The 144,179-nt window shown below is 41.1% G+C and overlaps 3 protein-coding genes across 3 annotated transcripts; all 3 read right to left on the reverse strand.

Moving 5' to 3' along the window:
- Nucleotides 1–5,443: 5,443 nt before the first annotated feature.
- On the reverse strand, nt 5,444–44,078 carry fbxw4 (F-box and WD repeat domain containing 4). Its single transcript, XM_037783040.1, has 9 exons — nt 43,647–44,078; nt 40,883–40,978; nt 39,826–40,011; nt 39,255–39,387; nt 38,831–38,916; nt 18,376–18,441; nt 9,962–10,102; nt 5,808–5,949; nt 5,444–5,664 (listed from the first exon to the last, which is right to left on the reverse strand). The coding sequence occupies exons 1-9, from the start codon at nt 43,829–43,831 to the stop codon at nt 5,530–5,532; spliced, it is 1,170 nt and encodes a 389-aa protein (XP_037638968.1). The 5' UTR covers nt 43,832–44,078; the 3' UTR covers nt 5,444–5,529.
- Nucleotides 44,079–54,497: 10,419 nt separating this feature from the next.
- fgf8a (fibroblast growth factor 8a) lies at nt 54,498–62,864 on the reverse strand. The gene is made up of 5 exons (XM_037783041.1): nt 61,797–62,864; nt 61,667–61,703; nt 58,699–58,879; nt 56,554–56,660; nt 54,498–54,903 (listed from the first exon to the last, which is right to left on the reverse strand). Exons 1-5 carry the CDS (start codon nt 61,826–61,828, stop codon nt 54,619–54,621), a joined length of 642 nt encoding a protein of 213 aa, XP_037638969.1. The 5' UTR covers nt 61,829–62,864; the 3' UTR covers nt 54,498–54,618.
- Nucleotides 62,865–93,531: 30,667 nt separating this feature from the next.
- Nucleotides 93,532–120,417, reverse strand: slc2a15a (solute carrier family 2 member 15a). Its single transcript, XM_037782776.1, has 12 exons — nt 120,100–120,417; nt 113,556–113,654; nt 109,294–109,454; nt 107,681–107,805; nt 106,987–107,132; nt 106,688–106,820; nt 106,145–106,332; nt 100,601–100,711; nt 100,154–100,255; nt 99,323–99,401; nt 95,262–95,389; nt 93,532–94,092 (listed from the first exon to the last, which is right to left on the reverse strand). The coding sequence occupies exons 1-12, from the start codon at nt 120,142–120,144 to the stop codon at nt 93,838–93,840; spliced, it is 1,572 nt and encodes a 523-aa protein (XP_037638704.1). The 5' UTR covers nt 120,145–120,417; the 3' UTR covers nt 93,532–93,837.
- Between the last annotated feature and the right edge of the window lie 23,762 nt (nt 120,418–144,179).

A 144,179-nucleotide genomic window follows, 5' to 3' on the forward strand; every position in this document is an offset into this window, starting at 1 on the left:
TCAAGAGCCTGAAGGAAACAAGCCTCACATCCAGTGAAAAGAGAAGCTGTCCGCTCCATTCAGCTCCAGTGAACTTGGCCAAAGAAAACAGCGGTCGATTCTTCACATCTCCTCATGTTACGGTGATGGTCTTGTTAAGTGCTGGGGGTAAATTACAGGTTAGCCATTGTGTGAAAGGGAATGAGTCACAGGATGGTGGATTTCCATGTGTGACAGGTGCCTGCAGTGGTTACTCTTGTGTTTGTTTAGGCTAGATGGAGCAGCACTCTGAGCTGATACTGAGGAAATTCCCACTGAAGGCTCATAGAGGTGAGGGTTAACAAAGTGGTGACCAAAGTAGGGGTTGAGGGACTAAGGGGTCCCGGACAGTGACCCTCCTGAATGAAACTTTCTCATTTTACAGCTAGTAAAGCCAGCAGTACACTACAAGATGTTTCTGAAAACATTTGAGGCGAGAAATAGTATATTACAGTAACAGAATATTGATTTATATTTGATCAGCGCTGCCTAGTTTGACCGTTTGATCGGAGTTTGCGAGTGATTGACAGCTGCTCAGAGACGGCAAGGCTCCAGCTCGGCTCTGATTGGTTGTTTTCCTCCGGTCTGTGAAATCTTGCAGATGCCATTAGGAGCACCGAAGGACATCAGAGGACACAGAGACACATGATTTTTTTTCAGGTTACCTGTCTCATGCACTACTATCAGGATATAGTGACCGTTTTATAAAATATGTTGCTTTTTTTATCGTATTTGCTCCAACTTGCCAACTTCAGCTTTAATATCTCTTTTAATCTGTTCACAAACAGAAATGTAATAACCACAGTTTGTGGTTTTGTAGGTAGTTAACGTGTTGGAACTATTTCTTGATGAACAACATACGTACGTACTGACAACCCCAAAATATCATGCCTCCGGACACGGCTGTCGCCGGCATAATAAAAATACCTGTAGCCACTTTGATTTATTTGTGCCTGTAAAAAGTTGCAGCATAAAACCTGATCAGAAACTGGCACATCATTATGTGTATTTCATATTTTAGGCTTATGGCTGGCACTCAACTAAAATGAAGGAGGTCAAAGGTTAGATAGTGTGCACGACAATCTTCTAGTGACCATAATAGATTTAACACAGTGCTTGGAAAAGAGAGGAACTAAAGAGCGGCAGATGCAGCTGCTTTTAAAACAGACTTGTTTGAAGTGTCTGGATGAACAGAGTGTTTCACAGGGCCGACGCTCGACAGCAGCTTTGTGCTTCATGATGTAGCAGCACCTTCTGAAATGGATGATGTCACCCAAGAAGACACAGGTATCAGGGATGAGAGGCAGAAGCTTTTTTTCCCCTCCTACAGTCGTCTAAGCTCCCAAACCCTGAGTGACACTACAGAGGAGGAACGACATGTACAGACAAGAAAACACATCGCTCACTACCGGGCCCGTTTATCCACTGGACCCAAACATCTACTATAGAGAGAACATATTCATTTTAAAGCTTATGATTATAACAATTTCCAAAAATTATTATGTTTTACAAAAAAAACGACAGCTCCCATAAAATTTACTGGCGTGGCAGCGTGGGTACTTTCGTCATCATAACTTAGTTTCATGCATATCCACGATATAACAGATTTCCAACTATCTGTATATCAAATTAGCCAGAAATTCACAGACTGACCATACACGGTCCAGACATATACTCCGTTTTGACCGAGTGTTGTTTAGTGTTGATGCCAAAACATAAAGTGACGCCAGACCACGGATGTATAACAGGTTGTGTCCTGTGCTTTTGCCCTGCATGTTAGTAATTAGTCCACAACTACATTAAATTCTGTTGATGTCATGCTACTAGCACTACTAGCTACTGGCCGATAGCCGGCTGTTTGGAAACAGGGACGTTAATACATCCACCACGGTACAGGCTTATAGCATACAGCCCATGGGTGTATTATAAGATAATAAAAGTGATAAATTACAGCCAATATATCCATTATTACAGCCGCATACAGCAGGAAGCTGGCAGAACCGGATATGTCATATGAGCGTGCAGGGTGGTGCAGTCCTGTGGGTCTGATGCACGTTCGTTATGCCGAGGAAAATAACTCTGCATCAGCTATTTTACAACTTTTAGGACATAACGATTTAAATGAGGGATATTTAAGTGTTTGTACTGGGAAGTTAATTTAACTAAAAAAAAAAGTGATCCTCTGATTTACAGATGTCTCTTTATACATTCATGGCTAAGGACTCATTGGTGTCTTCAGTCCAAATTCGCGAAAGCGCTACCGCAGCGCCATCTAGAGGATGTTGTCAAAAAAGCACCGGAGTTTCGCCTCTTTACTTCTATACTCTTTGCCTCAATCGTAGTATTAATGGAACCGCGTGCGTGCGCTCGGCACAAGTCCGTAGCTGTCCGCGGACATGAAGTGCGGAGAGTATGTCCGAGGCTTTAGGTGCAAAGTAGAGAGGTAATGAAGGGAGGGAGATCCTGGGCCGGATCTAAAACAGAGACATTGCAATTACAGTCTTAACCACTAGGCCAACATTCACAGCTGTATTTTTAACATTCTTTACGGTATCAGATGTTACGAACCATTCAGTGACTGCAGTACGGTCCTGGCCATACCACTACCGTTACTGCTGCCGTCACTACTAATGCTGTTTCTATAAGCTTTATTAGTCAGTGGACAGTAATCATTGTTTTTCCTTAAATTACTAGGAACTATACTGATTATGTTTAACAAAATCGTCCACCCAGAAAATATGTTGTGTGGCGTGTTGTTGTGGAGACCGCCCCCCGTCTCCGCCCTCTATGATTAATTCAAGTGTCCAGAGTCCCCGGGGGTCACATCTCCTGCATGGGTGTGCAATGTCTGTACGCACCCTGGCCACTCCTCTTATGTGGCCCTGGCATATTAGCTAATGGATGACATATGATCTAATATATGCCATTAATGGCCAGCAGGGACGGTCACTGCCCAGACTCAAAGTGGACACCCTGGGACAAGTGAGGCTGCAAGAGCAACACACAAACTCACACGCAGCCTTCTCAGAGTTTTACTGAATGTCTCTAACACACCTTCAATGTGAATGCATTAACTTAAAGGGTCTTGTTTATCACAACTTCAATCTTATTTTCAGAGTTTTGTCCATCATTTCTATCAGCTATGATACCATTTTACTCTCTGAGATCTGGGAACATGGTAAAATCGCTACAAGTCGACAGGATGGAAACAAACCAAAGAGTTTATCCAGATTATTTAAACCACTTACTGCTACTACTTGAAGGTCAAAGTGAAAGTGAAAGTTCTACTAAAATGTTGCTAATAGGGCTGTCAATCGATAAAAATATTTAATCGTGATCAATCGCAAAGTGTAGATACATTAAAATTATGACAATAGAATAGAAATAATTTAGATTTACTTTTGAACGGCACTTTGTAGGTGGACGTTTAACTAGCGTCCGGTAGTCGCTTTCAGTCCAAAATGGCGGAGGCGTAGCTCTGCTGCTGGGCGCTGACGTTGCAATGGAACGAAGAATTGACTTCTTAGCAATATACGTTCTTTGACAACGGTCGCAATGGCAACGGTACACATAAAAATAGCTGCCGCTCTGGCCATCCTGCTACATTGATTTGAACGGGAATGTCCGTTCTACTCCTATTCTACTTCTATGGTGTACACATACTTAACAACACTACTGTTATTACAGGAGATGCTGCTTCTGCTGCTACTTCAAATAAATCTACTCTATCTAAACTTCTAGTCCTGAGCAGTTTGATTCTTCATTCCTTTCCACTGACTCTTTTAACTGACCACCCACCCACACAAACTCCAGCTGTTCTACCAGGTGCACTGTATGTGTGGTTTGATAATCCAGATGTGCGATGATGTAGATTTGATCCTTGTCCATCAAGTGAATCCTCACATTGTACGGAGTGGATTTGGGGGGTCAAACACTCCAATCCCCTCCCGTGTGATCTCAGGTGCAGGGGTCAAATGTATGTAAACCCAAACAGTGTGTTTCCACAGTGATGAGATGGGTTTGTCAAGAGGCTAATGTGCCTTAATCCCTTCAAAAGCTCCGGGTGGATCCAGGCAGCCACTCCAAAGTGTTGGGGAGGAAAGGCCGAGCTTTGTTTTCCTCACGGGGACTTATTCACCGGCTCAACAGACAGTTTGCACACATGATTTTTATGTGTTGAGCATTTGTGCTCACAGTGCCTCGAGCTAACGGATTAGCCCTTTCCCGGCAGGCACCAGCATGCTTCTCATGTCCAACGAATGACTTCTGTCCAGCTCACTTTCAGTGTTTTGGTTTATCTTCACAGGGTGTTTTTCTCTGTCCAGAGAAGTCAGGAGACAACGACTGTATCACGGTTACCTGAATGCAGGTACAGTAAACACACTGAGTGTCACGGCTTACTGGGACACTTGAATAGAACAGAGCCATTTAACCCAGGAGACCGCTGCTTGTGTGTGAAACCAGAAGTCAACTTGATTTATTTGACACATAACTTCCTTATTTATGTAACGCCACTTACGTTATTTTTAACTAAAACCACGATCTTTTCCTAAACCTAACTAAGTTGTTTTGTTGCCTAAACCTAACCAAGTTGTTTCCTGTAAAGATGCAAGTTTATTCTGAAAAGACAGTATGAATGTAATGAGTGCAAATTGACACGTGTTGCTGGACATTCTCAGGAGAACGCATGAAAAATGAGGAATAACTTTTCTTAATATATCATGAGAACAACTGTATGAGGATATGTTGCACTGTGACTAGGGCTGTCAATCGATTAAAATACTTAATTGCGATTAAGATGTGCATGATTGTCCATAGTTAATCGCGATTAATCGCAAATTAATCACACATTTTTCATCTGTTCAAAATGCACCTTAAAGGGAGATTTGTCAAGTATTTAATACTCTTATCAACATGGGAGTAGACAGATATGCTGCTTTATGCGAATCTATATATGTATATATTATTGGAAATCAATTAACAACTCAAAACAATGACAAATATTGTCCAGAAACCCTCACAGGTACTGCATTTTGCCCAAATTTGACCCCTTTGAAAATGGCCATGCCAGTTTTTCCTCGCTAAGATTTAGCGTCAGTTTGGAGGGTTATTTAGCCTCCTTCACGACAAGCTTGATATGAAATGGTTGGTACCAATGGATTCCTTAGGTTTTCTAGTTTCATACGATACCAGTATCTTCACTTTAGCTTTATTGCAAGTTGTGTTAAAGCGTTAAAGAAATTAGTGGCGTTAAAACAAATTTGCGTTAACACGTTATTATTGCGTTTACTTTGACAGCCCTAACCGTGACATGTAGAAGTGTTCAGTTCTTCCAAAACCAAAAGCAGCGCACAAAATTATGGAAGCTTAACTCATGGTAAATACGTTGCTGGATCAGAATAATTAAGCAGTTCCTTCCAAAATGTTTACTGTGAAAATAGACAGCTTTATTGAAAAGATTCACTTGAACGTGTGTGTGTGTGTGTGTGTGTGTGTATGTGTGTATGTGTATCATCTGATGCAGATGGGTGTCTGTCTAAAGTCCAGTGAGTGCAGGGAGGTGGCCAGGGCTGCATACAGGTGAGAGCTGTTGAACCTCAGGCAGTACACCGGGCTGCTCACTGGGCGTGAACTCAGCTGGAAGTACTGCACAAAAAACAAAAAATCACATTACAACAGCATTAAATTTATTTATTAACATCTGGCATTCACTTCATAAAACGCTGTTTTAAACTGGTCTTTAAATCAAGTGAGGTACTGTACCTAACTGACACATATACTGTACATACCTGCAGGCATTCATTCTGCCGTTTGTCCCAGAGTCGTACGACACCGTAGTACGAGGAGCCGCTGGCTATCATGTGATTTCCGTCTGTCTGGATGCAGTACAGAGCGCTGTCATGAGGCTCCTCCCACTCCATCACACACTTCCTGTTGGGAACGATGGGAGAGTTAACACAAGTGTTGAGATGAAGCACCACATCATGTCTGATTCTCAAATGTTTTCAGAGATATGTAGAAGTGCTTCGTCGAAGGCAACTAGACTCTGACACATTGACAGCTGTTGTTGGGCTGCAGTTTGCCATGTTATGATTTGAGCATATTTTTTTTATGCTGAATGCAGTACCTGTGAGGGTTTCTGGACAATAATTATCATTATTTTGTGTTAATTGATTTTCCAATAATAAATATATACATACATTTGCATAAAGCAAGCATATTTGCCCACTCCCATGTTGATAAGAGTATTAAATACTTGACAAATCTCCCTTTAAGGTACATTTTGAACATATGAAAAATGTGTGATTTATTTGCAATTAATTGTGATTAACTATGGACAATCATGTGATTAAATAATCATGATTAAATATTCTAATTGATTGACAGCTCTAGTTTAAATGGATTAGTTTAATCAGGGAAATTCCTCAACCTAAAAAATAAAATAAATTCAAGAGGAGACACTACAGGTGAATAGGGAAAACATTTTAAAGAATAGATAACAACATACCCGATTTACCCAATAATAGGTAAATTGTGTAGGTGTTTCAAGGAACCTTCATATTAATTTATATACATAGCAGTACCTTTTTAAGGAATTATGGAAAAATATTAAAGCGTCATGATTCCAACACATAACAAAGGAACAAATGACCCAAACAAATCGGGGTCACTAGGGAAAAAAGCGTAACATTCTTCCAGCTGAAATCACTGAAACAATCAGGTACAGGTGAGATCACATCTCTGTGTGGATGTTGTGGAGGTTTTGGAGACAACGCTGAAACTCTCTCTTGTTTACAGGAAAACTCTGCACTGTAGTTAACAAGGAGGTGAACATGTGTGTATGTGTGTGTGTGTGTGATTGTGTGTGTGAGTGTGTGTGTGTTTGCGTGTGTGTGTGTGTGTGTGTGTGTGTGTGTGTGTGTGCTGCAGGAGGCTGAGTGAGCAGCAGAGCGGGTTGGTGGTGGTGGCTGTGGTTAAGAGAGGGGAAGTATTTTGGGGATAAGTATTTTCTGCCAATAGACATCGATCCTCCATTAGTGCAGCCTCATCAATAAGTGATGGAGAGACACCAGGGGCAGACAATGGGGCAGCAGACACGTCTGGAGACACACACACACACACACACACACACACACACACACAGAGAATACATACAAATGCACACTCTAATTCGAGGAAACGCGGAGGTCACCCATTGTCATTGCATTGTGAAGGTGAAACACACACAACTCAAACTGTGTGATCAGAAAGGTCTAGCAACTAGAGCTGGGCGATAGGTGATTATCTGATTTATATATTACAATATGGCAACTGTAAAAAAATAAATAAACAAACTCATGTTCAAAGCAATAAAGCCTGTTCTTCCTCTGTATCGAACCTCGAATAATCGATTAGTTGTGAACTATTAAATTCATTTGATAATTGATTAATCGGTTTGAGTAATATTTTAAGACGAAAAAGTCTAAACTCTGATTCCAGCTTCTTAAATGTGAATATTTCCTGGTTTCTTTACTCCTCTATGACTATAAACTGAATATCTGTGAGTTGTGGACAAAACAAGACATTTGAAGACGTCGTCTTGGGATTTGGGAAACACTGATCGACATTTTTTTTTTAACATTTTCTGACGTTTTATAGACCAAACAACTAATCGATTAATCGAAAAAATATACATAATATTCGTTAGTTGTAGCCCTAGTTATGATTTGTGACAATGCAACTTTATTTAACTATGTAACACTATATCTGATATTCATCACCAAATACCCATCATGCTTTTTTTAATACACAGTTATGGTTGAACGATATGGTTTATAACGTGAGAAAATCTAAATGTCTAAAGGTGCAGTGTATAAAGTGCCATCTAGCGGTGAGGTTGCAGATTGCAACCAACTGAAACTTTGAAAACGTGAATGTCCCTATCAAGAGCCAGTGTTTGGTTTGTCCATTCTGGGCTACTGTAGAAACATGGCTGACTCCATGAAGAGGACTCGCTCCTTATGTAGATATAAATGGCTCATTTAAGGTAACAAAAACACAACGATTCTTATTTTCAGGTGATTACACACTAAAGAAAACATACTTATTAATATTATATTCCATTTCTGCCAATAGATCCCCCTAAATGCTGCACACTTCCAGTAACTGTCAGATACAGTATATGTTTTTTTTAGCTTGTCAGTAATTATTCATACTACGGACTGATAGAGGATTTTATCCAACTATTATTCAACTGTTCATGTAGAGGAGAAGACGACAGCTGGAGTTCACAATCAAACTGCTCATTCATTAGATCTATTAAGCACCACGGGAACTTTCACAATCTGCATTTGTTTTTTTGTCTGTCCCTGCATTTCTTTTTGGTGGTGAGCCCCGACTTCCAGACAACCTGAACCTCCTGGATGACCCTGGGAGCCTTTTGAGGCCAGTTAGGTTTGGGCGTATGAATTATTGATATCTAAAGAGGGACCCCCCTCTGCCAACCTTCACCCCAACCCAACCCCTTTCAAAGTCCCCAGAGCGATCTGCCAATCAGATCTGATTTGTCTTACTTGACTGATCCCCCCGAAATACAACCTGAAACCCCTCTAACCTCCTGCTGTCCAAAAGAAATGCTGCCCTCCCCAATCATGTTAGGGACCCTGCCGGCATCTATACTGAAGTGAGGGCTGCTGCATTAATATGGACACCGCAGAGGGCCGCAGGTTAGCTCCCTGTGCTCACACTGCTGGAAATAAAACAGCAGGCTTGGAATGATTTTTACACCATGAATGTTTTTCCTGAAGCTTTTCCATCCTGACAAGAGGACAATACTGACTGAGGGAACTACGGAGGTTTTCACATTTAGTGATAGCAGATATTTGCGTGAAGTGACCAAACTATGTGTGCAGGAATATACTGTAATATCAGCCAGCTGACTGGCTCACAAGATTTATGGTGTGCAAAGCGGCGAATAGATGCCAATTTGCGCCGGGCAACGTATTCGAAACTCTGTGTATAAATGTATATTTATAAACCAAAGACTGTCTATGCTATAAAAAACATCGCTGCCGTATTTATGCCTAGATGACGTTATGTTGAGTGTTGATGGAGCAGCTGTATAGCCTGGCACTGATCAATCAGAACTCCATTCAGAAAATAAGCAATTTAGAAGTTGTTTGATTGTCGTCTTGCAAACAGAATTGACATGACATGAATACAGACTTTTTACAAATCGGCATCATTATGTTGTTATTTCGGCATCATTTTGATCCGTTTACAACAACGTTGCTGCTGTATTTATGCCTAAATGAGGTTATGTTGAGTGTTGACGGAGCAGCTACAATGTTAGCACAGCCTGGCACTGATCGATCCGAACTCCATTCAGAAAACAAGCATTTTAAAAGTTGTTTACTTTTAATAAATCTGCATTATTACCTAGTTATTTCATTATTCTTTTGATCGGTTTATTGCAATTAAATCAAAGCACCATCTGTTTATCTTGGGTTCATACCGCAGTAGCGACGTGTGGCTTGCTAGATACTAAAATGATGTTATGAATCCAGACGTGACGGCGTTTGGTTTTCCGACATATCTGGGACATATTAAGTTTGGATATTCTGAATTAGACCTTGAGCATTTTCCAATTAAGACATGTGGGATATGCCGATATTATTCTGGTTTTAGGAGCATTCTTTGGACATGTATACGGCACATTCAGAATATGCGTCTCAAGGGTTTTTTACAGCAGTTTGTGACACTGCCTCACGGCCTCTTTCCTGTTTACAGCCAGCTCTGTGTGTTGTTCACAAACCAACTAGCTGACAGTTTGCAGAGGTGTCAAGCATGTTGTGGTAAATGTCTGAAGTAATGTACAGTCGATGCTCTGTAGGTGTCACTATTCAACAAACAGATCCTACATGGTCTCAAGGAGCACTGACTGTTGCACTAACTGGTGGCGTACCGTGGGTTGAGTCGGAGGTCCCACAGTCGAATGAAGGTGTCATAGCCGCAGGTGAAGAGCTGGAACGGAGACTCAAACACCATGTCCAACACACCAGCCCCGCGACGAAACTCTAAGCCCAGACTGTAAACACACTCCGACCTGGTGGAGGATAGAGGGATAGAGGAAGATGAAAGAGAGCAGAAATAAACATGTGAAATTTGTGTTTAATAGGGCTGTCAAACGATGAAAATATTTATACAGTCATAAAATAATACAAAAAGAAAAACAAATTCAGAAACCAGACCAAAACTTAACCGTCCTACAAGAGTACACTACAAGATGTTTCTGAAAACATTTGAGGTGAGAAATAGGCATTACAGTAACAGAATATTGATTCTTATTTGATCAGTGCTGCCTAGTTTGATCGTTTGATCGGAGTTCGCCAGTGATTGACAGCCTCCTCCGTTGAATGAACAGCCAATAGGAACACTCTCTCTCTGAAATGACCTGTGATTGGCAAAAGTCTAGGTTCTAGTAGATTTTTTAAAGCCTGAAAACAGAGCCATGAGGAGATGCAGAAGTCCAGTTTTCTTTCAGATGGTTATAACTTAATTTTTGCCCAATGATGCCAAAAATATTCTGCCTACTGGCGCTTTAAAAGGTAAAATGTGTTTACTTGGAATCAACACTTACAGAGTGTTGCCCGAGTGCCACTGAGCCCCGGATTAGTGAGTGTGGGACTGGGGATATGTACAAGTGATAAATAAAGTTTGTGTGTCAGGGTTGATGTGGTGTGACCTGTGTGTGTGTGTGTGTGTGTGTGTGTGTGTGTGTGTGTGTGTGTGTGTGCGAGTCAAGCTCCATGCAGCACCATGCTCTTGTGATCACAGCTCTGTCCCGCCTGCTCCTCGCCTCTTGATTATTGGAGAATAACTTGCACTCAGCAGGGCGGATTATTGCAGAATAACTGTCTCTTTGTTGCCATTTAATACCCTCCATGACCGTGACTGTGTGCGACTCTCGCACGTTTGATACCTGCTCCGTAGCAACCATTTAAAGGAGGCCGCTGGCCTTGGCGACCGAGTAGCCCTGTGCTGCGACTCGTGCCCCCCTCCCTCGCCCTGGAGCTCAATCCGCAGGCTCGGGCTGGTAATCCCCCAGCCTAACCCCAGGGGGCCTTCTTATTGGACCAGGGCTTTCCCCACAGGGCACCTTATTGGGTGAGAGCTTTCTCATTGCCCAGGTCTCATGACTAAGCCCGGGCCAATGGGGAGTCTGTGATGAGGCTGAGTTTGTGTCTGTGTGGGGTAGTGACCCCTCATTTTCCCCTTACCACTAAAACCAAGGAGCTTAGCACATGCCACACAAAAAGAAACTCATTCAAGCCAAAGGGATACGAGCCTGTTCATTCATAACTAAATAATGATGTCTCCACCGCAGCACGACCACTCCAACTAAAAAGAGATCATCAATTCATAACCCTACCTTCTGAAATCCTTCAAACAAGATGATTACAATCTTCTGAAAAACACACACCTAAATGTGAAGGAAAAATAAAAGCTAGGTTTCCATAAAAATGGACCTGACATCTGCGCAGGGATCTTAAAGCCAGTAATAGCACCATGCGATGAGCTGGTGCACGGCGCAAAACAGCAGGGATTCTCAAATTGGTAGGTCACTGGCTTTTATGGGGCCGCGTGTGATTACAGGATGGAGGCATAAGCATGTAATCTGTCAAAATGACTGTATCTGTTAGTGAGCAGCGGCGCGATGTTCTGATCTGACCATCCTTTCTATTGCTCGTCTGGGTCCACGTAATGTTGAATACCTGGGTCTGGCCTCCAGCGTGCCTGACTGGAAGGTGTCACATGGCAGGCGCTAAAACATAGCTGACTGGCTGAGTCATCCCCAGCGTGTCCTCAAAGGGTTAGTGATGTACTCGGCAGAACTGTAAGATTGGCCTGTGTCACTGTTAAAGTCATCAAACCCAAATCAGTGGAAATGTACTAATGTCATACTGCATGTAGATTATGTTATAAGAAAGACATTGACAATGTACAGACTGACTATGGTCACCGTAGTCTGGCAATAGAGAGGCGAAGTCCCGCCCCTTCCGGTGGACCCCAGGGGACCTTATTTCTGAAAAAATATGAACGGTAGTCAACGGCGAGATATAAATATATTTTTTTATCCCGTTTGAATTGCGCCATGAATCACACATCTGATGTTTGTCAATTTGAAACGTAATTTTGCAAGTCAAGAGAGTCACAATGTCATACTAGCTTGTAGAAGGAGGTTAAATAACGGCGAGGAAACATTTTCAAAGTGGTCCCTTGACCTCTGACCTCAAGATATGTGAATGAAAATGGGTTCTATGGGTACCCACGAGTCTCCCCTTTACAGACATGCCCACTTTATGATAATCACATGCAGTTTGAGGAAAGTCACAGTCAAGTCAGCACACTGACACACTGACAGCTGTTGTTGCCTGTTGGGCTGCAGTTTGTTATGATTTCAGCATATTGTTTAATGTTAAATGCAGTACCTGTGAGGGTTTCTGGACAATATTTGTCATTGTTTTGTGTTGTTAATTGATTTCCAATAATAAATACATACATATATTTGCATAAAGCAGCAGATTTGCCCACTCCCATGTTGATAAGAGTATTAAATACTTGACAAATATCCCTTTAAGGTACATTTTGCACAGAAAAAAATGTGTGATTAATTTGCGATTAACCACGATTAACTATGGACAATCACGCAATCAATCACAATTCAATATTTCAATCGATTGACAGCCCTACTAGAAATAAATTGCAAATGATAGATTTACAATGTAATCATAACAGAAACACCAGATGGCCAGAACTACAAAGAATAGGACCCAGGTTGTAACGTAATGAGAATGATCCTTTAAGCCTCATGTCAAACCCTAAAATGACGAATATTCAAATGGAAATCACGGGTTGCATGAGAACGAAGCAGTTCGAGCTGCAGTGCGGCCGCTACTTTGTGAGATGGGTAGACTGGTGGCCCTGGGGGGGCACCGACTTAGTGATTGTTATGAAGGGGCTGCTGGCTGTGTGACATACAGGGTCTAAGTCCTGATTTAAGCCTGTCTGGTCTCACTGCAGGAGTCAGGTTGGCTTTAGGGGCCACACACACACACACACACACAAATTGTGAAAGGAATCATTAATGAATTGACAATGTTAAGGAAAAAATAGGAGAAGCTAAAGGCATTATCCTTTAGTGTGGGGACAGCTAAAGAAAAGCAATGTGTGTGTGTGTTTCTGTGACAGAAGTGGTTGGAGGCTGAGCTCTAAACAGGAGCCTGGGGACGCACTGGGAAACAGGCCCTCTTGTCAAAAGCCATCAGACAGGTAGAGAAAAGAAGCCCTGCTGAGGTTTTTACTTGCTAAAACAAACAGAGGGGAGCCACGCAAGCCTGCTGCACATCCACCCAATTTACCTCTGAGCTCGCTGCAGCAGGAATGTGAGCTTTCCTGGCAGAGACAGCGGAGAGGAGGGGGGCGCCATCAACAATGACCACCTTCAAAATGTCACATACATGCGTGCATCGCAAAGACAATACCGCTGCAATTTGTATAACAGATTGCCACCCCGACGCAGACATTTCACTCCGCTCCCTTTCAGTGTCAGGAATGTGAGGAATCCTAGCCTGGCCATTTGATTGTAAAAAAAAAAAAAAGGAGGGCTCCCTTTCTGAAGGAACAGAGGGGACTCTTGGGAGTCGGGAGTGATGGTCAGGGTCCTTTCTCTTTGATGCTTTCTATCCCCCCCCACCTCCCCTCCGCGTTTAACCATGAGCGAAGACGGTGTGAAAAGTCGGGGTGCTGCTCCAATGGCGCTACTTCTGTGGGATCTCCCGTCTATATGGCTGATCATAAGACCTCTTTGTGCCGCAGAGATGAAAAAAAGACACAGAATTAATTGTAACGGAGGGAAAAAGAGAAAGTGTTAAATTAAAATCAAAGCCACAAGAGCTCAATGGGAGCCTTTTTCAACCTGCATTAAGCCCATCGGTGCCAACCACAAGAGAAATGTCGGTGCAAGTGTAGAATAATCACGGAAAGCAGAAACTATTACTGGACGTTTTGAGCGAAATATCTGGTAATCAGGCCTTTATAAGATGCTTATTAACATGTATTCATGAGGTAACACTTTATAGTAACCATCATTAATAAATGTTAAATTTATAGTTATTAAACTTTAGTTTATAGTTATTTTACCTTTAACAAATAATTAAATTATAATTAATAATGTTTACTAATTATTAGTAATGATATAATATCATTAGTTTGTATAATTTTAAATAATTACTTTATAAATTATATATTGAATCATAGCTGATAAGAGACATAACAATTACATTCTGATGACATTAGTGAACTATTAATAGTTTATTGTTGCACACATTATAACATTTGATATACTATATTAAGTTTTTGAACACTACTGTGATTGTGATCTAAAGTATTATCTAAAAAAAAAAGATCTTATTTCTACATGAAAAGAAAAAACTTTAAAAATGTACTGGTAAACCTGACTAAAGTTGTTCTTCTAGCTGTTCATTTATAACAGCTTATTAAGACATTCAAGTTAACAGTGTCTCTTCTGTTTAGAGACCCTCTCAATCGTTTATTGTTCAGCATGTTTAACTTCTGCTTTTAACAGCATGTGAAAAATAACATGTTTTCTTTGATCTGATTTGGTTCAAAGGAAGAGTTATGAGTAAAACAGTGAGGACCTGACAGTCAGACAGTGCCGCCACTGTTTTCCACCGAGACAGGAAGTGGCTGGAATCCTTGCTGGAAGCTTGCGGTCTGTTTTCTGTGATCTGGCTGCGGCAGCAGCTGTTTTGCTGGCCGTTGTTTGGTGCTGCAGGTGTAACAGTGTTTTGGCTCAGATGAGTGTTGAATCAAAGGGACTTGCAGTTGTGCTAATGCACAGGGTAAAGGCTGATGCTGGCGGGCGTGTGGGGGCAGACGGTGGTGTGTCGTGGCACGGGAAGAGAAGGATATGTCTGCAGGTATTACTGGAATTGACGGTGAGCCAGTTTGTCTACAAGTTATTATTCCTCACAACTGACACATTAACATTCATTTCAAAGCAAAGGATATTAGCATGTCTCTTCAGAATTTTCTTTATAACAAATTCTTAACAATAAAAGAATATTTTGAAACAATTTCCAGTTTGAGAAAACATTTAGAACTAGAATTACCACCTCGCGGTTGTACGCCTCCGCAAACAGTCAACCATGTCTGTCCAAAATGTCATCACTTCATCGTTTTATCCTGTTAGACATTTGTGTGAAATTGTCATAATTAGTAAATATTCTTGAGATATGGCCAAAAACGTGTTTTGTGAGGTCACAGTGACCTTGACCTTTGACCACCAAAATCTAATCAGTTCATCCTGGAGTTCAAAGGCCCTGACACACCAAGTCGACGGTCGGTTGTCGGACAGTTTGGGGCCGTCGGTGAGCATCCGTCGTCTGAATTTTTTCGGTTTTGAATCGTCGGTGAGAGAAATCACTCTGATTGGCGGTTCAGCTTACACGAATCAGTGCACGAGAAGAGAAACGGACGTGAGGAAAGCAAGCCAACGGGTAAAGTCAAAAGGAAAAACACAGAAGGCTCTTCTTATTTTTCGTCTCCATCTCATCTGATCATTCCAATACACGGATATTTTAACAACGACATGGCCATCTGTAATGAAGCTAAGTGGTGAGTGAGAGTCGGCGAACGGCGCTTAATTTCAGGTATGTATCATAACAACGGCTTGTATATTCGCCATCCTCGGTCTTCCGGTTTCCTTTTTTGAATGACGAATACAGACTACCGCCACCTGCTGGTGTGGAGAGTTATTTCATGTCACGCAGGCGCAGAACGTACGCGGTAGTTGGCGGTCTGCTGTAGTCTTTGCGTTGTCTTTGAGTGCAACTTTTTGGCCGAGACAAAGGCGACGTGAGGCGACTCAACCGGCGGCCTTCGTCGCTGCTAGTTCTTTGATGTTGGGTTGGTGTGTCTGGGTCCTTAGAGAGATAACAGCTAAACACTACTGACTGTAGAATGGAAACCAGTTCGACAAAGGTGATAAAGGGTCCACTGATTCTCCAAATTCAGTACATTATGCAATCCCTTGAGCTAAACATTCATCATGTTTGGATGTGACAGCAGTGTAAGTGCTTCGATGTATACGATAAGAGAACAATGCACCCTGATCACCCCCACACAGCCTGGTACAGTATGCTGCTCTCAACTGTTTACCGAGAGCCAAACGTCTTCTCTGGTGAGTCAGATATTTAGATAATATTTGTTTAACTCATCTTCAGGTATTAGCCGATAAAGTAATAATAGCTTGGGATATTTTTCACTATGGTTTCTGAAGATTTTGTGAACATCAGTTTCTCACAACAGTAAGAAATCTCTTGGACACATGCATTGTGTAGGTCTGCTCCACCTTGTAACTACGTCAATTTCCCTCACCACCACCTGCAACCTCCAGCATAACCTGCCCACCCATCCCTTCCTTCCCTCTCCCTGTGTCTCCCGTCTTCTCCCCTCCTCAGATTTCCAGACCATTTGGGGAGCAGGAAGCAGCTTTTTGTGTTGTGTCGTGTCGGCCTGTTTTAATTGGCCCAGGTAAAGCTGGGAATTACAGCGGCCTTGGAGGGGATGTATCAGGTTTAAGCCCCGCTTTTCAGAGACAGGAATTTTCAGAGGCCCCTCATTTTGAACTGCTCCGTGCTCAAGAATAGTGAGTCCCATGGCGTTTTGAAACCTGTGCTTCAGGGGCCACGCTGTTGCAGCGTCCATGCACTGATGCAGTTATATTGTGCATGGAAGAGTCACATCAACAGAAGCCATGTGGGAACATTAATCTGGTAAATTAGGTATACAACTTCGCCATAACCACAGTGTGTTTAACCCACAATGCACTAGACTCAGTAGAACAGGGGTCAACAATCTAAACTAAATGAATGCACATGCATCTATACTGTAGAAAGACACACATGTGTGCAAAAGGATTTACTAACAGGAGTTGATAATGATCATGAGCGCTCACTTCCACCCTACTGAGACAAGGTTCGGTTGAAATGACACGAGAGAGGAGGAAGAGGAGGCGGAAGAGCAGGGTTTGTCTACACAGAAGCCAGCAAGGTGAGGCAGCGAGAGCAAGAGCATATGTTTGGTTTTAACTTTGGTAGGGAAATGTTTTGACGGACGCCTAATATGCACAGTTGTTGTGTACAAGCATGAAGAGCCTGACTGCAAAAATGTTCGTTCCATTGTTTGGGAGGTTGCGCTGCTGCCGCGCCTGCCGTTGCTAAGCAACCAAAACCTGCTTACTGTGATGACGATGACACTGACTAAAATAAACAGTGTCAAAACAAAGATAAATGGATTTCCAGCACCGTAAATCCCTCACTCTAGCTTTACACTCAATTTCTCCGTGTCAAGTTTGGCTCACCTTTCAACCGGATGTTTTGACGTTCTAGGACGGAAAGGGTAAAGCAAGTAAAATAGTCCATGGGACAGATGGTAAAGCTCTGGGAAGTCCTGCACTAAAATTAATAACTTCTCCTCCATATATTTACCGCAGACTTATATTTACGGAAGAAAGAAAAGATATCTGTCGGCTGCGATTGGTTGTTACTCATCACATGACATATAGGCATCGCGACGGCGTCTCTCCCGCGTTTGAGCTTGCCTGTCTCGCGTCTACATTGACAACAGTGGATTTGAGCGTCCAAAAGACGCGGCATGTGAACGGCCCCTAAGAATTTCAGAGTCTCTCTGAGGGTCATGAAGACCTTCTATTCTTGTTCTGTGGAAAGCATCCTAACACGGGGCATCACCAACTGGTCTGGGAACTGCTCTGCTGAGGGCCGTAGAGCCCTACAGAGGAAGCTGTACCATTGGATCTTCACTCCCCAGTGTGCCGAACCAGAGCTAGTAGGATAATGAAGGATCCTCACCTCCCCAGCAACAGGCTACTCCAGCTTCTACTGAACGCTAAGACAAACTCCTATTATCCAACACACGTCAGGATGATGAACTAAATGTTATGCTTTATGTATGTTGTCCATCTTGGTGCACACAAATAGTCACAAATACCATTTATTGCCTGCTTGTAATAGACATGACTGGGATTAAATGTATAATTCTGCATGGAATCTCTCCTGCCATATTTCATTTATTCATCATCTGCTGTCTCATGTTGTGCTCAAGTCATTTGGATCAAAAGGCCGATACTCAGGCTGCATCACTGTTTACACTTTCACCGTATCATTCATGTGTCATTCAGCAGGATACTTGAAGTAGCATGTAGGATGACAAAACATCTGATGTGTTACAATGTACAGCGATGCTGTAGTGTGTCAGAGTAACTTCTTGACTTACCGTTCGACATCCCAGACGCGAAGAGGGGAGAAGTTCTCGCAGCATGCGGTGCCCGTTACAAAGGATCTGTACAGAGAGAGAGAGAGAGAGAGACAGACAGAGAATGAATAATCTTACAAAAAGCCATAAGCAGTCTCTCTCACTTTTTATTCTACGTCTCCAGCTCTGAGTGTAGCATATTTATGCGGATGCATTTACAATGCAGTCAGTACAAACTACATGGCATACAACTGACATGGCAAAAGCAAGAACGGCGTTCTTATTGCATGCTTTCGCATTGCATATTATGGTGTCATTCATACGCCTTTTCGTACAACCAGGCTTCAACTCTTCCCATGAAAGGGCAACGCATATGTATACTACAGTGATTGAGGATGGCATGTAGAGACACACACTGCCATGTAGGACTTGTCCACCAATACAAAGAATGATTCTCCTTGCTGTCACATAGCAGCACACACACACTTGTCCCTGCCTCCATCCACCAGACATTGTTTCCCAGCACAAGAAAAGAGAAGAAAACTACAACAGTCGTGATCCTTTGATTGGAGTGGCAGGTTGGAATTAGCAGCCTAGGTATGCACGGTGAATGCCACGCATGTGGAGAGGTGGGGGAGCAGTGAAAGGAGAGGGGAGGAGCGCTGTGGGAGTGGGCTGACGGGGTGTGTTTGGGTGTTAGAAGCTATGTAGAGGGTGGGGTGGTGACCAGGGGTGCTGGTGGTAGGGGGGCTTCTGTTGGGCCGGGCCTGAGTCTCATGGCTTAGTGCCCTCCTACAGGGTTGACGGACAGGGGGGAGGGCTCGCCTTTTACCCACACAGATAGTTACTGACAAGTGTTGTTGGCTGGATGAGAATACTATAGATGGAGGAGACAGGAGCAGAGAGAAATAATAAACACTTAACCCCAATCGAGAAGTGGGTGGAGAAGAGAAATCACCACGTAAAGTGGGGGTGTAAGAAAATATAGAGTACTGCAATATTATGTTATGTGATACTGTATTGATTCTCAAAAACACTATCCATTTTTAATTAATAGTTTACATGCAGAGTTTAATTCAGTCAATACTTTATTTCCTTTGCAAAGAGATGTACCCTCTCAAAGTAGTGCTATGATGTTACAGGGACTGTGATAAATGCAAATGCAGATCCCATTGTTCTGATTGCATTTTACACCGTGTCCTAACTGGATGCAACGCGAGCGAGCATCAGTGTCAAAATCAGCTTGATTACATTGTTTTCTATTGAAGTGTCATAATAAACACTGGCCGTGACTGTCTGGCAACGAACGACGCAATGCAACGTTTTGAGCTGAACTTCTGACGCGCGTCATGTTCCTATTTTTTCCTGTCGCTCGCATTGAGAGCGCCGCAACATGGACGAGGAATGACAATTAGTTTAAAATGAGCCGTCAGTGCCGCCAACTGGGAGAAAACCGGGTCAGTTGTCCTGGATGTAGATGAGGATATTAACTTGATTATTGCCACTTTGAGCACAAGCATTGACGCTCGATTCTTGCCAATACACAGCCCCAACGTAAAGCAATATCTGTTGAATTCTTGCAGGAGGTTGGGCAACTCCAACTGCAACATTGTTATAAATAAACTTGAAACCCAATTGATCATTATGTAGCTTATATATATGTATGTATAGTGTTTTTCTAAAGAGCTGGCCAAAACCACAAACCTATTCAATTTAAAATGACAACAACTGCTCAAATGTGAGAGGACAGGATCACCAAATATTTGGTATTTTTACTTGATAAATGACTTAAATGGTGAATTTACAATCATAATTATCATTGCTTTAATTTTTGTCAACCAACTAAACCATTACTTAATTTCAGCAGTAATATACAGAAAGTCAAGATAAAATAAAGGTACAGACTGAGACAAACATTTTCATTCAAAGACATGTTAAGGTATTGGGCATACAAATCTAAGCTTAATTTTCATTATTTCATTGGCCTGTCAGAATGACAACACTGGAAAATGTATCTGTATCTTACATGTACATAGACCATAAAATGTTTTATTAACCATTTTGTTATTCTTGGGGAAATGACGTTGCTAACAAGTCATTTGCAGAATAAGAAAATCCCAGAGATAGTTTCAGGGACTGACTGTATGTATATTCACAGCAGAAAACACATTTATGTTGACCCCAAGGTTAACTCCCTGTCTGTAAACCACAGTGAAGGGAAGGAAGCGATTAGCTCCAGCTGTGGTAGAGCAGAGGTCAGGAACACTGTCAGAATGTGACCCGAGAACAAGACAACCAGTGCTGCTGTCCTGTTATCACATTTTCTTTGTCTTCTATGTGTGGAAACTGTGCCACCATCCTCAAACGTAGCTGACAATGAATTTCATTAGAGGGTTTATATCATAATTATACCCAAAAAGTTGAACACACCGCGAAGACTACAGCCAACAGCAAACTACCACGCATGTTCTTCGCCGGCGTGAGATGAAATAACTCTCCACGACAGCAGGTCACGGTAGTTTGTATTTATCATTCAAAAAGGGAAACCAGAAGACGGAAGAAGCGGATATACAAGCCGTTGTTATGATACGTACATGAATTAAAGCCACTCTCACTCACCACTTAGCTTCATTCCAGATGTTGTTGTGAAAATATCTGGAATGATCAGATGGTATGAAGATGAAAAATGAAAAGAGCCTTCTGTGTTTGTTTTCCTCTTGACTTTACTTGTTTGCTTACTTTCCTCACGTCCGTTTCTCTTCGTGTGCACTGATTCGATTAAGCTGAACCGCCAATCAGAGTGATTTCTCTCACCGACGGGCGCCGTCGCCGATTCAACATGCTGAATTGGCCAAAAAAAACTCAGACTAGAGCCGACGGTGTGGGACACACCGAAAAATCTACGGCTGACCGTCGACTTTCCGTGTCGGGGCCTTTAAACCCCCCATGCCACCGGGACGCCTCAACACAATAGCCAATTTGATAATAGTGTGTCATATTCAGAGGAACCACCATGCAAGAACCACTCTCTTAATCCTGTCCCAACAATTCTGAAAGAAAACCTACAGCCCTGACAGAAATGGTCTGGAGATATAGACCGGACTGCGTTCCACTCATTACCTTCTGGAGCAAAAGCTGTATTCTATATTGTGTGCACATTTTCTATTCAGTGTCCCTTCTTCAGTTATGCAATACCCCACCAATGCCCTGAATAAAACATTGATATTCAGATGACATTCATCCAACAGATGATTTTTCTAAAAAGGCTACGCAGCAGTCCATACAGTAGCACACAGAGCTGTGACCGCTGCGGGCATCAACACACATGTACCGCCATGGGGAGCGGTGATGTGTTGGGGGGGTTAAAGGGGTGGCAGGACAGGGCTGGAGGGGGGCGGGGGGGGGGGTGCTGAGGACGTCTAAGTGCGGCATACAGGCAGCTGTCAGGCCCATTAAGCAGTGCGGCCCACTGGCAGGCCCTCGGTAATTAGTGTTGGGTAAACTCATTTATGGCCCAAATGGGTCGGGTGGGGCCGGGACCAGTATGCGCGGTGGGCGACCCCTGACCCCGCTGACACAGGATACAACAGGGTTACGGTCACACTCGCTATCTGGACCCTATTACTCTCCATTACTCACATTACTCACCCCTCACTGGGTCGTGGCGCTGGCAGAGGCAGGACAGAGGACACCAGCCATACAATGAAAGTGCGACTCCCCCCTCGTCTCCCCCAGCTCTCTCACCCCGCTGAAGGGCCAACCAGGCCTGATCTGGGGTCAGAGCTTGCACTGATATTATAGCTGCTAAGGTCAGAGCCTCTCTCGCCTAATGTGGGGCAAGTGTCCCCCCTAAACACACACAAATGCACACACACACAGTCATATCTCTGACCAAACAGAGTCCCGATCTGCGCCTCTCACCCCTCCTCCCCCCACTCACTCCTCCTCTCATCATTAGCAGCATGCTGGGCCTCTGCTGCCGTTTGGGTAACCCCATCAGCTGGCTGTATTATCTAAGGGCCTGTGTGGCAGGGTCACACAAACTAACCGAGTCCTCAGTGGGAACCCAGACACACACACAAACACACACACACACACAAGCACAAATCACAGATATGAAGAGAGTGAGACACATCTACACACACGTTCACAACGCTGTCATGCATGCAAACACACACTCATTCATCAACACACTCACACACACACACACATACAAAGTGTGAGAGCCCCTGCTGGGAGTTGAGTCCAACAGTACCAAAATTGTTAGCGCCAAATCAGCACGCTGACCGCACACGGAGCACCACGCTTTCCCAAGACTGCTGTCCAGACTGTCACAACTCACTGATCCCGGCTCAGTACACACCAACAACATGGAACCCCTCCATACATGTATTCCTCCACAAACGTGTAGACGAGTTTAAACTGCTACTGAAACATGACTCTGGCAGGGCTGACTCGAATGCTTCGAAGCTGAAACCAAAAAAACTGAATAACATAAAATAAATAATTTATATCATCAATGATGAGTCAATTAATTTGTGTGCAATTTGTATGTCCTCGATGGCCCCTGATGATGCATGATATTAAGTGCTGTAGAGAGGGCTGAGATGTAGCCAACTTTAAGGTCATGGTTTCTTCAGTTGTGTGATAAGCAAACAAATCATCCATCCACCTTCACAACTATCCTGCACAAGGACCTGCAGCCCGTCTCGTCTCACACTGGCTCACTCTGCAAAGTGGCAAATTGCTCAATGAGTGTGACCAACAGCCCAAAACCCAATGAGATTTACTTTACAATGACTTAACAAGCCTGAACCGGCAAATGTTTGGCTTTTTTGCCTGATGCATGATAAATGACAATTAATCAAAATACATTTTTGTTGAGGGATGGATTAGTCAATCAAACTGATGGACTAATTGTGTCAATTTGAGATGAAATCCTGTTCAAGAGAAAGAAAAGAAAGAAGGAAACCTATTCAAGCTGTCAGAGATTTATCGTGTGGACGTGGCCCTAACTGTGATGATGAATTTCACTTTGAGCCTGATGTGTAGCTGTACAATTGGTGCTCTTTTTATGAGTATATGTCATATTTGCCAAATGTAAAAGCTTACCTCAATAGCACAACATTTTAAAAGTTTGGGATTTTAATAACCACTAAGTAGGGCTGTCAAAAAATGTTTGATTCATTTGCAATTCATCTTGATTAACTATGGACAATCATGCGATTGATCACGATTAAATATTTGAATCGGTTGACAGCCCTACAACTAACGCATCATTAGTTGCATCGTAATGCAGCTAACGATTATTTTCATTGTTGATTCTCAAAGCACAAGACGACGTCCTCAAATGTCTTGTTTTGTCCACAACTCAAAGATATTCAGTTTGCTGTCATAGAGGAGTAAAGAAACCAGGAAATATTCACATTTACGAAGCTAGAATCAGAGAATTTGTACTTTTTTGCTAAAGAAAATACTCAAACCGATTGATCGATTATATAAACAGTTGGCGATTTTTTATAATAGTTGACAATTAATTGATCAATCGATTGATCGTTGCAGCTCTAGATTATAATGTGTGCAGCACGGCTGTGATGGCGCTCGTGACCCTGAGTGACAAATGATTTAAATTCTTTCATAAAGGCCGTCTTGACTTTTGTTGGAATTAGGGAATTCCAAACAAGTCTTCTATTAAGAGGACATAATACAAACACAAAAAAAAGTAAGTCATTATTTATCTCAGCCTCTGCCCCGAGGACCAATTACACATGAATGCAAGAGAACAGCCCACATCCCCGCTCTGGGAATGTGGAGGCATTTTGGCTATGGACTCCAGGGGCGGTTTAGCTTTGCCCCGTCACCCCCCAACCCCCCCGAACCCCCACCTCCCGTCAGAAAGAGGGTTGTTAATTTGTTGCGCTTGACCCCGGGCTTTGTGCCTGACGTGTATCTAGTTTGTAAAAAGTGCTTTTATCTGCTTTCTAAATATGTCTGAGCTCAAAGGGTTATGATGCTTTTATATCGGTCAGGGAGGGAGACAATGGCCAAAGGGTACAAGTGCTGACCCCCGCTGACACACACACACACACACACACACACACACACACACTAACACACACACACACACACACTCTTGCTTCTTTCACTCCCAGCCTCCTCTCCCTTGCTCCCCGTAGCCCTTTCTTACACACCGATATGCATGGGCAAACATATGCATGCACACAAACATGCACTTTCTCTCACAAATTCACACTGTTATGCATGGACACACACACCCACACACACACACACACACACACACACACATATGCCTGGACCCTGTTGTCCCATCCCCACCCCCCTGTGGCCCTTTTGGCTTCTGTTTGTGTCTCCTGTGTGTAGGGTCACCAGGACATTCCTCAGCCGGCCCCTCGGCTCTGTTCACCCGGCTGGAACAGACTGGGACACCAGCACAACCGTCCACACCGTCCACACACACCAGACACAACAACACGCTAACGTTAGCTGGCTGTAAAAAATACAATCAATCTCTTAAAGCAAGAGAATAATGTCACGCGTCACCTTTCGGTGAACGGCGGTCACTGTTGAACAGGTACTGTAAATGACTGTATTTACACATATCTTCATTTGATTTTTTGACGAGTCATGACTGAATTACAGATGTCTGTAATGTCAGTTTATCTGACTAATTCGTGATAAAAACGGCTTGATGATATTAGGTCATTATCATTCGGACTGGTCACATTGTAATCATCATGACTTCAGAATATAATCATGGAGCCATTACATTTTTTAAATTATGATTTATTTTGTTTCATCTCAAGAGTTTTTAATAAAAAAACAACAACTCAGTGTTCATTTCATATTGCAATCAAAGAAAACAAAGCAAGGGTATTTGTTTTTGCATTTTTGAAGATGTAACCTGTAAATATTTGTTATTTTACTTGATTATATGAAATGACAATGAATCAATTATTTATCTCTTGGAAACACCCTTCTCTCAATGTGGCTACTGCAGTCCACTTTTGAGATATATATATATATATATATTAGGGCTGTCAATCGATTAAAATATTTAATCGGAAATTAATCGCAGATTATTTTAGCTGTTCAAAATGCACCTTAAAGGGAGATTTGTCTAGTATTTAATACTCTTATCAACATGGGAGTGGACAAATATGCTTGCTTTATGAAAATGTATATATATATTTATTATTGGAAATCAATTAACAACACAAAACAATGACAACTATTGTCCAGAAATCAAATATTATATATATACACACACACAAACAAACACACATTTGTTTTAAGTTCTGATGCCCATGTCTATAATGTGTCATAAACATACTTTTAATGCATTGCAATCTGCTTATAGCACTGTATAATTATAGTTATAAGATCTCATAATTATTCATTATGCTTTATAACAATAACAATGCTTTATAACACATTATAAAGCATTTCATAATGACTTATAAGTTCAAGTGTCATAATACTAACAGCTGGTCATTCACTGACATTTTGTTTGCAAGGATTAAAGTATATTAGAATTCCAATAGTTGTAATGCATTATAATTTTTTTATAATGCATTATAATTACTCTAATAATGCGATAAATTATAATGTTATCATAATTGACTTTAAGTGGTCGTTGTTTGCTTTAAGTAAAGTAAAAATGTATTTTACAACATTTTGTGTGTTGTTCTTGCATAGATCTAATATTTTTTACTTTACTTAAAGCAAACTATGACCACTTAGAGTAATTTATAATCACATTATAATGCATTATCACAGTGATTATAATGCATTATAAAAAGATTATAATGTATTACAACTATGGGAATTATAATACACTATGATCCTTGCAAAAAAAAAAAGAATCAGTGAGCGACCAGTAGTTATGAAGTATTACATGACCTTATAAAGTGTTATGATTATTGTTATAAAGCGATATGAAGATTTATAAGTGTTTATAACTATGACTATACAGTGCTATAAGCAGATTATAACATTATAAGTATGTTCTTAATGCATTATGGGCGTCATAGAAAGTGTTACCAATCATGCCTCTCTTTCGCCAGTCTGAAGATCATTGTACGATGTACGATTGATTATGATGATATTCCACATTAAAGCCTCTTTACTCTGTGTATCGCAGGTCTGTCTTGAAAAAGGATCATTAAGCCAATGAGAAATAAATAAATGATTAATCTTATATCCTTAACTATATGACGGATTCATGGATACTTTGATTGATTGATGGATTAATGTTTACTAATTACTTAGAAATGACCTAAGGCCTTCATCAGAAGGAAACACACTTCAGTGCACTGAGCTACGTCCCTGTGAAGACCAGAGCACAGCAAAACTATTTGGACTTCTTTTGAACAAGCAGCTCAATGAATGGATGCCTTAGAAGGATTTGTTTCGAAACAAATGAGAATACCAAAGCGAGTTAAAGTCACAATCATTTGGTGACATTTTGGTGCGAGTCAGTCAAAGGAGGGTCTCTGTGACAAGTGTCTGTATGGTCGGGGTCAGCGAGGAGCGCGACTGACAACTTTTATATTGGGATCCACTAGAAGCAGAGCTTCAGTGATCACAGAGCTTTCTCCTGCTCAAAATGTGGTGGGAGTGACGCTCATTAGGATAATGTGCTGTATGAATAACACTGCCGCCAGTACACAGCGCACACTCCCACGCTGTTAGGGCTCCACGCTGCCTGGATCACTACACACATATATACTTTAACACTCCTTCTTCTTAATAATTCAAAATTTAAAAACCTTGCTAACTAAATATATTAAACAACTGGAAGAAAACTATGAATAAATTCCATAGAAAACATAATATGACCGGCTGCTTCGACTCAACGTCCTCAAACTTTTATTTATATAAACCTGCAAACCTACATTCACTAAAGAACAACTGAAACAATTAATTCATTACACAATTAGTCTGAAAATTAATCTACAACAAATCAGATAATTCAATAATCATTTAAGTCATTTAGTAAATGAAAACACCAAACATTCTCCACCTTGAGGAGAGCATTGTTGGTCTGAAGACACCACTTTGGGCTCTGAGAAATTGTAATAATAACAACAAGATAAATGAATGTATTATTATTTTACAATCTCAATCAACAATTCCATGTAACATTTTATTGAATCCCCCCATTTAGCATTTATAAGCAGTGTATAAACATTTAATATTTAGTTTATAACACACTATAAAGGAGTGTTTACTGATGTACACTATTTGTTAACAATTATAACTTCTCCTATAAAGACATTTTTATTTACTACAACTGTGTTTTTATTATATTTCCATTCATTATCTGTTAATACAGCAGCCTCCACATTATGGTGTTATAGTTATTCTGTTCATAAAAACTTCTATCTGCTTACAACTACATTATAGTGTGTCTTATGTAATGCATAACAGTGGAATACTTTGTTGCATTGAGCATTTATTTGGTTGTTTTACATATTTTTATTGTGTTATATATTGAGTTTGGAAAAATATTCTTGTTGATATTGTGATTAGGGCTGTGGCTAATGATTGTTTTTATTCTCCGTTAATCTGTCCATTATTTTCATGAATAATCAATGAATCATGTCGTCCAAAATGACCTTTAAATGTGTTGTTTTGCAGTCAAAAGCACAAAGATTTCCAATTTACAGAGATGAATAGAAGAACAAGACACAGAAAATGTTGTGAATGACTGAAAAGATTAACTAATAATAAAAAATGTTGACGATTTTATCTCAAATGAGCCCTAATAATTTAGTTTTCAACCGTTTCACCCAGTCCTATCTTGTGAAAAAAGAAATACAAACTCATCAACAGATTAATTGATAATGAAAAGTTAGTTACAGATCTACCAAAGCTGTATTCACTTTATTGAAGCAGCAATACTGGAGAATATTATTATATAAGTATAACTGATCTAATTTATAAGCCAAATAAGTAGGATTTGTGGGTTGTGGTTTGTCTCCTCCCTAGCTAAACGAGGGTTAGGGTGTCTGCCATTTGCGAAGACATGCATCCTCTCAGTGTATGTGTCCTCTCAAAGTAGTGCTATGTTGTCGAATGTTACAGGGACTGTCATAAATGCAAATACAGGTTCCACTGTTTGGATTGGATAAAAAAAAGTCTAGTTTTAACTCAGATTTTATGTTGTATGTGTGTTCTTCATACTATGACAATTTTCCTAAAAATTTGATTTAAAAAAATCACTTACAGTATCGCAATATATTGAATGGTAACCCCTATACCATGATGCGTATCGTATCGCCAGATTCTTGCCAATACACAGCCCTATAGTCCTGAACACAGCAAAATAAGAAAATGCAGGCAGAGGGGCAGGGTCTCTGCTGATACAGACACCGCCACACACTTATAGCGGGTCATAAGTGATGATTGAGAGGGATTATTATAATCATAATTGTGTTTAAAGAACATAAACAAACAGTAGGCTTTACTTAGTAATTATAGAAAGCTCAAGTTTAACTCAGCTGTTTGTAGGCATGTTATCTGTATAGTTTTGTATGACGTGCTCTAATGTACAGTTAAATACAATTGAATAAATATATAGTTATTATTCTGCATGTATGAGTTGTTTTGAACTTTTGGAAACAGACTTGGACAGTTGTTTGTGTTTTTATCATGTCTAACATAAGGCAGAGTGTGTCTTGCATGAAAACACTCTTCTCTGGTAAACCTGAGACCTGAGAACACCTGTATGAGGCCAGCATGTAATGAGAGGTCTTTATGTGCTGAGGTGTGTGTGTGTGTGTTTGTGTGTGTGTGTTGGAAGTTTCTCTCAGTGTGTGTTTATGTGTGTAGTATAAGTGTGGGGAGTCTGCAAGGTGTGTCTCTCTTCAAGGGAATGTCTGCCTGTAATACGTGTCTGCATGAAGCTATCTGTGTGCGTAAGGAATGTAAGGTGCGTGTGTGTGTGTCTGTGTGTGAGTGTGTGTGTGTGTGTGTGTGTGTGTGTGTGTGTAATGAGGGGGTTCAGAGGGAGCTGTGATTATTCTCGCCTCCTGCGGTGCGGGTCCTCTGGCTCTGTGGGCCCCAGGGAAAGCGCCCTGTATTTAGCGTGTGGGAACGCACATTCTGCCCCCTTATCGCTGCATTGTTGCAGCCTCGCTCTTTTCTTCTCTTTTTTTAACTAATTGAATTCTTGACTCCTGAGCCACAGGGACGGCTCGGGAGAGACCAAAGAGAAAGACATGAATTTCGGGCTTTTTCTTGCGGTTGAGTGGGGCAGAGCAGTGGGGGTGAAATTGGAGTGTGTGAGGTTGGGTGGCGGCGGGGGTGCAGTCAGAGAGGGACGGCTCTGGCTGGCTGGGTGGCTGCTGTGGCGTCGCCCTGTACTTTGATACTGGAGGTCAAAGGTCGTCCTCCCCCGACGGCGGTGAGAAAGTGGCGAATTGGGGACGGTTTATCCAACAATCATTTTCTCCTTTTGGAAACTTTCAAAAGCGCTTTTGGCCCCTGCAACATCTTTGTAGTTGTGCTTGAGGAATTCTAGACAAAACAAGTGTAACCCCCTCCCTGTTCTCACCTCTCTTCAGGGTAGCTTCTCCCTTCACTGGCTTCTGCCCAGCCCCCCCCTTCTCTACACTAGTGGTCAGTGTAGCATACCCCCCCGCCACGCCAGACCCCACCCCAGCTCCAAGTCAGGATACCCGCCTAGTCTGGCAGGAAATTGGCACAGGGCAATGTGCAGACATTACTGGCTCTGTGCTACTTGGCATGAGTGACCATCAAAGTCAAATTAACAGACAGAAGCTGCTTTCTCATTGTGAGAAGAGTTTCAATGTTTCTTATTTCAAAGGATTGTAATTGTAAAAAAAAATATTTTCCACCCGATATTCTCTTTTCAGACATGGAACATGTCACATAGCCTTCATCAATAACTATAAAAGTGATGACTTTTTATCATACATTTTGTCATATGTCTTTTACCTAAATGTTCATTATGATACATGACACAATGGGTGCTCTATTTGGCACCTGCTGTCTGAGAGGAGCTGTGTCGAGGGTTCTTTATGCTTCAAAGGAACTACTTTGTAGCCTACAAACAAATATTTAATAGGGCTGTCCCCAACACCATTTTTCTTCGGTGAGAAATATTTGAAGGCATTCGAAGCTTCGTGGAGCAGCACGGCAGGCTGACATGTTCTTCTGTCTCTATTACCCTCGTTTCAGTGTCACTGCCGCACTACTGTGCACACACTCGCCTCTACACGCCACAAACAGCGATATCCATCTGAGAATAACTAATAATAATTTATGTTGAATATGAATAATGAATAATGTTGTGGGGGGGATTTGGGGATTTATACATTATTATTACATACTTACATATAAAAAACGAAAAGTGATTTGGATATCGATTACCATGGCAACGGTCGAAGCTTTGAAGCATTTGGGTCAGCTCTAATATTTACTAATTTTTCGCAGCCCATTTTTGGTACGAAACAGATTAATTGGGTTTCTCCTTATTTACTAAAGGAGTTTAAACGTTTTACCAAAAATCAACACATATTTTTCAAAACTCATTCAATCACTGATCTCTTTATGGAGCTAACAACTTCAGGATATTGAAATAATATTTTCTCACAATGCAGCCTTCCTCTTGAAAGATGAATACACACTTGCAGTTCCAAAATGTCTCTTCAACCAGTATTAACAGTTCAGCAGACAGGGTCTGAAATTAACTTTTTTTACTGTGTGCCGGCAGGCAAGTATTTTTTTTGTCTGCCACTCAGAAATTTTTTCTGCCACTTTGAAATCTCTGCGCTAAATGAAGGAATGACATTTTAGATCTGATGTCATTCAATGCTCAATATATTTTACACAAAAAAAAGTTACATTACAGTGTTCAAATTACACTGTAGCTTCTGGGGAGCCCTGTTTTTTTGAGGTGGGAGGGTACTGTACACAGTACTGTACTGTACTTAGTGGTTATTTGCATAAAAACACATTTCTCATGATAAGAAAATTAATTATTGTATTTTTATTTCGATATTTGCTTTGATTAAAAAAAATCTTGGCATCAGTGGTTTTAATTATATATTATAAGCTGCTTAGAGCTTGAGGTAGGAAGTTAAAAAGGTCATAATTCCCTCTCTATTACGTATTTTATATTGCCGTGAAACCATCTCCTTCAAACAACTGGATTTATACAAGTTTCTCACCAAATACTTATTTTTTCAAGATTACACTTGAACACATCATGATAAAGTTAGAATTTACCTTCGTCCAATACTCATTTTGACAGACCTTGAACGTACCATAATGTAACTTAATGGAACCTCTAACGTTGTAGCTCTGTTATTTAGCCAAGCAGGACTGTGTTGCCCACCGACTTCTAACGGGTAATGTTACTAATTCTCCTCCTGCCGATTTCAACACAGATTTGTTGTTCACAGTGTCGCATTACCTGGGAAAAAATAGGGTGTGATCCTCAGGTTTAGTAGCACCATGCTGTTAAGGGCTTTTTTTCCTCTGCGCCATGGCTCCGGTCCCAAACAAACTGAAACATGATACAGTGTGTGTATGCCGTTGCGTCATTGTGCATGCGTAACTGTCGGAAAGCATCAATACAGAGGAATCAAATCAAATCACATGAAATGCCAAGGATTCAGACAACTAGCAACCGGTTCTCAACGGGAACCGATTCTCTATTTCCATCCATAGCGTTTTCCCTGTCTGCCAAAGTGGCGGACGGCCTGACGATTTTATCCGCCACTGCCAACATTTACCCGCATTTAGCGGGTGGCAGTTGCTAGGTGATGGGTGCACAAGTTTATGAATGAGCAAGGTTCTATATGTTCCAAGTAAACGTCATATCCAGCATACAATAAAATCATGGGTAAGATTCCCAACACTGGAATACTAATGTTCATGTAAACATACTCTGGCTGATTGCTACTTGGCATGAAGGAAAATCCAAGCTAACATGCAAATAGCTGCCTCACTGTGGTGAGAAAAATTGCACCTTTTCGTATTTCACAACACTGTAATTGTAAACAATTCATCTCCACCACTGTACTATACTTAGCAGCTACTAGAAGCACCACGGATGCAGACTGTCAGAAAGAAAAAGCTAAAGAGAGATCCCAATCAAATCCAAATCTCGTGTCCACATAGAAGATAACTGTGAGCTGGACAAGCAGCCAGCCGAGCGCTGAGCGCTGAGCTCAAAGCCAGCCTTGTCCAAGAAACCTAATCAGCCGTGACTCAGTGTGAGAGCTGACCTGCCGCTACACATCTGCAGCTGCCCGGCCCACACTTCAACCTGTTGGGTCTTGTTTGAATGACAGCAGGGTCTGCAGGAAACACCTCAGTCAACTATTAGTTAACCACCTGCCCCACTTCCTATCGCCTGGACCCGTACACACCAGGTATACAGTAGGAGAGACACAGCAGAGACAGGGAGGACGGAGAGACAGGGAGGACAGAGAGAGAGGTATGCACAAGCAGGAGAATCATCACTAATAGAATTAATCGCAAGTTCTCAAATTAAAGCTGATATCCAAATAATGTGCAAAAGTGCAATAGCAAGAATAGAATTTCAATCCACCCCGCTAACCAATACAAAGCATGTTTGGCCCTTAATATTGTCTTTTACATGCCAATCAAGACGAGGCACCAGGCCTGAAATTTCATAATTTTAGGTGCAAGGCCACTTTGGTGTCAAGGCCATCAAATAAAACAATGATTGAAGTCCACGGAAATAATGAATTTAGCTTTAGGGTGAAGGATGATTTCATTTTGAATATATATTATAACTAGCAGTGAAGTAAATAAATAAAAAACTGTTTCTTTCACAAAATAATTCATTGGTATTTACAAATTACTAGGGCTGTCAAATGCGTACGCGATAATAACGCGTTAACGCAAATCCGTTTTAACGCCACTAAATTTCGCTTATAACGCATTAACACAATCGATCTTTCAGAGGTTGTACCAGGCTCAGTTTTGAAGCTAGAGTCAAGATCCTGGCATCATATGAAACTAAAAGACCTAATGAATCAATTGGTACCATCCATGTTATACTAGCTTGTTGCCAAGAAGGCTAAATAACACTTCAAACTTACACTAAATTTTGACGAGGAAAAACTGGCATGGCCATTTTCAAAGGGGTCCCTTGACCTCTGACCTCAAGATATATGAATGAAAATGGGTTCTATGGGTACCCACGAGTCTCCCCTTTACAGACATGTCCACTTTTTTTGGGGCAAGTTATAGTCAAGTCAGCACACTGACACACTGACAGCTGTTGTTGCCTGTTGGGCTGCAGTTTGCCATGTTATGATTTGAGCATATTTTCTATGCTAAATGCAGTACCTGTGAGGGTTTCTGGACAATATTTGTCATTGTTTTGTGTTGTTAGGTGATTTCCAGTAATAAATCTATACATACATTTGCATAAAGCAAACATATTTGCCCACTCCCATGTTGATAAGAGTATAAACGACTTGACAAATGTCCCTTTAAACCACTGAAAACAATGTACAGTAGAGATTTACCCACACAGCGACAAAACAGACAGAGGAACAGATAACAGTGTGAAAAAACGTATCTGACCCTATTTTACCCCGGTAACCTCCTTTAGTGCCTCGTCATATTTCATTTGAACCTGTCCAATATGAGCTCCATCAGTGGGCATAGAGTGTGGGAACACAATATGGTGTGGAAAAAGAAATATGATTGAGAAAAGCAATCTGAATGGGGGGGAAGCCGAGGTTCACAGCCACTGATGGGATCAATATCTTTTCCGAGGCAGCGTGGACGTGGGCGGCCGTCCTGCACTAGCCTTGGCATTTCACCGCAGTCACAGTAATCCCCACTAACAGACCTTGAGATGATATCAAGTGGAACAACAGAAACACGGGGATGGAAACCGAGGTGGGCTGAGATGTGTGTGTGTATGTGTGCTGTGGATGGAGTAGTGTTAAGTCTATAGATTATCAGTTCTACACAAATTCATTTCTCCCCCGGTTGTTTGACGATATGATGTATGTAATCAACACCATTTGACGTGCACCAATTGATGCCTGCAGCACGCACTGTACAGGAAAAATAGTGACGGTGCCATTTCATTTTAGTCATTATCAAACCCAACCATCGTCTAAAATACAGCCCAAATATCACAAAGTACAGGAGGCAGACAAGGAGGTCTGAAGCCCAAAATAAGAACAGCAGTGTATCTTGCTGGTTCAGCCCAGGCAGCTAATGGAACCACTGACCTGCTGATGATGATTGATAGTTCAATAAATAGTATTGAAATTAGGGCTGTCAAAGTTAACAAGATAATAACACGTTAACGCAAATTTGTTTTAACAAACAGTTTGGGGCAAGTCATAGTCAAGTCAGCACACTGACACACTGACAGCTGTTGTTGCCTGTTGGGCTGCAGTTTGCCATGTTATGATTTGAGCATATTTTTTACGCTAAATGCAGTACCTGTGAGGGTTTCTGGACTATATTTGTCATTGTTTTGTGTTGTTAATTGATTTCCAATAATAAATATACACATACATTTGCATAAAGCAGGATATTTTCCCACTTCCATGTTGATAAGAGTACTAAATACTTGACAAATCTCCCTTTAAGGTACATTTTGAACAGATAAAAAATGTGATTATTGCGATTAATCGTGATTAACTATGGACAATCATGCGATTAATCACGATTAAATATTTTAATCGATTGACAGCCCTAATCTATATAGCTGTATACTACTAACCCTGTATGGATGTGATATGATTGCTATCATTGTTGTATGGCATGGCTAAACATCATTCAATGTGTAAAGTGAGTAATGATCAGTTCTATAGTAAACATTTATTTATTGCATCATAATATCAGAGGAGAATAATGACTATCATATCATAGAACAGCAGTTACCAGATATATTAGTGGAAGTCTACCCCTGCTGTTTCAGTTCAGACCTAATGGTGTGTGGCAGCCCATTGATCTGGGCCTTCAGCCCTGGCTATACAGCAATTTCTCAACTGTTCGATATGGTTTGTTCTGTCATATCCTTTGTGATTTTTTAGCTAGGCTTGTGCTTTAACAACTGGGGTGAAAACCAGGAGGGGCGAGTTACTTGGTGCGGGGCAGAAGTTAGTTTAACAGGTTTATTATCAGTGAGTTGACACCTGGTTTCCAGAAGAATTTTAATTAACCAGGCCGTTGGTCAGTGAGAGGTAGTTTCCATTCTGAGGGGGCGGCGGGCTGAGGCACGGTCTGCTATTTGAGCCAGCAAATTGGAGAATTAATGATGTGGATAATCTGCCTGTTCCTCTCAGATCAGAGAGGCCTGGATCAGACAGACGAGGCCACCGTGCATGTATGCCGATATACTGGATTTCTTATTTCCTTGTGTGCAAACAGTTCGAATTTTACACTGAAAATGATTATTAATCTGCTCCTCGCTTATTTAGATTTAAGGACTAAGCTAGGATTCAAATTAGAAGCTGCGTTGTCAATTACTTTTCGAGGGAAACATATTTTCTTTACAACTTTTATCATGTAATCCCGGAGAAAATAGGTTTCACTCTAAATGTAATTGAGAATAGAGGTTTAAATCACAAGTTTCATCACGATACGATATCATATCGATTCTTCGGGCTACGATACGATATTTGCTGATATCACAAAGTCTGCTACGATACAATGTCAAATAAATTAATTTCAGGGGCCAGACAATATTATATAGCCATTTAACATAATCAGTTACATTTGGTGTATATATAAACTCAGAAAAAGCAACTAAAATATGATTTGACAATTTTATTACTGGGTTCTGTAGGAAGGAGGTGCGCTTGAACGGAAATGGGGACATGACACGTGCCATGGGAATTTCAAAATAAAGGCGTATCTGAAAGGTGGTGATATGTATTGATGTTTTCACTTTGCATCGATTATATTGGATGCTTAATCATTGAATTGATATATATATATATATATTGAGGAGACGGGGCTGGACCAGAACATGACACAGCCACATCCAATTTTTCGGGGATTCTTGCTCCGCCGTGTCTTACCCCTCGAGTGCAACAGTAACACAGAAAGTCCGATTCACAGGCTCTGCCTCACACTGCACACAGACTTATAGGTGCTATGGAGTTGAACAAAAGTTCACGTTACTATTTTAACATGCAGTCTTAGAGTGTATTATAACATGTGGGATAAATGATATGGTGACTTGTCTGTACAGTTGAAAGCACAGATTGCTTGTCTGTCACAAACTGCTAAGAAAATTACGGGGGTTAAAAAATACTCGTCCCTCCTAACAATCTATGAGCAGTCTATCATCAGACAATTCTACAATTTCATTTAGCAGACGCTTTTGTCCAAAGCGACGTACATCTGAGACTTTGTACAACACAAGCACAGGCACAGAAAATTCAACTCACAGGGTTGCAGCTCTTACCCTCTGGTAGAAGATTCAGGGACTCCCAGAGCAAGCTGAACCGCCCTAACAGGTAATGTAGGATGTTGTCCATGGGGTTTGTTCAATATGCATTGTCAGAAGGTGTGTGTCTGTACAAACTGTTACATGGAAGCAATGGCTGCGTACTATGCACTACATACCCAATATGTGTACTATCGTTCAACATACTTTGGTGTGAATAAAGAGTAGTATGTATCTTTTCGGACGCCCTGAACTGTAATTCACGTCATCACTTCCTGCGAGCCTCCTTGCCAACCTCATGTGGCCAAATCGACAGTTTGTGAGAATCAAAATCTGAATTAATTTTAAAATATATATATTACGCTTAGCAAGGTGAACTCTTATACTTACACTTAAATTGAAGCGTTATTGATGTGACAGAGCTGTCCGACAATCAATCTATCTAACAGTTGACATGAGCAGGTTTGCCAAAGATTAGGTTTGTTAGGACCCAAGAGGTACTTGCTGCAAAAATAGGTCCCTGACATGAATTATTTTGACCATTTTGTAACTCCATAAAAGAATACAGTTGTCTTTGAAACTGTTTTCTGAGAAGAGTTTGGTTTCAAAGCACTGTAGCAGTATAAAGCAGAGAATAAGAGTAAAAGAGCAACCTGCTTCTCCAGTCAAGTAGATCACCCAAAGATGTGATTTACTTTATTTAATCAACCAAATCCCTACTGCTAGAAAAGAAAAAAAATATATATAACAAATGAAGAGTCCTGCTATGCGGAAACCTCTAACATTAACCACTGTAATGTACTGTAATGAATCCCAAAGCTGTATACAGAGCAGGCAATTACTGAGTGTGAGCTGTGATGTTTCCACTCTGCGGCCAGATGGACAATCACCTGCCTCTCTGCTGGACTAGCAGGTGGGTGAAGTCCGGATACTGTTACAGCGCTCTGCATCTGCCTGCCTGCATGTTATCAATGCTGAGAGTGAGTGTGTGGAAGTGTGCGTTATTAAGTGTCTGGGGTGTAAACATGGCTGAGAAATCAAAGGCACCTCTAAACCACCACTACAAAGAGCTTGGTTCTGCTCCCTCAAGCCCATTTCAGTCTGTACCTTTATGGAGATTTTAACATCTCACACTGGTTACACACCGACACCGAGGTGGGAACTATTATCTATAAATGTGTACTCTATTTCTATAACTTGAACACAGTCTTCTTATACAGTTTATAATGCATTACAGACATGGGTGTCAAAGAAAGTGTTACCGATATTGCTATGCCCTCAAGTTTTAGTAGTTTAAATGAAAAACTTTATCATCCTCAATACCAAACTGAAAAACAGGAAACTGAAATCAATATGAAAACCACCTGTATCAGCAATATCAGCAATTGACACTGGGCTGGTTTCAATACATTAAATACAATATTTGCATTAATAGCAATTGTGACAATATAAAAAGAAATTTAGCCAGCATATTTCACGACAGAGGCTACGACATCTTCTTGTAACGTTATTGATAACAAGCTGAGATACGTCAGGGTCTGTCTGATTTCAGCTCAGCAAGTGACAATGTTTGATGGATCACATTGTGTGCTCGCCTTACAGTAATTAATCAGAGCAGCATGATGCAACAATCTGAGTTAATACAAGTTGATATAAGTAGAAGCAAACAGTAGAGTCAGCATTCAGCAGGAGACGTATGTTTGTTTGTCCTTACCTTAATCTCAACCTAAGCTCAGCCCAAAGCCCAACCACAGCGGTTAGCTCCACCAGAAACATTACTCAAAGGGGAAACAGACTTTGATACAAGACAGGTCCAACATCAGCCTCCAGTTAGTTTGATAATCATCATCTAGACACATGTTTAACCCAATACTGATATCAAGTTAAATATTGATCTGCTGGGCCATGAGCTGGTGTCATATGGTACTGTCTCTGTCAATAACATCAATGACTGATTTTAAATTGTCTGCTCCTCTTCAGAGCGTACCACCTGTTAACTCTTATGAGTGAGTCTGAACAAATGCTTACCTCAAAGTGGGACTAATGGCAACAGACCACACTCTGTCATACAGGGGAATGGTGTCTCTGGGGCCGCTGGAAGTCAACGTCCAAATCTAGAGAAACAAAAGTCCTCAGTTAGCACATTTAATAATGTATGCATTAACAGAAATTTTAATGTTATCCATCCTTCCATCCATCCATTATCTGTAACCCATTATCCTTTACAGGGTCAATCACAGGGCCATACTATGTTATACACATGACATATACTGCTGAATTATTACTGAAGCTTATGATGAATTGAATCTGAAGTGAAATGTAACATTTTCTTGTTCTGAAAATTTGTACAGTAAATGTTTTCAGTCTTCGTCTTTGTGAAACAAATGTGGATTGTACACGTCATTGCACTGTTCGTCACATCAATAAATCTGAATTGCAGAGGTGTTCTCACCCTGGCTGTTCGGTCTCTGGATCCACTGATGATGAGTCCATCTTTAGAGTCCAGGCAGTTGACTTCCTGGTTATGACCTGATAACTCCAGCGACATGTCACTCCTCCTGCTGTGAACCAGGATCTTGCCATCACTGACGCAGACAAAGGGGAGTTATTTTCAGGACCAGTGTGATACCTTAGCTGTTCAAAATATCAGCATAATAGAGTATTAAATCTTTACAAATTTCCCTCTGAGATACATTTTGAAAAGATAAAACAAATGTGTGATTAATTTGCGATTAATCATGATTAACTATGGACAGTTAATCGTGATTAAATATTTGAATCAATCGACAGCCCTACTACAAACAAATTGTCGTTGCTGCATATTACTTGTGCCACAAGATTTTCCCATTAAACGGGTTCCTGTGTATAAGTGTTAAAAACAGCAAATATAAAAGCTTTTTTAACGTCTCTATAGAAGGTACTAATTGTTACTTTAGTACCTCGGACTGTTACCTAATGACTAATGCAAGTTGTTTATGTCAAATAAAGTCACAAGGAAAACGAACAGAGCATGAAGTACCGACCTTCCACCACTGACCAGGTGAGAGTCCGTCAGAACAAAGCGACAGACGTCACCCTTGTGGCCCGAATAGATTTCATATGGGTTACGCTGGAGCCTCCTGGAGTCTTGGCGCAGACGGTACGCTCCGATATCAGCAGCCTGAGACAGAAACAGTACGTCCCCATCCAGCTGCAACCATGGCAACAGTCTGAAGACAAGATACACGATTTAAGAGAAGTGTAAGTGATGTAAGTGAAATGATGAGAGTGAAGCTAACATGAATGACAAGTCACCAGGATAGAATCCAGTAAAAGATGAAGAATACGTTATGTTTGTTGAAGGAATAACAAACATTTGGGGACACATGAGAGTTAGATAAGAAGATGGATATCAATCTACAGTATATAAGCTCTGAATTCTCATTTTATACATATTCCATTTCTCATGCATTAAGGCCCTGACACACCAGGCTGACGGTCGGCTGTCGGACAGTTTGGGGCCGTCGGTTCAGCTTAAACGAATCAGTGCACAAGAGGAGAAACAGAAGTGAGGAAAGTAAGCCAACGAGTCAGTCTATGAGCCAAGAGGAAAAACACAGAAGACTCTTCTCATTTTACATCTTCAGCTCATCTGATTATTCTGATAATTAACGACATGGCCATCTGGAGTTAAGCTAAGTGGTGAGTAAGAGTGGTGTGAAAATGGTCGGGTAGCGCTGCTTTATTTTATGTACGTATCATAACAACGGCTTGTATATCTGCCATCCTGGGTCTTCTGGTTTCCCTTTTTGAATGATGAATACAGACTACTGCCACCTGATGGTGTGGAGAGTATTTTCCTCTCTCGCAGGTGCAGAACGTACGTACTAGTTGGCCGTCGGCTGTAGTCTTTGCGGTGTGTTCAAGTGCAAGTTTTTGGCTAAGACACAGGCAGCCTTCATCGCTGCTAGTTCTCTGATGTCAATTTGGTTTGTCCGGGCCTTTTACATTGCATATTGTCTAGGTGATATGGAGTAAAAAAAAAAAAAAAAAAAGGACAAGCATTTCAGCCTTTAAACAGCATGTAGGCAAAATACTCACTTTGTTTTCCATTTGAGAGGAACTGCCTTTTTGCAGACCCCATCATACCAGTTTTGAGCGACCTTCACTCTCCCCTTCAGTGGGATGGAGGGATATCTGCAATGACAGTGACAGTTAAACATTCCTGCGGTTTGACCACTGTGGATTTTGAACGTAGCGTAGGAGTAATACAATACAAAAATCATTCACAGAACACACAGCACAAGATGCACATAATGGGATTTACCACATCAGACATATGCACTAAATGCACACTCAACATAACTGATGACTACCTCTGTGCACTCTGGCTCTGTCCACCAATACAACAATTCTGGGAAGAAGTAACTACCAGATTATCCCTATTCCCTGGCAGTAGCATTCATTTCGCTTTTTGAAAAGTGCCATTACACTATCACCTGCATCTGAGAGGCAACCAGAGTGTGAGCCTGCCTCAGCCACTGGAGGAAAAGCCTGAGGGATGACAGTGGGATGTCAGTGTGGCTCTGGACCAGTCAGTCAGGTCGGGCTGTATGTCAGTCACATCCACACATTAACTGGAGGGATGATTGCTTTGCCCCAGACAAGCTGTTCCGTTCTCTTTAAGAATAGTAATTAGATAGCAGTTTTGAGCCATCCTTTCTGTTGGTTATGAAAACACAATATCATAATGGAGTACTACAGGCATGACGTATTTTGTAGGCCAACTAGGAAGTTAGCATCGCCCTGGTTCCCTCAACAAGAAGCCAATGGGATTTTTCCATTGGGTTTTGGATTATTGCAAAAAATAAACTCTGTGACAAACAAATGTTTTTGATACTTGCATGTTTTATTCAGCAAGATAATATTCACAAATGAACACAGCTTCTATGATTTTTTAAGTGTAAATGCAATCACAAGAAGTAAAAAGTTAACGTTAGGCTATAAACGAACTACACCACGGTCACATGAGCATGAGTATACACAACGAGGCTGTAAAGGCAGACAAGCCGGCGTGATGACGTTTAGTAGACTCATTTAACCACTTTTTAGCAACCGCCTTTTTTAAGACATGTAAAAGCCTCAAAATTCATGAATGGGATATTTGCTGACGTATTTTATATCATGAAACAAAGCGTTAAAATCTCTTAAGCTTGTGTTAACCACAAAACCTATTTCAGGCATCGAACTAAAAACTCATTAAAAAAAACATTGATTTCCAGGCGAGGGAACCAGAAGTGCTATGATACCAACTCATTTCCGGGTTTTAGGACTCATTCCTGTAGCACTCTATATCTCTCTTCGGTTGGCTATCTCATGAAAGTATAAAATGCCATAAGGGGGCTCAAACTGAAGGAGGTCAGGAGGTCAAACTGAAAGTGAGCACACCTGAAACGTTGGTCTGTTTACAACATTCATCACAATTTATAGACAGTTTGGGTAATAATTTGCTAGTTATTTGCCTTCATTTTATTCCAAATAAATTGGACTAATCTGGAGGTTTGTTAACAACCTGTCTGACAGTCTAACTGGTTCCTGTGACTCCTTTTAGCAACGTCACTGCATTCTCAGACCTATAATTAACTTGGTGAGCACAATGTTTTACCCCCAAAACTCCAAAGGCCAAAATGCTCCAGGCTTAATGTCCGTCAACTGGTTTGTGCTTATTTAACTGAATATTTTGGTACTGTAATATACTGTACGACTAAAGCAAAATACCACAAGACAAGATAAGGACCTTAGAGTGGACTTAGGCTGACTTTATTACCTGATTGACGCTTTGGCAATATTGTTCACCTGACAGTAGTGCCAATAAAGCAAATTGGATTGAATTGACTGGTGAGCCCCAGTGGCCCTGCAGCCACCACAACATATTCAGACTGCCTGCAGCAAAACTCACACAGGTTAAGCACAAACTACAGTGTAAACCCATTGATGCTATAGGTGTAGTCAGCCCTGAATCCATGCAGAGGAAGGTAAACTGACTACTAGCCAACATTATGTAGTAAAGTATAGTATATGTGGCCAAAGAGATGTTTAATAAACACTGTCACTGCACCAGTTCAGGCTAATGCTGAGCTACTGAGGTTTGTCATGCCACTGCGTGACGTAACTTGATGTTAATGTCCGTTGATTTTGTCTTTAGTGTAAGGCAAAGTATATATATATGTGTGTGTGTATATGTATGTATATGTGTATGTATGTGTGTGTGTGTATGTGTATGTATGTATATATATATTGCATGTTGTATTGTTAACTGACACCTGATATTTTCAGGTGGAATTTCATTCATTCATTCATTCATTCTCACTGTGCAATATCATTTTCCACTTGTGCAATTTTGTTAATAGTCTGTTTATTGTCAATACTGTATATACTGCTCCTATTTCTATACTTCCTTCTTTTTAAATGGTTCATATTTTGTTACACTTTGTTTAGCTCTTTTTTTACTGTGCTAGCTGATGCATCTTGTTTTTTACACTATCCTCTTTGCTGCTGTACACTGCAAATGTCCCCACTGTGGGACTTATAAAGGAATATCTTATCTTATCTTACAGAGACTGGTGAGCCCCAGTGGCCCTGCAGCCACCACCACATATCCAGACTGCCTGCAGCCAAAACTCAGACAGGTTTAGCATAAACTACAGTGTAAACCCATTGATGCTATGAATGTAGTGAGCCCTGAATCCATGCACAGGAAGGTAAACTGACTACTAACCAACATAGAGTACATGTGGCCAAAGAGACCTTTAGTAAACACTGTCACTGAGCTAAGCTAATGAGGTTAGCCATGAGTTTATCTTACATGTCAGTCCCATTCCGAGTGATTCCAGTGTTTAGAAACTCTTTGGCAATCTTCCTCCACACAGCATCCCGGTTCACAAAGTGGTAGATGGTTTTACAGACTTGAGAGAGGCGACTGAGAGACTTGTAGTCCACATAAGACAGGATGTGATAGAGGACATCTTCTGGTAGCTGTGAGAGCAGCATGCTAGCAGCAGCAGCACTGCTTTGTTGTTGTTGTTGTTGTCTCCTCTCTCTCTCTGTGTCCGGCTCTAGGCTGTGTGTTGTTGCCTCCGCACACGGTGCTACTTTCTAAAACCGGTGAACAAACACGGTGAACGAACTGTCTCATGTTTAGAGAGCAGCAGGACTATAGTGGTGGAGGTGAGCAGGAGAGACCAAACAGGAAGCCATGCCAGCAGTGAACTGACAGCTGATGATGACGACAGCGTTACGTAACCCGACGTGATGACGTCTCTCTGTGCGTCACTGGATGTGTCAGATTTTTGTCTCTCCAAATACTATTCTGCACCTTGTGTTGTTATATGAATGCATAGATAGTGCTTCCATGGTTTGAAATAAATGAGTTTATTTATTTGATTCCTATTTTATTATGTACCTACCTTGCATTATTTCCGTATTTTAATGTGAGAATGCCTTTACCTTTGCACCTTTAATTTGAATTTGAATGTGTGCACATACAAGGAATTTGACTGACTGCGTTTTTGTTTTGTTTTTTGTTGTTTTTTTTGCATTCTCAATGTACGTACTTACGCTGAAATAGAAATAACAGCTATTACCTAGGGCTGTCAATTGATTAAAATATTTAATCGCAATTAATGGCATGATTGCCCATAGTTAATCACTATTAATTGCAAATTAATCACAAATTTTTATATGTTCAAAATGTACCTTAAAGGGACTGTTTGTAAGAATCAGAAATTGGTTGTAACAGGGACACCTGTGGCCGTTAAGTCAACGAAAGTCAGCGTCGGGTTCGCGCTTGTGCTCGCTCTACATAGAGGCGACACACGTCAGCTAAAACCACAATATCACTCTATATTTCACCTGTTAGCTGACCAGACAAAGGTCTCAAAGGACGAAGGTCTCTCCATGAATCACTGCTGATCCTAGTGTTGACTTTTCCTGCTTCAGCCTCCGGGGCTGAAGCAGGAAGAGAAAACGTTATCGTCTCCGACCGGGTGCGGGTGTCTCCCTCCGGCCGTGGTCAGAGACGATAACGCTTCTCGCTGCGGCTCACAAGACAAGACACGGGAAACCTTGCCCCAAACTGCATGTGATTATCATAAAGTGGGCATGTCTGTAAAGGGGAGACTCGTGGGTACCCATAGAGCCCATTTTCATTCACATATCTTTAGGTCAGAGGTCAAGGGACCCCTTTGAAAGTGGCCATGACAGTTTTTCTTTGCCAAAATTTAGTGTAAATTTGGAGCGTTATTTGGTACCAATAGATTCTTAGGTTTTCTCGTTTCATATGATGCCAGTATCTTCACTCTAGCTTTAAAACTGAGCCCGCTACGACCTAAAAATCACAAGACCCCGAACTGGGTGCTGAGTCCATTCCGGCCAGATCGTTATGCATACAGAGATGTTTAAACAGTTTTTTTTACTTGGTAAGAAGTTAAAGGCAGAGTCCGGCAACAGATAATCAATCAGCGAGGGCTAACTGAGCAGGCTAGGGACTGGCAGGTGAAACCGAGAACAAGCAGGCAAGAAGCAGGTCTATAAAATGTCAGAAAATGGTGATAAATGTCGATCAGTGTTTCCCAAAGCCCAAGATGACGTCCTCAATTGTCTTGTTTTGTCCAAAGATATTCAGTTTACTGTCATAGAGGAGTGAAGAAACCAGAAAATATTGACATTTAAGAAGCTGAAATCAGATAATTTTTACTTTTCTTTCATTAAAACATTACTCAAACCGATTAATCCATTATCAAACTAGTTGGCAATTAATTTAATAATTGATAACTAATCGATTAGATAGATCGACATTTTTTCTTTTTTTTACTTTTCTTCAAAATTGGAAAGAGATGGCGTCCAGGAGAGTTTTAACCTACATAATTGAATGAGTTCAGTGAGACATTCATTGTACTCAACATTTCACATCTAACATGTCTGTAAAAAAAACAAAAACAAACAAGAAGTTTTAAGGGGTCAGTTCATCCACAATAATAATAAAAAACAATTATTATTGAGAGTGAAAAACAAAACTGTCTTATTGAAAAAAAAAAAAAAAAACTAAAAAACTTAAAAATCTTTAATTCAAGAACCACGTGTGTGAGTCAAAGTGCAAAATACGCTGTTTTAAGTGGATTAAATATGAGGCCAGAAATTTGTTTTTTTTCTTGATGTTCTTGCATGTACATATATTTGTATGTATGAGTGTGAGTGTTGATGTGCAAAAAAAAATGCAAATATATATTGACATTTTATGGATGTATAATTCATCAGTAGTTTGCAATAAAAGTATTTTGAAAAATAACCACTTGTTAGCTTTTTTCCAGCGCTTTTTATTGTTCTCACAGTCTTCCTCTTGCTCAGTAACAATAATTAGTCAGGTTCGTTGATTTCACTAAATTCCAGTATGGTGTTTTTTTTCCGCGTATGATCATCCAGTGAATCAGTTCAGCGCACAATGACACCAGATTTTGTTTGATCTGACACACACACACATGCACCAGCTTTCCCCTCCTCACCTCATATTGTGATTTATTCAGACAATAGAATGAAAGCTGAATCCAGCCCAGCAGCCCTGACGGCTGTTTAGCCACTAAAACTGCCAAGGTTGTGTCACGGTCAAATGACTACCAAAAGTTGATTGACCTTATGACATTTTGTGAGGCGCTTAACCGTTTAGCATCAGTAGCATCAATTTGTGCTCATTCACATCATGAGGGTCCTCAAGCCTTCAGTTACGAGTGGCATCCCTGCAGCTCTTTGATCAGCTGAGCACAACCGCACATAATTGAAATATGCAGATCGTTTTTCTTTCTTCTTTCTTTCTTTTTCTTTTCTTTTTTTTAAAGACATGTCCCCTTGTTGAAAGCTGTGCTCTCTAAAAGGACATGTCCCAAACACTGGGCCGTCGAAAAAAATCATTTATGGTTGGCTTTCCAGCTGAACTGTCATGGCTAAAAGGAAATGAAGAGGTTGGGAGGAGGGTTACGGGGAGTGGAGGGGACGTTTGGGGGTTGCGGTGGGGGTGTTTCAACGGGGCTATGGAAGGGAGGGGTTGTGGGGGGGTCTTCCCTTTTGATCTTTTTAGGGCAGCAAAGAGGGAGTGGGGGGGTGGGGGGGGGCTCTGCCTGAGCTGGCAAACACATTTAGCTGGTAATTGTTCAGATCAGACTGACAATCAGTCTTGGAAATGCATGGACAAACAAAAGTTTACAGCTCCAATTGGAAAAGTCAACAGGTCTCGCATAAGGCCCGTACATAAACAATGAAACTGTCGAGCTGGAGCTTCACTTTGATCAGTTGTTTGCGTTTCAATTATCCAGCCTGGTTGGACTGGTGGCTTTTGTTAGCACTGCTGAATGGGGGGCTTGGATTTAATGGGCTGGCCTGTCATTTTTGATAGAGAATCCATCCACCTTACTGCTTCTGTTACATTTGAACATCCTCAGACAAGACTGTTGGTTAGCAGCTCGGTACAGTATGAAATCACAGCTGGCAGTCACTAACCACATACAAGCTGTTTTATCACATTTACAAGGTGAAACAGTGTTAAGTTGCTCACTAATAAAACTTACAGAAAGACAAATCCAATGTTAAATCCAACATTAACTCATTTGTCCCCAAAGACTATATTATGTATGATAAGGAAAAATACCAGAACATTTGTTGTGATTGGTCAAAAGTCTTGAAATTTGGTACTAACATACAACAGTACAACTTGGACATTTTTTAGATCACATGACAAATCACACTTTTGTCAATAGTCGAAAATCAGGATTTTTGAAAAATGAGGAAAAACACATTGTTTTCATTAGGAAATATTATTTACACCTCATATGTGTACACATCTTTGATATTCAACTTGTTATGAGTTTATCGATACCAAATACTTGATTGTGCTCTTTGTAGTTTCTGAGATAAAGATTTTTTTTTTACTAAAATATACTATAAGTCTATTGCTAAAACAGTAGTCCCATTTGCCCAAACACTAGATATAGTTTGATAAGAAAAACTCACTTTTCAGCCAAACAGTTTGACCAATCTTTTTGAATTTCTTCACATTTGTGCTGAACACTGCCACTTTTCCTGTTAGCAACGTCCCTGTATGATTCCCCACAAGTCCAAATTCTCCCAGCTGAATCACATTCCCCTAAGAAAAGAGTGACTAGCCACTAGTTTTATCTCTCTGCATGGTGGTCTAATTGTTGTTTCCCACTATCGGGATTACATTTTTGGTGTAAAAAAAGAGCGATTTAGTTTTTTATTTTAATAGTTTTTGGCTGAAAAAAGACACAATGTGTAATTTGTCTACAATTGTAGAATGTAAATGCCCCCTTGTTGTTAAAAACTCAAAATTATAATAAAAAGAAATACAGAAAATAAGACTTTGGTGTTTTTTATGTTTTTCCAAACTGAGGTATAAAAACTCAAATACCGTATTGTTACCAATATCAAAACATGTTCAAACAATAGCCGAGGAATGAGAAAACCTTTCAACACACCGGAGAGCATATACAGATTTTATTTGTTTGTTACGATCGAGCAATTTATTTGTAAATGAAGCATTACTAACAATGAATACATATATCTTTACTTTTTATGCACACTATGTAACTGTATATGAGAAGTAGTTGTACAGCAAAAGATCTAAAAATGTGGGTAAAAAAAGTCCTTTCACACGCCAAAATTCAAGATACAAACTTTGACATCCAAGCTGCCAATGACATCCAATAAAAACCCGTTAAATATTTTAAAGTGAATAGTCTTTATTTCCCTTGACACCAGTTTGGACCATTCATTATCTGTACATTTCTCATTCACCTCTGAAGCAGTTGATAAACTTTGATAAATTTCTTTACTTAAAAAAATATCTTGAAGACCGAGAGTCCGAGTATACCCAGTAATCTATCAATAATTTTTATTTCTGAAGGAAAAAATGACAACTTTGGAGGTATCTCTGAGCAAATGATACTCCTGACAAAGGTCCTTAGAGAAGTTGAGATTATAGTTGTTATAAAACTCTCCCACCTTCTACAACCAGAACTCAGCTTAGAGGGTCAACAGGAGCTGTTTGCTTTCTGGGAAAATCCCCATCTTACTGGATGTTTCCGAGCGTATACGAGTGACTGGAGGTTGTAACTGCTTTTTGATGGGGGCAGCTTCTGTGTCGGCTTGTGGCATTGGAAGCTGCTTAGGGAGGCAGGGTCGCGTTCTCCAGTCACCCCTGCTATTCTACGGCCTCCACAGGGGGGGTCGAGCCAGAGGTTAAATTGCTCCCTAAGCAAATGAAGAAGGTGGCTCTGTTTGTTTATCCGGGGTTAAGGATGATGGTTGCGGCTCAATAAAATGGATGAAAGCGATGTTACCCCCGTTTTTCAGCACTGGAATTGCTCCACATTTGCATGGCAGCATTGGCGACACAGAAGGTGTGATTTTTCCCACAAGCCAGTTCAGTGAGGTTCGCTGAGGTTCACTGTGACTTTACAGACACTGGAGGCAGCGGTGGGGGCTGTAATGGAGAGGGCAGACTATGGGCCCTAATTGAATCAATTTACACAAAGTCTACTGGCCTTCCAGAGGCTCCGCAAATCCTGGATTTGAGAAGCAACACCATAAAGTCACCTGCAAAACCACACTCCTTTTAAAACCGCATTTTATCAGTATTTTTCTCTTCCTATCAGGTCATTGAGTTATCACAACGCGTTGGCTTTAATTGATTGATTCGGTGTCTGTGAGCTTCCTAAGGGACAGATCCCTCTGTTAATCCAATGTGGAAGGAGTTAAGCAGATTAATGTCAAGTATTGTCAAGACCATTTAATTTAGTGCTTTAGGTTAGACGGCCTTTCATAGGTCAGGATTAACTGAAGAAGTGGAGGGTCACAAAAGGGTTTATCATGACAAAGATCTTTTTTTTTTTTCAAAATGGGATTAAATTAGATTTCCATGACAACAAATGAGCCATAAAGATGAGCATGCACTATGCAGAGATGTTTTTTTTTTCTTTATGTAATACCAAACTGAATATCTTTGTGTTTTTGTTGGTCGGACAAAACAATACTTTTTATTTTCTTTTTACCATTTTCTGACATTTTATATACAAAACAATTAATCAGTTAATCGAGAAAATAATTAACCAATAAATTAATCATGAAAATAATCATTAGTTGCAGCCCTAATCAACTGTACATACTAAGGTCAGTTAAAAATAAAAAACAATCTAACTCTTCTTAAACTTTTTGTTGTTGATGTTCTATCTTCATGGGTTGGTTCTGACTGTGCTCTAAAGGCTTTTGCACACCAAGTCAGAATTTTTCATCCAAAATTGTTGCACGTTTAGAAATAAATACGACCTCATGTTGTGTCAACCACGTTTACACACTGACTCCAAAACTTTTGTCTATCATTAAAGTTTTGGGAACAGGTTCAAACAGGTTTTTTCTACATCTTTCAGAGTTGTTAGACCACACAGAGCCACCGTAAATGCAAAAGTCATCATCCAAAACGGCATCTGATTAACTGTTTCACTTCATTCATTCATCTCCCAGCACAAAGCACTTTACGACAAACAACGTAAAGAATACAGAGATCCGTAATTTGACATCCATTGGCTGTTGTGTGGTTAATAACCACAAACACTCAGTCACAACGGGCCAATTTGTGTGAACAAAGGAAGATGAAAAGTTGCAATATGAGTGCACCATAAGAACGGTTACAACTATATTGCCAGTTCCATCTAAAACCGCTTGTATACTAATACATAAGTAACATAGTAGCAAATTATTTTAGGAAATTTGTTCATTTTGGATGATTCTGCAGGTCACAATTTGAAAACGACCCCAAAAGAGTGTCCTACATTTTTCTCATCACCATCCATCCCTAACAATCAAGTTGCCTAACTTTAACCATAACTTAACCACAACCAAGTGTTTTACTTTTGTAATCTTTACACTATACCGTATGCCAGGTTCAGACTAAACCATATATTGTCTGTTAAGATGGTCACTGAATTTAGGAATGTAAGCCTATTTCTGCTACCGCTGCACGACATGTCGCCTCATTAGTGATGCCTCACAAAGGAGATAACGGCAGTATTTGATGAGTTGGGAGTGAAAATGTGTTATTTTTCATTGACCTAAATGCTGTTTGGGTGTGGACGAAAGCCCAAAACGCATAGAAAAAGCTATGTTTGCAAAGATACCCGTGTGGACATGGCCTAAAACCAGTTCAGTACACTCACCTGAATTGATCTAAACTGAGCTTTGATCTCCCGTATGACAGCGTGAGAGGAGAACAGTCTGCAACAAATGTCCTCTTGAAGTAAATGGATGGCCAACTTTCAATCAGCATTGCTTGAACTATTTGCTCTCCTGCTGGCAAACAAACACACCAACTAACACAGAGAAACAGACCCTCTCATATACACAAGTCACACACATTCAGCAGTGAGTGGTGGATGACACTAACTGGACCAATACGAGACCATTAGCCAATACCCATACACCAGCAAATCCATATAGTGATCTAACTCTCTTTCACACAAATATACCTGCACACACACATTAGTGCCTGGTGGGATTGTCCAATCAGATTAAACGCCGGGGTGTTAAAAGGCGGGAGATGAAAGAATAACAGAGGAGATAGTGAGAGTTACAGAACCTGATGGAAGCTAAAGCCTAAAAACAAACACGGCGGTATCATCCCTACAACAGCAAAGCGCTCTGACACTGACATGCTGCTATCTGCTAGGAAGGAGGGGGGGTGACCTTGTTATCCCTGTTGGGATCAGACTAAGAATACCCTCCCTGTTAGCTTTCCCTGGTCAGGTTTCATACGGGGAGAAACCAAAGGCCACAGCGTTTCCTTTCTGCTCAGGGTGTAAGAAGGTTAACGCCAACACTAGAAAAGAAAGAGAAAACAGCAAGTGTTTCAATCTACAGTCATTGGAGGAAGAACATCAGCAAACTTTAAGGTCTTGGGCCACTTTGGGTCTCTTTGGCTCCTTTTTCCAGCTTTGGTCCACTTGTTGTTTGGCTTGTATTTTTATGATGGCTACTTCAGCTTCACGTAGAGCATCTACAAATGTGAAGACCCCTAATTACTGTCATATAGGCTCCTGCTGGTGCAACAAGAAGACAGTGATGGATAGCTGACCACATACAGCTGACTAACAAACAAACTGACATTATGTAAACACTAAATGAATTATCAGTGGTGTAGATTTGGCAAAATGACAACAACCGGAGTGCTGTCGGATTTGCAGGGGTTGCATGCATACTGCAGTATTTAGCAGCCGAGGCTAGCATAGTTAGCACTACTAATAGCTCACCTGCTGTAGATCTCCTGGCTTCACTTTTAGGAGAAATTAAGACACAACACGCTCAACCCATGATTAAAGAAGACAAGATCTTTAATGTAGATAATATACAAAATAAACTATAGGACACCAATTTGATTTAATACTGCCACATGGTTGTTTCTTCAGCGTGTATTCTGGCAATTTCACAATCAGTGTACCTAGGTGAGGTTAATTAGGTGGCTGCAACCAGCACAACAAATACAACCCAACAGGCGTAAACACAGGGCTTTCATCCAGGAGACCGCTGTTCGTGAGTTTCTTGTGTTTTACTTTCACTTTACAAACGTAGTCATTTTAAGCCAAACCATGATGTTTTTTTTTCCCTAAACCAAACTAAGTGGTTTTGTGTCCTAAACCTAAGCAAGTGTTTGAATTTACAGCGTTAACCGCGTGTTTACTGCAACCGCAGAGGACTGTCATAGTTTGACGTGTTAGAAAGTGACGTATTTTACAGGTTGCTGGTACAAAACATTGTGTATCTTTACGTATATGAAAGCAGAGCGACAAATATCGCGAGGAGGTCGGGGTGGATTGGTGGGTCAAAAAACACTAGACTTTCAACCAGCAGACCGCTGTTCGTACCCCGTGTGAAATCACACATTCTCACACTCCCAACTCCTCAAATACCGCCGTTTGGTCAGTGCCCTTCAGCATCAGAGACCAACGTACGGGGGGTACCCCTCTTGCATTACTGTTGGACGGACTAGGGACGGTGTGTCAAGATACGCTTGTTACATGCATAGTGTCTTTTCAAAATAAACTTCCGTTTTCACAGGAATTGACGATAACGACTCACGTGACTCACGGGACTGACAATATAGTAGTAGTATACCAAAATACGTCAACGTTACTTTTAGTTTCACACGGGACATGAAAACCGGTCTCTTGGTTGAAAGTCTTTGTTTGACCCATCCACCACCCCTACCGCCCGCCCCTTAGTGGACTCTAACGCTATTAATACCACGTCACTTGCTCCGACCGTTGAATAACGCCGCGGGTGGGTTTACATTGGAATTAGTTGAAAGCCCGGTTCATCACATACTGTCGCTAACGGGTACCTCCTTGCATCGGTTTCTGATATCGAGAGGTGCTGCCCAATCAGCGGTGTTTGAGGAGTTGGGAGTGAGAACAGGTTGTGTGAAACCAGAAGTCAACGTTGATTTATTTGTCACGTAACTTCCATACTAAACTTTGCCACTTCCGGAGTTATTCACAATCTTTTCTTAAACCTAGCTAAGTAGTTTTTGTCACGTATCTTCTGTACTTAAGTTACGCCACATCCGGTGTTAATTTAACCCAAACCACGATCTTTTCCTAAACCTAACTAAGCAGTTTTGTTGCCTAAGCCTATCAAGTCAATCTTTTCCTAGACCTAAGTAGTTTTATTTTGAAAAGACTGGAGGGTAAATTGACATGTGCGTCACGTGTTACTGGACATTCGTAGGAAATTAATGAGGAATACGTTTTTGTAAGAAATCATGCGAAACGTTGTATGATGATACATTGATTCTAATAGTAACAACAGTATTTAATACTGTGTTTTGCATGTAACTTAGTAACCTGAGATTTTTTCCCCTCAACACTGAGCTCAGTACGTATGCATAGAGGTTATAGGTTGGTCAGCAAACTGCTGTGTGTCTTTTCAGGGTTTCACAAATGGGCCCAAAGCGAGCTTGTACCAAACAAGAGTTTAATATCAGTATTTTAATGTACATTTATTACACATTTTAAATAAATATTCCATCCTTAAAATTATTTTACACATCCTCAAATAAAAATATATTTATATATGTATAAAAACAGACATTCAGGGGGGCGACAAGAACACAAGAGGGTGAGGGGTAGTGGGCGCGTCGAGGGTTCCTCACACACACTGCATTTTGTACACATCAACATTACAGTCAGAACAGGAAACCTGTGATTATCAAATGTAGCTGCCACATTGTTCCATCACTGTGTGAGAGAGAGAGAGATACAGTCGGGATGCGTAAACACTGCAGTGTCACCGCCGCACAGCGTGTGACAGTTTGTGTTCCTGGCAGTGCGGTCAATCAGGGCCCTTCAAGTCTCCTTGAGCAGCAGGCGAGAGTCCAAAAAAGAGACTCCACTGGTCAAAATGAAATAAACACAAAAACACTCTACTAAGATGTCCCGATAAGTCAGACAATTAGTTTTGTGCATCTAAAAACAAACCTTTTGTTTGTTTTTTTTACACAGGTCAGTACTAAGTCTGGAGTACAAAAATAGATTTCTCATGTTTTTGTCTATGTACAGCTTTTTTTTTTTTACTTTGAGAAAAATAGAAAACAACCTACATATTAAGATATAGTAATGCTCAGTATAAAAATGTCTTTAGAGGTTTTTTTTTTTTTTTTGGAGAGCAGAGGAGAGTTCTGGTAATTCAGTCAGTTTCTCTCTGTGTTTTTCTATCTCCCCTCCTCAGCGCTCTGACGAGTAGCGTGTGCGTTTAGTCCTTTGGCTGAAGGGGTATTGGATGAAGTCGAATGGGCGGTGGTGGCTCGATTGGGGTTGCTGCTGCCCCTTCGGCAGCCTCTTCATGAAATGGACCTCGCGTTGGTGCTGGCGAGTCCGTGACCCTTTCCGTGGCCGCCCGCGGCGCGTGAAGGCCATGTACCAGTTCTCGTAGCGGGCGTTCCTCAGCGCCGTGTAGTTGTTCTCCAGGACGATCTCGGTGAAGATGCAGTCGCGGCCTTGTCCGTTTTTCTGCAGAAACACACACGGTTAGAGAAGATTTACAGATGGGAAATATCACATGTATAAAGGCTTCCCTGTGCAGCCTGTCCCCTACACACACACAAACACACACACACACACACACACACAGCCCTCCCCTCATGCATGCGGCATATGCTACAGTCATTACAGATCAGAGAGAGGGGGATGACAGTAAGCGATGACTCTTCTCCCCCTTCAGCAAACATCCAGCAGCCCTCGTGGGTCAGTAGCTGGATCCTCCAGCCATAAAGCCTTAATCAGCCCCCAAGTGTCACTTTCACTCCCGGTTTGATCTCCTGTTGCACCGGTGGTTAAATTTAACCGAGCTTGAATTGAATAGCAATCAATAGATCCTTAAATACACCTCCCCAGTCCTCCAGTTAGAGGCCCATTAGACACCAGTGCAGCTCTGGGATGAGACGGTGAATAAACAGCCGGGTGAAGTGTGAGCTCCAAAAACATGATGCACTTCCTTACCAGTGATCAAAATGTACAGTAAGGTCAGCTGAAACTAACCGGACTGGCCTACTGTAACGAGCAGTGTGTTAAAAATAGTCATGATGCACCCAAAAGACTCATTCTTTCTCTCTGCAACACACACACACACACACACACACTGGGGCCGCGGCAGGCTGTGACTGGGCCGGTAGCTCGGGGCAGATGGTGTGCGAGGCAGGGTGCTGGGCGGGTGGAGGGGAGAGTGTGTGTTGAGGGGGTGCAGAGAGGCTGGCAGCTCTGTTTATTAGCCGTCACAGTGAGAGAGATAGCCTCAAACACACACCTACATGCTCACATAAACCCTAACCTGGAACCTTGTGTTAACTATCATGTATATTAGCCTCTGAACATGCTGTTGTACTGATTATAGGAAACACCTTACGTTACCTAGCAGGTCCTCAAAGGTCTTATTGATTACATTTTTATGTAGATTGTAGATTTTTTAAAAGATAATACACCTACAGAGCCTTTAGAAAGGTGCTGCATAAATTTTGGCGGGTCCAGAATGAATGTTTTGTTTATCTCTGTGGAAGATATCTGATGCTTGGTTCCCACTTCTAACAAGGCTTGTGAGCCAATAGTATAACGACGTTGGTATCACGTGGTGTCTCTAGGTTGTCAGTAAGTGGTTGGCAACGACTTGTTGTGAAGTAAATGTAATGGAACGGGGGAGGGAGAATGAATAGTGGCTGTGAGTTATCAATAGCACCTTTAAGTCACGAGTCTAAAGAAAACCAACGCTTCCAGTGGATTTCAAGATACCGTCTGAAGGATGGAAATTATTCTTTAATTGTGTTATTGTCAAAAAAATCCCATATAAAGACTCAAACCAACTCAATACTTTATGACTTCCTGTCTATTTTAGGTGAGGAATCATGTATTCATTGACTGCATTGATATCTATCTACTATATTTACTGTGTTTTCAACACAAAGCTTCCAGACTTTTGCTTTAGAGCTTCTACAACATCATATTTTTTCCACTTTTCATAAAATGTAGTGTAAGATGTTAGTCGGGAGCATCAGAGCTAATGACAAAGACTGCTGGATGATTTGGATTTCTCTTCTCTCAGCAATTTGCCTCGAGGTTTTCCTTTACAAAACAGACGTCCACAAGATTCAGATCATCTTTTCTCCTTACCTTGCCGATGAGCTTCCCCCTCTTGTTCATGCAGATGTAGAAGCCCGTCTCAGCTCCCTTGATCCGCACTCGGCTCCCAAATGTGTCCGTCTCCACAACGAGTTTAGCTAAAGAAATCAAACAGAAAGAGTTTTATTAACAACTCCAGCTGAGAGGACAGTCTGAAATAGTCTTAAAACATTCAAACCCTGAATGAATGACTTAACAGTGGGCACGCATGTGTGTGTGCATGGACATAAAAGCATCGACAACACACGCAGAAATGCTTGAGTGTGTTTCCAAGCATGCATACTCTCTCTCCGCACACACACACACACACCAGAACCTGTGGGACCATTCCTGGGGATTTATGCAAGCTGAAATTCTTGCAAAATGATAAAACCACGTGTCTCCTGATTCTTTGAAAGCTAAAGAGGCGACCCTGGCAGGCCCATCAAGAATTCCTTTTCTAATAAATCTGCATTGACCTCACACATAAAGCCCCACATTTATCTCTATATCCCGAGACCTACTGAAAGAAACAGGACATTATGGACATGGACAGAGCATGACTTTATGGAGCTTTGTGCACTTTTGTTTTACGTTGCTTTTCAACAAGCTAACAAAACAATTTAACTTTTGCAGAATGACAGATACAGTCGTATAAATCTGCATGTTACTGCAGTGATTTGACTTTCTCATAGATATTTCTCCAGAACATTAAAAGCCAATAGCAGATGACCTTTAATAAATTCCATTTTTAATCCACAGTGTCTCATAAAAATGTTTCCATGGCGTCGACCACAGGGTCACCGGGGTCACCCACCCACTGACTAACCACTACACGTCTGTGAGTTACAGTTGTGGTCAGAAGCAGCAGTTTCAGCTGAGCTGAACGTCTGAGTCAAAGACAGACGTGGGAGACTTTCTCTCTCAATTCATACAGAATTACTTCAGGTGACCTGAATAGTTTGCAAACACATTCTCAATAGATATTTTAGTGGAATTCACTCTGAACACAGAAACTGGAGGCCAGACGAGGCCCGTTTTGGTTCAGGCTGGACGGAGTGGGGTTGAAGGTGGGGGTGGAGGAGGGAGAGAGAGAGAGCTATGCAGGAAATGTTCGGAAGGTAAGAAGTAAGATGACTTCTAATGGCTCTTCCAGACCGGCGGGATCTCTGGAGGATCAACCTCCAGCACCATCTACAATCCAGCGGACAGTTTCTCTGAGCTCGGAGCCTCTTCCCCTCCAACAGTAGAGAGACTAAAGAAGACCACCTCTGTTTGGTTAAAGGGTAAAGGCTTCTAGAAAGTGTTGATGATAAGGGGCTGTCAATTTTGTCTGAAAATTTCCGTATCTTGAAACAAGACAGACTGAATGATTGAATGAATGGGAATAAATTCAGATTTTCATTAGAAATTCCTTCTCGCTGATTTACACCTCTTTATAAAATATAAAAAAAAAACATTAAAAAGCTCAAATTTTAGCTCATTTTCACATCTGATATTTTGCTCTTTAACTGCTTCAGCCCTTCTTCACTAGTTTTATTAAATTATTAGAATATTGGCCTTGAGCCATTTTAGGGGGAAAATGCTGGGAATAATTTAAATGACAAAAGAAGCAAAAAGAAATATGTAAGTAAAAATGAATCATGGAAACTATTGTAAGAAATTGGTATAATAATAATAATGGTAAATGGACTTGCATTTATATAGCGCTTTTCTAGTCTTCTGCGCTTTAAATATAATAATAATAATAATAATAATAATAATAATAATAACAATAATAATAATAATAATAATAATAATTTATTTTTGAAAATAAAAAATATTATAAATTTGCAGGCCAATGAAGATAGAAGGTGACAATTTAAAAAAAAAAATTGCATCTCAACATTTAATCAAATCCGAAGCTGAAATTTCCGTGTGCTGCATGGACAATGAACGATTTTTCTTCTTCTTTTTCTTAAATTGAAAATGAAAATAACATGAAATAAATCCAGATTATTCTCTGTTCAAGAACATATATAACTTGAAAAATCAAAAAAAAAAAAATCAAAGTGATCACCTTTAACATTTAAAGGCTCTTTAGTTGACTATATTTCAGCTGTTGGGTACCACAAAAAGGATCTCGTGTCTTTATTGAATTGCAGGTCTTTCTCTTACCGTGCACATCTCCATCGTCGGCCATGGCGTTGATCTTCTTGCTGGGCAGGACCTGCACATGCTTTCCGCTGGTCCGGCTGTACAGCTGGTAGATCCGGATCAACCTGCGGCTCACGCGGTCCGTCACTTTGCTCTGCTCGCTTACATGCTGCGTGAAATTAGGCGGGGACTGATTGGTTACCTGTCAGAAATTAGATTTCACCACAATCATCAGTATATGTGTACATTTTGTCTTATTTATGTATCTTATATTTTACTGACATTATAAAAAATAATAATCTGGAAACCAATTGTGTGTCTTTAGGAACTAACTGACTGTTAGGAAATGAATGACCTTTAAAAAATAGTCATTTTGTATAGCAATAACACAAATGTATTATGCATTGTAGTAGTATATCTGTAAAACTTAAAACTAAACTTTATAGTCAAATCAAAATCTGCCTCCTTTCAAGCAGCTCATAACAAGAGTATGCTCAGACTTGCCAACAGCATCTCTTCTGATCCCTTACATGTTTTAAATATCAACTTCTGCCCTTCACTGCCACTTCTTCAAAAGGCTATTCAGAGTCCCTACATTTAACCTGCATCAGGCTAAAGAACAGGCTTTTATCCATCAGTCCATCTTGTTGCTAAATAATAATTAATGTGCTGCTAGAGACATCTAAATCCAGAGGACAGATGGTCATTTTGTAATGGGTTATGTATGTATAATGGTGATGTGGGTTTTTTTTGTCTGATGTGTCTTACTTGTCTGTCTGTCTGTCTATGGTAACAGTATGTCTATTGTATGTGTACTTTTTCTCAAACTGAGCTGCCTATGGATGCAAAATGAATTTCAGTGCAAACTGACAATAAAGTTGTATCGTATCGTGTCGTATTGCTCATCATTAACAAATTATTAACATGTACATGCAACATAAATCATTCTGTTTCAGTAGTGTACAAGAGATTATATATTGTATAGTTTTTTTTTTTTTGATTTTCTTTTTTTTTTTTTTTAAGTCATTGAATGGGAGAGATTCTGGAAAAAAATCTTAAACGCAGTCACACACACAGAGAGAGAGAGATCCTATAACGCACCGACAGCTTGTTGTTTGTTTTCCCCTCGTGTGACAAGTGTAACAAGTTCCAGGAGCGCTTCAGCCAAATGAAATTAACGGCTTCCAAAACAGACGCACTTTGTGATTACAGGTTGCGCGCAGCAGCTCACCAGAGCGCAAAACACGGTTATGCACGAGGATAAATGAACATCTTCATATGCAAAGTCTGTGATGGAATGAGTGGAAAACATTGGCCACTGTTACTTTGAACCCCACGACATTTTTCACATGACTCTCGAGCATTTGCCCTCTGATGCCCAGTCGGTGCCCATCGTCCTGTGCCAGGTCCGGTATGTTCACCAGCAACCTGCCAGCAGGCTGCACACCGTGGGAGCCATCCGATATCTCTGTATCACACAATGTTGTGATGATCCCTCACCTTTTCCTCCTCTCTCTCTCTCTGTTATTAGAGCTTATTATAAGAGCCATATTGTATTATTTACAGTTTTTTGGCATTTGATTATCATTTAAAAATTGTGTTATGCCATCAAACATGTTTGACATACATTACTATTGTCAGTAGTAATGTAATAGAATGGGCTTTGATCTATATAGACTCAATGATGTGGGCTTTTCCCTGTTAAGATGTGCTTCTCTAGTCGTCCTGCTATTGAACAATGTGGGCTTGTCCCTTTAAGTGATGTTAAAGATCCCATATCGTGCTCATTTTCAGGTTCATACCTGTATTTTGTGTTTCTACTAGAACATGTTTATCTTATGTAATGTTCAAAAAAATCTTTATTTTCCTCATACTGTCCGCCTGAATATACCTGAATTTACCCTCCGTCTGAAACGCTCCGTTTTAGCGAATTTTGGCGGAATTGCAACAGAATTGCGTTCTAGGCAACAACTCTGGTCCATGTGTACTTCCTGTCAGCTTATGACATTGACATTACACTGCAACCAGGAATAAACTGGGACACATTTAGAATGTTTACATTTAAAACTGCTTTAAGGGTCTAAATATTGTATATTCGTGACATCACAAATGGGCAGAAATCCTGACGGCTTGTTTCAAATGCAGAGTTTCTGAATGAGGGCTGTGTGTATTTCCCTGTGGATTGAGTGTTTCGATACTTTCACAGTACTTATATAGGATTTGAGCCTGCTTTATGATTAAAAAAAATGAAAATCTCACTTTTTTTATAATATGGGACCTTTAATGCTAGTTAGGCTTCAGTGGAGCAGAATGGGGAGCAACATTTTTTTCTGACCACACACATCACAGTTTTACTTATTTTCCAGCTATAGTCATGTGGATATATTTTTGTTTGTTTTAATTTTCGTGGAATAAACTTTTCACTCACTATATGAGCCTCATCTTTGAAGCTGATCAAGGAGAGTGAGTGTCTGCAGAAGGCAGAAGGTGGAAGTTGGACATGGTAGTCTACGTGAGTCAGAAACCTTTACATCCTGCTAGTAGTGGCAAGTTTAGAGCAAGCTGCCACTACAATATGCTTTCTGAACTTAACCCTTATTTTTAGAGCTAAAAAAAATAAAAAATAAAACATTTAAAACATGCATATGAAGAGAAATGAATGCAGTGACATACCAAAAACACCTTTAACCTCCCAGTGTTTTGCATATTTTGGCGAGTCACCACCAACTATTTGTGCTTTACATTAGCTAACATTTTTTGATTTTAGATTTTTTGCATCTGTTGGTTTCCATAAATCATCTTGCAGCAAAGCATAACTGCAAACGTCATATTCCTCACCTTTCCTCCTCTCTCTCTCTCTGTTAATAGCGACAAGCTTTGATCAAACCATATGCTTTCTGAACTTAACCCTTATTGTAAGCGCTCAAAAAATGAAAAAAAACACACATTTAAAACATGCATATGAAGAGAAATGAAGGCAGTGACATACCTGAGCATAGTAGCAAAACGCAAATAAGTGTAGACACCTGCAAAAGAAGAAGAAAAAGCATGCATTAATAAGACATTTCGGTGCTGCGTAAAAGGAGCATTATAACCGTGCGTAAAAGTGAGTAACTCACAGATAGCTGAGTCTGGATGGGATGGATCGCATGTTGGATGGAGGTGGAGAAAAAAAAGCTCTTCCAGTAAATTCAGAGCTGTGAAGTCCAGCTGATGTTTTCACAAATCAAACACTCAAGTCCAAAAGATTTCATCCACAAAAAAAGGTCAGAGGTGCTGCTGACAGAGATGCTCATGCACATTTCCCATCAAATGAATGTCCATAACGGAGCTCAAACAGCAGTGATGAATGATCACTCAGATATAGAGAGACCTGTTTCTGTTAAAGTCAAAGTCTAAGTGCACTTGCAAGAAGCAGAGCTGTGCGTAAAAGTTTTTTTTGGGAAAAAAAAAAAAAGAAGCGCTGCAGGGTTTTTTCCTCTTCTATTTTCCTACAAACAAGTTGCTGTCCTTCGTGGTTTGTAATCCTCTGCAGCATCCAGGTGTGTGAGAGTGAGTGTGTATATATATAATATATATAGAGGAGACTCAGTGGCTCGATGCTGCTGCTCGTCTCGGCTGTGGTGTCAGGACTGCTGCAGGCTGGACGCTCCTTCTCTCCTCTCCTCTCTCTGCTCCCATCCCATGTCAAGCCTCACACACCCCCTGGTTAAAATGGCAGGCTGATCTGCTAAGAACAAGCCCCCTTTTTTCTGCAGAACAAAAGCGGACAGCCCCACTCTCAACCCTCCCTCCTCTCCACCCCCCCTTGATTTAAAACATCTCTCTATACCTGAGGACTTGGTATAGGAGGAGAAAGAGGCGAGGAGGAGCTTGGGTTGGGTTACCCCTCTGTGCACACTGGCACCACAAACAAAAAAAACACTATGATAAAAAAAATGATCATGATGACCACTAAGAGTTGTGATAAGGGTTGTATTAAAGGTCCCATATTATGCTCATTTTCAGGTTCATACTTGTATTTTGTGTTTCGACTAGAACATGTTTACATGTGTACTTTTTCACTAGTGTACATAACAGCTGTCTATTCCTCACCTTTATTTGACAGCTTTGTTGTCCTTTGTTATTTTCTATCTCTATATAAGTGCATTGAGAGAGCTGCATGAAACCGGAGTCAAATTTCGTGTACTTATATACAAAATAAATCTGATTCTGACATTGGTTAAAGGTCCATTATCGTGCTCATTTTCAGGTTCATACTTGTATTTTGTGTTTCTACTAGAACATGTTTACATGCTGTAATGTTCAAAAAACACTTTATTTTCCTCAAACTGTCTGTCTGAATATACCTGTATTTACCCTCTGTCTGAAACGCTCCGTTTTAGTACATTTCAATGGAATTGTGTTGCTAGGCAACAGCTTGGGTCCATGTGTACTTCCTGTCAGCTGATGACATTCACATCCACTGTTACAGGAAATAAACTGGGACACATTAAGAATGTTTACGTTGAAAACTGTGAAATTGTCAAAATATTGTATATTTGTGACATCACAAATGGACAGAAATCCTAACAGCTTGTTTCAAATGCAGAGTTTCTGAATACGGGCTGTGTATTTCCCTGTCGATTGAGTGTTTCGATACTTTCACAGTATTTATATAGGACTTAAGTCTGCTTTATAATAAAAAAAAACATGAAAATCTCACTTTTTACAATATTGGACCTTTAAGGGTTGGTTTATATCTACTTTTTAACTCCGGATGGATATGTGGGTTGTAAATAAACTTGCTGGATGCTATTCATATATTTAATTTAGGATGTAAATAAATCTGGGATAGTTTATATATTGTATTATATTATCATTCTATATGATATATGAATTATTATAGAGGAGAAGTGAGAAAGGGGGTATAGGGAAATATAAGTTTTACTTCTACTTTTCGGACACTATTACTCTTGTGTTGTTTGTTATTATTTTGTATCTGTTTTTTATTTATTTTATGTTCGAAATAAAGTCTTTCATTCATTCATTCATTCATTCATGATGATACACAGTTTGTGTTTGTGCTGGATGGTGAGGATAAACCCTCCTGCTCATCATCCCTCCTCTCCTCCATGGAGCTGCTCTCAGCTTTGTGTATTGACAGAGCAGAGTGTGAGACATATTAAAAGGATTACAGGCGATTAGCGTTTTTAAAACACCCCCTCCCTTCATTTGATAAAGAGAAAAGGGTTTAACTGAACCGCAGAGACAAACAGGCTTTTAAACACTTATTCATGGCTTCATCCAGAGCAATGACAAGGAGTGAAACGTGCATTCATTGAGACGAAGAAGCAGCATTGGACTCTCACACCTCCACAGTGACATGAGATGAGATGAGATTGGCCCATTTTCGTTTTTGGACATAAGTGATGCGCCACATTAATTATCCGCTAACCGCGCCCTTTTATTATAGGACAGCCCTTTGATGGGCGCTCATTAACAGTTAGACTTTATTGATTGTCTGGCCATTAATTAGACTGCTAGGTATCGGCCACAACAACAAGCACACAGAAACTCATCTGATTAATGAGCATCATTTAAGGAGTCATTAAATTAGCTGGAGAGGCTGTTTGTAGTGTAAAAAAGGAGCAGTCTGCAGAGTTAAAGCTACTCAAGGAGAAGGTGCCAAAAAAATAAGTTTCTTTAAGTTGAGCTAAAAGGCTGCAGGATTATGAATAAATAATGTTCATACTTGCTTTGACACATCTTGATAAGACATATTAGAGGCTGATATCCCAACAGTTTGCCCCATCAGAGGATGGTTTCACTGTCAGGCTGTCATACAGGGTGCAGCCACCAGTGGGCGCTCCAGAGGGAGATGGTTAAGTGGATCCCAGTCAGTGTCCTTGATGGTGTAATATGACAGTATTATTATTATTATTATTAAAGACAGTGTGGAGCTGCATCACATGCTGGAGTCACCTCATCCTTTGACAGGCTTCATGTTGCCACATGGTTTGTTTCTCTGTTTTCCTTCCCTCCCTCCCATTAGCATCCTCTGCTCTCTCTATGTAAATGGTAAATTGACTTTTATATAGCGCTTTTCTAGTCTTCCGACCACTCAAAGCGCTTTACACTACATGCCAGCATTCACCCATTCACACACACTGATGGCAGCGGCTGCTAAGGTGCCATCAGTAACTTTGCCCATCAGGATCTAATCTAAATACTCATTCACACACCGATGGCTGTGCCTTCGGGAGCAATTCGGGGTTAAGTGTCTTGCTCAAGGACACATCGACATGTGACCTGGATATCGAACCACCGACCTTCTGATTGGTGGACGACCTGTTCTATCCTCTGAGCCACAGCCGCTCCTATGTGTGTGTGTGACTGCATGTGTGTGAGGTTAAACATGTTGTCCCCATGTGAGACATAAAGTGGGTCAGTGTGTGTAAAAGGTGATGTGTATAAGAGGGTTTGACTGTTTGAAAAACTATAATGAAAGCTATTCGTGTGTGTGTGTGTGTGTGTGTGTGTGCGTGTGTGTGTGTGTGTGTGTGTGTGATGAGCGGCAGGTAGCTGCCACTCCGTACCCTGGCTCAGGGCCTGGCTGCCCTCCCCTTAACCCCAGGAGCCCTGCATCCATCAGCAGCCCTGCGGGGGGGCAAACACCCTTCCCCCTCTGCTCCTACTCTCCCTCCTCTCCTCTCGCCATTCGCTCTTCCTCCACTCATCGCCATGCACAGCTCCACCAGTGTGGGGTTATGAAAAACATAATTTTACACTGAACAAAAAAAAACATATTTATGCTAACAACATTCAGTATTTTTGTGCTTCTTCCTGAATTATATTGTTGATAGGTAGCCCTCCACAAAAACACCTTCAACCTCCCAGTGTTTTGCATATTTTGGCGAGTCAACACCAAATATTTGTGCTTTACATTACCAAACATTTTTCAGATTTAGATTGTTTGTTGGTTTCCATAAATCATCTTGCAGCAAAGCATAACTGCAAACATCATATCTGTTTTAAAAGTGATGGTTGTGTGATGTTGCAGAGCAACATGGAGACTGATTTGGAAAGTCTGCACTGCAGCGCTACATAAAAATAATGTAGCTGATATAGAAATAAAAGATGACATAATGTTGACTGTGATGTTCACATCAATTATGTTGGCGTTCACATTGTAGTGGATTGAAAATGCTCTGAAGGTGGAAACGCACATTCAAAGATCTGAACATCACAGCATCCTTTGACATGACCTCCATCACGGTACAACGAAGGAGACTGGAATTGAGTTTGTATTGAAAATTTACATTTAAAAAACATCTCTCTCTCTTACGCTGGATAATCCACAGGACACACGGAAAACTGATTGCATTTGAACTTCAGTAATAGTTTCACATTGCTCTCCTTCTATTAAATATAATCCTCCTTTTCCCCTCTAATCCCCCTTTATTTAACTCACTACCTTGGTTACACCTCTCTCTCTCTCTCTCTCTCTCTCTCTCTCTCTCTCTCTCCATCACTCCTGCTCTGCATTCCAACGTGCAGCCATCTGCCATCTCCCCTCCTCCTCCCTCTGCTCTTCTTCCTCCCTCCATCACATCTCTCTCTCTTCCCTTCGCCTCGATAAGCTGAGGTGGGCTTTTAATGTCTCAGTACGCTTCGAATGAACTAATTTGTACGACCACGTCTAAAGTCAAAGTGTTTCTACCTGATCTGAATGGACACACTGGTGAAAAGTCTGCCGTCACAGCCTCCTCTTGGCTGCATCACACTGTCTCTCTCCTCCCACATCTCTGTCTTTAGTCTCAGTGCAAATTAAATGGGGATAACAGGGCACACTGTTGCACCAACCCGATCTCATGGGAAGGCGTATAAATAGCACGACATTACAAGGACATTCTGCGTGTCATGAGAACACATTTTAGCCTTTTCGCGTTTGTATGCTACGCAACAAAACTACGGTCCGCAGTTATGTGTAGGGAGGTTTAGGGAAAACATCATGGTTGGGCTTAAAATAAGTAAGGAAACAATGTAACAGATGTATATAAATTAAGTACGGAAGTTATGTAACAAAACTAAGGTAAAATAAGTCAACGTTGACTTGGTTTCATACAGGACCCAAACAGCGGTCTCCAGGATGAAAGCCTTGTGTTTGTTGGACCCATCCACCTCCAATCCCGCCGCCCTTTCACTCTTTAAACTACGTCACCACAGCACTTTCCCTGAGTGTTTAATATTGCTGCGGATGGGTTTACATTGTAGTTAATGGAAAGCCTGGTGTGTCTCATATCGACGCTAAAGGGTACCTTTTATCGGTATCGAACGCCGACGGCCGTGACAAAGCATCGATATTTGACGCTCTGGGAATGAGAACGGGCTGGCTAAACATATATATAGTAGATACTGTTGAGTTTCTAGACAACAGAGTGGAAGATATTACATTAATTGACTCATTAGGTAATGATTAGTTCATGTTAATTGACATACTGACCACTTTCCTGATGAGTCCCTGCTGATGAATCAGCCAATGAGTAGCTAGTATTCACAATTGGCTCCTTAATAACAAAGCAGACAGCAGAGCATAATATGCACTAATATTCACATTCACGTCATATTCTGTAGCATTAAAGACTCTCACACCTTAAAATTAAATGTAATAAAGAGAGTATGTACCAGTGTAGTTAAGCTCTTGATCAAATCCAAAGACATGTCAGCAGTCATCCATCAGCATCAGTCCCTAACCAACACTGGAGCGATCTAACGTTGTGTACTTTTCTCTGGGTGACTATGCATCATTAGTAATGTGAAGTTCTGTTGTTCTGCTTTACCTCAGAAACAATTACAACCATCCAAGGAACAGACAGAGCTGAGCCAGAAGTCTCATGTAACTCCGTGGTCCTCCAGTCACTTTCTCAGGCCCCAGTCATTAGGTGTGTGTGTGCCTTCAACTGTTTATCCATCTGGATGGAGCGAGAGAGAGAGAGAGACTGGCATTTATGAACTTACAGACATTTCCAGTCTCAAATCCAGCGCGTCTTTGATTGCCCTGCTGGGTTTGACCAAATATACCCTCCTACAAGGAACACATGCTAGTAATACCCATTCCATATGACCACTTAAACCCAGCACAGAGGCTTCAGCAGCAACCCCTGTTTGCCTCCGCTCTGACACCTGGATCTGTTCAGCCCCGAGTCTGTACGAAGTCGCATAGCCAGACCTATCTCCACAGCGCTGTGTCAGTGCTAAAGAAAGGACTCGCTCTACATATTATCACTCTGGTATAAGAGGGAAAAACGCTCTGTTTGTTTGTATTTCTTTAAACCAAACACAATGGTCTTGGGCAGCGCTAAGCACATGATGCAGCAATGGTGTCCGTGCAAAATAGAGAGCGTTGATGAAGACCTATGTTGGTCACAATGCATGGGTCATTTTAAACAATTATTGCCATGTAAAATAAAAGCATTTTCTACTTTTTTTGAGACCATATTCCACCCATGCAATGAACCCTTCACAAGATTGAAAAAGCACAGTACACCTGAAGGATCCAAAGAGCACCTGTATGTGATCACCACAAAGACCCAGCACCGCTTCTACGCCATTGTCTTCAAAAGAGACAATGTCTCCAGTTCTGCCACATTTATGGCGTTTTCACACTTATAGCTTGTTTGCTCTGGTCCGAATCAGGGACCAACGTTGCATATTGCCTCGTGTTTGGTTTGTGTTCACATGGCAGCATTAACAGGCGCACCAACATTTGTGATGCGTGAGGAAACTGCATCACATTGGTCATCCCAAAAACGATAGAGTTTGAAAATTGAGGACACCTCTGCAACAAGGTCTCGGTCCGCACCCGAGTGCGATTGCTGTGTTTGCACCTGCCCAAACTAACCGAACTAAACAAGGCAGGTGAGAAAACATCCTTAAACTGTCCGTTGTGAGTCAAACAGTGTTGTAGAAGTGCAATGCTTAATGGCTCAAGGTTAGGGAACGATCACAGTCATTGTTTAAAAGAAACCAATGTTAACTGTCGAAAAAGCAAACAACAGCGGTCTCCCAAGTCAAAGTCACAAAGCTTTATTGACACATCTATTCTTCAGGCTTTGTGGCTTTAACATTAACATGCTACTTCCGCCGTTTGAGTCAGGTCGCTTGTCCTCTCGGTCAACATACTGAGGGCCAATTTGAAGCCGATGCTGTCGACTGGTTGTCGCGCTGTAAATATGACGCTTGTTTCCTTCACTTGAGCTCCTCGTTTTCACCACACTGTGAGCTCACATGCAGCAACTCATCTCTTCTAATAGACAAGCAGTTGAAACTGGTCACTTCTGCTAATCAATTTGTTGAATTACATGTGGGAGGAAGTCAACAACCGTTTTTTTAGTTAAAAAAGGTAGCATCAGTGTACAATAATTAAAATGTTATCTGGCAAACGTTAATCATAAACAACGAGATTATTCTCTCTCTACATCAGCTGTCTGTCTAGGACTGTTTGTAGGACTACAGCAGGTATAAATGTCTACAGCAGATTACCTCTGAAGATCTTGGTAGACACACTGAGGACGCTGCAACTATGCAGGTGCATTGGAAGCAGTCTACTTGAAATAAGACTGTTGGAGGAGGAGCAGGTAAACCAGCAGGTGATGAACAGGTGTGGGAAACTCAGTGGTGGCAGCTAGTGGACAGGTGAGGAAGGACCCATCTTAAAATGACAGGAGGGGAACAGAAGAGATTAATGCCCGACAGACAAGGGAACTCATGACAGAAACATCCTAAATCTGAATTTATTTATTTTTTATCTCCGTTAGGATGACATTTACGAATTTTGTTATTACAGAAACATGGTTCTTAACTGCATTTAGGAAAAAAAACACTCTTCTTTTTTTGTCCATGATAGCTAGCTAGCCAGTGACAAGTGAGAGCTGTTATTATGGCTTGTCCATCTCGAGTAGCCTACCGGTACGTTCTAAACAAAGGTACAAGCATGACAGTGCCGAATGACGAATCAAATTTAGAGTTATAGTTAGGATTTCTTAAGTTAAGATAGGAGTTCTGAGATAGTATAGGACACAGCCGTGAGTTTAGGAATCTCTTCTGTAATAGGAAGATAGGATTTTTCCCTATCTTTGAAACTGAAGTAGAACAAGTACTTCATACCGTTCAGTGCAAGGAAAGGCCACAAGGTTGCTTAAAATTCAGGTTCTGGGAAAACCTTTTGTCGAGGACTGTTAAGTTCCATCAAAGTTCAACACTGTCAAGTCAGTTTGCATTCATGTTGCTGACAAATTGGTGCTTCCCATCGGAACGATTTTGGTCTGAAATTTTGCCGTTATAAATGCAAGTGGTACGGAGTCTTTAATGAGCAGAGGAGGGAGTAGAAGACAGAGCAGCTATCCCCATGAAAGATGAAGATACACCAGATGAAATGCAGTAGAAATAAAGGAAGACATTTTAAACATTTATGTCAGAGGGCTGCAGAGAGCAATAGATAGATCAATTTCTCTTAGAAGTGGTGGGAATACTGCTTCACAGTGTCAGGGTTTTCTCATTTCTCAATCAGTCAAGTGATCATAAAGAGGAAAACTAATCAGCTTACAAGCTAATATCTGAGTTATTCTACTGACTTAGTAACTGTTCTGCTACACTGATAATGGAACTGGCAACTTGTAGATGGAAAAAATGCATGTCGAAGTGTTTGTGATGCTCTTCCAGTCTGTGGGTGTCATCCACTAGATCCCGGCAGGAGGGATAAGGACCACCAGAGTGACTCTGACACACACACTCATCTAATTACACACCCAGACCTGCACACTGCATGGCCTCAAATGGAAGCTGTCCTTTGACATACGCTAACACACTCACACACATGGTGTTTTAACAGAGCCAAAGCTGGACTGTGACTCTGACCTGGTGGCACAGGATCATGTCGATGCAGAGGTCAAGAGTCTCTACAGAGAGCCTCACATGTGTTTCATGACTTGAGCTGAGAGCACACAGAGAAGCAGATGACCTCAGAGTCTGCAGTCCATGACAAGGAACACACAAACACGTAATACAGCTGAGAAATAACATTAACCTTCCTGTTAAAATGACGTTAATGTTAGTGTACCTATTTGTAACTTTCAAATCTATTGCTTTTTCTATTTTATACCAAGAACTGCTAACATTAGCTGACATTACTGACAGAGACAGAATGTTACTGAAATTCAATTCATGCTGCTTAATAGTGCAAAAGGTCATATAGGTACAAGTTTTGAAGAAAAGATATTTTGGGTAACAGAGGATAATGTTTGACCAATCAGGTGATTCTGCAGTAAACACATGCTTAGCATTGTGAATTAAACACTTGCTTGGGTTTAGGAAAAAACATCATGGTTGGACCTAAAACTACTACATTTGTGCAGTAAAAATGTGACTAGATGTTGTGGGTCCTAGATGAAAGTCTCGGACCCATCCATACTCATTGGCGCCATTTTTTTTTCTTCTATGGACTATTTCAAAGTCGTAGCTGATCAGGCTCTTCTTGCTATCCGCACCCATTTTAAACAAATGCAAGAGCTTGGCATGTTTCCTTTTTGATCTGACTAAACTGTGTGAGATACAGATACTGATTCAGGACATGAGCGCACAGGACCTGTTCCAAGAACTGAGGATGCTCGGAGAGAGGGAACTACAGCACTTCAAACTCTCCATTTCCTCAAAAACACTGGACAAATATTTTGCAAACTGTGAGACTGCTCAGAAATTCTTCTGACTATCCTGACTGTGGCATCGGGGAGAACGCAGCTTTTGAAAGTTGAAAGAGATCAAGAACTATTTGCATTTACAGTACATCGGTGTCTCTGGACAGACTGTGTGGAATGGCTCTGGGCGCCTCTGGATCTGCTTCAGGCTTTGCCGTGTTCTCTGCCTTCACTTCAGTCCTCTGGACGTACTGGATCGCTTTTCAAATCCTACACACACACACACAGACACACACACGCACACACACACACACACACACATGCACACACAGAGAGGTGAGGCAGTAAAAATACCTGGCAACCTGCCGCTGCTGAGAATTAGCTGAGCTGAGTGAACGTCTGAGAGCGCTGCAGCGACCAGACTGTGGGCACATGAACACTGCACGCACACACACACTCACACACTTACATACATGAGTACCACATATACAATCACATGCATGAAACAAATGAACATACAATCAAAGATCTTAAAAACATAAACATGTAGAGTCACACACAGACTCAAATGCACAAAAGACACATGTAAACTATCATATAATATACACACAGGGATGCATATACACACAAGTTGTACATAATAACACACAATTATGTGCACACAGATATTCAATATTCAATTAAAACACATATAGAACTAAAAAACATAACACACATAGTATTAAGAACACACACACACACACACACACACACACACACACGTGCAGGCGTGGGCGAGGCGGTGAGGTAGACGAGTCTAAACCAGCGTGGGAAACTGTTCCCACAGTTGGTGAGTAGAGCAGCGTGGGTTTACGGCGGAAGCTGCTCGGTTCACACTGATGGACTTCATTGTGTGAGGAGTGTGTGTGTGTGTGTGCGTGCGTGCGTGTGTGTGTGTGTGTGTGTAAGGTGGGGTATATCCAATTGATTTGAATCCCAACTGGACCTAAATTTCCCTCTACTTTAGCTCTACTTGTGTGTGTGTGTGTGTGTGTGTGTAGTGTGTTGTAGAGAGAGAAAGATGTTTCTGATCAGGAAGACACACCCCTGTGAGTTGAATCGATCCAGTGAGTCTGATAATTGGGTTACAGATATTACATTTGTAAGCTGAAACTAAACACCTCTGTGTATGTAATCAGATTACAGCGTGGCCAGGAGAGAGTACACCTCGTACGGCATCATAACACCTGTGTGTGTGTGTGTGTGTGTGACATCACACCTTAACAATATGAAAGATCAGTGGTGAGGAGCCTCCAACACAGAGCACAACATCTTCATCAGTGAAGAGGAGGATAGTGAAGGAGTCTCCTGCATGCGATGTGACATGGGATGGTCAAGTTCCATTTCCTGTTCATATTCGCTCAAACACCCTGGCCCGCAACATTAAATAACAGAGGTCAAAGTTGTTTAACTCTGACCTGTGATAAAGGCTGAGGGTCAGATTCCCAGTGTTCTCTGAAAACTTTAAGACAGCTACATCCACGGTGCCAAAAAGAGTGAGAGAAGACACTAAACTAGTGGATGTTTTATCCAATCCAAACGTGGCAGCCTGTCAATCCTAATGAGAGCTGTTCACCCTGGTGCATATGTTGAAAATGTTTGATGTTTGATGTTTCTCCTACTTTTAAGGCCATTACACACCGGGGGCATGATGAATAAATGACACAAAAATGCGAAGTACTTGCCTGGAAAGGAGTAATAAAGTTTGCCGGCCTGGTTCGGACTATTAATAACTACATAACTATAAATATAGGTGCAAATCAACCCGTTCTTCACAACATGACTGGTTGATGCCTTTATTCGCCCTGAGGCAGCTCAGAAAAATGAACCTTGCTTTTTTGCCACATAATATTCTCATTCTGCGTGAAGGTATGAGGTATATGTCATGAGACATATTTAAGCCTTTTCGCGTGTCATTTGTAAGCCAAGCAAACATCCGCAGTTAGGTTTAGGCAAGAAAACCACTTAGTTAGGGTAAGGGAAAACATCATGGTTGGACTTTAAGTAAGTAAGTAAACTAAGTAAAAAACGTACGGAAACAATGTAACATAACTACAGAAACACGTCACAAATGTCAATAAAAAACGTGACGATCGTCACGTGTCACGATGCTTGTCACAAACGCCACTAATTTAAAAAACACAGGTCAACAACGGTCACGAGCACGGCTCTCCTGGTTAAAAGAGCTGTGTTTACATTGCAGTCAGTACAGGATACATGGCGTATAAATAGAACGCGGAAATCAGGAAAAACGTACTTATTACACGCTTAACTCCGTTCACATTATCGTGGCATTAATGCGCCTTTTCGCACGGATGAGCAGGATGTGCTACTTGCCCCATCCACCATCTCACCTTTACTTTGCTATACAGTATAAAGGACACACTATTTCCTGCATTGCGTAATGCCATTTAACGCCTATGGTGGACGCCCAACATGTCACATACAGAAAGGCAGATAGTCCATGCAGATAGATTTGGTTGTGTTTGTCCAGGTCTGGAGGTTTCTGCCTCCACTCCAGTACAATGGAAGTAAATTAAGTTTGTGGCGCTCGCAGCATTTACAAAAACTTCAAAAGCACTATTTCTTTTCAGAATTTATTTTTAATGAATAATGATTGAATGATGTTTCTTGGCATAAAAATATGCAAATGCCAACACAGTAACTACCAACACTAACAGTAAGCATCTTTTGCTCTGATGCTCACTTATCCTTATCTTCTACTTATTTACATTTCTATAAGTGTAACCTAATATAGCAGCGTGCCATGACAATGACATTAGTGAGCACACAGGACAACGTCGGGTGACTGCAGTCTTCACATTCCTGAGAGGACGACCACCAAATGGGCCTGATGCTGAGTGGAGCAGCATGTGTGACATCTCTGACAGACGTACCACACACACACACACACACACACACACACACACTGCTTGGAAATACTTGTTGAAATGTTTCATGACCAAAAGAAAATTGGTATTTGGGAATGAAAGTAGCTGTAATGAAAGAGTTCAGATTTTGGTGATGACTATTGGCCGCTTCAGTCCAGTTCCAGCTTCTGTTCCAGTACATCTCTACGAACAAGATAATGTAAATTAATCCATAGCGATGCTTTTAGGTGATTTTGTAGCATGTAGGGTGAAAAAATGTGACTCACTGAAGCCTTTTGCTGTTTACGCTGATCAAAAATCAGCTAATCTGTGTGACCAGAGAGGAAAGACTTTCAGTGTTAATATAGAAAGGTAGTGAGACTGAAAGTGACTGAAAGTGAGGGCAGAATCAAGAGGCAGGTTAGGGTTAAGTGGAATGAGTGAGAGGCTGAGAGGGAGGGAGAGATCAGGCAGCGAGCAAGAGGGGAAATAAATTGAAAAAGCAGAGAGTAATACAGGGTCTTGCTGGAATTTTTGCGAAGAGGAAAAGAAAAAAAAAACGGGCTGGTGGAAAAGGGAGACGCGGCATCGTGTTCAGAGCTGTTGTGTTTCTTTCGGTCCCCCTCTTCAAAGGGACGCTGGCCCTGATGGCTTTACCATACGCTGCTCTGGGGGTGAGAGCTGGAGCACAGCACTGCACACTACCTGCAGGACTGGAGCTTGCAGGGAGTGGGGCTCACGACGGCCCGGCCGGGGCTTAGCAGGCAGCTTCAGCGTGGCACTCCAGGTGAACCTGCAGACATTTATACAGCACGCTGACGGGCTGCCTGCTGATGACAGAGAGACTGAAAGACTGCCGCCGCCGCCGCCGCCGCCATGCTGGATCGAGTGTGTGTTTAAAAATGATTCCAGTGAAGAGGTGACAAGGTGTGACACAATGGGTTTTGAAATGCTGCAGCCAGAGGACTTTTTGAAGACTTGATATTCACAGCTCAGACTGGTTAATTGTCCCTGGAGGAAACCCCTCCTCTGCACAGTTTACACACATTGTTTTGAGTGTTACTTATGATTGTTGTACGTATTGGTTGTTATCTGTCATATAACATTTTATTTTTCTCTACATACATCACAGGATGTATATGCACATGCAGCTAAATCTGTATTGTCTTTAAAGTAATTCACAATTCATTCAGAGACACTCAACTAAAATTCTAATTCTCCTCACTTTCATGTAGGGAAATATAAACTATAATAATACCAACTTGTCACATACCGCCGCTTTGTCACGCCCCTTGGCGTCACTTTTGGTTTAGGCAACAAAACTACATGGTTGGGCTTAAAACTACTACGTTTGTGAAGTGAAAATGAAACTGAACTTTGTGAACACGGGACACGAACGAACAGCTGATTGGAAAGTGAAACTCAACACACAGGAATGAGAACGGGATGTAATGATACTATAGGTATACTTTGCATATGTCTCCATTTTTCACAAGATGATAAAACTTTTTTTTGTATATATGTATTTGTGGAAACAGCCACTAAGGCCTTGTTCAGACCTGGCATCAACATGCATCTCGGATGATCCGATCACAGGTGGATAGAATAAAACACACATTTGTGTACTTTGAATTTTGCTCAAGCCATCTTTGCTGTTACTGTAAATTTAATGTTAGCCTAATTACTTATTTAACGTGAACTAAACAAATAAAACTGATGACAGTGAAATAAAAGATAATTGTGATGATGATATTGCCTTATGTCAGTATGCTGCACAACCTTGACCTTTGACCCCTGCACAGGAAACTGAGGTGTCATTTCGATGCTAAATGCATCAGAATATATACTACAGGCATCATCTTCCTCTCGTCTTCGATGCCCTCTTCAGTCACCAGTCCGTATTTAGGCAGCACCAGAGCCCCAGTGGAATGCTCTGTGGTGGGACTGGGATGCCTGGAGGGTGTGGGAGGGCTACGGTTAAACGGGGGAAGACGAGGCTGTCAATCGGACGCATTATCTCCGCTCCGCCCTGTCAGCGGGCCTATCACCCCTGGGTGGCGACAGAGGAGGTCGCTCATATCTGAGGAAGGCTGATAACCCCGAGGACCCACCGAGCGGAGACCTTCACTGTCCAGCGAGACGGACTGACAGCACATTCACTCCTCCGCACACACCTTCTCCTCTTTCTCTTCTTCTCAATGTGGGAGCGCTTAAACTGAATGGAAGTCTATGCCAAACTATATGGTTCATACAGATATTTCATATTCTGAAGGTTTCACGCTGAAACTCCATGCACTCTATGCTTTATTGAGGTAGTGTATTCAATGCCAGACACAAGCTTGATATTGGACGATTTTGCAAAATTGCAGATTATGTTGAACGGCAATAATTTACATTCAATGTTATTGCTTTGCTGTACATCATAAAGTACAGTTAGATTTAGGTAACTAAAACACTCGCCTCACAGCAAGAAGGTTCTGTGTTTGAACCTGCTGGCTTTTCTGAGTGGAGTTTGTGTGCAGGTAAGGTTAATTATTGTTGGCCCACTTGAATTATGACGATCAGGATCAGTTTGATCTTTGTGCGTCCAGTACACCAGAACCAGGGTGAGTTTAGCTTAGCTTAGTACAGTCTGCAGTCATACTAGCATTTCAACTCGTTCTCACTCCCAACTCGTCAAATACCACCGTTTGGAAAGTGCCCCTCGGCATCAGAAAGAGACGCACTGAGGCGCCCTTTAGCATCTGTATGCAACACACCGGGCTTTCAACTAACTCCAATGTAAACCCACTCGTGGTCTTATTTAATGGCCAATGGTCACGTGGTATTAATAGCATGAGAGTCTGCTATGGGCGGGTCAGAGGGGTGGTGGATGGGTCAGACAGACACAAGACTTTCAACCAGGAGAACGGTGTTCCTGTCGTGTGAAACTAAAAGTAACGTTGACCTATTTTGTCATGAGTCACTAGTTGTTAGAAGTTAGTGTCAACCACGACCGTTTCCTAACCCTACCTAAGTGGTTGCGTTGCCTTAACCTAACTTCCTGTGAAAACAAAAGTTTATTTTGAAAGGACACTATGCATCTAACAAGCGTATATGACACGCCGTCCCTGACCCGTCCAGAAGTAACGCAAGAGGGGTACCCCGTGTGTCGATCTCCAATGCCAAGGGGCACTGACCAATTGACGATATTTGACAAGTTGGAGGATCGCTAGAGCCGATCCCAGCTGACATTTAGCGAGAGGCAAGTTACACCCAGGACAGCTCGCCAGTCAACCACAGAGCTGACACATAGAGACAGACAACCACTCACACTCATATTCACACCTACGGGCAGCAATTAACCTAAATGTGGACTGTAAGTTAAAATGATGATAGTAGAGTTAGCGGGTCTGAGTCTGTCTTCACCAGCCTATTTTGTTCTAATTTGGACAGTGAACTCTCTTCACCTTCCCAGAACACGTTGTAGGACCCTCCGCCTGTATCAGCAGACTGAAATAGCTACCAGGGTTAACAAGGAGCTCAGTCTGACACCTGGCCTGTCTGACCTCACAGCTAGTGCACTTACAGACTGGTGTGCTGGATGTTTTGGGAAAATTGATTCTGTTTATTTTGGGGAAAAGTAGTCAGAATCATCAGCCTCTGATGACTGAGAGAACCCTCTGATATAAAATCATCTAGAAAACATGGCAAACATTTAATTTGTTGCACATTTGAATCACAAATTAATTGTTCAACACAAAATTGTTCAATCCTCTTTCTATTATTGATTAAAATGAGTTCTCCTCAGCTTGATCTTAAGTAGCTGACAGCTCTAATACAGTCACAATAGCCGTTGTTTTAGTGTCCCATTGCTGTCTTTGTGCTCTTATTAGTTAAGTAAAAACACTGAATACCTTAAACACATTTAATAATAATGAGTATTAACACAAAACAGTTGCAGTTTTAATACACAAATGTGTATATTAGCACTTAAACCATACCTCTTCACAGTTAAATTGGTGTCATCCCCCTTTAAGATAACTCTGAGACAGACTGAAGCAGCGGTAAATGGGTTGGTTAGGGGTTGGTAAACTAAATGTTTTGGCTGTGTTCTCAGTGTGTGTGTGTATGTGTGTTGGGGGTGTGTGTGTGTTGGGGGTGGGAGCGGGCTGTACCAGTTGATACATCTGATGTGAGACGAGCTGGCTCTCTGACAGGAGCTGTCACTGGAATAGCAGGGGGGTCCTTATCAATCAACCCCCCCAGCCGCCAATCAAATCCCCTCACCATGGCAACCAGCGCCCTGTTATCTCCACAGCTGTCAGCTCTCTCTCTCTCTCTCTCTCTGTCTGTTTTTCTCTCTGAGTTTGGACCGGGGCTGGATGATGATTCAAATAACAAATATGATTCAGATTAGATCATACTAATATCGGTGGGAACAAAATGAAGAACATGATGAGATAGCCTCCCTCTGGGCCTGCCATAACACATGCTTAGTGATGAGAAACAATATCAGATCTGATGAAAGACTCCGAGATGCCAAGTGTTCAAATCCTGTGAACACGACGAAAATAAAAATAAGATCCTTTACAACTGATGAAGACCATGAGAAGTAGAGGAAGACTACTTCTAATAGCGGCCTTCCTCACGCTGATGCATGAAACAAACGTCATGTCATATTTCCATCATGTTTTCCACATGGTTTTCCATCATCTAAGCTTCTATCTGGAGCTTTTTAATGACCTCTTCTCATTGTGTCTTCTTCTTCTGCAGTGGTTTAATGGCACCGACTGGAGAATTAGCTCCACCAGCTGTTTATGTATATCATACGAATATTCACACAACAGTAGTGGATGGAAACAAACATTCATTCATGTTTGATTTTGCAGATTTTCTGGAAGTCAGGTTCAAATTTGTGCTACATTTGGATGGAAAATTGTCTCGTGTGGCAATAACCAAACCGATTTCACAGGAAGGCATATAAATAGCACATTGCAAGGACATTCTGCGTGTCATGAGAACACATTTTAGCCTTTTCGCATGTCATTTTTACGCCACGCAACAAAACTACAATAGTACCCGAAGTTAAGTTTACAAACAAAACCACTTAGTTAGGTTTAGGAAAAACGTCATGGTTTGGGCTCAAAATAAGTACGTAAAATACGTATAGAAACAATGTAACAAAATTACAGAAATCACGTCACAAACGTCACTAACGGAACTTCTAAATAACTCAACAACACTTGGGACACAAACAGCGGTCTCCTAGTCGAAAGTCCTGTGCTTGTTGGGCCCATCAACCTCTCCTCCCACCTACCATAAGCAGACTTTCTCACTTTTTATTCTACGTCACTAGCTCTGAGTGTTACATGGTGTACAAATGACACGCCAAAAGCAAGAAAGGTGTTTTTATTGCAAGCAAAATGACCTGCAAATTACGTTTTCATTCATTCAACATTTAGTGCAATTGGCCTGCAATGACAGGATGAAGATGTCTTCTTTGAATCATGCTTCTGTTCAGCTTTTACTGATACTGCCACTGTCTGACTGTATTGTCCCCCTGAGGTGTTTCACATCCACAAAGATGGAAGATTGCATATTGAGTATGTACAAGCATGCCCTGCTTTTGCAAAGCAAAAGTGCTCAACATCAATGCGTGCATAAATCAGTTTGCATTGGGTTTGTATTGGCACTGCCAAATAAAACTCTCATCAGCTTCATATGACAAAACTTACCATGAATCATTTAAGCTGACAGCCCACATGAAAAGTCTCATCATTCACTGCATGCTGGTTCAGATACTTTTCAAAACTGTCGAGAACACATTCCGAGGAAATAACAGTGAATTGTTATCAAAGGATATTAAATATCATCAGCAAGATGAATCCACAGACATCAGGATCAAACCAACAAATGAGTGATGGGAGAGAAGACAAAAAGTTAAAGCAACATGGTCTCCTGCTTCTCTTTCCTCTTTTCTGTCATCAACAAACTGACACACACTGACACACTACAGTCACGGAGGGAGAAAGGCAATCTGTGGCCTTTGTTTAACAGTAGCAGAATGAATATGTAAAGAAGAGCTCATAAATAGAGAGCTGAAAGACACCCAGCTGAGGCTGCTCTGGGCCGGCCTCCAGCGCCACACACACACACACACACACTGGTCCTTTCAGGCAAAGACAAGCAGCACTCAATCAAAGGTCTGTAAGGGAAATAGTTGTTAACAGATCAATCACCTGTAGGATGAGACCAACAGAAGAACAATCCATCTATCGCTGAAGCTGTATGCTAATGAGAAGAGTCACTGCATCACTGCCGCCGACACACACTTCAGCTGCTGCCGGGAGAAAAACGGGACGGAGTTTTGGAATGAATCAGCTAATGAACATAATATCATTTTTGATGTAATCTTACACTAATATATAATACTGTTATCTGCTGTTTGCTGTGCGAACAGATTTGTTCTCAAGTGGCACGTAGGAGTGACTTAAGAGAATTCGTGGAATTCCCCAATTTTATCATACGTACAATTTACTCTCAGGTATGAACGAAATTCCCAAGTGGTCCAGACCTGCCGTATGAGTCATGTAGTCTACTGATAGTCTTCTATTCTATTCTGCTCATCATATCATCATCATGAGAGCTTTCCAATTTACTGAGATTTATTCAGGAAAAAATGTTTGCATTGTACGTTTCTGCAAACCACAAATAGATTGAATGTGGACTTTTTTTTTTTTAATTTGGAAGTTTTGGGATCGGTCAGAGCAAGAGATGTATTACAATTAGCGACGTGCAGAGCAAGTGACGTAGTATATGCAGCGGCCTTTATTGAGAGTTACATGGTATAATAACGAATATAACAAGTGACAAAGTCCACTAAGGGCGGATAGGTCAAACAAAGACCATTGTTTGTGTCCTGTGTGAAACTAAAAGTAAACTTTGAGTTCACGCTTGTTACGTTACGTAAGCCTACATTTGAAGTTTATTTAAAAAAAAGACTGTATGCATGCAATGAGTGAAAACTGACATAGCCTAGTGTAATAGCGTAGCCTAGGGGAACCTAGTGCGTTATAGTTTGAAGCGTAGGGCCTCTGACCAAACGTCGGTATTTGACGAGTTGGGAATGAGTTGGTTTCTTGCAACTAAACCATCTCTTTGACAACTGGAAGGCCATGAGATGTGGCTGAAAGCTCCATTAGAAATCCAGCACCTTGAGTTAAGAATATCAACAAAATATACAAATGAAAATACAGAAGATCCGACGTCATACTTGAACTTCTGCGAGAACAAACCAACATTAAATCATCATTTAGTCAACTTTAAACAACATTCTTGTTCCTGTGTGACTTGTGTTATTGTAGAGCAAACCGTGTGTGTCAGCACAGTGGAGTTATGAATGGACGTAAGAGTGTCTGTGAGAGTGATGCCAGAGAGTCAGAGAATGAAATACTGTAGCAGAGAGTGTGAATGAGAGGGAGGAGAGACACAGAGCATAGCGCACATAGTTGAAATAGCTCATGTTGACTTGTTTGTGTCGAGTCAGAAACGCTGTGTAGTGTGTGTGTGTGTGTGTGTGTGTGTGGTCATGTGTGTGTGTTGAGGTACAGCCGCTCTGTGCTGTTTGTCTTCAGACTGTGGAGCACCGCCAGCCTCCGTCCATTTTTCTTCCTCTGTGTGCGGGTTGACTCCACCCCTCCATCCATCCTCCTCATGTCCTCTGTCACTCACTCTTCATCCTCACCTCCTCTTCCTCATTCTCTCCTACAGTGTCTCTTGAGCAATTCAAAGCTCTTTTTCACATCTCCACATCGACATTGGCTCTGTGTATTTTAAGTACAACCATTGGATATCAGTAAAAATATGTTTTGAGAAAAATTAAACACTGTCTCATTCGAATTTTTCCATAATATCATAACTGACGACGAGTACGGGACTATACATGAACACTGTTGAAAGCAAATACTTGATAGGCCTCCACGTACTGACATTACACATGCACAGTATGTATTCACACCATTTGCTTTTCAGCAATAATCTTACGATAATTCTGGGGTTAAAAAGAAACATCACAAATCATGTTGGATTTGTAAACTATTACAACAGTATAAACATGAAGAAATACAGCAACAAGCATATTTCTCTCTCCTTTATCTCCCATTCATACTCTCTCCTGCTCTCATTCTCTTCCAGCTCCCACCAGTTATTATTGTGGCGTGCTCGCCACTGTCGACGCTGTAATCATCATAGCTGTGGTGGCCCGCTCATTACATGAGGGCTGCGCTGTGATTTGGACAAATTGCGATGAGATGTCTTCGCTTCTCCAACGGTGGAAAACACTGGTTGGGACACATGGAGCTGGATCAGGACGAAAGAACGTGGACCAGAAAGGGGAAGAGAAATATCCTCTTTGTCAGTGAAAGATGGAGGATGTGATGTCTTTTTAAACTCTTGTGGTTGTTGTTGTTGAGAAGTCATGCAAATGTGGAGAGCCTTATAATCGTTGACACTGCATTTTTAAATACATTCACCATTTAATGTGAGCTTCTAAAACATGTTTCAAATAGGGCTGTCAATCAATTAAAATATTCAATGGGGATTAATCACATGATTGTCCGTGATTAATCGTGATTAATCTGTTCAAAATGTACCTTAAAGGGAGATCTGTCAAGTATTTAATACTCTTATCAACTTGGGAGTTTAAAAATATTCTGCTTTATGCAAATATATGTATATATTTATTATTGGAAATGAATTAACAACATAAAACAATGACCAATATTGTCCAGAAACCCTCTCAGGTACTGCATTTAGCATAAAAAATATGCTCAAATCATAACATGGCAAACTGCAGCCCAACAGGCAACAACAGCTGTCAGTGTGTCAGTGTGCTGACTTGACTATGACTTGCCCCCAAACTGCATGTGATTATCATAAAGTGGGCATGTCTGTAAAGGGGAGACTTGTGGGTACTCAGAGAACCCCTTTACATTCACATATCTTGGGGCAAGAGGTCAAGGGACCCCTTTGAAAATGGCTATGACAGTTTTTCCTCGCCAAAATTTAGCATAAGTTTGGAGCGGTTTTTAGCCTTCTTTGTGACATGCCATTATGACATGGTTGGTACCAATGGATTCCTTAGGTTTTCTAGCTACATATGATACCAGTATCTTCACAGCTTTAAAACTGGTCCCGCCACAATGTAAAAATTGAAAGTTGAAGAAATGAGTGGTGCTAGTGGTGGAGATTGATTAAGATTGATTTGAAGCAGCATAGTTTCTCCCTGCATTAGCATGAAAAAAACCCACCATAAGTGTATTGCTGAAATATCTGCATGTCTGCTCTCAACACCTCTGGTGGTTTCGTTAATTGCTAACAAGACTTACAGGTCTTTGACTGAGACTTCATATCAGTTGGGAATACACAAGATGTCTGCAGGACAATCATCACATGACAAACGTCACTAACATAACTTCCACCCGCCCACCATAATTGGTCTTTCTTGCTTTTTATACTACATCACTAACTCTTAACGGAGCATTTATACGCGGATGCGTTTACATTGCACTCGGTGCAGGATACATGGTGCACAAATGACACGCGGAAATCAAGAAAGATGTACTTACATTATTGTGGCATTTACGTATATGCCTTTTTCGTGCCAACGGGTTGCACATGAAAACGTCATCAACACGTCAACTTGCTCGCTGTGATTTCTCAGTGAGCGGCTCTACTCACACATGGGCTCAATCGGACATTACACAGACCTTGTGCTAGGGAGCTGGCAGGGTAAAGTCCGGTCTGAATGATTCGGATGTTTGTTTTCTTACATACAGCTTCTCTGAGTAATGTCTAGATAAGTTCAGCGTTGGAGTACATTTGTGAAAGCGGCGTAATTAGCCAACACTTGCTCTGGTAAACATTTCCTCCCTATTGTGGCCTTTAAGAGAATATTACATCCTCCTGTCTATCTGAAGCTACAGCCATGTCTGATGTGCAGTACTGTATGCCACTGATCTGTACACTGAAAGCTTGGCCTGGCATTCGTTTTCCACATCTGACGTTACACATTTTTCACAGGCTACATACTGTAGTCGGATGGGGACTGAAACACAAGTTGACCTAGGTCAACCTCACAGATCAGAGACACATCTTCCGGGCCAGGTCCAGAATGTGGCCGCTGCTGAAATCACAGGTTACAGATGGTCAGTTCATGCTGGGCTCGACGTGGACCGAGCTCCACCCAGTAAGGTCGGACACACTTCTGACCACAGCTCCTCTGGCCAAGCACACCTATACATTATCACCTTGGCTGCTCTCCCATGCAGAACAAATGTTACTGGGAAACATCATTAATGCACTAAGAGTCCATATTTAACTCCTGTAAACCTGAAATCTTCTTTGGAAACTTATTGTATTAATGTTGTCTATTGAATTTAATAGATACTAATGTTTGTTTGATAGTGTGTTTCAGGAGTTAAGCTGCCGGAAATCTCACCACAGTGTGATAAATGTGGCTCAAAGGAAGCAACCTTATTACACAGTTATGCCCTAGGCCTTGTCTCGATTAGCAGAACTTCCTGATGGGGATATTTAGATTATTTATGACGATATTGGGGATGGAGTTATAGAACCTGACTCAATTGTAATATTAATAACTTTAGGAATATCGGAAGGGCTGAGAAGACTGCAGGTAGCTCAACAACGACTCTTATCTTATGGACTTTTCACTGCCAAGAAGCTGATACGTCTATTTTGGAAGAAGAAAGAAGTGCCTACTGATGAACTCTGGCTAAATGAGTTGTTTGGCACCCCTTAATCTTCTACCTGGAAGGCTGAAATAACTCTAATCCTGTATAATAAAGTATGCAACATTAGGTAACACCCCTGGGTAGGGTCGAGAGTTGGGCGGGTTGAGCATGCTCATCTGGATGGTATGTATGACGAGGATCCAACTCTTCACAATAAAAATATTTGAGACAGAACAGAAGTTTCAGTTTCACTTTGACTCGCTATAAGAAGCTCTTTGATTGTGAGAGCTCTGATCTAGCTGCACTGTAAATGTCCTGATGTGTCATGTCGTCATCACGCAGCCAGTTTTCCAAAGGAATCAAAGAAACTACGAACTATATGAGCAGTAGCTGATGTTTTGTAGAGTGACATGTTAATCTTAACTACTCAGAAACCCAAGACATCTAATCAACAAAGCACAACCTAGTTCAATTAGCTCAAACGTGCACTTCTAGTAACCTAACACTATTAACACCCAATCAAACTGCTATTCATCTCCCCAAAACCCAAAGAGCTGATGGTATTTTTACAGCTCGGCTAAAGTCGCAGCTCAGCCAATCATAGCAGCATCTGGAGAAGCTGCTATTGTTGTGTTTTGTGTATTAGTGACCGTAAAGAGCCTTCATAGGGCCCAATAGACCCACTGTGGGATCCCAGGGATTGAGCACAGGGGTCAGAAAACAGTTGTATTGTTATTCGTAGAGGCAGACACTCAGGTCTCCCTTTTGAGCGCTGTTGGGGGGGATCCGCCATTACAGGTAGTTGCGAACTATCGCTACTTGTTAAGATGAGGGCCCAGTACACAATGACCTGCTGCAAGTTACAATGACTTCAAATAGAGTTTCAAGGTAAACTCCCTCCGCACAATAGAGGGGCCCGGGCCCGTCGAGTCACAGACACTGAAGGGCCACCTTGCGTATTGAGCCGTGTATTGGTGATTTGTTGTTTTCTGGGTTTTTTTGAGAGTCGTAAATGAACAGAGTAATAACAAGTCTGTGCCACGTTTGCCAGTGAAAGGACGGTGAATGGAGGAGGGACGGGGTGATGATTTTGTGACCCTGAGAAGAGCAATGATGTGATCAAATAGAGGGAAGCTGCACCGGAGGGTCTGGACGGACTCTCTGTTATTCCCACACAAGTCCTGCTTCCACCTGCTGTTTTCTTCTGTATCATGAGGCAGGTTTGAACACATCAGTAGTGTCCTCTAGTGGATGTTTCTGTTAAGTGCAGTCCAGTTCAACTCAACTTGATATTCACTGTTCTAATACAGGTTTTTCATACAAATCAAGCAAAGAAGTGTTATATTAGGATAATTCTGGCATTATTTTATGTTTGGTGTAGTTGCCATGAAAAGACCCAAACCATCAATGTGTCTTCCTTCTCTACCCTATCTGTGGCTCTCAGCCCGTTGGTTCCTACTGAAGATGTTAATCTTAAAAAAAAAAAATCAGCTCCCAAATATATTGTTTCATTCTTAAGAAGAGCTCAGTCATTTCCTAAAACAGCTGGTCACTGTAGTTTTTTACCTAACATTAGCAAACAAGAGGAAATCATGTATTTGTTGGGGACTATTTTCAGTGGCGGATTAATCCACATTTGGTGCTCTAGTGAGTATTTGGGGCAGCAGGACGGTGCATGTGGGATTGAGTCAGAATAAACTACAGTGTGTGTTCACGGTAATGAAGGAACATGTCACCGAGTACAACAGTGTGGCTCACTGATGTGTTTTAATAGTTATTGGACAACAATGAAGCTCTATGGCACAGAGGAAGAAGATATATCAGGCTCTGTTCTTATGCCATATTTCACCTGCTAAGTTTTTTTTTGCCCATAGTGATGAATAAAGTGTCTTCAGATCATTTCATCTTCTCATCTAATACTGTGAATCATCTGGTAAATGACAAATGAATGCACGATACAAATGCTGATGTGCAGTTCTGTTGTCATATTTATCCTCTCGTCTGTCATTCAAAAACAACATTTGTGGTGACAAAACTTATTAAAGTGATTTGTTTATAAACTCACTTTTCATTGTTAATTTAGGAATGTTAATAATGTGCTACATTAATATTTGCTGTAATAACAAATAGCAAATGACATAAAAAATTGTCCTTGAATGCACATCAGTTTAGTTAGGATACTATTAAAAGGTTAATCATTAACCTTTGACCCTGCCAATAGCCTTACAGTTCCACTTACACTACACACACACACTGCTCATCCACATCAAAGCCGACAGGTGGAAAAACGCCCTAACACATCTGCATTGAGAAATGAAAGGCTGCAATCAACATGTGAGTGCCTTTAATGATGTGGGAGAATAAACATGTGAGTAGTGGAGCGGTCAGCAGAAACCAGCTCCGCTCTGGAAACAGCTCAGATGCTTATTGGCCCACCACGTTAGCATACCAGCATCTGTGGCCATGTCTGTGGCCCCGGGGCAAAGCAGCGGTGATTAACATTTAAAACAGCAGCCCCCGCCCCCTGCCACCCCCCACTAAACCCCAACTACTCCCACCACCCGCCCAAGCCACTGGGAGACTGATACTGGGATATCAGCCAGTCCACCTCGTACAGTGTTGCCAGATCAATAAAAATAAGAACCAGCCCAAATCATAACCTTTCCAGAAACCTGTGTAAAAACGTAAAATACAATACAATTATCGATAGAGTCCGTTTCTATAGATTTCACCATGCCTTTAAATTAATTTAGAGTGACTAGGGGCTGGAGTTTAAGTTCATTTTGCAGGCTATTCCATGCACATGGTGCAGAAAACATAAAGACCTTCTTTCCCAACTCAGTCATAAGCACAGTGTCCTGAGACCGTAACCCATAATTGCCATGTTTTCTGGTTGGAAAGACAGATAAATAACAGGGGAGTCTACCCAGAATGGCCTTATAGATGAAAACATACCAATGGCTAAGCCGACGTATTGACAGAGCAGGCCAATTTACTTTGGAGTACAATATACAGTGATGAGTGAGGGCTGTACAGTTTGTAACAAACCTTACAGTGCCGTGTGTACAGATATACCGTTTTTTTTTGTAGAGACCTCTGTCCACAGTAAAACATCTAAACAACATAAAACAGCTAAATCTTTTCTTCTTTGCCACCTTTTTTAGTTGGAAATATCAAAACTGCATCACAGGCAGACGACCCGCCGACCAAATCATTATTTTATCGCAAAATCAACATGAGTCCAGGGCTGTGCTGTATGATCGGCTATTTAAAATGAACAATCACAGAGAAAGTTAGAGGCGACTCAATGCTGTTTTACTTAACTTTGCTGTCATGCAGTCCCAACCCTGACTTACAGTACATCAAATTTAACCAGTTTATCAGTCACAGTTTCCCACTGTGGCTTGTGACCCTATAAATACGAACCATGCCTAGTTGTGAACCCTCATATGTCTATGAGCTGTGGTGGGTCCACTCTGTCACATGATATTAGCTTTAATGCTCCATCACTGCATGTATCACCAGGACCAGTCACAGCATTCACCAAGAGAAGAAAGGCAAACCTGGAGATAGAGGGCTGCATTCAAATGATTCACATATTTAATAAAATGAGAAGGATTTATTCTAAAGTCTTAGACGTTAAAAATGATTTTGGGGCATAAAACGATCAAGTAGAAGTTGAGCTGCAGCTTCACTGAATGAGATGAGCTCCCTCTCAGTCTGTACGTTGGTGTCTTTATGTGAGGGGGGAAACATATGCACGGCCACAGAGCTGTCTGTGTGGCAGCGCGGTGCTAAAGCATAAAGAATAGGCCGGCCCGGTCGTAACACACTCTGTGACAAAACACTTACAGCCTGTAGCAGAGAAGTGCCACATTCATCAGCTATCTGCCAGAGCATTTACACACCGATCACCAACAGCTCCGAGACACTGCAGAGGACAGAGGGGAGGAGAGAGAGAGGATGGAGAGAGAGGATGGACAGCAGAAAAAAAGGAGGCGAGAAACTGCAAAACATTTTATAGTGTGAGGAGTGTATTATCAGTGTAAAGGTGGAAATCTAGAAACAAAACAAAAAACAGGAGAGACTTTTTCCTGTTTCAGAGATAAAAAGCAGTCTGTGCTCACATAAAAGAATACGTGAAGCTAAACTGCATCACCATTCATCCACTGTGCTTTTTACAAACTCCAGACATGGAGCATTCAGTACATTAATACATCTAACATGGACGACGCGTCTCCACTTCCTCCCACTGTACAAAAGTGAAGCCAAAATATCCCGGATACGGGAGCTGCAATCTTGAGATTTTGACGTCATTTGGAGCCAGAGTCTGCGCAGTAGTGACTGGGGAGGCTGGAGCCGCAGTATCGAGGTCATCAACACATCTGCCCGCCCGAACCAATCACGAGTTGTGACGAGTAAATGTCATCATCTGTCCATGTCCAATCGGACCCATATGTGGCATGACACATGACACGTGATGTGACAAATTCCAAAAACAATTCCTCCACAGGATGGAGCAACATTACTGCGGCATTTACATCATATTCCTCATGTGTGTTTGTCTTTTTTTCAACCTTGTCAGACATGCATTTTTGCTTCTGTAAAATTCTTAGTTGTGATGTTTTTGCATCTCAGGCTGATTTGGTTGCTGTATCTTATTTCCACATTGTCCTGTCTCTCCCCCCTCTCTGTTCTTCCTCTCTGGTTTAATTCCAGCAGCTGTGAGTGGCTGTAGTGGAGCTGCTGCTGCCGGATCATCCATCTGCTTTTATTACTCTGTGACGTTGTCGCCACTCTATCTGTCAGCGGCCTTGTTCCATGATAACAGACATTTGTCACTGTCCTGAGCCTCCCTGCTGTAATGCCATCAGCACCAGTGACAGCCACTTGGCAAGGGACACTGGGACACACACACACACACACACACAGACACACACACAGACACACACACACACACACACACACACATACACTAAACTAGTCCCTGCAAAGCTTGCCTGAAATGCATCCAAACCTAAACAGACAAACAATTTATTTGTATTTATTTTCACGCTCTCCTTTTCTTCTTCTTTATTTTTAATTTATTTATTTATTTATTTATTCCTTTTTTCATTATTTATTTTTTACATGCTGTCCCCTGTTACTTATTTGTATCTTTTTGTTATGTTTTAGAAACCATGACATCTATTGTTGCCTTTGTTATTTGTTAGTATGTCCAAATTGTCTACATGTGTCTGTACGAATTGGTGAATAAAGGAAAAAAAAAAAAAAAACATTATCAGCTCATCATGTTATGTTATACACATGCAACATTCTGCACACATTTGCCTAAATGCTTCTGAATAACTCACTTTAATGACTTTATTAATGGTTAGCTTTTCACTGTCATCTGATTATAACTTTACTGTATTTACCACTTATTTGGTTTTTAGGTAAATGAAATTAAACAAGAAAACAATAAAGCGTCTGAGCTCTGTTCTCATTAAACAAGTGTCTCTCAGTTAGACTGGACTAGCAGGATAATTCCCTGTTTGACCACTGAGGGTCAGAAGTGAGTTAGGTTTGGTGTTGGGCAATAAGGGTGAGCATGGAGGGTGTGTTTACTTCTACAGCTGTTTTTGTGAGGACTAATTTTAGTTTTAGACCTTCAGAGTGAGGACATTATTCAGTCCTCACTTTGGGACAGACCTTCAGAGGCCTGTTTGAGGGTTAGAATTGTGTTAAGGTTCGGATTAAGGTAAGGGTTGGGGTCAGGCACTTAGTTGTGATTGTTAAGGTTCTGGTAAGGGGCTACTGGTAAGACAAGTGAATGAGGGTCCAAGACAGGGTTTTAAAGAGAATGGGATTTATTGTTGAGGTGGAAGATGGAGGAGGTCTGCAGGAGAAAATAATGATTGGCCGGAGCAAAGCAGAGGAAAGGAGGGTGGTTGATGAGCGGGCAGGTTATGCAGGCAGACTGTGTTCTCCCAAAGGAGCTGAAACAACAGTCTGGCGATGAACGGGTGAAGAGCTGAAGAGCCGGGGTAGATGTACTGCAGAGATGATGATATGATGAAGGGCAGGTGTGTGAGCTGAGGAAGGTGATGAGCTGATTGCAGGCAGGTGTGCCGGTAGACTGGGCCCAGGTAGACCGCAGGATATGAAGAGATACACACACACAAACACACAGAGAGACAAACTGGGTACATAGAAGACAAGAGGAGTGTCCGTGTCCTTGGCAGCTATAGGGAATACATTATGTTAATGAGTGTCCTCACAAAGAGAGAAGTACAAGGTTGTGTGTGTAAGAGAAAGTGTAATTGTGTGTGTTAGATAAAGTCTCAGGTTAGCTGCTTTTAATCCATAGTATCAATCTGTGGAAAACACTGAGGCCGACTCAAATTTACACAATTGTTCATCACAGGGTCCATGAAAAAGAAGCGTGAGCGTGAGCGCTGAAGTTCCCTAGCAGAGCTATACATAGTACAGATATACAGTATAGCATTCTGAGCTGCTGTTCGGAGCATAAGTACAACCTACATGACTGTTCATCCCTGATAAACAGGCCTCGTCTCTTCAGTATGGGAGCTGTTTTTTAAGGGATCATGCCCATAATGGGCCAATAAGTCCAAAAAGATTCTATGTATATATAGCGAGAAAATTAATAAATGCATAAATATAATTTCATATCAATTCCAAGTCCAAAATGAAACAATAACCCGGTTGACCTCGCCGGACTGGCCCTGCTGACCCGTACTGGAGGTCCCTGACGGTGCCCCGGTTGTGCTTCGCGACCAGTGGACGGGGCGCCGCCCCCCTTGACTTTATCATTATTATTACTATTATTATAAAAAAAAAAATGTATTATTCTAATCATACTATTTTTGATCCTTGCTCGTTTATTTATTTAGTTATTTAATTTCCTATGCTTTCCCTTAGTTAACTACTGTTTTTATTAGCTGGACATGACACTGATGTAGACTGCTAATGGAGAGATGGTAAACTGTCGGTACCAGTCGTTAAAACTCACAAAGACACAGTATTACAATATTATTTAATTCATGTAGTTATCTTTCAACAATTCAAAAAGCCTTATATATATTTCCATGTATACAAACAACCTGGATTTTGCTGTTTGTGCAAAACACATTTTGGCACATTTTACTGTACAGCTCAGACAGTACACTGATACAGTCGGTAAAAAGACAAGGGAAAACATATTAACAAGTAATATATCTTTACAATAAAAAGATGACGTAGTCAAAACATGCATAAATACTGGGATTTCACCTCATAGATAATTGTTTTATTGCAATATACAAAAGATAATTTCTTTCCACAAACTCTGACAATGTTGTTGAGTCTCCCCCAAGTCAGCACTTCAGCACTGCTCGCATTCAAACACAGGATAAAGGTACGTGGTGGCTTGCAGCTAGCGGTGCCCACTCACTATATTTCAAACGCTACTAAAACTATGGAAGTGAATAATAGACAAAAAGACCCAGTGTTATAAATGTCTGGAGATGAAAAGCTGCAGTTCAAAATCAAATGACATCTTGGCTGAAGAGAACACACAGAATATGCTAAATAAAGTCCACAAACATAGTGACTTTATAAAGTTATTTCAGATAAACTGGAGGAGAAGAGATTCGTGCTCACAGTCAATCAGTGCCGAGTCAAAGTGAAAAAGCACCATAAGCCACTTTATTTGGAGTTCAAACTGGAAGGGAGAGCACCTGAAATGTTGTTATTAATCCCTCGTTGAACAGCAAGATTGTGCGCTGAACTACAGTAAGTACAATGGATCAAAGATGAAGCAGGAAGTGAGTTTGTAAACTGTGATGGATTTTAACCTGAAGGTTTGTTTCTGACAAATGTCTGACGGTCCGACTGCTCGTGTTTCTTGTCCTGTCAGACTTCTTTTTAGTGACGTCACCTTGGTCCCAGATCTCAGCTTTTAGCTAACAATGTTATTAGTACTGATAGGAAGGTGACCCAATTTAAATTAAAGTGTCAATAGGCAGTATATTTTTGGCATCATTGGGCAAAGATTCCATAATAACCATTCAGCATATTGTAATTCAAGTGTTCTGAGAGAAAACTAGACTTCTGCACCTCCTCATGGCTCTGTTTTCAGGCTTTAGAACATCTATCCCATGACGGGAGACTATGACCAATCACAGGTCATTTCATTGAGAGAGCGTTCCTATTGGCTGTGCTCCGGTCATGTGACTGGAACTTGGCGTTCCTTCACCAGATTTCACAATGGTGACGGATGATGGCATCTCAAACTTTCTCATTTTACAGCTAAACCGTGCACTACAAGATGATTCTGAAAACATTTGAGTGGAGAAATAGGCATTAACGTAACATAATATTGATTCATATTTGATCAGCGCGGCCTAGTTTGACCGTTTGGTCGGAGTTTGCAAGTGATTGACATAGATGGCAGCTGGACAGCAGACATCAGATCCGCTCTTACTGCTTGTTTTCCTCCGGTATGTGAAATCTTGCAGATGCCGTTAGGAGCACCAGAGGACACCGGAGGACACAGAGGCACATGATTTTTTTCAGGTTACCTGTTTCATGTACTACTGTCACGATATAGCGGCTGTTGTATAAAAATAACTTTATATAATCATATTTGCTCCAATCTCGCCTACTTCAGCTTTATCTTGAATTTTCCTTTAATGGCTCAAACAGCAACATCAAATTGATAAGAAGTTGCAAATACCAGCACTGTACACCCAACCTCCTGAGTCCAGGTGATGTGGTGTTTGGTTAATGTGTACATATAAAAACAGCAGAATAGTGAAGAAGTAATGAGTGGTTTTGTAGTCCCAGTGAGATCCCGAAGCTCACTTAAGGTACAGACGAAGAGCTGTCGAACTCCAGCGAAGCATGTTCTATGCCACCGTAGACGTTCATCTTCTTCAGCTTCAGGTGGTCCCCGTGCATCAGGCCCTGGGTCTCTAGGACCGCCTCCTTCTTAGAGAACATCAGGCTGATCTCCATGAAGGTCTTGTTTTTGGTCTCTGGGATCACAATGTAGACGTAGACGGCTACGAGCAGGCAAATGGCGGCAAACACCAAGTAGCAGTAAGGCCCCGCTGACATCTGAGAGTTAGATGAGGCCGATGGATGGAGGATCATTGGAAGGATTGAGAGAGGAGGAAAGAAATATGAGATTGAAGAGTTAAGGCCTTTACACACCAATAAACAACATGAAAATGTGAAATACTTGCCTGTGAATATTTTGCATCACATCTATTCATCCCAGCAGCGGTGAAAATTTGCGACAATTGCAATTTTTTTCAATAAAAGGTTTGATTAGATTTCTGCAGGCAGAAAATCAACTACCGGGATGTTGACCCAGAGCAGCGTCTGACAGTCTGACTGAGGTAAATTGATGTATAACCGAAACTACCGTAAGCTATTTCATTGAGTTTCCTTTTAGCAAAATGCTCTGAGTGAATTTGCTTCTGGTAAACAGTTACGCAGTGGAGGAAGAGGGGCATCTGGTGGCCTTGTGGTTAAGACACATGCCATATAACTAATGTACCTGGTTTGGTCATGGCCAGGGACCAATGGTGCATGTCACAGCCCCCTCTCTCTCTCTCTCTCTCTCTCTCTTAGTGAGATGGCGGCTTGCACGAAGGCATTTAAAAAATGGGAAAGCCATACAATCATAACTCTGATTCAATTATTTATCAAGTATTCAAGTAGTTTACTGGGAGCAAATGCAGCTAATAAAACTTTTCAACATTTTTGAATGTCTCCTAGTTTTGTCTTCTACGCCAACATCTCAGAATCAGACTGTGTGCAGTTGATTCTCGCAGCACACTCTCTCCAGCCCTGTCTCCTATAAATGATGTTCCCATACAACAAACTGCATTGTAAATTATGTTTCGAGGGAAACCTATTTTGTCACGGATTACGTTAGTTTTTGGACGTATCACAAATACATTTGTAGTGATTGTCCAAGGAAGTTCACGTAGGAAGGGGGTCAACAAACTCCGGACTTTCGCCCAGGAGACCCAGTGAAATTAAAAATCAATGTTCACTTGCTTTAATCATGATGTTTTTTTACTTAACCTAACAAAATAGCCTATGTTTGTTGCATTTATGTTGTGTATAGTATCAATTTCAAAAGTAATTTTAAGCCAAACTATGATGTTTTTAACTGAACCTAACAAAGTGGTTTTGTTATAATTAAAACCAGAGCAACCTTAGTGGTCTAGGGAGGAGAAATGCTCAAGCAGGGCAGCACTTTGTTTAGCTCTCACCTGTAAGAAGGGGAAGACGAAGCCCACGGTGAAGTTAGACAGCCAGTTCAGTGATCCTCCTACGATGTAGGCCGCTGGCCGGTGGGACTGTTTAAACAGCTCTGCTGTGATCAGGAAGGGAACCCCCGCTGGAACGGCAACAAAGCAAAACATACAAGAACATCAAATCACTGTTGAATGAGTTCATTGAAAGGAGCACGTTAGTGATTTAGCATTGTACCTTGATTAAGTTGGACTGCTCATGAGAGACACATTAAAAAGAATGCTGCAAAAACTTGTCCTCCTACATTTTCCCTCAATGCAACGTGATTGTGTCTTTCAATACATCCACATCTTTCAAAATCAACCCCCGATGTAAGTTATGCAGTCTTTCTGTGATACATGTGTAATCTCCAATCCCAAACTGAGAGAACCCGACATTTGTTTTCATTTATTTCTGTACAATAACTCTTCTGTTCATACTCTACCACAACAGAACTGGTGTCTCCTGTCACATCATATAGAATTTGATAGTATTAATTGTGAAAAATCGAATAATGTAAAGTCACTCCATTACTTGATAGATTGAACATCATTGTGACACATATTTCCTCGAGCCACGAGGCGGTAGAAGAAGGTTTTAAATTTTTTAGATTTAAAGCAGCATTTTGTTTTCACAAATCTAATACCTTGTTTTTAAAAAAGTGTAGATGAGTCTACTGTAACAGGAAGTGTTTGGGCAGGAAAGCACCAGTTCTACTGATGAGTGGCTGTGTATGGAAAATATTATTCATGTTCATTCATCACCAATAAGGCTGATGAAAAGCTAATTAGAGAATGGAATCAGCTGATCGGGTGAGGGTCACTATGTGGACGGGAGGTCATATATCAAACAATGCACATTTCTAATATTTTATTAATTATATGAATACAATATATATTAATATAAAATATATTTATTATATTCTATCATTAAAACTGCATTATTTATTATCTCTCTTACAGGAGGTCATGGATTTGTCAGCATGCATAACTACACAGACAAAAATTAAAAAAAGGCATATTTATCACTCAATGTAAGATGCTGTGGAGCAGCATGTACAGTATGTGATTCCTGTAGCTATTAACATTTGTAAATATGATGAATTAAGCGTCGGATTACAGATTCGACAAACCATATGTAAATATGTAGATTAATAGGACGCTATCTTTCTTCAAATTAGAGACCCCTTAGGAATGTTTAGGTTATGACCTCCAGAGGGAGCCATTTAATAACACAAAGCAACCTGAACCTCTGCAGACCAACCACATCAGTGGTGCTGGTTATCACCTGGAAAGTGCAGAAGTCATGCAGAAATTGCAGGATGTATTAACCTTGATTCTTTAATTCTGTTGTATTTAACAAAAAAGGTGCAATCAGATCTGATTGAAACACATATTTCCTCACTTCCCTCTATAGTGCTATCGCTCTATGCAGATATGTTGGTTTTATTTCTCTTCTGTCTCCACCCCCAATCCAATGCAGATGGTGACTGTGGACAGTCTACATTAGAGCTAAAATGATCAGTTGATTAATCGATTACTCAACTGACAGAAAATTTAACTATTCTGACAACTGATTCATAATTTAAGTAATTTTTTAAAGCAAAAAGTTTCAAAGGTTCCAGCTTCTCAAATGAAGCATAGCGTTCATGCAGAGCACTGAAGTTGTGCTTGTATTGGCTAATTGGAATCAGCTGTTGGCAATATGCTTCACAGTAATTGGCTCATTCGCAGCTGTGTGGCAAGTAGCATCCAATTGTATTAATGCAGGTGTACAGCGTCATGTATCACCGTTTGCTGCCCTAGATCACCTTACACTTTTAGACTACTTGTTTAAAGAGTAAACAATCACAGTGCATTGCTTCTGCTGCCCGCTGTCCACGCTCTGAGCAGGGGTGTAGCCAGATGTTGTAAACATTATTTGCCTTATTTATTTATTATTTAAAACATATTTACGGCAGCTATATGCACTATTGTTTAAGCAATTTGATAACAGAATGCCTAAAATCTGTACATCATTTGGAAATCCATGATAGTTGCCAAGGAAATAAAATCATCCTGTGGAGCCTCCATCCTATTTTCTATCTTATTGTTCTCCAACTGTCTTCATCATTCTGAAACCATAACACACAACAAATGTTGAAATTTTCACTCATACCACCTAAAAGGAGGCAATTAGCAGCACTACTAATCTTGAAAGCTATTTTGTTGTGCAATGCTGTAGTAGAGTTCACAGAATAAATGTTTAGCCAACAAATCTGCTATTTGAATGCATGTAATAATAATAATCTGGTAAAGCTGCTCTATTTGCAAATAAAGGATCCCCAACAATGCCAAGTAAATGTGGTTTTCAATACTCTGAACTGAATGTTAGACCCACAGAAGAACATTTACTCAATTATATTAGATTTCTTTAGGGAATAGCATAGTAGTACTGTAGTAGTAGTAGTAGTAGTAGTAGTAGTGGTAGTAGTAGCATAGAACCACCCTCCATGATGATGTTAGGGTGGACATAGATGGCAATATTTCCCCAGTAATAAAACTTTTGCTCCATTCATTTGCTGATCCTGTCAGAGAGAGTGAGGGGAAATGACATAAAGTTGAAGGTATTTAAAAAAACTAAAAGATTCACGGCTTTTGAGAAAACATTGGGGCAGCATTAGTCTGGGGCATAGTTTCCCCTTGTGGGCTTTCTATTTGCTCATCATGCTATTTAGCTGGTCACTCACTCAAACTTTGGTTTACGGTTGTTCATCCTGTCATAAAGGAATCTATAGCTGAACTCCTGTTCATTGCTAATTTGGTTAGCTTTAAGAGAGGCCTGGTTTGCACAAGAGCAACATGTGTATAATCTACATAGGTACATTATAGCTGCATGTTCAGCTGAGGATAGCCAGGATGTTGTCTGAGCTCATCCAGAGTAGATCACAGTGGCTCTGTTGTTTTGGGGGTTGTAATGTACTACCTGTTAACACTTATTAAGCAGAAGCAGCGTTCAGTTTTTACGCACCAAATATTTGGAACAAGCTCCCAGAAAACTGCAGGACCGCTACAACTCTTAGTTCTTTTAAATCAAAGCATAAAACTTTCCTGTTTGCTGCTGCCTTTTATTAAACCAAATCTATTTTAGTTTCTATTCCAGCTTTTATTTTTAGCTTGTTTTTATTTTCTAATCTTTAACGTTTTTATGTTTTTATGACTGTTTTAATTATGTCTTATTGTCCTTTTGCACTTTGTCGCAATGTTCTTGAATGTTTGTGTAAAGCACTTTGAATTGCCCTGTTGCTGAAATGTGCTCTACAAATAAAGCTGCCTTGCCTTGCCTTATTAAGCAGGGAACAGTACTTTTTTAAGGTGACTATCTCTCTCAGCACAATCCTCGTCGCTGCTTGGATTCATTGAGAGCTCCATCAGCATATATAGTCAGTTTCTTGATGTAAGTGTCTCTGATTGAAATAGGAATACTATCTTTTTTTGTAGTTTGCTATGATATCAAACTGAATTGTTTTGAGCTTGAGCCTTGGGAAAATGTGATGGACAATGTTTTGAACAAATAATGAATTGATTAAATTAAGAAAATAATGAACAGATTAATAGATAATGAAAATATTTGTCATAATAGAGGGGACTAGAGAGTAGTTGACAGTGTGTTCTTTCTCTTCTGTTTGTAAAGTTTTCTTTTCCCAGTGAATATGCAGTAGCAGTGTGCACACCTGTAGCTGTAGTTCTCTATCATATCAGGACCGTCTCTCCAGCCTACATATTGTATATGTAGGCTGAAGAGATAGCCTCTCACTCAGAGAACAAAGGTTACACCGTAACCAAACATTATCAGTTCATAGCTCCTCTGACACCATGTGATATGATGGACAACCCCTGAACAGCTTAATGCAATCAGGTCAGGTCAGTTTAACATGGAAGGATATTAGTGGTGCACAACAATACAGGAGGTTCCACTATCAAGTGCACAGCTTGAATTAAGTCCACATCATCACAAGGGGTGAGTGAGAGTATTTAACGTGCAGTATAGAGCGACTTGCCTGGACCGATACAGAAGCCAGCGATGATGCCGATCACACAGCCGACACTGACGTAGCGCATGACCAATAAGTGAACCTGCTGTGAGAAGAAACATTCAGTTATTTTCCTCTAATGAGAAACTTGACTCCATCCTTTTCCAACACCGCTTCACACCTCAGCCTGCTGCTGCTGCCGCTTGTAATTCATTGTTCCACAGGGCAAAGCAGGAATACAGTGCGTTCTGCCAAGTGAAAGTGAAACAGACCCAGCTGTTCCTCCCAATACTCATTCCCCTGTTAAACATCTGGGATGTGTTCATTTGTCTTTTCCTTCTGCTTGTTTCCTCTCCTCCCTCACTTCCACTCGTCTCCTACCAGGAAGTCACTTGGGGAAAGCGAGGAAGGGAGAGGCAGGAAGAAGAGGAGACATGGTGATAATAACTCAGATTGGGGGCCTTTCTGTGTGGACTTTGTATGTTCTCATGTCAGCGTGGGTTTCCAACATTGGGCACATCCTTTAAACATACCAAGCATAATGGAATTGTAAAGACACATTCTCCTTTGATTTCTTTAAATGAGAGAATCAATTTAAAGTTATTATTTTTCATTATTTAAGAAAATATGAAAAAGTCATTACATACAGCTGTAAATGCACCTGTGGACCTCAGGCTGACTGGGATTGTAGTTGCTGGAAATACATACAGTATATTGTCTCTCACACACAGGGAGAATAGGGCACATTAGCAGTTGCTGAGATGGGAGCTTGCTTACTGTCTCTCTTGCCTTTCACCCACATCTCCCTGTATATGAAAGGTTTGGGTCACAAAGGTAAAGACAAACACACCAACAAACCTGTAAAAGGAGGGCTACTGTGATTCCAGCACTGCAGATGCCCATCATGGTAAAACCCCCGATCATGAGAGGCCTCCTGCCCAGCTTTTCTATGGAGAAACACTACAGGAGGAGACACACAGCTCACCGTTAAATAAATACACACTACATATGCAAAAACATACAGTAGGCTATACCTCAGTGAGCTTTAATGTATCTGAACACTCTCACAGATGTTTTCAGTTATTCTGGCTGATTAAACCTCTGCTCGGGTTGAAAGTAGGCTGGAGCTTTGATGGGAATTTAATACTTCACAAATCTTCATCTACCAATAAAAACGATAAAGGTGTAATTTGTACCGTCCTAACAGGTTCAACATCTTATCTCAAATAAAACACATGTATATTAAAAAAAACTTCTAGACACAACACCAACATAAAGATACAGCTATATAATTTGTAAAATTACCCCAATGAGTCCAGCGATGATCTCTATGATTCCTGTTGCTGCGGTGGTGTACTGGATCTCTGGTAGTGGGATACCCGCATCCTCAAAGATGTCATTGGTATAGAACCAGATCTGTGGTGGAAAAATAAGTGCTTAAAATGATATGAAATCCATTTGATGCTGTAGCCTAATCGGAATAAAACTGTATTTTCCTGTGATCACATGTCAACTGGTTGAAAAATGTAGAATAAAAGTGGAAAAACAATCAAAAAATGAATAAAGGGGTTTTGTGATTTTTTTTAGAGAGGTTTATATGGATGTGACTTCACAAAATAAAGTAACCAAAATATTACAGAACACAGGAGCTCTGTATCTTTCTCTATTCAGTCTGATTAAACCAGATTAAAAGTGAAAAAAACATATGAAGTTGTTCTCAAGTTTAATTAATAAAACATTGTCAGCTTTCTGTTTTCAACAAACCAACTCGATCTCACGGGAAGGCGTATAAAGAGCACGACATTACAAGGACATTCTGCGTGTCAGGAAAATGCAATTTAACCTTTTTACTTGTCATTTGTACACCACGCAATAAAACTACAGTAACAACCTCAGTTAGGCAACAAAACCACTTAGTTAGGTTTAGGAAAAACATCATGGTTGGGCTTAAAATAAATAAAAGAAAATACGTACAGAAACAACGTAACAAAAGTTCAGAAAACACGTCACAAACGTTGCTAAAAACACGTCACAGATGTCACTAACGTCACTTCAAAATAACTCAACAACACGTTGGGAAACAAACACCGGTCTCCTGGTTGAAAGTCCTGTGTTTGTTGGACCCATCCACCTCCACTCCTGCCCGCCATAAGCAGTTTTGCGCTTTTTATTCTACGTCACTAGCTCTGAGCGTGGCATTTTAACGTGGATGTGTTTACACTGCAGTCAATACAGACACATACATAGCGTATATACATGGCGTACAAATGACACACCAAAAGCAAGAACGGAGGTCTTATTGCACAAAAAATGACTTGCGAATTACCGCGTCATTCATGCGCCATTTAATGCGCCATTTAATGCGCCATTTAATGCGACCAGGCTGAACAAACATTGGCCAAGTGACATCCCAATGCTCAAAGTGGCATGTATTGCCGTCTGCCACACCTCGTCTTTATTGATATTACCATCGGGGGCGCCAACGTCAGACATGCTCAAATCCTGAACTAACGTGATCTCACAGGAATATGTGCAATGATCACGATCTCTTAATAACAGCTCATTCCGTAGTGGTGGCACGTAATGTGTTAAAATTACATGCCGCCACCACAGAAACAATGCCAATGGAAAGTCAACAGTTAAGCAGCTAGATAGTTAAAAGTCATCTGTGAGCAGTTTGGCTGAGAAGCAAAGGTAAAAAAAAAACTCCCCATAATGAGACATATGCTTGGAGAAGAAAAAAAACAATGGTGTAAAAATCCAAACGAGGAGGCAGACATTTAGGACTTGCTGCACAGGTGGCACAGCGTCGCCACGGAGAGACGGCAGACATTTGCTCACATTCAATTCAACTCAATTTGATGCTTCGGGGGGAGCAGGACAGGACAGGAGGTGTATTAACTGGAGACAGCAGACGGTGATGGTTAGAGGACCAGGTAGCGAGTACACTAACACACATTAACGGTTACACACACACACACGCGGTCCTGTGGTGTGCCAGGAACTGTGCCAAGACTTGCCAACTGTCACACGCACTTAGGACTGAATATCACCTCAAGCATCTGCCACATCACAGCCACCATTACTATCATCATCACATCATCAACATATTCAAAATTATTGTTTGTCATCAACTTCGGCATCGTCATCATCATTGTTCTTGGTGTGGTGATATCTTCATCAACGCCACCACCAGATCTCTCTTGTTACTGTCATCTTCATCGTCATGGTCACCAAACTAACTCTCACCATCGTCATCATCATCATTAAATCATCCCAATTATTAGGATTATTAATAATCACATATATTAGCATCCTCATTCTCTCTCAAGTATTGCTGTTTTCCTAAACGTCTTCATCATCACCACCATCACCAATAATACCACCATGATCATCACGATCATCATCATCATCAAGTATAGTAATCACCTCGGCCATCATTATTACCACCTAGGGATGTCACGATACCAGATATCTAGTAGTCGATACCAATACCAGTGAAATTCCACAATTCTCGATACCCAATTCGATACCACGGTGCAAAAAAACAAAACAATAACTCCCATGTACTTCAACATACACTCCTTTATCACCGTTTGCGTATCGTTTTTTGTGAATTTATTATTAATTCCTGATGATCCGCCTCAAATTTCCCGCCAAAAACAAAACTTTACAAGATTAGATCATGATAACGTTATAACTTACCTTCACCCAATACTCATTTTACCAAATAGAGCTTCAACACATCATAATGTAATCAATGAACTGTAACTGTCAATGTCAATGCAGTATATTGTCATACAACGGTTCGTATGATATCTTACGAAAAGTTATTCCTCATTTTTCGTGCCTTTTCCTACAAATGTCCAGCAACACTTGATGCACGTGTCAATTTTCTGCTCTATTGGGCGAAAGTCCGGTGTTTTTCAACCCACCTATCCAACCCGACCTCCTCCCTACCCAGCGCTTGTCGCTCTTTATACTTCCTGGTTCACAATTTTGTGGATTATATATGAATTGATATTGTGGCATATATATGAATTACAGTGCATTACTTTTCGTAGGTAGGCTATAGCTATGAACGGTGTATGAGCCTGCAATGCAACCTCCTGTTAGCATCATTATTTAGCCAAGCAGGACTGTGCTGCCTACCGGCTGCTAACAGCTAGCACTAACTAGCTCTCCTCCTTCCAATTTCAATACAGATTTGTTATTCACAATGTAGCATTATCAGGGAAATTTACTATTACCCCCAGGACGTCGGAATGCTGTTAGTCTTGAGTCCTGATCCCAGGTACCTGAGTTACATAACGTTTTCAAAATTTTGGCATCAACTTGGTACCAAAGTATCGGTCCTCATGACATCTCTGTTACAATCATTATCTCCATTATCACTGCCAACATCACCATCATCTGCATCACTCTCATCCTCATTGATTATATTAATTGATTAATTTGACTTTAAATCAATTTCACTATACGGTCATATATTATCCGTCTCATTCTAGTATTGCTGTTTTCATCACCGCCATCACCAATATCACCATTAATCCTCCTCGTCCTCAGTGCTGCTCTTAGTACAGTATGTGCATGTTTCAGCACTGTTCCACTTTGTTTAGGCAGAGCTAATTAGCAGCTAAAAATACAGCCTGGAGAAGGGCGTGCTAATGAGTTCAGCTCCAGTGCTTACAGTGTGCACTTTCTGGCCCGGGCGCCCCGGTAATCATTTGAATAATTAATGAATCTCCGGGGCATAATTCAGAGGGGGAATTTGGCTAATCGTATGGGCAGAAAAATGATGACACCAGCTTTTGGCTTTATTCACGAGACCACGCGAGGCTTATAAAACAATGAGGGATCATTTAGGCCTACTTTCATCTCAGTGTCTTTGTCTAATAAGCTAGATCAATCAGATGAGGGAGCTGTGGAAACAGGGGGGAGTGGTCGAGGTGGACAAAGGCAGTGAAAGAGCAAACAGAACGATTGGAAAGTGAGGGAGATAAAGTGAAAAGAGCCAGAACTGACTGAAACCATCTGATGCTGTTTCATCATCACTGTAGCCTAAAGACTCCATTTAACAGACACCATTTGGCAACCAACAGCTGATGGCAAGCAAGCCCAAAGAGGGGATATAGAGACAGAACATGTTTGTTGATACCGTTTTAAAGCAAACACCTGCTAAACCTCAAAATACCCTCTGGATAATACCAGTGCTTTATACGACCAGAGTATTTTGGGCATCTTTTTAGGGAAATGCCAGCCAATGGCTAGCGCTAGTTCCAAACGGTCCTAATGAATGAATGACATTAACAAGAAGCTATGGTTTAGCTGCCTAGAGCAAAATCACTACTGTCTAATCTTTCCTACATCATTTGTTTTGCGACCATCCCCAATCCCAAGCTGTTTATGCAATCACCTGCCACAATCTATCTTTAATTTCTGCATCTCTTTTTTATTTAGTTTTTCCTAAAGTGCTTTGTGCTTGAAGACGAAGTGAATCACCCAAAGATGCTCTATAACAAAGATGACGCATTACAAGCTCCACCAATGGTTTGAAATGATATACACTTCTTGTCTCCTAAGTGGGCGTGGGCATGGCATGTTCGGACAAAAGTTTCAGAATCTGTGTGTAAACCTGAGGTTTTATTTATTTTAAAATGTGTGACAATTCCGGACATAAAATATGGACTTGTTGTGCGAAGGCCTTTAGAGTTGAGTGGGACCCTAGTCATAATTGTTTAGACTTGGTATGACAAAATCGAAAAAGATTTAACTGATGACTGGTGACTTCACTTGGACTTAAGCTTTTTGCTTGGAATGACTTGATACCTTTCCAATGCCCAAAGATGCCCACACTTGTGTGCTTGGACATCTAAAGAGTTTAGGGCATTTCTTCCGTGGGGAATCACCTTAAACTGTGGTGAACATTTGAACATTTTGGACTTACTATAAATAGTATTTAGTAATATCAAAAAAGACAATGGGCCTCATATGAAGCGATATATGAACACATTTTCTTCTTTATTTTTGTTCTTATCCATGATTTGTTCTTATTTTGTTTGTATCCATTAATCTCTGGGATTCACCAATGTTTTCTTATTCTTGCTCTTCTCTTAGGTAAGAGAACATTTTACGAGTGGTCGAGAGCACTCTTACCAAGGAAAATATTTTTTTTCTCAGTCCGCAAATTGTTTGTCCAACGCGAGGAATCATAGGTTTTAGATTTGAGGAACATAAAAAAAACCATGAACATCACATAATCAAATTTTGATTATTATGTGTTGTAGACTAATTATAATAATTGGGTTATCAAATTTGTGGACTAAAGAAATACTATCGGTCCATTGATCCTAATAAAGATTATAAAAACCATTGGTATTCAATTTGACTATTTTATATTGCGTGGCTTACATTCTGCTTTTCAATGTTTTTTGGATTTTCCTGTTCTTTCTTTCTTTCTTTCATTCTTTCTTTCTTTGTAGTCCTTCTTATAGCTTCTTGGGCATGTGCCAGAGTATTTGCACATGACACAACACCTGCCCTATAGTGTTTGGGAGGCGTTACCTATGGTAATAATAATCAATCGGCCACACACCTCCAATATATGATCTAGTGGGATACATCATTCAGCACACTTGGGTAAGATCAGATTTGGATGGGTAAGAACGTTAGATGCATCTGGAGTTGACGTCTCTTATTTTTTCTCTTACCAGAAAATTAAGAGAAAATATAACAGAAATTTAAGACGTTATTTAGGTTGCTGCATGAGTCCCATTGTCGCTCACAGCACGGCATACCGACCCCGTCTTCTTCTATGTATACATTACTCAGTTATCAATGAGTCCTTACAGCATCGATGCCGGACAGCTGCATGCCGACGTTGATGACCATCACGCTAAGCACCTGCCAACGGACCGTGTCGTCCATGAACAGTTGACACACTGATATCGTATCCACCGACGACAGAGAGCGCTGCTCTTCCTGCATCTCCTCAATCTCAGCCTGGATGTTACACTTGGCTCTGTACCACTTCAAGGCTGAGAGACGGGGGACAGGAAGCCGCATGGTCACAGCACATCATGGATCAAGATAGAAGAGCACATCTGAATAGCATGAGTCATTACAGCTATTACCAGCTGATGTATTGTACTTGAAAAGTATCTCTCTTTTATTAGTAATATCTCTGTGAAGGTAGGCACGATTCAAGGCTGCCATAGTGCAATAAAAGAATGGATTTCTCAAAATGTATTACTACTCAACTGTGACAAAACAAATTATTTTTATTGGCCTTTTATTACTCTAACTCTTGACCAAAATGTTGGTAAAACACAGTGTTCTCTTCTTTCTGTAAAGCACCTCCTTGTTGATGTGCAGCGGTGGTACAACACTGACCTGTGATGGTGGCATGGATGTTGTGCTTCTCCATCAGCAGGTACCTGGGGCTCTCTGGGAACCATGGCAACAGCATCAACTGGATGAAGGTGGGTACCACCACCACTGAAAGAAAGAGGGGCCAGTGCTCCTCCTGTAACAGTTACAACGCAGTCATACTTACACACATGCTGAGAATGTTACTCTCATGTGGTAAGTTATATGATGGATATCTCATGCATCGGTCTAGAGCCACATAAAGATTTTTTTTTTCAGCAATAATCTCCACACACCGTGTGTTAGAAAGCAGCATTGACTACCTTTCCTAGAAGCTCATGTAGGCCGAGGATTTGGGCGGCGAAGACTCCGGTGCCAATAAAGATACTCGGCACGAGACCCAGGAAGCCTCGCAGGTTCTTAGGTGCTATCTCACCCAGGTACATCGGTACTACACTTAGAGAGATGCCTGCAGTAAAGAAAGCAGAGAAGACGATCTAGGTAACAATGCACTGATTTCAAATAAAGACTTCATGGTATAATTCAATGCTACAGAATAAGTGTAATGTAAAAAATATGAAGTATCTGAGCAAACAGAGCCAATAGAGAGGCCGACACTACATGGACAAAATGATGTGGACACTCGAACAAAGCATGTGGATTCCTGAATCTTACCAAATAACACATGGTTGGATGCAGTCCTGCAAAATCAAGTAGGATGAAAAAGAAAATGAGGTCCAACACTGATGATGGGTGATCAAGTATGGCTCAAAGTCAGAGTCCCAGTTCATCCTAAAGGTGTTTGATGGGGTTGAGTTCAGGATCTTTCATACCAAACAGGGAAAAGCGTTTCTTTATGGAGCTGGCTTTGCCACATTGAAACAGGAAATGGACTGGAACAGGAGTGTCCGCATACATTTGGCCGTATAGTGTACATGCCCCATGCATACAGCAGTAAATGGGCTCAACTCAGTGTGCAGTGGATGCAGATGTGTATGTATAGGTGTGTGTGTGTACCTGAGTGAATTCCTGTGATAAAGCGGCCCACGATGACCATCTCAGGTGAACCACAAATCCTGCTGAAGCCCATGAGTGTGCCACCAATAAACACCAGCACCGTCGTCTTTACCACCGTGCCTTTCCTGAAAGTGCACACACACACACACACACACACACACACAAATATTATGAATATACATAAAAGCATATGACCCAGAGGTTTATAAAAACTGTGAGGACAGCAGTAGTGTACGGCCGACGGCAGTAACCCCCTCGCCTGATATACACACTGTCATAATGATAGACATGTATGCCTGTATAATTCCTGATTAGCCATAAAACGCTAACACAGCTCACAAGGTTGGTCATGATTACCCATAAAACACTGCTGTGTGAAGAAACTGATCAGCCTGTAAATGGGATTATAAATCGCCTGCTTTTAATTTGCATGTAAATGCCCACTGAAGTTCTGTGAAATAGTGGAGATGAATGGAGCTCTCGGCTGATTTGCAGTGAATATAAAAGAACTTTCCTCTGCACTTTGAGGACTAGCACACTTCTGAAGGGCAGAGGGGACGAGACGACACTGTGAAGGACAACAGGGCACCGGGGGAGGAGGCTTTGAATACAGAGGACAGAGCCATGATTGATAGAAGGCCCTGATCTGGTGTCTTTTGTGCCAGTGTAGGGTCTGTCTCTGAGGGCCTTAATTCCTAAACTTCTGCTATCCCATCTATTTCTCTTTTGGATATGAAACACTACATATAGTGGACCGTGTTTATCAGTGTCATTTTCATTCAGAAATAAAGTATGTATATGTTTCCTTGCTGTGACTGTGTTAGCGGTGAGCGTTCAGGTGTTCATGTTGGTGGCAGCACCAGATGCTGCAAAGCGTCTCTCAGGCTGGCATTGCCAATTGGACACCATCCACCCTCATGGCTGGGTGGTCTACGGGGGTTATTGGGTAAAGGTGACAGGACGGAGCAGAGCCAACATCCAAATACAGCTCTGAGGGCTTCTGAGGATAAATATTCCCTGCTTGATGTCAAACTCAACTTGTTCTACAAAAGCAGTCTACAACCAACACATTGTCATCCCTACTCGTCACATACTGGCGCTTTCTCATACCCCTTGGCATCACTTTACAATCGCAGCAAACACGTGCTTAAGTTTGTGAAATAAACAAAAACATTTGCTTAGGTTTAGGCAACAAAACCACTAAGTTTTAAAAAAAGCATCATGGTTGGGCTTAAAATTCCATTTGTAAAGTGGAAATGAAACTGAACGTTGTGAACACGGTACTCGATCAGCGGTCTCCTGTTGAAAGCCCTGTGTTTGATCAACCCCCCCTCGCACCTGCCCTATGTGTGTGTTTTTTCGCTCTTTAAACTACGTCACCACACTCCCCGACCATTTTCTCTCAGCGATTGACACTGAGTTAATAATGGCTCGCTCTCATCCCCAGGGCATCATAACAAACTTGACAACATTGAAACAACACAGCATTTAGGTGGCTTAATTTGGGAAAAATACTGTGGTCTTGGTTAAAAGAAACCAACATTTACTGTTGTAGAACTGGTCTAGAATCTAGAGTCATCTCCAGAACAATCTGTAAAAACAAAATGTCCTACCTGCCGTAGCGAGAGACCAGCACGCCCACGATGACGGAGCCCAGCAGACCTCCGATGGCGAAGACAGACACAGTGAGAGAGTACAAGAGGGTCAGGGTCTCCTCATTGAGTCCTGTTCCATAACGACGCACCACTGTCTTGTTGTAGAATTCCTTTAAGTACTGAGAGGTGACGGGATAGCAGAAACAGGAGGTAGGAAAGGTCAGAAGAGGAAGGTGGTATGTGAGGTGGCAGAAACAATGAAAAACCATGATCATTCGTGATGTATGACTGAAAGATAATTCAATAATAGTTACAGATATACCAAAGCATTGACTTCAGGCTGTAAGTTTATATATTTTTTTACTTTCTGAAATAGTGCCAGACACTTTGTGCCGTGACTGGACAGAAACACATGGTTAACGTGGTTATCTTTAGGAAAACATTTATTGTTTGTCTTAAAATAAGTATGTTTGTTAAGTCATTGAAGTTATGGACGTGAATTAAAATAAGTCAACGTTGACTTTTAGTTTTACACGGACCACAAACCGAAGTTTCCCTGGGTGCAAGTCCTGTGTTGACCCACCCATCTACCCCGAACTCCTATGCAGATTAGAGATGTTCCAATGACATTTTCGACTGATACCGAGTACCGATCCAATACCAGCATGTTAAAAAAAGAAAGTTGACATTTTCCTCGCTGTAACTACCGTTACACTCTCCACTAGCACTGTTGTTGTTTGCTATCGTCACTTGACAAACTACCTGCAATCAGTTCTTCTTCGCTGCTCTAAAACTGTAGTTGCCAGTGGTGGCCATGATACATCCAATGCTACAGCACAGTGAAGGCTACTGTTTGGGAGCGGCGAAGAAGAATCCGGTTAAACAAGTTGATTTTTTTCTGGGTTAATAAAAACTCATACAGAATTTTGGGCAGTATCTGACGCATTTCTGATACTCTTATTATCGGTATCCGAACAACTCTATTGTGGATGTCCACGAACTATGATTAGAAAGGTATTTGTGATACGTCACAAACAAATGTAATCTAGGAGAAAATATGTTTCTCATACAATTCACAAATTGACTTCTTCCTCACCAGCAATTCAATTATATCTAATATTTCAGACTCAAAGGTCCACTTCATCATTATTAGCGACCATGTCCCTGTTACATTTACAAACTGGGATAGTCAGATAACATTACTGACAGAGAAAGAACATAACTGAATGTAAGATGCTTCTTATTAACAGGAAGTCAAACAGCTAAAGCGGGTAGTGGAGGAAACTGTTTGACCTCTCCGGAGCTACAGTGTGTGATTCTGAATATGACTTTGCATTAAAACAGCAATCAGTTCATTTGTCCACTTTCACATTAACGTTTAGTTATTATTCATTGATGTAATATCATTTAAGCATAGTTATCATTTTCAATGGTTACTTTTTATCTAGTTTTAATCGTGTTTTCATTGTGAAAGAAAAAAGCCATCGAAAAAAAATGTTTTCATCAGTTTTTTGTTGAGGAAATGATCACTGGATGAAAGCAGGATATGGTCGATCCCACCTCTTCGAGCCAATCAGAGAGCATTCCTTCCTGATAAGAGAGGAAACCTTGTATTTGTGAATCATGTGGCCAAGATATTCTGGTTTCACAAGACAACTACATACACACTCTCTTTCTCTCTTTCTTTTTTTTTTCACTCACACATTTTCAGTCTCTGTCTAATCAAATCCTCAAATCTCTTTTTGACCTCAGCCTCCTAATCAATTTACCATGTGATGGCACGAGTTGATGCACCAGCGTCAATTCCCCCAGCTGCAGGAGGAAGACACATGCCGTTACTCAACTGGAAGCTTTTTATTCATGTGACTCGCTCTCAGTTGAAAGCCTGATTTTGAAGACAAAGACCTCAGGAGGCCTCTTTTATTTTACGGTAAAGTATCACCAGGCTTATTATAGTTTAGTACAGCAATAGTAGGATGAGAAAGAGAGATACAGAACTGAATTAGATTGGTATTCTGCTTCCAAAAACAGAAATAGAAAATTATCAAAATAAGTCACATTTTGTATTATAACAGGGGCAAAAACAAGTTCCTTATACATGCTCAAATGTAGGCCTATCCATATTCAGCTTTAGATAAAATAACATCATTGGCATTGTAAAGCCTGGTTGTTGTCTAGCTAACTAGTTCACTAGCTGTGATAGCTGGTTGTTATTAGCCGATACCGGCACAATGATCAATGTTGTAATGTTACAGAGAGCCAATGTGAAACCTGAAATTGCAGGTTATGCAATTACTAAGAACTAAGAAAACCTCAATCATAATGTGATAACATGAATGATTATAAATCCAGCCTGAATATAACCTTTCTCAACAGTTTGTGACATATGTCTAGATGAAGATGGCAATTAAAAATGAACAACAACAAAAAGAAATCTAATATCTTTAAATAGTTTCTAGCAGCTTTAAACGAGCACTATTTCCCATAAATCAAAGGCCGTTGCGGGTGAAACATCTGCAGCTTGACAGAGGGAGCGAGTTGAACTATAACATGACAGGGAGGTCTTAAGGCTGTAGACGTTTTCAGACAACAGAGATCTCGGATCTACTTCCAGCACGTTTCTGTCTGTTTGTGTAAGTGAAAATGTGCAATATGTGCGATTCTATTCTCCTGTCATTTTCCACTGAACAGGAAAGGAAATATTGTAAATGAACTCAATAGCTTATATTACACCTTAAAAGAAACGATTACAACGCTGAAGTGGAGTTGAACAGCTAGTTGAACGTCTGCTTAAGTAAAATCTCAGAATCAGTTTTAAAACGTCAGTTCTCTCTCTAGGTATAGTGGTGAAAGAGTAGCTACAACTCATCCGTACTGACTGGGCCAGAAGCTGCATTCCTTAAAGTCCTGGATGTCATGCAGTTCACATTCATGACAACAAGCATCCCATCACACACACACACACACACACACACACACACACACACACTCTCTCCATCAACTACTCACACACCCTGTCTGTGTCCAGCAAGCACATACAACAACACTTTGTCAGACCTAAAGTAAACAAACGCACACGCAGACAATAAGCATAAACAGTGGATGCATAAAAAAAATGGATACAGCGTTGGAGGCAGGGCGCCGTTAATTTCAATGAAAAGAAGTAAAAAAAGTTTGACTTTTGAGTATAAAATTATCCGGATCTTCATGCAATCTTCTGCATCCATTGATGCCCATAGAGCAAGCTCACTAGTGTTTCCCTTAAGTCCCCCTCCTAGCCCTCGGGGCTATTAGTGCATTTTACAACTTTTAGGACCTAATGGTTTAAATAATGGCCATTAAAGTGTTCGTACTGGGAAGCTCATTTACCTAAAAAAGTATTTTTGGGCCCAATGGCATCACGTGACGGACCTGGAAGTTGTAGTTCCACGGTTTGGCTACTGCTTCAAAGCCCGTCGCTCATTCTGGGGGGCTTGGCATAGACTGATACAAAACTCCCACCTATCACCAATCAGACTGTCTGATGTCCATAGGGAGGTTATTCCATAAGATGGGGGTATGAAGAAAAAGGCCCTTTGACCTACTGACTTCTATTTCACTCTGGGGACAGACAGGAGACCTGTATAGGCCCTTTTCACAGCAGCCAGTTTGATATGTCATTGCAGGGTAAACACAGGTGTTATTAATAACACTAATCATGGCCCTGATCCATAGGGTCCTGGTTGGTATTTTGGATGCTGGTTCACTGGAATGGCTGTAACACACTAAATAGAATGGGACCATAATTGATTTAATCAAGTTGTACCTGTGTTTAACCTGCTATGACATTGTTTACCCTGCTATGACATGCTGGCTGCTGTGAAAAGGGCCTATAAACTCACATTTAGAGAGTACACTGTAAGTATCATGTAAAATACTCTGTCAACTCTAGCATGGATGGATTAACCTGTTAGGGGGCCTCTGGGCGAAACTTAACATCTGATTAACACCACTTTATTTACGGGTATGTACCAGGTGAGCACAGGGCTCCTCTACAAAATGACCTAAAACTGAAGCGTCCGTTTGTGTTGATATTATACTTTAGTGGTTCAAATGCAATTAATCAAATTAGCAAAAATCACTTAACACACTGAGAATCTGGGATTTTTGGGGTGCTGGGCCCCCCAACAGTAGCCCACTGTGCCAGGTTGATAATCCAGCCAAAGGTCAAAGGGTGTGTGTGTGTGTGTGTGTGTGTGTGTGTGTGTGTGTGTGTGTGTGTGCGTGTGTTTGCAATTTACCACAGCAGGGGAGTTGACCACTGCCAGATTGTAGCCATAAAGCATGGAGCTCCCGAAGGAGGTGAGGAATGCCACCGCCAACAAAGAGCCGGTCAGTTGCTGCAGACAGCAGGAGAGAGAAAGAGATGTGTTAAGGAAGTTTTATCTAGAGCATGGTGGGGAGGTGAGTAGTATAAGGGTGTTGGGACCTTTAAGACCGGCATACGCTTGAAACAAACTTGTTTGCACAAAGTGCTAGCCGGCTGCACTTCTAAAGGCAAGGGTATTTCTAGCTGTTCTGAACAACCAAACCAGAAGTTTGCACAAAAAGTCTGTCCAAGTCAGAAAGAGGGGCGAGGCTCGATGAATCATATAAACAGAGATGAAAACACATTCAGACAGTCTCTCCTGGAAGATTCATTGTGTTGCTCTCGGTTGGTCACATGAAAAGTTATACAAAAATTGTTAGACGCAGCTAACCAGAGGGCTACTTCACAAAAGCAGAATTAAGAAATCCAAGATAACAGAACAAGCCAGGCTTGACCTTTTCTAGTCAGTGCATCCTGTCTTTATACGTTTCACATTGGCAAAGCCAACTATCACTGACTCCTCTTTCTACTTTCCTCAATGTCTTTCTTTTTATCTCCATATCTAGGTCCAAGTCCTGCAGGATTTCTTGTGATTTTAAATGTCAACTCTTTTTAAATGAATCAATGCTGATGTGATAAGTGTGTGCATTATATATACAGCATATGTAGGTAGGGAAAGAAAGAAAGAAAGAAGGCTGGATGTACATCAATCAATCTTGTGGAAATATTTATTTAGTCCGTAACTGATATGTGTTTTACAGAATTCACAAACTGTCAGATGTCTGTACAGCCCACACTAATAAACAAACTGAGGGGATTAGAAAGGGAAAAAAGTGATAGTTTCAATGTACACTGTCAGCATGTCTGTAACACAAAGTATTAATCATTGCTATTTATTTCTGTCCCAGCAGACAAGTGATCCCAGCAAAATAAAAGGTCAAAAGCCATAGTGGTATCCTCTCCCTGTTGTTCCATGAATAGCTCTGTATACAGTACACTCTATAGTTATTGGTCCAGTGAACTTCAGACATTTCTCATCCTCATCTCAACAACTGCAGTAATAACAGATTCATCAAACCTCTAACAACAATATATGAACAGCAGTCTTCATAAACACAATATAACCGTAACAATAACTATCACATGAATAATTTTAAAAAATAAAAATGAATGATCACAATGTTAAAATAATAACAGTACTTAACTGAATGGCAATATGCATACAGTTAAGTATTTATTTTCATTAGCCTGCATTAAAATATGGTATTTTAATGCAGGCTAATAAAAAATACTTTCAATAAACACTTGGAAGGTGATTGGATGAACCACCTGTCAATCAAAGTAAGTAAAGTTTTCTCAATGAAGAAATACTCTCCAGTTCTGATGTAACTGATGCTATTGCAGCATCTACTCTAACCTCTTCAGGAGCCGCCATTGTCTCCTCTCACTGTGGTCTCACCGGCTCTCAGGTCCTTCACACACCTGAGCCACACCTGTAGCTGCAGTAACTCCTTAGAGGACGCTGATCTGTCCGTTGTCCTGCCCCAGAGCAGGTTATGTTCCAGATAAGAGATCAACTCCTATAAAGCACCGCCTACTGACCAATCAGAGCTATGTGCGGTGATTGCATGATAATATTACATATGATGAAGTTTAAATCATAATCCAGACTAAAAACAGGCACAGTTTTAAAATTACAAATTAGTGATGGGAATTCCGGCTCTTTTTAGTGTGCCAGATCATTTGGCTCAGCTCACCAAGAAGAGCCGGCTCTTTCGGCTCCCAAACGGCTCTTCGTTTTTACCACTTCTGCCTTTTATAAGTATGTGTGCACATATATCATTTAAATTATTCAATATAATTATACTAAACCTTATAATTTCCAGAATACCATAATTTTACATGCTGCTTCGTTTCCGCGTACCACACTTCTCTCTCTCTTTCTCTCCTCCTCTTCCTCCTGCTCTGTACCTTCCTAGTGTTGGCTTTTCCTGCTTCAGCCTCCCGACCACGGCCGGAGGGAACAGGGGAGACACCGGCACCCGGTCGGAGACGCTAACGTAACTCGCTGAGGAGCCCCGTCACTTCACAAGACACGAGAAACCTCTGTTGGTCTGGAGGAGCTGCAGCAGTTATTTCTGCACAAACGTCCACTGTACATTCACTAGATATTCTCAGAGCTACTAACTCTTCTGCAGTGTGTAGTGTGCGCACATGCACGTGTAGAGGTGTAGCGAAAGAGCGAGAACGAGCGCGATGTGTGAGTGAAGGCAAGCAGGCAGAGGAACAGAGACTCCGGCCCTGGAGACCAAAGCTACGGTCTCCCCCGCATCCTCCGACTGCGGCCAACACTGTTTTGCAAGACGGACTTCACTAGATATGCTTCCGTGTAGTTTGTGTTGGAGTCTGAGTCTGAACAGCGTAGCCACACGCAAGCGCGCATGGGAGACCCACACGGATTGATTTATACGTGTAAGAAGTTACAAACAGTCCCTTTAAATGTGCCGCTCTGCCTCTCTGTGGACTTGTCCATGTCTGTAATTGGTCATAAACTGCAAACACCGCCCCGTTCATGTGAACGTGCTCACAGCCAGACTGAGAAACTCTGGGTTGATTTACCGAGTTGATAACCACCTTCGTAGGACCGTTTAGCGTGATCTCGTTTGTTAGGGTTAGTGAAGCCAGATAACGAGAAGATACCCTGGGTATGTTGAACTCGCTTCGTAGTACAGACCTCTGAAGCCTGACAAAATGGATTTATAGCTCAGATCCAATCCGGCCCCTACGCTCTCCCTGAAGTGAACTCTGTTTGTAGTCACATTCACAGCTGAATGAAGCACCCTTATTTAATGTGTAGGGTATAAATACAGAGGCCACTTCGGAATGAACTTCCCTCTAACTATAAATAAATATCAGCATCAGAAATACTTTTCTTATGCTTATGCAATACCTTAGGTGACTTGGTAATGTGAATATGACATGTTGCATGGGTTGCCAATACTGTAAGCTGTAGATTCTCATTATTTCCCCTGTAAGTGTTTCTATTAATGCATTACATGTATCATGAACCCATTCAAATATTCATTCAACATGACTGTTGGGTACCAAACATGAGAGTAATCATGATCCTGTTTTCAAATAAATAAATAAATATCAGGGCTGTCAAAGTTAACACGATAATAAAGCGTTAATGCAAATTCATTTTAACGCCACTAATTTCTTTAACGCATAAAGGCAACTTGCGATTTTTAGGTTGTAGCGGACTTAGTTTGAAAGCTAGAGTGAAGATACTGGCATCATACGAAACTAGAAAAACCGAAGGAATCCATTGGTATCATGTCATAGCTTGTCGCCAAGGAGGCTAAATCATACCCCAAACTTGGGCTAAATTTTGGCAAGGAAAAACTTGCATGGCCATTTTCAAAGGGATCCTTTGACCTCCGACCAACAGCGTTGCACGTCGTCAGTAGGGGCAGCTGGTTAAGTCGGCATCGATGCAGACTCGCTGTTGGAGGGTTTTATAACCCACTTCCACTCCTCGCTAATTGGTTTGGGATGGCTCTTAATATGGCGGACCCTCCACGCGAACGTGCAAACGGAGTGGAGGCGGGTAGGGAGAGGGTGTAGAGGGTGGTTTGGAATTGGGCCGGATTTTTGTGTGCCATTTCATCCTGTGATTCTTGCATGATCTTGTGCCAGCTGCAGTGCAAAGTTAAGACACAAACCCCATGATGTCAACAAAGCACTTTGTTTGAAGCACATGAGGCCCTTAAATTTCTATTATAAGTTATCTGACGAAAAAAACCTCAATGCTGCTTTTCATGCATGTTTTTAAGATAAAATGTCAGCTGTTCCTAAACAGTGAAGGTCTGAATAATGAAGCTCTTCATTTGCTCTAAAATTTCTTGTTTGCATTGTTCACATTCCCCACTTCAACCAAACCAAAGGGCATGGCTGGCTGCCAATTCAGAGGGAGCTGAGAGGCAAAAACACAGCCTTTTCCTAACAGCGTGACCAGCATCTGGTCAAAAAACAAATATCCAACTCTACTTTAAAATGTCAAGGTAGAAACTATGAGGAACAAGCCTGCATTGGGAAAAAGATGTGAATGATAGCTATAAAAGTGATTAAAAAAAAATATATATATATCAAAATGAACCCTGGTCCACTTTAAAATACTGTTGTTCAGTAGCTCCTCTCCATGCTAACACTTAACACACACTGCTGGGTGGTACTAATGTTAGAACTAACGCTGTGGCATACACATTTGAATAATAGCAGAGCAAATAGTCTTCATGTATATTTATGCAATGAATGAATGACAGCATGTCTATATACTATTATGTTAGCATACACATATGAAGGTACTCCGTCCTAGCGTTTTAACATGCCCTAAAAGATAGTCATCATACTTCACATTAACATATCTTATACAGTTGGATTATTGGATTTTCTAACATGTAATGTAATAGTAAAGCTGCAGATGTTAATGACCCTACCTAACTAACAGATGACAGCCCATTCAATTCAACGTGTTAGTCCTCATTTTCCATCCGTTTTCCTAAGAATATCCAGCAATACGTGTCAAATTTCCATTCGTTACATGCATACAGTCTTTTCACAGGAAACCACTTGGTTAGGTTTAGGAAAAGATTGTTGTTTGAGTTAAATTAGCTGCGGAAGTGGTATTACTTAAGTATGGAAGTTACGTGAGAAATAAGTCAACATTTGGGTTTACCCTCATCCTACCAATAGGCTATACTAACATACAAGGACTACCCACTGGGGTCCCTGAGGACCCCAATGCATTGGTGTTTAAAACTATGATTTAAAGGTCCAGTGTGTACTGTAGGATCTGGCAGTATATCTAGCAGTGAGGTGAGGAGATTGCAACCAACTGAAGCCTCTCCCGTGTGCCAAGCATGTTGGAGAGCGTGAAAATGCTAATGGACCTCTCTGGAGCCAGTTGTAGGTCATTCGGAGCAGAGCCAGTGCGCAGAGCATGTGTGTACCTGTGAAGTGAGTGGTGAAGCAAGAGAGAGAAAGAGGCGGCGACAGGAGCAAGTAACGTTATCGACTCCGGTCCAAGCAGTAAAAGTTAACAACGTTTGGTTTGGGGCACTGTAGAAACATGGCGGTGCAACATGACGGACTCCGTGGAGAGGACCCACTCCCTATGTAGATAAACGGCTCATTCTAAGATAACAAAAACACAACAATTCTTATTTTCAGGTGATTCGACACTAAAGAAAAACATACTTATTAATATTAGATTCCATTTCTGCCGATAGATCCCCCCTAATTATTACACACTGGTCCTTTAAAAAGCACTAATTAAAAACAGAAAACAATGATATTAAGTCATTAGAAACCAATTATAAAATACAAAATATATTGTACATTGTAACCACCGGCCTTGTCTTTGTACAGTCTATTATGGGAACCTTAGCATGATTTTTCAATATGATGGATGAGATTTATTTGAAGAAGAACAATCTGATGGGTTATAATTATGCACTATATTTAACTTTGACAAATAAACAGAAGGGCGATCAGTGCCTAAATGGAAGCAGATTTCACACAGGTCAGTGACTCAAACACTAATGTTCAGATGCACTCACTCCTCTCATTCTGTCACCACACACATGCACACTTGTGAATATCATCTTGTCTGTGATATATGATGCAACAAGTGTCTATATGCTATTGGAATGTACTCTTAATGCTGTTATGGTTATAGCATTGTTAAAATGAGGCCAAAACATGATATGTAATGGTTGTAACACTGACACACTCAGCAAGAATGATTAAGCTCAAAACACACACAACTCCCCCTGAAGCCTGACAGTCCATCTTTGATTATGAATGAGTCTGTGTATTCGGTTATTTAACATAAAATAAACAAGTCCTTGTTAACATTATGAAAGTAAAGTGAATTGTGGTAACTAATTACTCAAAGCAGATATGAAACAATACACAGAAAAGAAGAGCTGGTAAAAAAAATATTGAAGATTATTAAAGTTACACTTCATTTTCATAGCAAGTTTTGTAATTGAATCAAGTCGGATTAATATAATTCACATGTTGACTTGAAGTTGGTTCAAAGTGCTTTTTCATGCAGGCTGTACTGAAGCCTACTGTATATTATTCACTCTGCCCCAACTCAAAATATCAGTGAGTTCACCCAACAACAACAAATATTCAAGATTGTTGACTCATAACAGTTTTTACAGTGTAGGTTTTGTTTGTCATAGTAAATGTTATGATTTTAAGATTTGGTGATCTACTATCGGTATCTCTTAATACTGAGTGCAGCTACTGATCCTCTATCTCCCAAGCACAGGAGTGTTAAAGTTTGAAAGTAGGTAGTAAATGCTATTAGCTGCTGGGACTCTATGTCTAAACAGTAGGGGATCAGTCAGCTGACGGCCCCAGCTCCTGATCTGACCTGATTCTTAGATTCAGTCTGAACTTACCGATGTGATTTTCCCAGACGATGGAATTAAAACCTCCTCAGCCATTTAGGAAAAATCTGTCATCCACTCCCAAACAGCAAAGCAGCAGAAGGGTTTCTCTCTCTACACTGCAGAGGATCTCATGGCTATATAGCAGCAAGCGTGGTCATACAGGGTCCATGAAACTCTACGTCAAAGTGGTCGAGCTGGTTCACGTGCGGTGTGCCACTAGGCCTGTCCTCCACCCAGCAGCTGCCCACAGGCCCCCCGATAACAAGCCCTACACAGTGTCATCACATGACGGAGAGCAGCGTGACACACTGAGAGAAAAGCCTGCTGGAAGCAATTAACTCTAAGTGAATTTACAAAGAAAGAGGAGAGGAGAGGAGAGGAGAGGAGAGGAGAGGAGAGAAGGGGAAAGGGAGCTAAAAATGAGGAGGATGATGGAAGAAAGAAAAGGAGAGAACAACAGAGGGGAGAGGAGGAGAGTAGGAAGGTGCAAAGAGGGAAAAGAAAAGGAAACCAAGCAGAGAGGAGGTCTCTGTGCAACGGACAAGAAAGGAGAAGAGAATGGCGAAGTAGAGAAATGGGGGGATAAAAAGGAAAGGAGAGAAGGGGAGATTAGAGCAGGATAAAGTAGGAAACAGGGGGAGGTCAGAGGTTTATGTAATAACCAAATGAATGGAAACTAATGGATGTTTAGAAAAATACATCCAATATCGAAAACACACCAGAATGATTTGTTTTGTAGTCAACCCTCTGAGACCCGCGATAGACCTGTTTGTTTTGTCTTTTCTAGGGGGGTACAGGGGGTCTTTAGGGGGAGATAGCAGGTCAACTATCTCCCCCTATACTACTAGCTACTATGGGGACTAACATCGTTACACATGAATACAGTTGAGGCTACAATACAGGCTCACGGATCCACAAGAGTCTCAACTTTACAGTGATACCCAAATATTCAAATACATCATTTTTAGGATAGGAGACAATAACACATTTGTACTGCATTCAAAAACTGCATGTGATTATCATAAGCTTCATTATTCAGACCTTCACTGTTTAGGAACAGCTGAGATTTTATCTTAAAAACATGCATGAAAAGCAGCATTGAGGTTTTTTCGTCAGATAACTTATATTAGAAATCTATGGACCTCATGTGCTTCAAACAACGTGCTTTTTTGGCATCATGGGGTTTGTGTCTTAACCTTGAACTGCAAATGGAACAAGATCATGCAAGAATCACAGGATGAAATGGCACACAAAAATCCGGCCCAATTCCAAACCACCCTCTACACCCTCTCCCTACCCGCTTCCACTCCGTTTGCATGTTCGCGTGGAGGGTCCGCCATATTAAGTGCCATCCCAAACCAATTAGCGGGGAGTGGAAGTGGGTTATAAAACCATCCAACGGTGAGTCTGCATCGATGCCAACTTAACCAGCTACCCCTACTGACGACGTGCAACGCCGTTGTGTTCGTCATGGAACACGCTCCAGTGTCAGTACTGTGACTACCGGTACAACATTTACTGATCCAGCTGCAGTGCAAGATTGTATTTACTTTATGCTTGCTTTATGCAAATGTATGTATATATTTATTATTGGAAATCAATTAACAACATAAAACAATGACAGATATTGTCCAGAAACCCTCACAGGTACTGCATTTAGCATAAAAAATGTGCTCAAATCATAACATGGCAAACTGCAGCCCAACAGGCAACAACAGCTGTCAGTGTGTCAGTGTGCTGACTTGACTATGATTTGCCCAAAACTGCATGTGATTATCATAAAGTGGGCATGTCTGTAAAGGGGAGACTCGTGGGTACCCATAGAACCCATTTACATTCACATATCTTGAGGTCAGAGGTCAAGGGGCCCCTTTGAAAATCGCCATGCCAGTTTTTTCCTCTTCAAAACTTTGGAGCCTCCTTCCTGTCATGCTAGCATGACATGGTTGGTACCAATGGATTCCTTTCATATGATATTTGTACATTCCTACCTCTAAAACTGAGCCTGCTACAGCCTCTGAAAGACAGTAAAGTTTGTGGGTCTCAGAGGGTTAATTGTGACATGGGCCTACATGGGGTATACAGGACAAAACATGCATTGGTCCTTAAAGTAAACTTTTGACTGCAACAACACTGCAGTGGACAGACGAAGGGCAGTGCTCTCTGTGACCGATCATTGGGTAACAATCAACCGCCAAGCGTTACATATTTCTTAATCCTATGAATTTACCTCCAGAGCTGCTGCATGAAAGGCTGGTTTTGTTCAGAAAAGCCTGCTCTTTGGAACTAATTATTCTACAATTAATCATGCTACACTCAGTTATTATTACAGAATTATGAAATTGTAAATTCCACCAGCCTGAGAACTGCAATACTGCATTGCACAAAGGGGAAACCAGCTCTAGCAGATGCTTGGTCAGTGGCCCTCGGCGTCTTGATACCGACGCACAAGGCACCCTTTAGCGTTTGTATGAAACACACCGGGCTTTCAACTAACTTTAATGTAAACCCATCTGCATCACTATTAGATGCAGAGCAACGGACGTAGTATTTAAGAACGAGAAGTCCGCTAAAGGGTGAGTAGGAGGGATGGTGCATGTGTCAAACAAACACAGGACTTTTACTCAAACAACCAGCTTTCATGTCCTGTGTGGAACCAAAAGTGGAGTGATTTTACTGTGTTGTAGTCAAGAACATCTAAACCAACCAAGTCATGACCAAGAGCAGTGTTTCGAGACCGAGACAAGACCAAGACTGAATTTTGTTACCAAAGATTTGGCTGAAATCTCCTCCCAGACAGCCACAGCTTCTTCTACTGTCTCCCACATTCACGCTTTCTTGGAGTGCATGTGAAGCGTTGTGGGGAGGGGTGACAGCCGTTAACAGAAATTTCAAATTAGAAATGACTCAAGTTATTGCTTGCATTTTAAGTGGGAAGTTTTACATCCAATCACAGTAATGATGCACAGACAATTTAGTGATGGCAAAATATGACGAGTAGGGATGAGATCACGTCGGACCATAAGACCTGCAGGAAATAAACGTCTACTGTATGTTTCTATTGCCCTACTCCTCTTGAAAGCTGCAAATGTTCTTCTTTATTTTTTAGCTGTGATGATGCAAAGTGTTGTGGTCTGCACTTGACTTAACATTAAAGAGGAAGTACACCGACTTTACACATCAAAACGTACCCAAGTGATATCCGTAGAATCAGCATCTGTTTGGGCTGAAGACCTCAAGTTTGAAAATGAAAGAAACCTGGAGGTGTGGAGTTAGAAAGAAATGATCTTACCGGATCTCTGTAACTGCTCATCTCTGCTGCAGACTCCAGGATACTACTAGCATAACACACTTGAATCTCTGACCGAACTATCAGCTTCCACCCCAAATATATGACGCGTTGATGATGCGTGACATCTCCTTTTTTTCACACTCCTTGGGTTTGATAAGGAAGAATGTGTGGGAAAAAAACATATCTCTGTTTCTGCTGATTTGGATCATCCTTTTAAAACTGTCCATCGTGAGTCTGACAATGTTACAGAAGTGCAATCCTTTAACCAATATTTTAACCAAGTGCTGTGAGTTCCTGAACAGAAGCAGAAAAAAGTTGATCATGCTTTAGTTGACAGGAGCAGACATTGTATGGCACATATCTGACTGCACAGATGCATTCATTCAAAACATTTCCTCATTAAATTGCTTAAGAAATGTGTCACGTAGCATTGTCTTTATTCCAAAATGTAATACATAAAGGTAATTTCAAAGAGTTTATCATCACAGTGAGCTGCATTCATTTTTGTCAAGTTGCATTATCAATAATTATTACATGTCTTTGTTGAATACTCGATTCTGATTGGTCAATCCCCGCGTTCTACAGTCTGTTATTTCCTTATAATTCATTGTTGTGAAATAAACCCCTTCAGCCGCATCGCCCCGTCGGGGTTTATTTCACAACAATGACCGGCTCGCTGCACATTATTCCTTACATATATTATAATGTATTGTTTTTATTGATGCATTCATGTACAAGCATCATTTTAATATTTTATCTGACTGAACTGTTTTACTGCATTGATTGGTAGTTTAAATTATTGTGTAAATAGAGTTATGATAATTGTTGTTTTATGATCTTCAAAGCAACGAGGAACTCTATCATACTAAGTCATTGGTTGCATTTTAAGTGGGAAGTTTTACATCCAATCACAGTAATGATGTACAGACAATTTAATGATATCCCCACAGTTGTGATCTTGAAATAAAATCCAGAGTTGTCTTTGTCCGAGACAGGACCAAGACCTTTAAAAACTGGTCTTGAGACCGGTCTCGAAACCAAGACTGATCTCGAGTACTACAACACTGCTGACAACGTTATGTCACTTGACGTTATGTCCATGGCTTACGTTACCTAACTAAGTAGGCTATGAGTAGGGTTGAGATCACGTTGGACCATGAGATAAGTGTAGTAGAGTAAAAAGTACAATATATCCCTCTGAAAAATAGTGAAATATTAAGTGGCATTAAATGAAAATATTGAAGTACAAGTACCTGAGATTTGTTAAGTATAGTACTTGAGTAAATGTACTTTGTTACTTTTCACCACTGATATTCTAGAGAGACATTAGAGGCTACTACTGGGATCACGAGAGAGCTGTGTGTGTGGCGACCTTACTTGTCCTCTATTCCACATCCGCTTACTTCCCATGAGTAAAGCTCCAGGTTGAGCATTAGTAGTAGACAGATTGAATTTAAAGCAGTGTGGCTCATATTAAGCTAACTCAAGCAAACTGCAGTCATCCATCAGACCAACTCTCATTGAGTCCGACTTGTTTTTAATCAGTTGGAATTGGCTGAATAGGTTATGGGAAAGGTGACAACAATAGGATCAAAAGACAGGAAGTTGTAGATTGTCTTTTCAACTGTTTACTTCAGTCAGACTAAACATCATGTTTAGTGCAAAGGTAGCACGATCCATAGAGTCAATATTTATCACATTTAGGAGACATACGCCAGGTTGAAATATACCGGAATTTTCCTTTAAAGGGTGGGTTCATTATACTAATTAGTCCATTAGAATAATATGTTATTATAGATACCAGCCCTTCAGCCAGTTCTTTCCTTTTCCTTCATCTTTTTCTCCTCTTAGTTGTTTCTTGGATGTCTTGCTTCCCTCCCCCCAATTAATCTCCCTCACTGCTGCCTGACTGTCCACTGGAGGGACTTCCTAACTGAGTTGTCCTCTCTGCTGTCACACACACATACACACACACAAATAGTATGCCAACTGTAAGTGTGCTAAGGTTGAATCATGGAGGCCCCCTGGTGGCCATGGTATTGACCTGTATGACAGGGAAGCTGGAGGAGCTCACTGTAATAAAGACATCTGGCCTGCTGAAGACTGATGGAGAATATACACACATCCATCACTTCAAGAAGTAGTGGTACTTAGAGTACTAGTAGTAGTGGTAGTAGTAGTCATAGCAACCGTAGTAGTAGTAGGATGAGGATGTAGGAGGAATGGATTAGGAAGGAGGATGAGAGATGACGGGATGAAGGGTTGTGGGTGTGGAGATGAGGTGAAGAGCGGTCGTAGAAGGATGGATGGAGGAGAGCGATGATGGACCGGTGTCAACTGGAGGCGGAGGGAACCGGGGGAGGTGAGACTCTGAGTGGGGAAGTCGTCTCTTCGCGAGCTCTGATTTGACAAACAAGAGAGAAAGAAGGGTGAGAGGAAAGAAAAAAAGGAGTTTGGGGGGGAGGGATCTGAAAACTGAGTCGAGGGGAAGTGAACTGATCAGGTGTGCTTAAATGTTTTTGCTGCAGAAATGGGATGTGTATGAGGCGTGGTCTTTTTTCCCGAACTTTGTTATAAAACTTCGTTAGTTAAGTTTTTGCAAGAACAAAATATAATACACTTTTCACATGCAACACATTGTTACATGTCCCCTTGTCTTTGAACTGTCAAAGAGACATTTCCCCTCTAAACATTTCATTTAAACAACTGTTTGAGACCCAGAGAGGTCAACTCCTCTCATATTTCACAAAACAAAGCAAAAACGTTGTCCAAAAAATGAACAAAATTTGTGCAGCAGAACCTTGTTTTTTCTTTGTCTCTGCCCCATTAATCATCTCAAGTCTCTGTTTCATCTTGTGACCCTTTGGAGGGGCCCAACCCCTACGTTGGGAACCATTGGACAATATATAAAGTAGTTAAAACTGCTCCACCTTGACATGTCACAACAGTAAAATGCTGCTCTTACCATGATGCATGATAATAAGTAAAGTAACGAATGATGTGATGAAGTAAAGATGCAGACGTATTTTAATGTATCATCATCAGCTAAAATAAACCCGATCTCAAATGGCGATTCTTTCTTTGCTCTACTGTGTTTTTCCACCTCAGTCTGCTGGTGTTTTAGTGTCGGGATGAGCTGTAAATGTAGTTGTTGTGACAGTAGTTGTAGTATTACCAGTACTACTAGTAGTAGTAGTAGATGTAGTGATAATGCTATAATGAGCTCATTTCAGTGCTATGTTTAGGTGTTGTGTTCCACTCCTTCCATACCATACCCTCACCCCTTCCCTCCCTCACTGCTGCCGTTCCATTGGCTGACACTCTCCCAGCGGGTCGCCACTCAGTCGTTAGGGGGAGGGGCTCGAAGATGGATTACCCGGCGCCATATTGGCCATCAGGACCAATCAGCTGCCAGGCAGGAAATGGATGGCTCTCATTTGTTCTCATTATTATCATAACAGCCATAATGCTCAGACAGACACACACGCCGCTCGCTGTCACCACCGTGAAATGCTCCCATTAGTTATGCTGGGAGACAGCCTGTAAGTGTGTGTGTGTGTGTGTTTTAATCAGGAGGCTCCCAGGCCTCTCAGTGCAGTGATATAGCATCTCATTATTCCTGCAGTATGAAGAGTGAAAGAGCATTCCTCTGTTTGTGGATGCTTCACAGAAAGACAGGCTTCTTCACGTACGCAGAACAGGAAACTAGACGAATGCATTTATTCAGTCTGAAAGCCTCGGACTTGGTCGACTTTCTGAAATATTTTCAGCACGAGAGGCATGCTGGGTGGAATATATGGAGCCCATACAGGTCTTCTATTAAAGTCTGATCCAACCCATCTCTGATACTGTTGGATTGAGTGTGTATTCACTGTATTGATATTACACTGGTGGTAGTAGTTTTAGGCCCAATGTTCCCCCTTAAGGTCTTAAGCCTCAGACCATCCAACCCGACATCAGAGAACTAGCGGCGACGAAGGCCGCCTGTCGCGTCGCCTCAAGAGGCTTTTGTTTTGGCCAACAAGTTGCACTCGACCACACCGCAAAGACTACAGCCAACGGCCAGTTAGCACGGACGTTCTGCGCCTGCGTGAGAGGAAATAACTCTCCACACCAGCTGGTCGCAGTAATCTGTATTCATCATTCAAAAAAGGGAAACTGGAAGACCGAGGGTGGCAGATATACAAGCTGTTGTTATGATACGTACATGAAACAAAGCAGCACCGTTTTCACACCGCTCTCACTCACCACTTAGCTTCATTCCAGATGTCGCTGTGAAAATATCTGTGTATTGGAATGATCAGATGAGATGAAGATGAAAAATGAGAAGAGCCTTCTGTTTTTATCCTCTTGACTTTACTCGTTGGTTTGCTTTCCTCGCTTCCGTTTCTCGTGCACTGATTCATTTAAGCTGAACCGCCAGCTGTGATTTCACGGGCAGACTAGAGCCGACGCTGGGGACACGCCGAAAAAACTAGGACGCTCACCGACGGCCCCAAACTGTCCGACGACTGATCGTCGGCTTGGTGTGTCAGGGCCTTTGAAATGGTATAAATATAATTAAGCCTTTTTCACAGCAGACAGGAAAATTACAGGTGTTACTAATAACACTAATGATGTCTCTGTTCTATTCAAGTGTCCCAGTGAGAGTGACAGTGACCAGCATGAATACCAAGAACATGAAGTCTTAGCAGCTAAATTGAATTATTTACACCTGTACTTTGATACTGTGTCAGCAGCGGCAACATATCATGTTACCTTGACGACACCAAAACATGTTGTGTACAATTGTGGGTTTTTAGTTTACATTTTTTTGTAAAAATCCTTCCAGCTCTTGCCTAACGAGATGAGAGGTAATTGTCAAATAATCAATTTACTCGTTTCTGTCAAAACAGCTTAATTACGCAAAATTAAAAGAACTGATTGATGAATAAATCAGGTGTGTAATATAGCCTACACTTGCAATCCTCTGTTTTTTATGTACCATCTTAAATCCTTCATGTTAATTTCTCTGTGTAAATGTGTTGTCGCTATGAATTGTGGGGAATTCCCTCAGGCAAAAGAAAAAAGAAAAACAACCAATCAGAGCCAAGGAGTCTTTAACGCAATCGATCACTGCTCGTGATTTCCATTCAAACTGTCAAACTAGGCATTGCTGATTTCTCATTTTACAACTAAACGGTACATTAAAATATGTTTCTGAAAACATTTGAGGGGAAATAGGCATTACAGTAACAATCTTGACTTATAGTTGATCAGTGCTGCTTAGTTTGACAGTTTGATCAGAGTTTGTGAGAGCAGTGATTGACAGCTGCTAGAGCCTCCTCTCCTCTGATTGGTTGTTTTTATTCGAGCGCAGTGAAATTTTGCAAATGCCATTAGTAGCACTACGAAGGGGCAGAGGAACCTGATTTTTTTAACACATTATCTGTCTCATGTACTCCTGTCAGGATATAGTGACAGTTTTGGACAGGTGCTAATTATGGCATTAAAAGTTGTATTTCAACCTTATACAAATGCAGAACAAAGTAGAAGACATATGTGAAAGGTGCCATGAACATTTGCATTGAGCTTGTGTTTATGATAACATGATCTGAGGGGAAACAAGCTCCATTTCATGCCAAAACGCACTGCGCTGCCTTATCTGAATAAACACAGCCAAAGTGTTTTAAGTTGAGCCTTGAAACTCTATAGAGTGAGAAGAACACATGGAGGGAGGAGGGGAATCGGATCGAGCTTCTAAGAGAGCCGTCGCATTTCCTCCGTGGGACAGACTGAGTCTGATCAGAGGAGCAGTCAGATTTAACCAAGTGCTTTAAGTTGCCTATTGTTTGCAATTATGTAGGAGATAATTGACAAATGTTGGCAGTACAAACACACCACTAACTACAGGACACCAGTAGAACTGAGTGTATTTTTTTCAAAATAAATCATTTTTAGACCTTGAGCTGTTTTTCTTTTTTCACGTCGTTGTTTGATTGACAGCTCAGAAGGGTCAGTCCACTCTCTGTTCCTATCCTGTAAATGTAAATGTCACACAGGAGGGGAAGGCCTGCAGGCCTTAATAAACTATAGGTTGTATGAGGTGTGTGTGTGTGTGTGTGTGTGTGTGTGTGTGTGTGTGTGTGTGTGTGTGTGTGTGCGTGTGCGTGTGCGTGTGCGTGTGTGTGTGTGTGAGAGAAGGGTTGAATTACTATCTTCGTGAGGACCAATTTCAGTTGTAAACCATCGTAATGAGGACAGGTTTAGGTAAGGGTTAGTATTTGGATCAAGCCCCCAGGAAGAGCGCCGGTCATTGAACCCAATTTTCATAGTGGCCAAACGGCGGTACTGCAACTTCTGTGTCCGTCACGTGATACCATTGGGCCCAAAAATACTTTTTCCCATACTTACATTGGGAAAGAGACGTCTGTAACTCAGCGTATCATTTTTATTTTTAGGTGAATCAACTTCCCAGTACGAACACTTGAATAGCCCTTATTTAAATCATTAAGTTCTAAAAGTTGTAAAATGCACTAATAGCCGAATACAGAGTTATTTCCCTTCCTCCGTTCATGTGAATGAGACCCAGACCGAGGCTGGAGCGAGGGCTGGGAGGCGGAGTTAGCAAGCTGTGACGACAGCGTGACGGTTGTAACCCCGTGACCGAGCCATGTGACCGAGCGGACGCTACTGTTCCTGCTCCATGGGCCCAATGGATGCGGAAGATTGCCGGAAGATCTTAAGATACTTTTCCTTTCGAAAGTCGAGCCATTTTGTCTTCATGCGCTACTAAGCAACTTTCATAAGAATGAACGGGGCCCCGCTCTCTTAACACATCCATGGTTTGGATTAGGTATTTAGTTGTACTGTTGCTAGGGTTAAAGCCTTTACACACCAAGTCCGTATTTTTCGTATGCATTTTTTTAATCTGACGTCCGATAAAAAACATCATGCACAAAAACGTTGCTGTCTAATCTTTCACACAAACCTATTCCAAAAACTTTAATGACGGACGAAAGTTTCAGAGTCGGTTTGTAAATGTGATTAACACAACGTGACGTCATATTCATTTTCACACGTGCAACAATTTTGATAAAAAAACACACACTTTTTGTGCAAAGGCCTTTAGGGTTTAGGGCAGTGTTTCCCAAACATTTTTTCTGGGGAGACACTTTTCACTTTTCAGAAATGACAAACCGACCCACTTCCCAATAGGCCTTACATTTATAAAAAGAGTGAATTTGTGCATTAATTAACATTCCTGATTATTTTTACTGCCATGTTATCTTGACTAGGTAAACCAGCCATTACGAAGAGATATACATTCGATAAATCAAAACTTTGTTTTATGCATGTGTTATTGAAAACATATACACATGTTAAATACTTTAATACTTTAGTACATTTTCCTCTCATCAGTAAAACAAACAGAATGAACGCTAGCCTTTCATATTAGATTCAATGTTATAGGTCGGCTACAAACTGCAGGTATACATCTTAAGTAAAAGACGATGGAAGAAAATCTGCAAATTTATTTGGCTACCCTAATAAAATCTGTCTTTTTCGAATAACTGGTCTAGTGAATGCATTGTGTAAATGAGGTCCTCACAAGTATAGAAAGACAAGTGTGTGTGTGTGTCTCTGTGTGTGTGTGTGTGTGTGTGTAGCCTCCGGTGTCTCGGTGAAAGCTGCTTTCTAAAATGGAAACAATGATTAGATTAGATTAGAGTTCAAATTCTAGTACACAGTTCACACACACAGCTCAGAATCCAAAGAGTAAAACCATCAATATTAACTATAACAAATGACCTTACAGAGCGCCGATACACTTCTCTCTCATAGCTCAATTTTATGTGATAGATTCAAATAAACTCTGACCTGCCCTTTTATTGCACTGCAATAATATTTCAGGCAGCAATAAAACAGCTGCAAAAGTAATTTCTTATTCTTTTATCAATTAACCCAAAGCTATATGAAAAAAAACTGTCAAATCAAGACAGGACCAGGTTCTACCTGTTACCTTTATATTTAATCTCATAAGACCAGTAGAATTCACAAATATGTAGAGCAAGCACTCATTCTTTTATTAAATTAAAAGCAAACAAATAAATAAATAAATAAATAAATAGTTGTCGACTTAGTGTAGACTAATAAAATAAAAATGTAAGAAGAAAGCTTGAAAGCTTACCCTACTCATCACTATATATAAAAAATACCATTATCAAGTTTCAATCCAAATGTAACACAAATTTGAACTGAATTTCCCCAAAAAAGTGGTATAAGAAAATGTGAATTTATGTGCGTTTCCCTCAACTACTGATTAGGAGCTGGTTGGAGCTAATTCTCCAGACGGTGCCTTTAAACCACTGCAGAAGAAGAAGAGGACACAACGAGATGAGGTCATTAAAAGAGCTCCAGTCAAAGCTCAAACGACGGAAAACTATGTGGAAACCATGATGGAAATATGACATTTTTATTTGTTTCACGTATCAATTTCTTTTGCATAAAAATAGCTGTTACAGAAGAGGGAGTTCAGATTGTGTTTAACTGAAAATGACTGGTCTCATAATTAATACTGAAGAAGAAAACAGACTGGTAATTGCAGGCTGGTTCTGTTGTTGTTACTTCAGCAGGTTTATCAGTGCAGGTTATCAAAGCAGCTAAAGAAGCAGTCACTCTAACCAGTTTACAGAAAATCATATATGTGTCGTGACTTCCACCTCTGCATAGCCTGCAGAGTCTCTCTCTCTCTCGGTGTCTGTCTCTGTGTCTTTGATTACCTGAGTGGAGACAGGTGTGCCAGAGCAGAGCAGAGCCTCACCAGCTGCATCCCATCCGGCAATAAAGACTCAGCTCTGCCACATCCACCTTGCTAGATCATAGTTACTGTTCAGTTAATGACTATTTACATGCACAAAATATTATTTTTTTTGCCCTTATTCCTACTAAACTGTTGATGGCTAATGAAAATGAATATTCCGCTAATATTCTCATTTATATGCATCTGTGCATACTCTGATTAACCGGTGGCGGACTTGTTCAGCCGAGCGAACACACCCTCCCTCCTTCATTCCTTCAACTACTGTCTTGCAAAGGTTGGCGTTGCGATATTTGTACATATCCAAAAATCTGTTGATGTCTGAAGTCTTTCATAATGTTTAAAAGTCGGTGTGTTTCTCCTTGGCTAGTTGGATATGTTGTTTACAATGACCTGTATATTGTCATATTCTGAATAGTGGAATATTAGTGTGCATGTAAACATAGTTACACTTTGCATGTTTCAAGCCTCTTTTTGCATAATTAGCTCGTTGCCTAATCCTGTTTCTCCTCTCCCTGCAGCCCCGTCTGCTCTGCTCTGGTTCCTGTCTCCAGTTTTTTTACCCTGTTGGCCTTGTCTTCCTGCTCTGGATCACTCGGCTCAGATACACAGATTCCCTTTGGACCAGCTCGGTTCAGTTTCCCCCTCTCTCTCTCTCTCTCTCTCTCTCTACCTTCTCTGCTTAGTTAACTCCTGGCTTAAATCCATCCTCTATCCCCCAGCAATAAACTCTCACCGTTTATTCAAACTCTAGTCTCCTGCCTCTCTGTGTCTCACACTCGGGTTCACTAGCTCAGTCTTCACGATATGGAACAATACAAAACATTCATGAGTGCCTGATCCCTCTTTAAAGTTATAATCCTGAAGACGTTCAAGGAATCAAACCCTATTTTACCATTTTCTTTTCAGCAATAACCATTCAGTGTATTTACTTTAATTAATTACACTCTGTAGGCCTAAAATGTCATGCTATTAATACGCATTCCCATGAGATCAGAGAGTAAACATGGACTTCTAATGATTATTGCTGTCTAGACCTTTGTAAAGCCACACTACGAGGAGAGAAGTGTATTATTACTAGCAAAACATGTCTGTACACTCATTAAATACAATGGTGTTTATGATGTGCGTGCTGTGGGTTTTTGCTAGCCAATTCTGTGAACAACACACACTCTGATCTGTCCGATCAAATGAAAACATCTGACAGAGATGCTCCCTGCTGTAGTATTCACAGATATTACATGAGTGCACACAAGGTCATGAGTGTTAAGGGGTGGTAATAGGTTTATTTAAGCCTGTTCCAATTAACATCAGGATGATGAATGAAGTGGCTTGCAGTGTGTGTGTGTGTATGTTGACAGACTCAGCTGCTCATCAGGGACGGGGCTGGCCGATTGCTGGGTCCGCCCACCATTAATGATGAAGTCCACACACACACATTGAAGCTGTCAGGCCGTGATCAGCCCAAGCTGGTCCAGACAAAAGCATCACATGTTCAGGACAATAAACTGCTGCATTTGCATAGAAACGGAGTGTGGAGGCTGACAGAGGACGGCTGCCTGGGACTGATCTATGGACACTGATTCTACCCCCTGGTGCACACACACACACACACACACACACACTCTTCCTGTGCTTTTAATAAAACCGGTCAATTAACTGCTTAAATGTGTGAAAGTTGAAGAATGTGAATGAGTTTAAGAGCATTGAGCCTTTATTTTACAATTCATGTACGTGGATGCATGCTTGAAGATTCTGGGCAAAATGTCCAGATTTATTTTTGTCCATCATTCCTAGTAATAAGATAAGATAAGATATTCCTTTATTAGTCCCGCAGTGGGGAAATTGCAGTGTACAGCAGCAAAGGGGATAGTGCAAGAAAACAAGAAGCATCAGCTAACACAGTAAAAAAAAAAGAGCTAAACAAAGTGAAAACAAAATATGAACAATTTAACTATAAGGAAAAGGAAAAATGGGAACAGTATATACAATATTGACAATAAACAGACTATTAACAAAATTGCACAAGTGGAAAAATGATATCGCACAGTGAGAATGAAATGAAATTCCACCTGAAAACATTGCACAGTGTTAATTACACATGAGTAGTATTGATATTGCACAATATAATACTTACTTTGTACTAAAATAGAGCACATAACTCCCCTTGAAACCACAAATTTTCATTTTAGATGTTTGTTTCTGGAATAATAAAACAGATGAGATTACTAGTATTAGCGGGTTTTGCAGAATTGTCTCCTGTATCTTCGTTGTTGTCTGGCCACCACAGAAACAATTAGGTTTAGGAAAGAAAACATCATGGATTTGGTTAAAATAATTAACAACTTTGACTTCTGGCTATGTAACGAAACTTACTTAGCCTACGTAATTTAAAAAAGACTTGTGGTTTCACACGGGACACAAACACTGGTGAAGTCCTGTGTTTGACTCATCCATCCATCCTGACCTCCTTCCTACTGGACTTTGATTAAAGCATATTTCTATTGAACCTGGGAATGTGTGTGTAGCCATGACAAAGGATCCTAATTGACTTTCCATTGACATCATTTCTGTGGTGACGGCACGAAACACACTGTTAGGGGGTCGTGGTCATTTCACATATTTTTGTGAGATCAGGCTGGACAAGGACGGTGTGATGGCGTTGCTCCATCATTGTAGGAGATATGAATGGAAACACATCCAACATGCCAACCCGCATTCGACAGCATCACCCAGATGTGCTGATCACCGGGACGATGAAAAATACAAACAGAATATACATATACAGAAATGTTTGAAATGTTCCTTATTTTTATAGTGAAAGTAGTTTACCAAAGTTGCCAGTGGGTCAAATGCTACCTCGGTCTCCAGCAGGAGGATTGTGTCGGTCTTTGACACCTGCACTACTGTCTGTTCAAAATAAGCGAAAAGAAACAGACTTGTTTTTTTTTTCTGTTGTACCAAACGTGTACCAAACCGAACCGTCACTTCTGTGTCCCGTTACACCATATATATATAAAATTGAAAATATGGGCTGCAAACCCCTAATAAAAAGTCTGATAACATAAAATAGTGGTAGTTTTTGTAAGTCATTCGATGACATCATCATACAGAGATTTAATGACTCTGCAATATAGTACTACTGCCTGAAGGTCAATTAAATCTAATAAGACGTTTTTCTTTCTCTTTGTTCACAGAGAGATAGACTGCAGGTTTTCACACACACACACACACACACACATCAACACACACAGCCTGAAATCTATTTCAGGCTGTGTGTGTGTGTGTGTGTGTGTGTGCAGCCTGCCAGGTCTCAGCAATGGGAGCTAGCTGCCGCTGTAATCCAATTACAGGAGCATAAGCGATTTGTTAGACACTTCTCATAATGTAGCAGTTTCCCAATAAGCTGTAATAACTGCAGTGAGCCGTGGCATGAATGTGACAAGTTAGGGGAGTACGTGTGTGTGTGTTTGTGTGAGTGTGTTTTCGCATGTCAGTTAGGTTTAGGAAAAACGGCATGGTTGGGCTTAAAATAAGTACGTAAACTAAGTAACATAAGTACGAAAAACACGTCATGAACGTCACAAAAAAGCATGTAGCAAACATAACTAACGTTACCTACAAAACAAAACACCAGTCTCCCGCCATAAGCTGTCTTTCTCGCGTTTTATTCTACGTCACTAGCTCTGGATGTAGCATATTCACACAGACGCATTTACATTGTAGTCAGTGCAGACTACATGGCACACAAATGACACGCCAAAAACAGGAAAGGCGTTCATATTGCATGCTAAATGCGTTTTATTGTGGCATTCATGTTCAATAGACTGGTTTGCAAGTAAATGACATGAAAACATGTTTATGACGGTGTGCTGCAAGGATGCATAAAATGAGTCGGAGGAAGACCTCATGCAAACCTTACTTTAGAAATCTATGAAGATGAACTGTGGACGTCAACAGTGAACATTAATTTAGAACCCTGTAGATGTCTGATGGATGTCTAAATTTAAATTTCAGAAGATTTCCTTAAAATACATTAATTCTGGCTACTCGGGGGACGCCTTTTGAACATCTCACATAGATGTTTAAGAAGACGTTTCTTTGTTTAGTGAGTAATAGTTTATAGCCTTAGCCTTACACGTAATATTTGGACACTGTTTCTACAGCTTGTTATTCTACTCTGGTTGTATTGAATATGTTTCACCTTGCTGAGCACTCTTTGCTGCCACTGTAACCTTTTCCCCCCCGAGGATATCGCCATTTCATCTCTGCTCTGAATCTGATTATGTTGGATGTGATTGGCTAGAGCCTTCGTCACATGAACATGTCCATAGCTGGACTGGAAACCAAGACTTAAATGAGCCAGTTGATAAGCAGATTGTGGCACTGGTTATCCAAGATCATCAATCTCTGGCTCAGTGAAGCCAGGTACCTCACAGAGAGCCAGACTGAGCTGAACATAACATTTTTGTTGTTGTGCAGTAATTATTGTTTCAAAGAGGAACACTGGCAAAACATTATGCTAAAGCAAAATTGAAAATGATTTAAATATATCCATAATATTAATAATTAAACATGAGCAAAGTCACACGTTACTGTTTCAGATTTGAAACCATGTATGTGAGTGTTGTGTGCAGCAGCAGCAGTCAGAAGGCCAGAGTGCCGCCTCGGGCTGGAGGCTGTTCTCTAATGAACAGCGAGCAGCTCCCAGCGCTACCAGTAGAGAGAGGACTGCCGTCCATATGGGAGCAGCGGTCAAGGGTGGCGGAGAGCAGGATGGGGTTAATGAGGAGATGGTTGGTGGGAGGTTGGGTGACTGTGCATAGACACACACTCACAAAAGACACACACTTGTCTACACTACCACTTTGTGTCCTGATGTGACTAAAAGTAGTCCACGGCGTTGGAGGCCGGCTGCACCTGATGGTTGATCCAGAGCCATAGGCTGCAACACAGACATGGATAACTAACAATAACTGCATGCACAAGAGGCTGCTGTAGTGGAATACAACGAATTAGCATGCTAGAGTCAGCCTCATGTTAACCAGCGTCTGGTTAATTAAGCAATAGCTCAAGACAGGCCGAGGTATGTTGTGATTATATCACAGCTGAAAGGTGTTGTTTGGACCGACGTGCAGAAATTTGCAGTAGCTATAAATTTATTGGGCATCCACTGTGGCACTGTCACACAACAAAAACAAATAGTTCCTGCAAGCTATATCTGTTAGCATGGATAAAATACCAGCACCACACATGCAAGGCCAAAGCAAGCTACATGATTTGCATGCGGCTTTCTACAATTGCTTTTCATGGTGGAGCCAGAAATGTGCAGTTGGGGTGCCAGTAGTTTCCTTCCATTCATCCAACCCTGTCTCTTACAAAATGATATTCCCATACAACTAAACTGCATTCTCAATTACGTTTCGAGGGAACTGTGTTTTCTCCCGGATTACGGTCACAGTTTTAACACGTGATTAATGTTGTAATTTCAAATAAAACAAAACAAAAACGCAACAAAATTACTTGGTTATGTTTTGTAAAACATCAAGGTTTTGCTTAAAATAAGTACATTTGTTTTAATGTAATTTAAGTTCTTTCAGTCAGCATTGAATTTTAGTTTCAAACGGTACACAAACAACGGTCTCCTGGGTTAAAGTCCTGTGTGTGTTTGACCCACCCCAACAGACTTTTTATTTGCGATATGTCAAAAACAAACACAGACATGTCCATTGAAACAGTAATTTTTGGGAGACCAGGCTGGCTCATCACAAGAGGCTCAGCACTCAAAAAACAGGTTAAAGGCTCTGATCATCCACACAGGTGATTTCACTTAATCTGGCTGATTAGACCTCTTCTCGGGACTGTGTTGGTGTGTACAAACTAATTGAGTGTCTTGAGTCTCCAGTTAGCTTTGTTGAACATGTTACTCAGCCGTGAAATCACCTGTGTGGGTGTTCAGAGGTGTTAAGAACCTCTGCTAATGTATACGTAAGCATGTAGTACAACTACTCCATCACAGTGTCGATGCAGTCCATTCAAACCTTGTTGATGCTCAGATAATGATGCAACAGAGATATTGTTTTTGGCAGTTGTGTAACTTTCCGGTAAGACGCTCTGGGTTGTTTCACTCTTCTCTCATCACTATACTTTAGGTCACTATAATGAAATTCCATAATTTACAACATGGTGCTGCTGAGTGAAGTGATTCTCAGCTTTATTATTCTAAAACAAGCTGATAAGCACGTTAAACTACGTTGTGATGGAAAATGTGAACTTGAGAAGCCTCTTGTTCTTTTTACACATCCCAGGAAGCATCATGATATCCTCCAACCACTCATCCTCAGATATTGACCACCTGTTGTGATTGGCTGAGTAAAGTGCTAATCACCTTTGATATGCTGGGCTTTGTGGGAGTAATGCTGCACTCACATGGATGCGTAAAACAATGTGATGGTTGAAACAAACATCTTGGATGTGTTTTTATTTATTTAGTGAAATGATAGCCTACATGAAAGAAGTTGTATTGAATGCAGACTTTTTATTTACTTCGAAAAGACTCGAAACACAAGAAGTGCTGACAAATGACAGTCTTAACTCTTTTATCATCCCATTTAATTCATCACCCATGTTTTTCCAACAGCTTCTACACGCATATTTAACAGAATGAGGGCTGGAGATCATCTAACAGGATCAGATGTGGCCTGTCCAAAATCCACCAGAAGGTGATTTATCAATGTATTCATCAAGCGCTGTGCGTCGATGGGTTCATTACCATCAAATTAGTGCTAGGAATCATGGCGAAGCTTTGAAATGATGTGGAAAGACAGCACTGATGAGATTAATGACAAATACATTACCCATGTGCTAGCATAGTGCCAGGGTGATTGATGGCGTTGACATTAGCCACATGCTAGCATGTAACATGACAGATAGATGCGTGGTGTTAGCAACATTAGCAAAAAAGTTGATCGCCATAAAGTGATCCCACTTATTTTTAATTTTAAAATGTAGATAGAGCTGAGATAAAAAGCTTTTTGTCTTGTAAATATGATGTGTGTTAAAATACAAGTGGTCTCTTCTTGTTAGACGAGGATGACCATATTTTGAAATCCCCAAACCGGGACCCTTAAGTGTTCCGCGTGCACGCTCATACACGTGCACATGTATGCACGCACCATAGACGTTTATCAGGATGTGGGACAATTATTTCAGCTCTTAGCACACCTTCCAAGTGCACCTTTCAACATCATGGACAATGCTTCAGCCAGCCCGTTCTCATTCCCAGGGCATGAAATACCGAGGCTTTGACACGGCTGTCAGCTTTCGATACCGCCGCACAAAGCACCCTTTAGCGCCGGTATGAGACGCACTGCGCTTTCGATTAACTATGATGTAAACCCATCTGCATCAACAGTAAATGCTCAGGGTGCTGTGGTGACGTAGTTTAAAGAGCAAAAGAGACACACCAGGCAGGCGGGACGGAAGGTGGATGGGTCCAACAACGCAAGGCTTCCATCCAGGAGACCGCTGTTCGTGTCCCGCGCGGTATATTTCACTTTCAAAAGTGACGCCGAGGGGTCTGACAAAGCGTCAGTATGTGTTGCCTCAGAGAAGGAAAAATTATGTTTTGTCTCCCAAAATCCAACAAAAGATAGTTTATTTTAAAACTGTATAATAACACCAGTAAACACAAAACACATTGCTTTGGTGTAACATAATTATTGATTGTCAGATACCTTTTAAAACTAAAGGAGGTACACAAGGTGTTTGTCAGCGTACAGGAGTGCAGTCTGTCAGCTAAATGGCCGACTGTGACACATTATCTCCCAGCTGTGGTATAGTGCTCTCTGGCTGTCTTAATAGAATTTTTTTATATCGGCATTTCCACTGTGAGCGAACGAAAATGTCTTGCAGTGTGTGCAGAAAGCAACATTTTCATTGCTGGGTTGGGTACTTTATGAAGGACGGAGTAAGCCCCCTGGAGCTCTTAAGAAAAGACCTTTCTCTTTGGCATGACCGCTAACTGTTGGCGTACTGACAACGTACTGCGGTGCATTGTTTATGTTTTTATATTTTGGATTAGGTAATAATGAGCGGGACAGAAAATGATAAACATCTATGTAAGCGCTGAAAAGAAGTATAATAATAGTATTTTAATGGTGGTGAAAACCGAGATAATTTGGTTATGAACATTGAAAACTGGGACATTTGAGTGTTTTACAGATATTTGTTGGGACTCTGGACACTCAGCGTGAAACCAGGACAATCCCGGACAAACCGGGACGTCTGGTCATCGTATGTTAGACGCACATCAGATCTAAATGGATCAATCCCAACATGATCAGAGCTGTAAAGCAGCATTTAACCTTCAGCTCTACATTTAGCCGTGCTGCTGTCTATGGAGAAAATGGAGGGTAATAGTGGGGACAAAGCTAGATTTCACAGTCCAGAGGGTTTCACTGCCACGGCGGTTCATTGCTGTCATGGGGGGAGAGAAGAATGAAACGTTAACAAAGGCTCTCTGCCTCACGTAGCGAGAGGAGCTGCCCCGGGCCTCGTACATCTGCCACCAAGATGGATCCAGTGAAAGCGATGGAGAAGGAGGGGTGCAACGGCAACGGTTGATGGAGAGGATTCACGGATGTAGACGGATGGACATGAAGGGGACTGTTGGCAGAAACCATTAAGACATTGATTACATTAAGAGTTCAACATTTGTCTGTATAATGCTGCCATGTTGACTTTATTAGCATGTGGAGTCTGAGGGGGAGTTCAGGAGAAGTTTTTAACGGATGCTTCGGTCGTAAGTGGTAAAGTAAAGTTTGGTGTTGCTGCAAATAGCGTGCGCGGTAATTATGGTTGTGGTTCTAGTGAAATCACAGGAGCAGCAGGAGGGTGATAGCCTCTCTACCTTCATCTCTTTCTATTTCCCAGCCAGTGCTGACATACCTCACCACGCAGGCACACAGGCGAGAAATTAAGAGCAGGGAGACGCTGATAGCTCTTGCTAATGTTACAGGCCAAGAGGTTACGGACAACACACACACACATGCACTTTGCACACTATATTCTTGCAACAATGCAGCACATATGGATTTAAGAGCTCTTTTGGGAGCTTTGCTCGTCATAAATCTAAATGTGTTGCACATGAAAGCAGACAAAAATGACCAACTGGTCACCAGTGGCAGCGATCTGAGCTTGTACTGGGAGAAGTGGAGTGGAGGTGAGGGCCAGTTAGCAGAGAGGATGTCATCAGCGTAATGGTCAGTCGTTGTGACACTCCGTCTCTGGCCCATTGGCTTCTGTGGTCAGATTCAATTTCAGCCAGTGCGACTGTGCGCTGCTCTGCCATTAGCTGACAGCTACATCTCGCCGCTGCAGACTTTGGGGGTCTGGCCAAATTTTAAGGCCAATTGACTTTTAATATGAATCACGCTGGGATGCCAAGGACTCATCCCATCGCTGGAAATTAACACCCTGGAGCACACGCACACACACACTCTTACAAATGGGCACATGCCATGCACATTCACACACGCACTCACTCGCAAACAGTTATTAATGGCTTGACTGAGTACTGTGATTGTTTTCCCTGCAACTAGACAAGCGTCATGCGGCGCAGCCTATGACACTTGTGGTGTAGTGTACAGTAAAGTCAGGCCTTTCCATTTAAGGCTGTCAGCCATGCTCGCTGCGCCGCTCTAGCCTCTGGCTTCACCCTCCTGCTCTTTTGTTTTTAATGGCCTCCCCGCCAATTCCTCCTCATCACAATTATTAACCTTTTGTGTCTCCATGTTGGTTCCCTCTCCTCTTCATATCACAAGTTCTCTCTCTTCTTTAATCATTTACTAACTTACACAGAGTATTCTTTATTCACTCGGCAGTAGCAGAGAAGCTCCTCTGAGGATGTAGTAAGCTTTCAATAACTCTACACCGAGAACAAAGCCTCCAACCATTTGTGAAGGTGGTTTAATGTCATGTGAATAACATGGACATAATGAAGAAAAACAGTGAGAATTTGGTAGTTTCTAAAAATGATGCTTTTCAGCAAATAACTATGAAGTAATGGATGTCACACCTTATCACTTGAACACACTACCATACCTGTCCCAGTACATTACCACATTAAAGTAACGCAACTTTTACGAAAAAGAAAATCAGGCTTTTGTATTCACTGTGATGTATATATCCAGTCCTGTCTCCTACAATCATCCACCCCCCTGCGTAGATAAATATAGAGTGTAGGACTTATTTCAACATTGGCTGGGGACACACATTAGGTGGAGGTCCCAGGAAATTTGGAGCGTCAAACATTTAATTTCCTGCATTCTGGTGAATTTTTATGTGCAAAATTTATGGTGGATATATCTTTATTTATGTAAAGGAAAACACAAAATTCAGGCGCCAGGTGACAATTCAAAATATAAAAATATAATGGGATATAATGCAGTAAGAATCTCAGGCTTTCTGTATTGTTTTAAAATATTTACTCTCCTGTAATTCAACTTCTCTCATTCAGTGTTATTTCTGCTGAGGCAACACACATCGGCATGATTTACTCAACCCTCCTCTTTTGAGTCTTTTGTTTGGGGAAGTAACCTCTTTAAATGTGCATGTGGCACCATATTCACAGTCAATAGAAGCCTACATTAATTCATTTTAATTCATTTAAAACCCCTGGACTTTAATACCTTGATGTATTTCAGAAAGATTGCTGCTCATGTAGATTATATGGACCCAGAGGTGAATTACACATTGCACCTTTTAAGCATTTGTTTTTGCTCTTCTCTGTTGATTATTTAGTCAGATACATGTTAAAACAGGAGAGGTTTTAATGGTAAATATTTTTAATGAATTTAATGAATTAACAACGTGATGTACAAGACAACAGGCGCTGAGAAGCAGAGTTCATGAACCGTATTTTGATGCTAGTTTTGATGCTTTAATCAAGACTTGTAGTGCTGATTATTTTAGGTATCCATCTGTCATCATTCGCTCACTAACTCAATCACTGTCTCTCCTTGTGGTTAACACACTCAAAGTCAGTCAGTCAGTCTTTTATTCTTCCTCAATGACACACACACACACACACACAGTGGATTTTGTGAGCAGATGACGAGGCAGAGAGGGATTCTCCTAATGGGGGAGGAAATAGTGCCCTGCAGGCACACGAACACTCACACACAAACACACAACCCACAAACAAACCTTTAGTAAGACAGCAGCTGAGAGTTCACACCCAGTTCATTGTGTATACATGTGTGTGGATGTGTGTGTGCCATGTGAAATAGTGCCAGCAGGATATGTTTATGACTCTTTCATCATGCTTTCTTTTGGTGTGCTTTAAGATTCAGAGTATTCCCAGTCAACAGTGCTGAGTGGAAAAAGCTAAATGTCACCTGTGAAGCTCAGCTCGTGATTTAAGGCCGCTGAACGTTTGGACTGGCGAAGGAATTAATGCTTAATCCCCTCATAATCCATACATGGGCTGATATCAGATACCCCGCAGTGGGTGCTTTCATCTAAAGGCTTGTAGAGAGTCATGAGTACATGCTGGACATGGTTCTGGTCCTTTGGCCTGCTGGGACATTAGTACCAGCTCGTATCCATAAAAGACCTGACTGCTGAGTTAGTCTGTGGGGTAACATTCAAAACGTATTACTGATGACCTCTTTAGAAGTCAGCACTTTTGGGTGAGTTCAACACATTTTCACTCGCAACTCTTCAAATATGTGGTGTCAGGGACGGCGTGAGAGTTTCCACTTGTTACTTGTATGGACCGAAATGTTCTTTGTTGCGACAACGCCACCTCGGAGAGAGCCTAGGACTCGTGTATGTTTTTATACTAACAGGAGTGAGCAGTAGAAATTACCCAATTACTCAAGTTGAATAATCTATTTACAAATGATCCAATAAAAGGTAGATAGGTACTTTATTAATCCCCAAGGGTAAATTTCTGAGTAACAGCAGCAAGGGATAGATCAAGCACACAACAAG

Source organism: Sebastes umbrosus, chromosome 10 (genome assembly GCF_015220745.1).
Source record: "Sebastes umbrosus isolate fSebUmb1 chromosome 10, fSebUmb1.pri, whole genome shotgun sequence".
In the NCBI taxonomy this organism is placed as follows: domain Eukaryota; kingdom Metazoa; phylum Chordata; class Actinopteri; order Perciformes; family Sebastidae; genus Sebastes; species Sebastes umbrosus.

What these genes read in the sequence shown, in the direction of transcription:
- fgf8a (XM_037783041.1), bottom strand. Translation starts at nt 61,828, where the DNA reads ATGCGATCCATCCCATCCAGACTCAGCTATCT. An exon ending in CGTTTTGCTACTATGCTCAG is followed by an intron (nt 58,880 to 61,666) that starts GTATGTCACTGC and finishes AATTTCTGACAG; the next exon opens with GTAACCAATCAGTCCCCGCC. An exon ending in CGACGATGGAGATGTGCACG is followed by an intron (nt 56,661 to 58,698) that starts GTAAGAGAAAGA and finishes TGATTTCTTTAG; the next exon opens with CTAAACTCGTTGTGGAGACG.
- slc2a15a (XM_037782776.1), bottom strand. Translation starts at nt 120,144, where the DNA reads ATGGCTGAGGAGGTTTTAATTCCATCGTCTGGGAAAATCACATCG. An exon ending in AGCTGTCCGGCATCGATGCT is followed by an intron (nt 100,712 to 106,144) that starts GTAAGGACTCAT and finishes TTTCCACCACAG; the next exon opens with ATCTGGTTCTATACCAATGA. An exon ending in TCATCGCTGGACTCATTGGG is followed by an intron (nt 100,256 to 100,600) that starts GTAATTTTACAA and finishes CTCCTCCTGTAG; the next exon opens with TGTTTCTCCATAGAAAAGCT.
- fbxw4 (XM_037783040.1), bottom strand. Translation starts at nt 43,831, where the DNA reads ATGCTGCTCTCACAGCTACCAGAAGATGTCCTCTATCACATCCTGTCT. An exon ending in CCTCTCAAATGGAAAACAAA is followed by an intron (nt 40,012 to 40,882) that starts GTGAGTATTTTG and finishes TCTTGTCTTCAG; the next exon opens with ACTGTTGCCATGGTTGCAGC. An exon ending in CCAGAGACCGAACAGCCAGG is followed by an intron (nt 38,917 to 39,254) that starts GTGAGAACACCT and finishes TTGTTTCTCTAG; the next exon opens with ATTTGGACGTTGACTTCCAG.